Here is a 113,084-nt window from a genome sequence, read left to right as displayed (position 1 = left end):
AGAAGCCACAGCAATGAGAAGCCGCGCACCGAAACAAAGAGTAGCCCTCGCTCGCCGCAACTAGAGAAAGCCCGTGTACAGCAACGAAGACCCAATGCAGCCAAAAATAAATATTTATTAATTAATTAATTTCAAAAAGAGAAAGACCCATAGATAACAATTACTCACACTCTTCTCCCTCATTTTACAAAGGAAATGCACCAGAGGGGCAGAGTGGTGTGATTTAGTCAAGGTCACACATTGAGTTTGTGGCAAAGCCGTGCCAAGGGCCTGGGAGCTTTGTAAATACAGCCTTGCATTGGTTTTATAAGTTCTTGAGGCAGATGCCAGAGCTGACAGCAGTGTCCAAATGACTGGCCAGGCACATCTCCTGGGTACAAATTAAAACCACCACATCATGACAGTGGTCAAGCATGACTATGAACTGTCCCACAGAGTTGTTTCAGGACTCTCAGCCTGACCCAGCAGCAGAGCTAGCCTGGGACAGGAATGGAGCCTGATTTTGGCACGTGCTCATCGTGCCTCTCCCTTTTCACTGGAGTATTTTGGCATCCAGTAAACACTGCTCTGGAGAGAGATTGTGCAGCCAGGGGAAGAAGATAGCCAGAGGAGACATCTTGTTCTTCTAGGTGCCTTGCGCTTGGCAGGCACTCAACAAACATTTGCTGAGCTGAATTTCATATAGCTCTGAGGGCAAATATTCATTGCAGTGTGGATGAGGATGTATGCTGACTGGGCATTGAAAACACCCTTGATAGCACATTCAAAACGGGGAGGTGAATGAAACGTCAGCCAGATGTTGAGGAAAAACGTGTTCATGCCTAGAATCCCGGGGAGATGGGGTGAGCACAGTTGATCCTTATGGCAAGATTCCTCTGCAATATTGCCAAGGCCAATGAAACCTTAGGTTACCTGAAATGTACACACTAATCACTTTCATGGGGTTCCTTGGGCTTTGGTTTTGTTTTGATAGGTTTCGTTTAAGCAGTTTTTTTTTTTCCAGTAACCTCATCATCAGAGAAAACAGTCCTCCACCCACCCACATTTATCCCATCCCTAGGGTTTCTTAGTTTTAGCAAAGGAGCATTTAGAAAACATAAAAGCAATGGCTAAATATTAATATAGTATACCAACTCTTTAGAGCAATTTGACAGTGAAAATCCAGTTACCCTTCAGTGTGTATACATATTTATGGGCTTCGTATGTGACGTGAATACAGACGTCTATCTGGTCTTTTTTTTTTGGCTGCCCTGGGTCTTAGTTGCAGCTCACCAGATCTTCATTGTGGCACGTGGGATCTTAGTTCCCTGACAAGGGATCGAACCAGGGTCCCCTGCATTGGGGGCATGGAGTCTTAACCACTGGACCACCAGGGTTAAGATCATTTCTTTGAAATAACAGCTTGATTGAGAAATAATTCACCTCTCATAATGTTCATTCCTTTAAAGTATATAATTCAGTGGTTTTTAGTATATTCAGGGCTGTTCATCACCACTATCTAATTCCGGAACATTTCATCACTCTAAAAGGAAATCCTGTACCCATGGGCAGTCACTCTCTATTCCCTCCTCCCCCAGCCCCTGGCAACCACTAATCTACTTTCCGTCTCGTTGGATTTGCCTATTCTGGACCTTTCATACAAATGGAATCAGACAATATGTGCCTTTTCTGGTCTCATGTCACGTCCCTGTAATGTGCCTCTGAGCACTTTTATCCACATCATCCTCTATGCAACAAGCCCAAGAGAAGATGCCACTCAGGCCATCACGACAGGGGAGTTAGGAATGTACCTAGAGTAATGAGGACTTGAAAAGTTGGTACCATGAAGAGCATCACTCTCTTTCCCAATCCAGAGAGACCAGGGATGGTGGAACCATGGGGCTTTCCCCAGGCCAGTGCTCACCGGGCAGTGTGGTGTAGCTGAGCCCTTCCAAATCCTTCTCCACAAACTGTCAGGATGCAGCCCCAGGTCTATCCCTCACCTAGTTCAGACTATGAGGCAAACAGAGCTGCTCAGAACCTTTGTTACCAGGCAGCACAAAGGAACACAAACCTAAAATATGATTGATGGCAAAAGCATCATGTTCCTCATCTTCGTCACCATGGCAATCCAGACAGCCCCTAATATGAAAGCACCATTTAATGACACATGTTCTGCTTCTCCCTCTCTCCTTTTAGGCAGATTTCTTCTGCTGAATACATTGGAGGATCAGAAAACTGCGGAACTGGCCCAGTGTGATCTGCCCTATCTCAGCATCCCCTAAGGCTCAGCAACCTTTCCAGTTGTATTCCTTTCATTTACAGGAATCAGTCTCAAGCTACCTACTTCAGTAGAAGGTTTTGCTTCAGTTTGGTGTCTTGCTGTCCCAAGGACACAGCTGGCACGTACCACCCTATTTTTTCCCTCCAGACTGGGTCCCCTTCCTTCTTCTCTTAAAGGCAGTATCACAGGTCCCCTGGCTGGAAGCCCTTTGGTCACCCTTAACTCATCCCTTTCCTCTATACCCACCAAGGCACCAGGCCTCAGAATCTGTCACCTTGATGACAGTCTTTACTGGACTCTCTGCCTCTAGTCCTGCCTCTTTCCACACCAGCCTCCACGCTGTTTTTAAATGACCCCCGTTGAACACTAATTTTACCATGTCATGATTATGCTCCTAATCTGTTAAAGATCTTCCACCCCCTTTCCTGCCCTAGTGGTCAACTGGAAAGCTCAACCCCGTGGATTCAGCATCTGCTTCCACTCGGAGGCAAGGCACCCATCTGGTCTCTCCTGCGGCCCTGTCCCTGCTCACACCCCTTAGAGCTCATGAACTTAACTGTCAGTACTTCTTACACACACACACACACACACACTCATACATATACACACAGTCCTTGTGGGCCCAAGTTTCAGGTAGATACTCCTACAAATAAGTACAATCAATGCACTTTTTGAGTATCCATTGCATGCCAAGTGCTGCATCTTTACCGTCTCATCTAATCCTCTAAACAAGCCCATGGTAGCAAATGATTATCCTTATGTTGCAGAGAAAGAAACTGGGCCTCTGAGAGGTTAAGAGAATTGATCAAGAACCAAACCTGGCATTCGAGTCTAGATCTTTTCTGACTCCAAAGACATTTAATCACCAAGTTACTGAAGACCAACAATACTGCGGTCAAACTTCTCTTCCTAGTATTTGAGGCTTTCCAGATACCAGTCCCACGAATCCCCAGTGCACCCCATCTGCTCTAGCCATTTACTTTGGATGGGTAGTCTTGTGTCCCCAACTGACAAAGAAGTTCCCTCGGGTCAGGACCAAGGCTTTAGTCACCTTGGGGTCCTTCCCAGGGCCTAGAGCAGGGTACAAAGCGTTAGTTCTTGCGGAAGAGAATCGAAGTGCTTAAAATGCAGTCCAAGCAATAGCAAGCCATGCAGAGCGGTGCTTTGCAAAGGAAAGACTTGTTTTGTGACCTCTGATTATGAGTGAAGAGCAAGCCCTCCCGTGTTTGCAGGAACAAACTAGAAATGCTGAAAAAAAATCCCAATCTGAACTTGGAGAGGAGGTAATAAAGAACGAAGCAAAGTGTCAATGGAAGGACGTCGAAGAAACTGGTCCTAGTGCTTGCCTCAGGTGAGGGACCCTGAGTGGGACAGACGTGGGAGAGAGGCTTCTCCCTGCATGCTCTTTTGTACCTTTTGAGTTTTCAACCATAGAAATACCTTCACAATTTCAAAAGCAAATGAAAATGTAAATTTTTAAAAAAGAAAAACTGCATCACTGAGTGAGATACAGGGTGGTATTTCAGATCTTGTCCTGAAATGGTTTCATTTACTGCACTCTGTGAAACGGAGCCCTTATCTGGCTCCAGGGTCTGAGGCCAGTATCCTAAGGTGCAAGGTATATGTCCCAAACATTCCAGGGCATCACAGTATCCAACTGCTTCCCCCAACTTGATGACAGTCTTTGTTTATCCTTCAGGGCCACTAGAGCACAGAAGTCAGCATGTGGTGGAAATATACATACACAGACAGGAATCTGATGAGATACCCAATGAATCTTCAGGGAGATGGATTCTTTCGTCGCGTTCAGCGGTACCTCCAAGCCCCAGGAGATAGAGCTCCTTGGCTTCAACTACTTGTATTTGTCTGGGTCTGAGCAGGAGCTTCAGTAACTAGGATAATAGTTACTGAATGACCTGCACATGGCAAAGGGAAGAGAGAGATGCAGATCAGGTCTTTGTTCTCACTTAGCCACAATCCTTGGAATGTTCCCGGAGAAAATGCTCACTGGGCTGAGAGGTGAGGTGGAGTAGGAGAGCCACGTCAATTCTTTTGTTCCTCTTGCCTGGTAAAACAAAGGATGTTCTTGGTTTGAGAAAGCCTGAGATGCATCCGTTAAAGAGATAAAGTAAGTGACATCATAAAATGATGCAAGATGCATTTTGATCTTGGGGTTATTACATTGCCCCTGCGGGATAAATAGAAGTTACGTTAACAGGGATTCAGAGGCCCCACCAAACCCTTTTTATTCCTCCCCTCACCCCTCAAGCCCTATATAGTACGTTTTCTAAGTTCCTTTGGTACTGCGACCAACTTCAAGTGTGTAGCAACCTTTCACCCTTGTAACTCACTCCTTATATCTTACTTTGCACAAATCTGAAGTCATGGAAGATATCCTAGGCATCATCATCTGTCTCCAGACATAGTGATACCTAGAAAATCAATGGATTTTGCATCCTGGAAACAACTCAAATGGCTAAAACCCAAATGGCTGAGGACTGGAAGTACAAATCAATGAGATCAAAAGTGGGCTGGAGGACATGAAACTAAGAGAGAGAGAATCGTTCTTTCATGATCAAATGCTAGGTGAATAGCTAGCTATGGCCTTCCTGTCTGCCTACTGTCTTTAAAAAAAATTGTGGTAAAATGCACAACATAAAACTTACCATCTTGACCATTTTTAAGTGTATAGTTCAGTGGTATTAAATACATTCACACAGTTGTGCAACCATGACCACCATTTACCCCCAGAGCTCCTTTCATCTTGTAAAACTGAAACTCTATATCCATTAAGCAATAACTCCCAATTCTCCCCTTCCCCAAGTCCCTGACAACCACCATTCTATTTTCTTTCTTTATGAATTTGACTACTCTAAGTACCTCATATAAGTGGAATCATACAGTATTTATCTTTTTATGATTGGCTTATTTCACTTGGTATAATGTTCTCAAGGTTTATCCATGTTGTAGCACCTTGCAGAATTTCCTTTTTTAAAAAAAAGTTTGAAAGATATTCCATTGTATGTATATGCCACAATTTTCTTATCCCTTCATCCATCAATGGACATATGGGTTGTTTCCACGTTTTAGCTAGTGAATAATGCTGCTATGAACATGGGTATACAAGTATCTCTTCAAGATCCTGCTTTCAATTATTTTGGGTATATACCAAAAGTAGAATTGCTGGATCATATGGTAGTTCTTATTTTTAATTTTTTGAGGAAATATCATACTGTTTTCCACAGTGGCTGTACCATTTTACATTCCCACCAACAGTGCACAAGGGATCCAATTTCTCCACATCCTCACCAAAACTGCTTTCTGTGTTTTGTTTTGTTTTTGACAATAGCCATTCTGACAGGTGTGAGGTGCTATCTCATTGTGGTTCTGATTTGCGTTTCCCTGATGATTAGTGGTGTTGAGCATCTTTTCATGTGCCTGTTGGCCACCTGTATGTCTTCTTTGGAAAAATGTCTAGATCTGCTGCCCATTTTTGCACTGGGTTTCTTTTCGTTGAGTTTTAGGAGTTCTCTATATATTCTGGATATTAACCCCTTATCAGATATATGATTTGCAAATATTTTCTCCCATTCTGTGGGTTTCCTTTTTACTCTATTGATAGTGTCTCTTGATGCACAAACTTTTTAAAATTTCATGAAACTCAGTTTGTCTTTTTATTTTCTTTTATTATCTGTGCCTTTGGTGTCATATCCAAGAAATCATTGCCAAATCCAATGTGATGAAACTTGTCTTATGTTTTCTTCTAAGAGTCTTATTGTTTTAGATCTTACATTTAGGTCCTTGATCTGTTTTGAGTTAATTTTTGTATATGGTGCTAGGTAAGGGTCCAACTTCATTCTTTTGCAGGTGGCTACCCAGTTTCCCAGCACTATTCAGCACTATTAGTTGAAAAGATTGTCCTTTGTCAAAAAACCTATATGCAAGGGTTTATTTCAAAAAAACCTATATGCAAGGGTCAAAAAACCTATATGCAAAAAACCTATATGCAAGGGTTTATTTTGGAACTTTCTATTTTATTCCATTAGTGTTTATGCCAATACCACATTGTTTTAATTACTGTAACTTTTTAATATGTTTTGAAATCAGGAAATATGTCTTCAGTTTTGTTTTTCTTTTTCAAGACTGTTTTAGCTATTTGGAGTCCCTTAAGACTCTGCCTATTGTCTTTTGTCATTGGATATAACATCTTGGCTACTCAAGAAGATGGAGAGGAGAACGCTTTGGGGGGGGGGGTCAGAGAGAAAAGAAGCTTTCTGTCCCCTTAAGGGGAAGAACATACAGGTTGCCACTTCCTCTAATCCAGAAGATCTTAGAGTGGGGCCCAAGGATTACTCCTTAGGTAGTTGCAAACACCCCAAAACTGAAGGTATAACTGTGGGTCCATCCCAGGGGCATTTTTTTTTCTGGGAAGAAAGTCCAAAACTATTTTATCAAATTTTCAAAAGCCTCTGGGACCCATTGATGGTTAAGAACCACTACCTTTGATTGCTTTCTCTTCTGGTTTCCACCTCCCCTTCCTGTACCTGGTTCCTTGGGAGCCCATATCTTTGTTCCAGCCATACTTTGGGAGGAGGAAGGGAGAAGAGGAGTGGAGAGATCTGGCTAAAAGTTGGGGTTCTCCATGCACAATTTCTCCCTCACAATTTCTCACACTGTTGCCCCCACCTTGCTGCTCCCAGGGAAAACTGCATTTGGGGGTGTGGGGCTGGGGGCTTGTGGGGCCCATGCTCAGAGAGGAGTAGAAGGCAGTGTGCTCCTTGGGGCTGGAACAAGCAAACAGTACATGCTAGGAGGAAATCGTGGCCCTTACTTGTGCTGCCCCAGGGAAGAAAGGAAGGAAGGTGCTATCTTTGATCCTTTGGCTTTGACTTTCCAGGCTACCTGCACCCCAGAGAACTGTGCTCAGATGAGCATGGGCATCGGGCTGGGCAGGACCATCCTGGTGTGGAGGCCCAGGCCAGGCCAGTTGAGGAAAATCTAGGTTTCCTTCATTCCCACCTGCACTATGGGAGCTGCCAGCATTCTGAGGGCCTTCCCACCAGGCTCCTCCAGGTCCACAGAGCCAGGGGTCAGGCCTTAGGCAAAGCTGTAATAGAAACAATTATAATAGAAACTCCAGTGTAATGCTTCCCCTGCTTGTGGTCCCTTCCCCCAATCAATACTCTCTTAGGGGCCAACCAATCTCTACATCCTGCTCTGTGGGTGGAAAAGACTTAATCAGCTAAATGTATCTAATCCCAAGTGCTTCCTCCCAGGGAACATGGAGCTTTAGGTCAGTGAAACCATTACATTCTGTACTTGTGTGGGAGAGACTTGGGGTCAGGGAGTTCTTTTTCCTGGTGCCCTTAAATCAGATTTTCAACATCCTCTACTCAGTCCCCAGAGCAGTGGGTCTTAAGTGAGGGCTGCATTTCATTTCCCCAAATCTGGTTTAAAATGTTGATGCCTGAGACAAAATCAGCAAGGGTATAGAAAATTCAACATCATCAACCAACTTGATCTAGTTGACATATATAGAACATTCCACCCACTCCCACAAAATACACATTTTTTTCTAGTGTATATAGAACATGCATCACGATGGGTTGTATCTTGTGTTATAAATAAACCTCAGTAAATTTAAAAGAATTTAAATCATACAGAGTAAGTTCCCTGATGATAATGGAATCAAACTAGAAATCAATAACAGAAAGAGGAAAATTTCTAAATACTTGGAAACTAAACAACAGATTTCTGAGTAATCCAGGGGTCAGAGAATAAGATTCAAGGAAAATTAGAAAATATTTTGAACTGAATGAAAATGAAAGTACAACATATCAAAAATTGTGGGATGCAGCTAAAGCAGTGCTGAGAGGGAAACTTACATCACATTCTTATATAAGAAAAGAAGAAAGGTCTCAAATCAATGATCTAATCTTCTTCCTCAAGAAACTACAAAAAGAGCAAAATAATCCAAAACAAGCGAAATAAGGAAATAAAAAATGAAATTGAAAACAAAAAAACAACAGAGAAAAAGCAATGACAACAAAAGCAGATTCTTTGAAAAGATCAATGAAAATGACAGACTGGATCCAGTAAGACTGACAAAGATAAAGAAGACAAATTACTAATATCAGGAATGAAACGGGATACCAATACAGATACTGCAGACATCATAGGAATAATAAGGGAATACCTCCAACAATTCTATATCATAAATTTGACAATTCAGATGAAATGTTCCAGTTCCTTGAAAATCACAAACCACTCAAACTCACCCAAGAAGAATTAAATAGCCTGAATAGTTCTATAATTATTAAAGAAATTAAATTACTAATTTAAAACATTCCACCAAGAATAGCCCAGTCCCAGATGGCTTCCTTGGTGAATTCTACCAAACATTTAAAGGAGAAATAACACCAGTTCTACCTAATTTCTTTCAGAAAACAGAAGAGAAAGGAACACTTCTCAACTCATTTTATAAGGCCAGCATCGGCCTGATAACAAAACCAGATAAAGATGGTCCAAAAATCAATCAATCAATCAAACTACAGACCAGTATTCCTCATGAATACAGATGCAACAATTTTCAGCAACATATTAGTAAATAGCATTCAGCAACGTAGAAAAAGAATATGCCACAACCAAGTGGAGTTATCTGATAATGTAAGGCAGATTCTAATTTGAAAAGCAACCAATGTAATCCACCATACTAACAGTCTAAAGAAGAAAATATAGATGCCTGGGCCTCAAGTTCAGACCAAGTGAATCAGCACCTGTGGGAGCAGGGACAGGCAATCTGCATTTTAACAAGTCCCCCAGGTGTTTCTTGGGGTGTTTCAAGACCTGCAACCCTTCAGGATAAAGAATGCCCTTCCTAGCTTGGCACACAAGGCTCTTTGTGAGCAGGCTCCTGCCTACCACTCTGCCCTCATCTTTTATTTCTTCCCTCCTGAAGCTGGGGAGATATTCAACAACCTGGGGTAACTACTACCCTCCACACACACACCATGCTATCTCAACCATCTGCTCTAGACCCCTCTCTGGCCTTAGCTTAGCCCAGCCCGGCCTAGCCTAGCCTTTGTCTTGCTAATTCCTGTAAGGAACGGCACCAAAAACGGAGGAGAGCTTAAACAAGCTTTATTTGGGTACGCTCCCGGGCAAGGTTCACTGGTCCGAGAGAAAGGGGCCAGAGAAGTCGCGCCCGGGCAAGGGTTTGGGCAGAATTTACAGGGGGAGAAGGCAAAGGGGTGTGGTGAATCCGGGAGGGTGCAGGTTATTCCTTATTTGGTGGTCTTTTCCGGTATCGTGGGGGACCGTTAGTCCCGTCCCTCGAAAGACGGGAAGGCTGGGCCGGGTGGAAAGTCCCCAGGTCAGTTTCTGGAACTGGGTGGTCCGGAAAGTCTCCAGGTCAGTTTCAACCTGTGAGTCTGATTGCTTTCCCCTGCCTCGGGCCAGTTGGCCTTACAATTCCCATTCTTTTTTCATAACAGCAATAAATGTCACCTTCTCTGGGGCCCCTTCCCTGAACCAGGCACCCTTCTTGGGGATCCCACAGTCTCTTTGAGTTTTCCTCTCTCAGACCCCTGGTCAGACTATTGGGATTGTCTGTTCGTTGTCACCTTAGCCTTCTCTTTAACCCAGGGCCAACACATGGTAGGTGTCCAGTACTTAGCACTTAGCTGGGAGGCAAGGGCTCCCTCCTACAATTGTAGGGTAAAGGGAGTTAAGCAATGGTCACCTCTGAAAATCCCCAAAGGCCAAGGGGCCAGTGACAGAGAGATGCCTGGGAACCCTCCTCCATTGCAGGAAGCCAGGGTTTGCTCCAGATTGGGTGCTATTAGGAAGCAGGGCCACTTCTGTGACTGAATATTTCAATAAATTTTATCTAGAAGGAGGGCAGACTAGAGAGATGCTAAAGCTATAATTGGTGAACAAGCAGCAGCCACTCATATTAGCCAGGAGAGGGAGATGTTTGGTCATTTGGGTGGTTTGGACAACGGTCATGCTTTGCCTGGGTTCAGACCCGATTAAGGAGTGCTTACATTTCTGCCTTGGTCCATCACTGTCACAGAGCGGCCTTGTCTGACGTTACTGAGTCCAAGCTCACTCTGCTCGCCGCAAGACAGGCCAATAAATCAGAGACGAGGTGTTGAGGCAGGGAATAGGACTTTATTTGGAAAGCCGGGTATCCAAGAAAATGGCACACGACAGTCTCAAAATAACTATCTTGTCGGGGTTTGGATGCCAGTTTCTTTTTCTTTTTTTTTTTTTTTTTGCCAGTTTCTTTTATAGCACAGAGAAGGGAAGGAGATGAGGAAAGTAAAATAAAAAGCCCATAGATTTGCAAATGTCCCCTGGAATGGCCAGCCTCGGGGAGGGGATGTGTTAATTTCTTCTTTCTTGCGGCCATCCACAGGGGGTCAGGGTCCAGGTGTTTCCCTGAACAAAGGCACTTTGGTTTAACATTCAGGCAGAGGGGCAGGGTCTCCCGAGGCAGGCCATTATGTATAGACAGTAACCTTTTAGTGAACAAAAACAATGGGAAGCAAAGGTTAAAGTAGAAACTGATCCAACATGCAGCCAGATTTGGCTCCTGCCTGTTACAGTATTACTGTTCATGAAATTGTTTATATTCAACAGGAGAAGAGCAAAGCCTAGCTGTGAGTGCAAGGCCAGCTCCTGGATGGTGGGGAATGCTTCTCCCTTTCTCCGTATATCATATCATTATATCATATCATATTGTAATCCTATATTTTTTTATATATATACATACGTGTGTGTGTGTGTGTGTGTGTGTATAGAGCCCGCCATATCCATAGGTTCTCCATCCACAGATTCAACCAACTGTGGATGGAAAATATTCAGGAAAAATAATTCCAAAAAGTTCCAAAAAGAAAAACTTGAATTTGCCAGGCTCCAGGCAACTATTTACATAGTATTTACATTGTAGTAGGTATTATCGGCAATCTAGAGATGATTTAAAGTATACAGGAGGATGTGCATAGGTTATATGCAAATATTATGACATCATATAAGGGACTTAAACATCCTTGGATTTTGGCATCCACAGCAGGTCCTGGAACCAATCCCCCGCAGGTACCAAGGGGCGACTGTATGTTATATATATCATATTCCCATAACCTAGCGTCAACTAGTATTAACTTAGTGTTCTTCCTTCTGGTCATTTCTTCAGTGCCCATGTTTTCATTTGCACAAAGACTTTATTTTCATAAAAGAAAACCAATTTTTATTGGTTTTCTTTGCATAAAGACTTTAAGCCTGCTCTTTGGTTACTTTAGGAGACACTGATATCTCCTCTGAGACATCCACAAAGTTAGGACACTCCACCACCATGATTCTTCAGGCCTGCCCTCATCCCAGTATGGTCCTTCTCCCTTCCAACCCGACCATCTCTCTTATCTCCACAACCACTGAAAGCGTGGTTTGAGCTTCACCGTGAGAACACTGTAGCACGTACCCTCTCCTGGCAGCGGCGGGGAGGTGCATTTTGGCAGCAGAGGGGACCTAGCTGGTCCCTACCCCACACGGGAGAAAACAGCCCTAAACTAAAGGAAGGATGGAAGTTCAGGTTTAGCAAATGGTGCGGGGAGGCACCCTGAAATTACACCACTCAGATTTTAGGCCACTTAGGTTTCTGGGGGAGGGTTGGGGGATGCCTGACTTGATGGAGTGGGAGGTTTGAAACCAAACATGTAACTGAATTGGGGTCCTGATCGTCCCCTGGCTCTTTATCTGATCTCCAGCTTACAGCCTGTCTCCAGGGAATTGGGAGCTTAACAGCTGTGGATGTACAAGTGCTGGCTGAGTCCTGAGGATGGAGGGGGATCTGGAGAAGACTCCTTTGGACTCTTTCTCTGGAATGCCTTCCCTGACCCCTCCTATTATAGTCTCTTTCAAAGAAGTTCTTTGGGACCAGACTAGACCTGGGATCTTAACTGGGTATATCAAGCTTCTTGGCCTCTCTGAAGCTGTTTCTACATCTTTATTTATTTATTTAGTTTCTACATCTTTAAAGAGATGCTAAAAATAGTATCCCCTTTGTAAGATTTGTTGTGAAAATGAGAGAAAATGTCTGCATCGTTCCTGGCACATAGTAGACACTTAAAGCATGGCAGCTCAGGCTGCTCGCTCTGCCTCGCTGCACTGAGCTCTCAGCAGCGGGTAAGAAGGATGAGGAATGCGCCCTGACCAGCTGAGATATCCACAAAGGCTGAGAAGGGAAGACTTCTCCCCCTTCTTACCTGTATCCTGCGTTCCCTTCTTCCCTCAACTGAGAGCTGGCAGAGTCTCCTCTGGTCAAAATCTACTCTTAGGTAAGATTAGGGCTATAACAGGGAGTCTGGCCTTAAGCTGGAGGATGTAAACTCTGAGGGGAAAATACCAAGCATCAAGCAGTGGATGGGAGAGAACCGGATGGGGAGGATTTGCTTCAGTGCCCCAGAAAGCCCACTCCAGACGCAAGAAAAAAGGCTGTTTTCGTCAGGAGGTGTAATTAAATAAGTCACATGGCCCTAGTAAGATACGGTCATTTCCAGCGACATGCCACCAATGCTAAGATTGCCCTGACCGTCCGTTCTCAGACTTTTGGTTAGAGTTAATGATCTGTAAACAAAATCATAACTGCAGGCTGGTCTTTCAAGACCTTGAAGGATACTCCTTCTGTAATCCCAACTTCTAATTTGCCTAATTTGTACTTCTAATTTAAAAAAAGCTCTCATGGATTCCCTTCTCCTCTCTGCCCTCCTCCTGTCCCCTCTATTTAACACAGCTTAAGTCTCCCAGACTCAGAATGTCACCCTAGACACAGGCTCTTTTATTTCCCTGCAGCAGGGCTGAGCTAGAGGCTCCCTGAAAACAGGAGGCAACATCTGGTTTAAATAGTAGCTACATTTCAACAAATGCTTTTACATGCCAGGTACTGCGTTTTGTCTCTTTTTCTTTTTCAAACTGAAAAACAATTCACAGGAAGTTGTGAAGATTCTCCAGAGGGTCCTTGTGTCTTCTTCGCCCAGTTTGTCCCGATGCTTAAACCTTACATTCCTCTACTACAGTATCAAGACCGGGAAATCGACACCAGTACAATGTGTGTATGTAGTTCACTATCATTTCATGGCAGGTGTAACCACCACGTCAATCAAGATCCAGAACTGTTCCAGCACCACGAAAATCTCCCTCTAGCCATCCCTGTGTAGTCACATCCGTTCACTTCCCATCCCCCTGTCATCCCTAACCCCTGGAAACTACCCATCTGTTCTCCATCTCTATAATTTTGTCACTTCAAGAAAGTTATATACATGGAATCATACTGTATGTAGCCTCTAGAGGTTGGCTTTTTCTATTCAGCATAACGCCCTCGATACCCATCCAAGTCATTGCATTTGTTGATAGGTTGAATCTTCTTTTCATTGGTGGCTAGTGCTTTTGGTATTTTGTTTAAGAACTCTAACAAGCTCTTGGTTCTGAAGCTTTTCTCCTGTGTGTTCTCACCCATCACTCTAGAGAATGGGAACAAACCCTCCCTTCCCCGAAGCTCCACAGCCGATCCACCGCGATGGCCTGTTGATTCCGCCTCCTAACTGTGCCTGGAGCCTGCCCATCGCTTTCCATCTTCACCGCCCGCGCGACGTGAGGCTTCTGTCATCACCTCCCACCTGAATGCCTAGAGTGGCTTTCTAACTGTCTCCCCGTTTCCACTCTCGGCCACCCCCAAAGTCAAGGCAAACCTGATTCTGTCTCCCACGAGAAGTCCTTCGGTGGCTCCCCAAAGTTCTTAGGCTGCAACCCAAATCCTTCTCATGGCCTGTGAGGCCCCGGCTCTCTGGTCCCTCCTTGTCTATCCCCCAGAACTCATTTGAGCCCCTCTTCCTACTTCCCTCAGCCCCAACGCCTGGCTGGCTTTCTTCCATGTGCTACGTCCCTTCCTGCCTCTCCACCTAGCCAAATCCTGCTCATCTTTCAGCTTTAAATGTCACCTCCTCTGGAAAGCCTTCCCAGACCCCTCCACAGAATGAGGGCCTCTCTAGCAAAGCATTTAGCACAGTTGTAATTAATTAGTTATTCATGAAAGGAATTAATCTCTGTCGCTTCCATTGATTAGACTCTGAGCTCCCAAGGAGGCCGTGGCTATCCAGTTCCCCCTTGCATCTCCAGTTCCCAGAGAAGTGTCAGTGCTTTGTGGCTGTTCAGCAGATTCTTCTTGAGTACACGGATGAAAAAAAGTCGAACCAACTGGTCCTGAGTTACTGTGACTTTAAAAGACAGGGAGGTTGGGCTTCCCTGGTGGCGCAGTGGTTGAGAGTCCGCCTGCCGATGCAGGGGACACGGGTTCGTGCCCCGGTCCGGGAAGATCCCACATGCCGCGGAGCGGCTGGGTCATGGCCGCTGAGCCTGCACGTCCGGAGCCTGTGCTCCACAACAGGAGGGGCCACAGCAGTGAGAGGCCCACGTAATGCAAAAAATTAAAAAATAAAAAGACAGGGAGGGACTTTCTGGAGCTACTGGGAGGCAGGGATTACTGAATGACACACTGGCTGAACAGCTGGTTGTTCAAAAGGCCTCCTCGCTGTAACCTCATCCTCCTCTTTCCTCCCTCTTCCAACCTTCCTTTACGGGTGAGAGGCCCTGAGAAGGGAGAAGGTTTTTATGAGGTGCTAGGGACCCATGTCTGCAAAATGTTGGCAGTTTCTTCAGGACACTTAGATTTCAGGTTTGGCAGCACTAACTGGAAAGCATCCTAGGATCTTTAGGAGGTGGGGTGTGGCCTCGTGGTAAGAGAGGCCTCTTTTAAGTACCCTATCCAAACAAGCCCCCCTGCCCCTCTCTCCTCCACTAGGCTGTAAGCTCCAGAAGGGCAGAGAGCCTGCCCTGTTCACCACCGTGCTGCCAGGGCCCAGCATGTAATAGGCGCAGCATAAATATTTATTAAGTGAAGGAATGGGTAAAGAGTGAATGAATAAAGGAACGAATGAATGGTCAGGTGAATTTCTGAAGGTCCAACGAGTTGCCTGGAAGCCAAAACTGACTGGCCTGATTATATGCTCTTGTCCGCGTGTCTTCCCTGGGAGCTCTGCCCTGTCCCCTCATCCCAGACTGAGAGCAACCAGAGGGCCGGAGCAGTGGCCTCCGGGCACAGCCTGGGGCCAGACCCAAGGCCGGCCCAGTGGCTTGCTGACAGTTCAAGAGTCCTTGCTGCAGCTCCCCTGACCCGAATCCCCCATCCAAACCTCCCTGGCCTCAGAGCTGCTCGGCTTTCCAAGTTGGCAATCTGCAAATGGATGAACTAATCCCAGAACACAGCTTCCGGTTCTCCGCCTCCCAAGCAGCACGTGCACTTTCATATTTCAGTTTCATCATCAGAGACCTGGTGGGGCACTGTGGAGAGATGGGGCCCTTGGGGAGAGCATCCAGACCAGCCCCCAGCCCCCAGCCCGGTGGGGGAGGGGCACTGCTACCTCCCCCCAGGGACACTGGGCCTGCGGGGACAGATAAGAAGAAAACACCCTCCCCACCTCACCGCAGCTGTCGCCCCCGGAAGAGGCGCCTGGGAAGGGCCTGGAGAGCCACCTGTGGGAGACACCCTCTTGGGAGAGACCCAAACCTCAGACTGGTTTCTCTGCCTTTAAATAGGTCTCCGAGAGCTCCGAGCTGGGAGAAAGGGAAGCCAACCTCCCTGGGCAGCACCCCGCAGAGACCGCCAGGCCCACTGTGACAGCACCTCCTGCAGATCGGAAGTTGTGGGGAAAGGCCTGGGGAGGCCGGCCACAATTCCCTCAGGAGAGGCTCCAGGTCGGGCTGGGGCAGGGCTGCGTTGCCCTTGTCTTAGCTTTTCCATTTGGATGCCATCCATGCTGTGGGAAACGCTTGGCCCAGGGGTTCTGGCCCCAGCTGTGCCACTGACTCATTCGCTCTGTGAACCTTGGGCAGGTCTCAGCCCTGACTCGCTTTAGCGTTTGTAAATGTAGAGTGAGCATGCTCCCTGCCAGGCCTGCTTCAGGATGGTGATGGGGAGCAGAGGTGATACCGGAGAGGAAAGTTCTTAGTCAAAGTGAGAAGCTTTTCTTCTCTCCCATCACCTCTGGTTCCCCAAACTGGCAGCTGGCCTGTTCCATGGGCCCGGGCTCTCCATCCCATGGCATCTCAGAGTGGAGTTTTGCCCAGGGCAGGGAGCTCTCTACGTGGGATGCTACGAAGGGCCCTTCAAAGTCTCACCACTGTCTTGCTGGGCTCTGAACCTTCCTTCTCCCCGACTGGCGCTAACCCCTGGCTTTACACCTTCTGCCATTATCAGCATTAATAAGCACTGAGTAAACACCTCCTGGGGCAGTGACTCAGGCTACCATGGTGATACGAGAAGACCTAGGACACAGTCCCCTCCTCCAATCAGTAGCAATGAGGACTGGAAAGGAGGGAGAGAGGGAGAGGGAGGAAGACCTTCCGTTTTGTGTACTGCTTTACAACTTACCCAGTGTTTTCATTTAATCTTCAAAAGTTATCTACAAGGATGAAATGGAATCTCAGAGAGGCTAAGCAATTTGTCCAAGGTCACAAAGCATATTAAGACCAGGCCTCAAGGTGTCCTGATTTTAAATTCAAGGCAGTTCTATAAAAAGTTGCCCTTCTATGATCTCCAGAAGCCCTTGTTGAGATGTAATGGGAGATGGGAATAATTTCAGTGCCCTGACTACCCACTAACACCTCAGCGTGGATTACTGTAGCAGGGTCCAAGGGAAGGGGACAAACAGAGGAACAGAAGGGTCTTTTCTTTTTAAATTAAATGTTTTATTTTGAGCTAGGTTGACATGCACTTGTAGGAAATAATACAGAGGGATCCCATGTACCCTTTAGCCCGTTTCTCCCAATGGGAACATCCTGAAAAACGATAGTATAATGTCACAACCAGGGTATTAACATTAATACAGTCAAGATACAGACTATTGGGCTTCCCTGGTGGCGCAGTGGTTGAGAGTCCGCCTGCCGATGCAGGGGACACGGGTTCATGTCCCGGTCCGGGAGGATTCCACATGCTGCGGAGCGGCTGGGCCCGTGAGCCATGGCCGCTGAGCGTGCGCATCCGGAGCCTGTGCTCTGCAACGGGAGAGGCCACAACAGTGAGAGGCCCGCGTACCGCAAAAAAAAAAAAAAAAAAAAAAGATACAGACTATTTCCATCACCACAAGGATCCCTCATGTTGCCCTTTTACAGCCACACCAACTTCCGTCCCCCCTACCCCCGCCAACCCTCTCCTCAATCCCTGGCAACCACTTATCTGTTCTCCCTTTCTATAATTCTGTCTTTTCAAGAATGCTATCTGAATAAAATTATACAGGTGTGCAGCCTTTAGGGATTGACTTTTTCCACTCAGTGTGATTCTCTGGAGGTTCATCCAAGTTGTTGGCATGTATCAAGACCTGCTTCTTTTTGTGGCTGGGTAGTAGTCGATGGTATGAATTGTCAGTTTGCTTAACCATTCACCTGCTGGAGGACATCTGGGCTGATTCCAGTTTTTGGCTATTATGAACAAAGCTACTATCAACATTCATATACAAGTGTTTGTGTGACCATGTTTTCATCTTTCCAGGATAGATGGCACAAGAGTGTAATCTCTGGATCATACAGTAGTTGCAAGTTTATATTTTTAAGAGCCTGCCAAACTGCTTCCCAGAGTAGCCAAACCAATTTACAGCCTTACCAGCAACATATGAATGACTCAGTTTCTCTAGATCCTCACCAACTCTTGGCGTTGCCACTATTTTCTTTCATTTTAACCTTTCTGTTAGGTATGTCATTGTGATTTTAGTTTTCATTTCCCTAATGGCTAGTGATATTGAGCATGTTTTCATGTACTTATTGGCCATCTGTATATCCTTTCTGGTGAAATAACTGTTCATGTCATTTTGGCATTTTCTAATTGGATTGTTTGTTTTAATGAGGTTGAGTTTGAGAGTTCTTTATATATTCTAGATACTAGTCCTTTGTTGGACATGTGCTTTACAAATATTTTCTCCAATTGTTTTTTCATCCTTTTAAAGGTCTTTCACAGAGTAAAAGTTTTTACTTTGATGAAGTCCATCTTATCCATTTTTGTTAATGGATCATGCTTTTGGTATCAAGTCTAAGAACTTTTGCCTTGCCCTAGATCCTAAAGATTTTCTTCTACATTTTTTGCCTAAAAGTTTTTTAATTTTACATTTTATTCTTAAATCCATCATCCATTTTGAGTTAATTTTTTTGGTCTATGATGCCTACTTGCTCCAGCATCATTTGCACCTTTATCAACAATCAGTTGGGTGTGTTTGTGTACCTAGTTCTGGGTTCTCTGTTTTGTTCATTAATCTATGTGTCTGTCACTCTGATTCCACTCATCTGTTATTTTTCAACATTGTTTTATCTATTCTAGTTTCTCTGCCTTTCCATATGCAGTTTTGAGTAAGCTTGCTGGGTTTTGCATTAAACATATACATAACTTGGAGGAGAAATGACATTTTTACTATGTTGAATCTTTTTATAATTTTTTTTTTTTTTTTTGCGGTACACGGGCCTCTCACTGTTGTGGCCTCTCCCATTGCGGAGCACAGGCTCCGGATGCGCAGGCTCAGCGGCCATGGCTCACGGGCCCAGCCGCTCCGCGGCATGTGGGATCTTCCCAGACCAGGGCACAAACCCGTGTCCCCTGCATCAGCAGGTGGACTCTCAACCACTACGCCACCAGGGAAGCCCTGAATCTTTTAATTCATGAACATCCCTATGTCTCTCCATTTATTTAGATCTTCGATTTCTTTCATCAGTGTTTTGAAATTTTCAGCAAACAGGTGTTGTATATATGTTGTTAGATTTATACTTAAATATTTAAAATTTTTGAGGGATTGTAAATGGTATTGTATTTTTAAAATTTTGTGCCCATGTATTCATTGCTAACATATAGGAATATAATCGATTTTTCTATGTTGTATCTTGTGACCTTGTTAACTCACTTATTAGTTCTAGATTTTTTGTAGCTTGCTTGGGATTTTCTATTTATACAACCATGTAATCTGCAAATAGGGACAATTTTATTTTTTCCTTTTATATCTGTGTGCCTTCCCACGTGGTGGCGCCTCATTACTGTTGGGCAGCAGTGAAATTCCTCATTTTCCACTAGGCCTCCTCTGAGGCCATCCTGGTGGGAGGGTGGAAGTGTGGGATCCCCACTAGGCCTTTGCTGCCTTTAATGGGGATGGGGCCACAGTTTTTCTGTGGTGTCTGTCTGGAGTAGAGAATTTATTTAAAATTTATTTTCTATCTTATGGCCTCTCCTTTTCCTGGTTCTTTGGCTAGGGAGAGCAGGCTTTTCCTGGGGCTTTTTTTGGACTGCATCTCTTGTCCTTTCTCGGTTGTTGGCTTCTCCAGCCCAAGTCTGAGATATGTGAGGCAAAAAGGAAGCCCAGGGAACTCCCCACCATTGTTGTTCTTCATGTCCTAAGGCTTCTAGTCTGTCTTTTTTTTTTTTTTTCCGGTACCCGGGCCTCTCACTGCTGTGGCCTCTCCCGTTGCGGAGCACAGGCTCCGGACGCGCAGGCTCAGCGGCCATGGCTCACGGATCCAGCCGCTCGGGGCATGTGGGATTCTCCCGGGCCAGGGCACGAACCCGCGTCCCCTGCATCGGCAGGCGGACTCTCAACCACTGCGTCACCAGGGAAGCCCTAGTCTGTCTTCTTCTATCCACCTTTCAGTCCTTCTTCTTCTCCTCCTTCACCCCTCCCCATTCTTCTCTTCCTCTTCCTCCTCCTTCTTCTTCATAATGTCCAGTGTTCTTATTTGTATTTAGCGGGAGGAATGGGGAAAAGTACATCCACTCCATCTTCCTGGAAGCAGAAGTCTCCACAGGAAGGTTTTGTTTGGTAAGGGAAGCTGGAGGGAGAGAGAGATATCTGGAATTCAGATTTTATAGCCCCACCTAGATATTGTGGGCCTGCCTCTAGGCCAGGTACCATCATGGGTCCAGGTTAAAGTCATCCCAATGGTCCTGGTTGCCTGAGGTAAGAGGTATTGAGAAGGATGCATAAAAGGGCAGGTGCGAGGCCCCCAAACATGGCCCAGACCCAAGTTATCCAAATGGATCGTGCCAAGGCTTCAGAAGGCCTGGGCAGGCCCCACAGCAGCCCTGACCAGGATGCCTGAGTAACTCGGCCAGACTCCCAGCAGCCTGTAGGTGGCACCTGGCATCAAGGACTTCAGATGTGGGCCTTCCAGGGAGTCAGTGACTGTGGCCATGACTGGTTGGTCCCAAGTGTGAGCTCAGCTGATTCAACCAGTTCTCCTTCCTGTAAGCCCACAGGGCCCTGCAGTGAGACTGAGCTCCTACCTCAAAATGTAGAGACTACCCTGGACATGGCTGCTCAGAAAGTGGGAGCTTCTCATGAAGCATTCTTGGGTAACGAGTGGGCAGGAAGCAAGAGCTTTTTATTTAGGTTTCTATGAAGGTTTGTTTAAGAAAAACTCTGGTTCATTGAAAATTAACTCATCAAGCACCAGGAGCTTTTTGGTGTGGCCGCCCTTCATTCATTCGTCAGCTATCATTGTGTACCAGGCACAATTCTAGGCACCATGGACAGAAAACAGACAAAATCACTTCTCCCAAGGAACTTTCCAGTGGAATTATTGTTTGAAATCTTTCCCTTCTCAGTGAATAACACTTAGCACATGTCTGCTGAGTGGGGTGATGCTGCAGGCCTTGAGGCCAGGGTTCTGAATGACAGTGGAGTCTGGGGGTTCTCAGCTGGGCCTGCACCTCTGAACCACCTGGCAGGGGACTCTTGTTAAAAATGCAGCTTCCTGGCCCTTTTCTAAGATCTACTGAAAATGACTCTCTGGGCCTTCCGTCTGTCTGTCCTTCTACCCTGGAGTGAATCAAGCACTTTCCTATCTCAGCATGGTCTCTGTATGTGCTCTTCCTTCTGACATAACACCCTCCCCATGGCCGACTCCTTCTGTTCACTCAGGCCTCAGTCAAAGGTCACCCTCTCAGAGAGGCCTGCCCCGATCATCATCTCTAAAATCACACCCCCAAGCTAGTCTCTCCATATCACAACCATATTGTGTCTACCTTATAGCACTCATGGATTTTTGCAATTACCTTTTTTCTTTCTTGCCTATCTCATCCACTAAATTGTAATTTCTTTGTGAACAGGGATTCTGTGTTGTTCACTATTGGATCCCTAGTGCCTATAACACTGCCTGGCATGTAGTAGTATTCCGTGAATATTAGCTGACTATCCAACTGAGTGACTGGGGGGAAGCTTGGGACGTTGCCTGTTAAACAAGTGTCTCAGGTGATTTCGGTGCCACTAAAATTTGACAACCAATGGCCAAGAACAGAGAGAGAGAGAGAGAGAGACATGGGAGACTGGGCTGCCTGTGGATGTGCTCAAAATGTTCCCCACTTGAAAAATTTCCCCACTGTCTTGTGATTTGGCCCATTTCCCTTTAAGGGGCTAGGGCAAGCCAGGACAAAATTGCTGATTATTTGAAGTCGCTGGTCAAGACAGTTTTAATTCATTGAGGCTCAGGTCTAGCTCCAATGAAATTGAAATATTTTTATATTTCAGTCTGAGAGTTTGTTATAGCACATCTATGCCTTTCCAGTCCATTCCTGACTTACACTCATAACAAAACCAGTGTGATCTCCTTGTGTGCACTACAGTCAGCAGTAGAGATTTGGGCATCAGAGAGAAGCTAATCTAGAATTGTTTTTTTTTAACGAAATTGCTTTATTTTTATTCCCCCCCCGCAGTTTTATTGAGATATAGTTGATATACAGCACTGTGTAAGCTTAAGGTGCCCAGCACATAAAGATCTGACTTGCATACATCATGAAATGATTATCACAGTAAGTTTAGTGAACATCCATCATCTTATACAGATACAAAATTACAGAAATAGAAGAAAAATGTTTTCCTTGTAATGAGAACTCAGGATTGACTCTCTTAACTTTCATATGTAACATACAGCAGTGTTAGTTATATTTATTATGCAGTACATTACATCCCTAGTAAGTATTTATCTTATAACTGGAAGTTTGGACCTTTTGACCACCTTCATTCAGTTCTCCTCCCCCACCCCCACCCCTGCCTCTGGTAGCCACAAATCTGATCTCTTTTTCTATGAGTTTACTTGTTTGTTTTCAAAGTATAATGGACCTACAGCATTATGTTAGTTCCTGGTACACGACATAGTGATTTGATATTTCTGTATATTTCAAAATGATCATCATGAGAAGTCTAGTTAACTTCTGTCACCCTACAAAGATATTACATAATTATTGACTAGATTCCCCACACTGTACATTTCATACCTGTGATAGAATTATTGTTTTGTGTTTTTTTTACAAATTCATCTTTTTAAAAAATAATTTGTTTTTGGCTGCGTTGGGTCTGCGTTGCTGCGCGCGGGCTTTCTCTAGTTGTGGAGAGCGGGGGTTACTCTTTGTTGCGGTGCACGGGCTTCTCTTTGCAGTGGCTTCTCTGTTGTGGAGCACGGGCTCTAGGCGCACAGGCTTCAGTAGTTGTGGCACGTGGGCTCAGTAGTTGTGGCTTGCGGGCTCTAGAGCGCAGGCTCAGTAGTTGTGGCGCACGGGCTTAGTTGCTCCGCGGCATGTGGGATCTTCCCGGACCAGGGTTCGAACCTGTGTCCCCTGCATTGGCAGGCGGATTCTTAACCACTGCGCCACGAGGGAAGCCCAGAATTATTGGTTTTAAATTTATCATAGTGATCTGCAAAGCAGACGAATCCCATCTGCCTAAGGAAAAATGGACTTGGCTGCATTTCTTGCCCAGCTGTGTGCCTTCCCTCATGCTCCCCACATTTATAGCTGGATCCAGATTGCCCAGAGGAATCTGCTGCTTCGCTAACATGTGGGTTTCTTGTTCCGCTCCACAGTGTGGCTACTGCTTTGGCATCTGGCATCAGGCTCAGGGTAGAGAGGCAGGGATATAAAGAGAGATCCAGAGACAACGGACTGTATGGCGGGCAGTAAGCTGGTGGCCGAGTGGCTCCTCAAAAGGTAGAGAGCCCTGCTCTGTTGCCACAGGGGTCAGATGGCTGGGGGGCTGAGCGCCCCTGCTGTAGCACCCTCTGTAAGTGCAGCCCAGAGTGCATATGCCACCATCTCCCATTTGTGGTTTCTCACAACCGAGCCTTTTCATCAAAGACGGCTAGAGCCTGCCCCTGAAACCCTGGGTCCTGGGCAGAACAATGGAACTGGGAGAACAACGGGGCCAGTGTCACCCAGAAGGGCTATTGTTGGAGAGATAGTAATAGGCTCTTTGGGCTCTGGGTCCCACACAGTTTGTCATCTGTTGACCCCTGCTCACCAGGCCCCCAAAGCCTGTGGCTCTTTGCAGATGTGGTCTCCCGGGTCCCAGAGGAACATGGCTGTGACTAATGGCAGTGACTGTGGCAGTGGGGTCTGTTTTGTTGTGTAGCTGGACCTGCCCTGAGCTTGCTAGTCAGTCTTTCCTTATGGTTTTTGCTACATTTCCTAAAGCAGGGTTTGTTTCTATTTTTAACAATTCATCCAAGAGACCCTCAAGATTCTATGTAGGGAAAATCAGATGCCCCATGTTGCTTATTTCCTAGGAGTTGCAGAGGTTTCTTTCAGTCTTGTTTGTTAAGCTGGCATTCTTATGAAGTACCACTCACAGGAAATCAAAATAAGTAGCAGGGTGTGTGTAAGAGCAGATTACAGGGCTCCGCTTACAGAACTGCAGACTGGTTGGACTTCAGAGGGCATCCTTAGAGGGTTGGACTGGTTTAAAATGCCTTAATACCATTCTGGATAGAAAAATTGTTTAAAGAAATAAAGTTATTAAAAACAAACTTAAAGCAAGAGAATAGTGAAGAAGTAGGTTACAGGATGAGGCCATCTCTTCTCCATTTGTAGCTAATGTACGACTTCCATTTGGAGAATTCGAGGAAGGAATTAATGGCATTTGACCACGAGGTGCTGAGTCACTGTAATCCATCACCGTTTGTCATTGCACTTGAAGTGTTGGCCACTGGATGGCCCACCCTGAGTGGAGACTGGAGTGTCACTCTCTGGTCACTTCCTCTCGGGCCTAGAGCGCATCCACATGAGCTCTGGGGGACTGGTTTGTAGTGTAGCCATCCAAAGAAAACAGCATGAATGAGAATAACATTTACTGAGTACTCCGTCTGTGCCCAGGCCCGGTTCCGAGGGCTTTACCTAGATACAGGCACGCCTCAGAGGTATCTCCACTGTGGTTCCAGACCACCACAATACAGTAAATATCTCAATAAAGCGACTCACACCAATGTTTTTGGTTCCCCAGTACATATAAAAGTTATGTTTATGCTATACTGTAGTCTATTAAGTGTGCAATAGCATTATGTCTAAAAAACAATGTAATACCTTAAGTAAAAAATACTTTATTGCTAAAAAGTGCTGAGCAAATGCTGTTGGAAAAGTGGCGCCCAGAGACTCGCTCGACGAAGGGTTGCCACAAATCTTCAATTTGTAAAAATCACGGTATCTGCAGAGTGCAATAAAGTGAGGCGCAATAAAATGAGATATGCCCGTAATCTCATGGAAACCTCACGTCAACCATTGTCATCCCCATTTTACAAAGAAATTACAGTGACAGAGGGGCCCGTGCTATAAAACATGAAGGTGTGGCTAGGCCAGCTCCGCAGATTGCTGTATGTTTAGTCACTTCCCCAAGCAAAGGCTGCAGTATTTGGGGGACCCACGGGAGAGGCCGCTTCAGGCTTCATAGGTACGAAGCGGGGTGAGCAGACTCTTTGCAGACGTTTGTATATAGGCAGTGGGGTCACTCCTCAGCCCCTCGCCCCACAGGCTTCTGTATAGAAAGCCTGTTGGTGATTACTCTGTGGTCTGTCTTGTTAACAAATCTCATGGCCAATTGTTAGCTTTAAGAACAATCTTCCTTTATAAAAAATCATTCAGGAAACCTCTTTCTTATTGTAAGCTTTAGACAGCAGGGAAGCAGGCCTGGTCAGGGGATGTCCGCTACATTTAAGTTTCTCTTTGTAAAGTGCTCTGAACATGGAATGTAAGTGATAATTATCATTATTGTGCTCATTATTAGCAGAGTAACGCCTATTACTAGAGGCAATTAGGCTTCCAGCTTGTGGCCCTTCATATACAGCAACTAGCGAGACACCCTCCCCACCTCACTGCGGCCTGCTGGGGGCCGTTCCTGCCATCTTAGCAAGACCAAGAGATCTTGACTAACTGTTCTGTTGCCTGAAGGAACAGCAGGCGGGAGAGTAAATGTTTCTCTCTTGGCCTTTAGTGTGTCCATTGGCGGATTTAGGCAGGTCTAGAGTAGCAGGTTAGTTTAAAACAAAAAAACCCCCAAAAAACAGCTTTATTGAGATATAATTTACATACCACGCAGTTCAACTTAACTTTTTATAGCTTTTTATTACGGCCATTTCTAAACTTCGACAAAAGTAGAGAGAAGAGTAGAATGAATTCCCATGTACCCATCTCCCAGCTTCAACAGTGGCCAATCTTGTGGCAACCATCCTGATACTCCCCCCCCCGCACCCTCACATACCTGGGAGTATTTTATTATTTTTTTTAACATTTTACACCATTTGCTTTATTTATTATTTGTGCTCACTCTCTATGTATTTATACTTTGTTTCCTATTTATTATATATAATATTTTTAATCATCTGAGGCTAAGTTACATACATCAAAGCTCTGTACTTTTGAATGCTTCATGTACATGTATGGGCTTCCTAAGAATTGAGCTTTTCTCTTTTCATAAGCATGTACACTTCAATTTTAGTAAGGTTAATATTGATACCGTACTTTCATCTACTCCACCATCCATGTTTCAGTGATGTCCTTTGTACCCTTTATCTCCTTCAGTACAGGATTCAGAGTCAGGAGTTGCATTCACTTGTTATGAACCGTAGGATTTTGAGGTTTGATTCTATGAAGGAATAGAGCACTTCCTTTATAGTTCATCTCCTGGGAGTATTTTAAAACAAATCCCAGAAAATACGGCATTTCACCTATAATACTCCATTGTGTATCTCTAACACAGAAAGGATGAAAATAAAATAAAACCACAGGAGCTAATCTGGGTTCAGATTTCTAGACTGGAAGCTCCTGTAATGTGGGGTCCGTGGGCTGGGCGGGTGGTCATGCAGGGGCTTCAGAGGATCTATATCCTCCCCGAAACTATGCCAAGGACTATGTGTGTATTGTGAGGGGGCCACCAAAGGAGTGCGGGACTCTGCGTGGACGTGTCTGGGGGGAGGAGGGGAAGACCCAGACCTTTCAACAAGCCTCAAAGACGTGTGTGACCCCGTAAAAGCTTGGAGTCCCTGGTCTAGAGGAAGGGGCTAAGCAGACCTGGCCTGGCTAAAAGACTCCTGGTTTCCAGTGGCCAGTACCGGGTGGCAGCTTTGCTGGGAGGATCGCCGAGCAACGTTGGGCCTGGCGTGGAGGCTTTAGCATTCCCGGCCTACACTGTATGCCACCTCAGGAGGTGGCAGAGTGTCGAGTGGGGCCCTAAGTCTTCCCGGTGCCTCAGAACCCCTTGGTGTGGCAATGAGCATGCAGATTCCCAGGCCCACGCTCCAGGATTCTGTCAGTAGATCTGAGATGGGGCCTGGGAATCTACTCGTGTTTACCAAGCTCTGGCTTTGAGAAGCACAGGTGCGGTGGCTAAGAGCATGGGCTTTGGAGTCCCACAGCCCTGGGCCTGAACCTGGGCTCTGCCTCACATCAGCTGTGTGGTCCCGGGCAAGTCATGAAACCTCTCTGAAGTGGGCCTACTTATAGCACCTCTGCCCTACGGTTGTAAGAGTTAGGTTAGATAATACACGTAAAGTATGCGAGTGGTGCCTTGCATGAAGGATGGCGCTCAACTGGATGGTAGATCTTTTCCTTCTTTTTCTCGTTAAAATGTCCCAGAGTGACAGACCTTGGAAGGGCTCCCCTTACTCCCCCCAGGATTATAAGGGTTTACTGTCCTTCTCATAGAATTGTCTAGATCTAAGATGTATCTGAAAGTTTATATGATCCATGGGTCCTCTGGGCTCTACTGACTTCAGCTGACAAGAATGGAGCTCAGTAAACTGACGGGCTGAGGTATTGTCAAGCTGCATGGGCCTGGGTGGAACGGGACTGTTTCCTTCCCTAGGCGCCTTCCTGGCGTTGGTGGTCTTGTTATCTCAGTCGTTTGGTAAGTGGTACATCAGTTGGGAAACCCTCCATAGCAAAGCCAGCCCGATTTGGTGCATTGGTTTCCTTGGCCACACAGGAGACTCCAGGAGAGAATGCGGATGACTCAGGGAAAAGAATTCAAAGCTCCCATCCAGCTGATGGGGGACTGGGGATGAGTGCTTGACATCCTCTCGCATGCACGAGGCCTCACTGTGATGCCAATGGCCTTTTCTAGCTTCCAAACCGTGGTGGTCTCTGGGGACACAGGGCTGGGAGGCACCAGTGCTGGGTCTGGATTTCTTTATGTGAGGGAAAGGCCCTGCTAGGCTAAACTCTATGAGGACATGGCCCTGTCTAGGCCTCACCAGAAAACTGTAGCATCTGCCCAGCTTCCCTGGGCTTTAAAGCAGGATGAACTGCCCATGAACCCTGAGGCCTCAACTCACCCAGCCCCAACCCTTTTCTTTCTTTTTTTTTTTTTTTGGCGGTACGCGGGCCTCTCACTGCTGTGGTCTGTCCCGTTGCAGAGCACAGGCTCCGGACGCGCAGGCTCAGCGGCCATGGCTCACGGGCCCAGCCGCTCCGCGGCACGTGGGATCCTCCCGGACCGGGGCACGAACCCGTGTCCCCTGTATCAGCAGGCGGACTCTCAACCACTGTGCCACCAGGGAAGCCCGCCCCAACCCTTTTCAAGGTAATTGGACTTTCTCACTTGCTGCCACCCTTGTTTTCCAAGCCTACCTCCATTCTAGTGTCTACCTGGTATCTGACTTTTCAGGTCACATCTTTTGTTGCTGGCTCTGCGTGAGCCCTTGGAAATTATCAACCAAACATGGCCTTTCTCCCGCCGCTCCCCCACACCCACCCCACCCCCGCAGACCCTCTGCTCTCCCAGGACACAGCTCATACTTTTTCGGGGACTTCAGGTAATTGTCCTGCCTCTGGGCCTCCTGCTCAGGGGAGCTTGCCTGGTCACCTCCAGCCCCAGGGGAGTGGCCAGATTAGCTGTGGATGTAAATGAGTAGTAACGGGCTCCAGAGAGCACTTGCTGTCCAAGTTGCCGTAAGTGGATGGCTAGTGAGGGAAGGAGTAACCCTTCCTTCCTCTAGCCGCTGCTCCTGCCTGTGCAACTATGCTCACAGATCCAGGGACAGGCCAGTGGCCTTTTGTTAATGGAAAGAACTTTGGGGCCAGGTTGGGGCTGATTCCATGGCTGTTCTCTGATGGCTGACAAGCAGGTAGGCCACTTTTCTTCCCAGGGTCAGTGGAGCCAGTGGGGAGAGAGCCTGAGCTATCTCTGGCCTTCTCGGCCTAGGGAAACCTTGACTGGTCAGAATCTTGGGGAAGGGGCTTTGTGGGAATTTCTGGGAAACTGAGGCTCAAGCAGAAAGCCTATTTTGTCATCCTCCCTGTTGAAAGAGTTACCAAAGTGTCTGAGGCCTTCTTCCTGCCTTCCTGAGCTCAGCCTTGTGACTGTAATGAGCCTTTGTGATTAAGCTTCCCGGCTCTCTGGGATCGTGGCCTGGGCTGAGGATAGACACCAATAGAGTGTAATATTGTGACCCTAGTAGATGCCCAGGTAATCATACATTTGTGTGTGTGTGTGTGTGTGTGTATGTGTGTGTGTGTGTTGGAATGTTGATTTTTTCCCTAAAGGAGAGTTAAGGAAAATGTTTCAGGGGGTCCAAGTAATTGACCCTTTGTCCTCCTAGGAAATAGAATCTTCTAACCTGAAATCATTTTGGTCAGGGATAACTTGGAAAATCAGACAGAAAGCAGCATTTGGGGAGGGCTGCGGAAGCCACCTCTTCCTTGGTACCCTCGGCTAGACTAACTTCAAGCTGGGTTTCTATGTTTATTCGAGTTTTCTCATGGAGAATAGCCCAGGGGCTTATCACTGAAGAAAACTTCATAGGGCACTACTGTGCTGAGTGCTGTGGGAGACACAGAGAGCTAGGAAGAAAGAGCCTCTACCATCAAACAGCCTCTCGAGGAAACGCAACAAGCATGTAGCACAGGGCAGTTTGGGGCTTATTCAGAGCCTTATTCTGATTTCATGGGTCTAGGGTGGAGTCTAGGAACCTATTTGATCACACTTTCCAGGAGACTTGGAATCTCTGGCAAGCTACTGCTCTCGCCAAGCCTGAGGGCCCTGGGCACAATGAGACAGTCAGACCAGATGATCTCCTGGGGTTTCTCCTGCTCTGACATTCCGAGATTCCCTGGAAAGCCAATTAACTGACCCAACAAGGTGGTCTACAATGGGTGCCAGACTTACCCAGGGAAATAGCCTTTCTAGGAGTTCAGAGGAGGGGGAATTCCTTGTCGAATTGGGGTGAGAATGACCTGTCTTCACGGAGAAAGAAGCTCCAGACTAGGCCTCAAAGGATGGAAGGGAGATTTGGAGAGTGTGGAGAAACTATGTGACCAAAGGCTCAAGGCTATGCAGTACTGCTTCTGTTTTTCTTTGTGCCTCTTAGCTGGGACTGGAGATGGAGGAGCTGAGTTGGGGATAAGAAGTCACACTGAGCACCAGTCAAAGCCAGACTTCAAGTCCCTTGAAATTTTTCAGATTCTGTTCCTGCCCAAAGTCAGGGAACCCTCATTAGGTACTGATCTGTTGTTATTGCGAATAGAGATTTAGTGAGGCCATTAATTCATTCCATAAACCTTTGCTGAATGCTTACTTTGGGCTAGGCCTTTTTTTGAGGTATAATTGACATATAACATGATATTAATTTCAGGTGTACAACATACTGATTCACAATATTTGTATATATTGCTAAATGGTCACCATAATGTCTAGTTAACATCTGTCACCACACATAGTTACAAAATTTTTTTCTTGTGATGAGAACTTTTAAGATCTAATCTCTTAGCAACTTTCAAATATGCAGTACAGTATCATTAACTATAGCTACCGTGCTATACATTACATCCCCAGGACTTATTTATTTTATAACTGGAAGTCTGTACTTTTTGATCTCCCTGACTAGGTCCTGTGTTGAGTGCTAAAGATACATAGATGAATAAAATATTATCTCTGTCCTGGAGAGGCCTTAGTTTGAGCAATTACAATGATGGGTGTGTCCAAGACCTTATATGGACATTAGTGATCAGAGAGGCTATAGCTGGGGAGAGGGGACAGGGAAGACCTCACAAAGGAGGTAGGTAAGATTCACCATGTTGGGGGAGGAAGGGGGGCACACTTTTGGGTAGAGGTGGTAGAGAAGTGAAAAATAGTGTGGCACACCAGTGATGAATTAGCACAGCTAGGCAGCTTGTAGGTCTATAGTCTGTCCCTCCTCTAGTTGATGTAAATGGTCTGAGGTCCCCAGGGGAAGGGGGAGTGTTGAGCACAATGTACCTGGGGCCATTGCTTTTGTCTCACCAGGTTTTTCCACTTCACCTGAAGGCCCTAGGGAGACAGGGAGGTGATTTGAAAACAAGAATTGACTTGGACAAATTTGAGTTTTAGAATGTTCCCTCTGGTGGTTTTGTAGATGGTGGGGATGGAATGAGTTGAGTAATAGCCAAAGAGCTATCAAGAAGAAACTTCTCTGGTCCACTGAGAGTTGATGAATTGGGGCAGTACAGTGGACAGCGTGAGCCACAGGTGGATTGGAGAGCTATCTGGGAGTTCAAATCTGTACAGTTTATTGATTAGTTGACGGTGGGTGTTGAGGGAGAAGGTAGAGCTGAGGAGGACTTCCCAGTTTGTGACCTGGCTTATTGGGTGGGAGGGGAAGGTTTAGGGGATTGTGGATTAAGGAGAGAAAACAAGTTCAGTTTTGGACCAGCTGAGTTTGGAGTGTCTATGGGACATCCCAGGTGGAGATGCCCAGTAGGCAGCTAGATAATGAGAGAGGCTCAGCTGAGAAGTGTTTCTTAGGAGGGATTTCTGGATCCTGTGTGAATTTCCTCCTTATATATTAAAGAGGAATCTTTTTACTCTTAATGTAGTTCTAAGAACAGATTTTGGTGATATCTAAGGTTCTATACTTTCTCCTTCCCAATATCCCCATATCCACCATTCATAACACATCACATATCCACCCTTGAATTCCCATTATTTACATAAACATTCCCCTATATCATGAGGGCAATTAAAAGAAGATCTCAGATCATCAATTCTTGACTCCTTGCAGTCAAGTGTGGATATTCCAGAAGGCAATCAGACATTTGTTCAAGATTCTAGAAGTCACTTGTACTTTTTAAGGAACGGGAAGGAAGTAACAGTGGGTCAAATGTCCATAGACATTCTGCCTTGAGGCCAAGCCTCCTGGGATTGGTTGACATCTCATCACCATCATCATCACTACCATTATCATTGAAGAGCCAACAGCTTGGAACATTTCCTATATGCTAGACAGTGTGCTGAAGACTTTTCATGCATGATCTCAATGAAACTTGGTAACAGTCCCAAGGTAATACTAATACTATGCCCATTTTAATAGATGAAAAAGGCACAGTGAATATGAATCACTTCTCACAATCCCACAGTTAGTACTCAATAGAGCTGCATTTCAAACCCGCATCTACCTGCATCTGAGTCCAGAATCCTTATTCTTAACCATACTTGGCCTGCTTAGGAAGGCTGTTTAACTGTAATTGCTGTTGCTTTTCTTTCAGAAAGTCTTCTGGTTCTCTTTCATCTTCAGTATGTAACTGCCTGATTAGTTAGGCAGTCAATCTGGATTGCATACTAGTTTTAAAAGGAGAGCTATACTACATGTTGAGGGTGGGGTGTGAGACAAAAGAACCAGAAAGCACAGTTCCTGTACTCAAGGACCTACCTAGCAAAAGACACCCATGAGATGACTCGAATGAGATGATGCAGTCTGAAGCTAGGATCTGGTGGAATTCAGAATAAGGCAAGGCTTTCTGGAAGAGATGAGTGCCAGCTATTTCTCCACCTAGAAGGAAGAGACAGACAGATGGAGCAAGGCATTCTACGTTCCAATTAGGAGAATTCAGAATCTCCCCATTTCTCCTACTTCCCAGCCCCTGGCAACCAGCATCTCACTATTTCTATGAGTTCAACATTTTTAGATTCCATATGTAAGTGGGATCATACAGTATTTGTCTTTCTCTGTCTGACTTATTTCACTTAGCATAATGCCCTCAAGGTCCACCCATGTTGTCGCAAATGGCAGGATTTCCTTCTTTTTTCATGGCTGAATAATATTCCTGTGTGTGTGTGTGAGAGAGAGAGAGAGAGAGAGAGAGAGAGAGAGAGAGAGAGAGAGAGAGAGATTTTCTTTATTCATCTGTTGGTGGACACTTAGGTTGTTCCATGTCTTGGCTATTGTGAATAATGTGCATGAGGGTGCAGATATTTCTTTGAGGTAGTGATTTCATTTCCTTTGGATATATACTCAGTGGGATTGCTGGATGATATGGCAGTTCTATTTTAACTTTTTGAGGAACCTCCATACTGTTTTCCATAGTGGCTGATTTTATTTATAACATAATTCTGTATGATTTTATTTATATAACATTATTGTAATGACAAAATATAGAAATGGAGAACAGATTAGTAGTTGCCAGGGATTGAGGTGAGGGTTGGGGTGGGAGGGAAGTAGATGTAACTGTAAAAGGGCAACAGGAGGGATCCTTGTAGTGATGAAAATGTTCTATATCTTGATTGTATTAATGTTATTTCCCTGGTTGTGACATTACACTATAGCTCTGCAAGATGTTACCGTTGGGAGAAACTAGGCAAATGGTACATGGGATCTCTCTGTATTACTTCTTACAACTGCGTGTAAACCTAGTTTAAAATAAAAAGTTTTTTTTAAAAAAATTATTTTATTTTATTTATTTTTGGCTGCGTTGGGTCTTTGTTGCTGTGCGCGGGCTTTCTCCAGGATGGGGCTCTCTTAGGAGCCCCTTCTCCAGGATGTTAAGTAATGAAGGAAATAAAATGACAGCAGGAGGCTGTTGAGGTCGGCCAGTGTGAATCACTGACTCCAGACCTGGGGGTCGCTTCCTTCTCAGCTGCACCGGCAAGGAAGCCTTCATTCTTAGCTCTGGGCTAAGTAAACTGTGAGTGTTAAACGTGTGTGCTTTCTCTTTCCTGGTGATTTTCAGGTTGGAGATCATTATTTTGGCCACGAGGGAAGCAAAGAAAAAGAAAACTGGATTCTGTAAGGCCAACTAGCCCGAGGCAGGGGAACGCAATCAGACTCACAGGTTGAAACTGACCTGGAGACTTTCCGGACCACCCAGTTCCAGAAACTGACCTGGGGACTTTCCACCCGGCCCAGCCTTCCCGTCTTTCGAGGGACGGGACTAACGGTCCCCCACGATACCGGAAAAGACCACCAAATAAGGAATAACCTGCACCCTCCCGGATTCACCACACCCCTTTGCCTTCTCCCCCTGTAAATTCTGCCCAAACCCTTGCCCGGGCGCGACTTCTCTGGCCCCTTTCTCTCGGACCAGTGAACCTCCCCCCGGGGGGGGGGGAACCCAAATAAAGCTTGTTTAAGCTCTCCTCCGTTTTTGGTGCCGTTCCTTACAGATTCCTCCTCCTTCCTAAGCACTGTTCCATCCTCAGGCTCTTGAGGGCCGGGGAGCTGGGGCAGCAGTGGGGGGAATCATTCTAGAGTTTTCACACAGCCAGGAGAAAGGAAATGAAGGCATCCAGCAAGAAACTGGCAAGGATCTCCCACTTCCTTGCACCTTCACTCCCAACATCATTGGCCCCATCTGAGCTCCAGTTTCCACTCAGGAAAGGGAAAATCTGAAACACAGGCTAACCAAGCAGGCAGGCAGATGGACAGGTGAGCATTTAGGGACATTTCACAATGTCTGTTTACAGACTCTTCTCATCTCTGCTCAGTCAGGAGGGTCCCCTAGGACCACACCTGGAGCCAAGTTTGTGTTATTGGATACAGAGCCTGAAAGTAATAAAACTACATCCTAAACACTCTATAGAATACAGACTTCCTCCACATCTGGCTGCTCTCCTCCACCACAAGAACAAGCCTGGAGTGTGGCAAGTGATGGTGACTTTCCTGGTTGTCCCCTCCCCAATCCAAGGTGTCGAGGCAGAAGGAGATGATCAATGACCTGAAGACTGCCTGATAGAGGAGGAGAAGGGAAAGGGGGAGGAGGGTTTGAAGGAAGAAGTAGTCAGGACTGCAGTCTACCATTAGCCGATGGCTTTATAAGCCTTATTATGTAGGCATTCTTCCCTTTCAGCACTCCAATCCCAAGGAGGCATCTTTTCCTCGCCACTCTCCCATCACAGTATCTTACTGGCTTTCCCCTCCCCATTCCTACCTCCTCTGCCCTGAATGTGAATTTGCATCAGACTTGAGCTGTTTAAAAATGTTGGGGACTGGGGGAGGTCCTTGCCCCACCAAGCGCAGTTTCCCCCAGTCCAGCTCCCTTAGAGATCGCTCTGGCTCTGCTGGGTTTTAATTCCTGAATATCACTTGCCCCCAGACTCCCTAGGGTGTTGTGAGGGCAGAGTTTCTGAAGGCAATCTGAAATGTCTGGATCAATGGCTGCATAGAAGCTGTAAGTCAGCTCTCTAGCTTATCCTCCCAGGCTTTCTGAGATGTCACTCCATCTAGGATGCTGTGATCAGCAGGGTCACATGCATTCAGACACTAAACTGCTTTGTGTTTCTCATTCCTAACCCCTAAACCCACCATTTCTTTGCCAGCCTTTAGTGGGAACTCATACGGTGAGCCTCAGGAGGTAAGCTGAGGGGAGAGGGAAAGGGGAAGGAGGGAGACAGAAGCCACAAGCCACGGGACTGAGAGGAACCTTCTGGAATGGTTTGCATCTGTTTAGAAGTGAGTCTCACCATTCTCTATTTCAGGCTCTAGTGATTACAGATTTTTTTTCAAGAGCCAGATGTTTAAAAGTCTTGGCATGGTTTTAAAGTCAGTCCTGAAGGTTTCAGCTGAATTTACCCTGCATGTTTTAGACTCACTGGAATGACTGATTAGAGCCAGGAAGCTCAGACTCCCTCCAAAAGCAATGGAGGCATTTATCCAAGAACGGGGGCAGTCACTTGCAGTGTTTGCATGCCCCCTTTTGTTGGGAGGGAGCAGCTGTACCCTGCTACCTCTGGAAATCTGCCTTATTGGCCTGGCATCCTAAGGATGTGCCCACCTTGCTTAGTAGAGGCCATCTCCATCCTGAAAGCCAAGTCATGGAATGTATGCCTTTCTGGCATTTACAAAAGGCAACGCTTTCCCCAAAAGTCTGGATGTGCATGAAGGTATCTACCTTCAACTTTAAGAATTAAAAAAAAATCTATTCCCCCAAATAGTTGTTTTTGTAGTCCTATCTTCTTACCCAGCTCCCACCATGCAATGCTAACATTCTCTTCTACTGGTCTGTCATGAACAACATGCCTTTGGGCATGTGATCATTTTCAAGTCATGTTATGACCGACCTCAGATCCCACAGAACAGTAACCTCAAAGTCAACTCAGCAAGGCATTCTGTTCACTATCTATGATTCACGAAGTGCTGTGCCAGACACTGTGGTAGATACAAGAAAAAAAATGTAAGAAATGCGTTTTAGCCTCTGAAGACTTAAAACCAAAGTTAAGGAGATAGGATATATGCATTTGAAACACCTTAAGAGCAATAAAAAACAGCGTATAACCGAATGGTAAATGACAAGAGCATGATAATAGCAATTCCGCTCAGTTATTGAGACCTTCCTAAGAAACAGGCACCATGCTTAGGGCATTACATTTGTTATCTCATTTTAATCCTCCTAACAACCCTATGGGGTAGGTTCTATTAATATCTCCATTTTAGAGCTGAGGGAACTCAGATTTGCAAAGAGTAAATAATTTGCTGCTATGTATTTGATAAAGGCAGGCAGGCAGAGCTAAGATTTTGTTCCCAACTTTTAATTTTAAAGACACTTCAAAGCTACAGGAAAGTTGAAAGAATAGTATAATATTCGTATGCTTCACCTAGATTCACCAACTGTTAACGTTTTACCACATTCTGCTTTATCATTCCCTGTGTCTGTCTCTACACACACACACACACACACACACACACCCCTACATATTTTTTTCTGAACTATTGGAGCATAAATTGCAGACATCATTCCACTTCACCTCTAAATACTTCAATGTGTATCTCCTAAGAACAAAGACATTTTCCCACAAAATGCCAATGCAGTTATCACATCTCACAAACTTAGCCAGAGGCAGCATTTGAACCCAGCTCTCACTCCAGAGTACAAATGGCAAGTTCTGTGAGAGTTCAGCAGGAGGAGCCATCGGTGCAGTCTGGGAATTACAGGATGGATTTTTTGTGGACCCTTACTCCTAATTATTCATAGCAATGGAAGAAAGGAGTTGGCCAAATAATCACAAAGCATGCATAATCAAAAAACCAAATTCCATGCTTTTCGGATTGTGTTCTATTTGGGTGGGAGGGGAATGACACAGATTTGCTTTCCTAATTAGTTTCTTCTCTGGCCAATATTAAAATTGGTTTTTCCCAACCACCCACTGACATTACAACTAGGGTAGCTACCCCAGAAGTTCTTTGATTAAAACACAATAGCAGAAGTGGGAAGCAGCCGCACAGCACAGGGAGATCAGCTCGGTGCTTTGTGTCCACCTAGAGGGGTGGGATAGGGAGGGTGGGAGGGAGACGCAAGAGGGAGGGGATATGGGGATATATGCCTATGTATAACTGATTCACTTTGTTATACAGCAGGAACTAACACACCATTGTAAAGCAATTATACTCCAATAAAGATGTGAAAAAAAAAGCGCACAATAGCAGAAATTCACTAAGTAGGTAAGCCATATACGAATAATAGAGAACTGACCACAAATTCCAGCTAAAAAGGAATTCTAGCTAGAAATTTTAGCCACAGGTCAGGGTTCAGTATCCACAATATAAATCTAGTCCTTGGTCAGTTATGTTAAGAGAGAGTTCCATGCACTCCCCTGCTCCAGAGGCCCAAGTCTACTCACCCAATGAAATTCCAGAAGCAGGGTGTTGTCCACTGCAGCCTGAAGGAGAAAGCAGGCCCTGTGCTGCAGATCAGCCCAAACCCCCCGAGGGGCTCTGACCTGGCTTTCTTCTTTCTTTTTATTCAGGGAAGCCGGATTTAGAAAGGCTGTCAGATTAGCCCAGTCCTGCGGTGCTTAATGACCTCCCTGAATGCGGTCACAGGAGAAATCTTGACCTTTTAAAATCCTTGGTTTCGCTCAGTAATTTTAAGAAGCTAAAGCCCGCATCTGCATTTGCTTTGCTTTTCATGCTTTCACCAGACACTTCAAAAGTGAAAATCTTGCAAATCTCTGCGTCTCAGATGCCAAGGCAGGGACACCCCTTCATCGAACTGGGACTGGGAGAGATGCCCTACTGGACCTTCTGAGTAGCCAGCGTTAGGTCACACTTTTGCGCTCTCTCCAGACCTTTTGGTTTGGGGCAGACACAATCTGATCAGCAGTATCTCTGAATCCATGTAAGGTGAGCCATGTTATAACTGGGATCCGCTGTGTATACGCAACCTTTGGTGGGGACTTTTATCTCATGGGCATCCCTTGAGATCGCACAACTTTAAAGACATTCTTGCTCTTTCTGTTTGTGACCCCGGGCTTGCTTAGGGAGTAAATCGTTTCCCTTGAGATTTAACAGGAACAAACGGGTCAAAAAATAGTGTTCAGGTTGAGGTGGGAATACTTGCAGCCTTGCTATTTAAATTCCCTTTGAGGTTTCACCTCTCTCTCCCTCCCTCTGTTCCTCCCTGTCCTCAGCCTGCAGATCTAAAATGCCAGAAAGCGACTCCTTTACATCTCCTTCCCAGAGCTGTTGAGTGGCCTTCCCCGCCTGGATCAAAGTCTCTAACTCCTCAGGGCTTCCCCTCCAAGTTACCCCTCACACTCGTCAGCCCTGCAGGGACACAGGGAGGCTAAGAAAGAGCATCTGGTATTTTGCACTAAGCATGCTGTGGTGGCGGGAAGTTGGAGGCAGAGGAAAAAGGGAGAGTTAGTTCCTAACCATGTAAGGAACAAGCTCAGCCCTTTCTGGAACTAGTACATAAGACAGTGAGAGGCCTCCGAGAAGAAACTTTATCTGGCTGGTGATTGCACTGGCCGGTGGCTTTGGGGCTGCGTGCGTGTGGGCGCTGGGCATACAGAGCTGCCCGCACGTGGCAGCCCCCCAGGGCAGGCCCACAGCGCGGGCTCCTAGGCACCCCAGCGGACAGGGCGCGTAACTGGCCTCCGGCTCCCTGGCAGGCACCATGGCTGGGTTTTATGGTTGCCTGAAGACTCCAGAGTGGTGGACGCAGAAAGCACTGCAACTGGACTGCACGGAGTGCAGAGTGGCAGAACGCCGGCCGCCGGTGCGGGCACCGCTTCCCACCCCATCGGGGCGCCCGCCGAGAAGAGGAGCGACTGTGAGCCAGCCAAGGGCGCGCGGCGGGGAACTCGCCGTCTCCGGTGCTCGAACTCGAGGCGACGCGCTTGCCGCGTGCGGGCGGCCCGCTCCTACGAGGGCTCGCGCAGGTGTGCGTGCGTGTGCGCGTGCGTGGGAAAGCGGCGGCGGGGGCGCGGGAGCGGGGCGCGCGCTTCCAGGACTCGGCCAGCCCGGAGGGGGCGGGGCGGGGCGGGGCGGGGTGGCTGGACCCAGAGGCTCCCGACTTGCAGGCTTTCTGCTTTCCGCCGCCGTCTCCACCTGGCTCACCTGAGTCCCCGGGAGCGTGGGCAAGAAATGGGAGAAAGAGGAGGGAAAGGAGGAGAGAGGGATGGAAAGAGAGGGAAATTCGGGGGAGTGGAGAAAATGACCTCAAATTTTCTGTGTTGTCTTAATTTTCTAAATCTGTTCCAAGCTGTACAATACGCAGTCTCCCGCTTATCTGATGTGGCGTTAGCTCCAGTTTATGCTCACTACGTGTCCATGGAGGTGTTTTTGCATGTCGTGTGTACGGATTTCAAGCAGTGACAACAGGAAGAAGCACAATAGATCTAGTCATATGGTTGATTAGTGGGTGTGCAATTATTTTCAATTTTCGTTCACGAAGCTGACACTCTTCTCCCTCAGCTATCACAATCTGGAATCATGCCAGAAACTCACCTCACTCATTGCAGGTCTCCAACAGTCGAGAGTTGCACGGGTTCCTCTGGTCCCTGCAGTCCTCTGCCTTCATGGAAAGGCACCACCGTGGTATTCCATGTGATTTGTCGTGGCACCCCATTTGAGGAGCCAGAGACGGGAGGTTGATGCATGGAGGTGTGAGTAGGGCTGGCTACCCCTCCGCTGCGTCCTCACGATCGGTGCCAGAGCGCGCTCCCGCTCTTCCGGTGGGGAATGGGCCTGGACTCTTGAAGCTTGAAAAGCGGCCTTGCAACTATTTTATCCCCCCAGCTCCTGGGCTCACTGTTGTGCCCTCAACCTATGGCCTCGGATGGATGCTGTGGAAATTATAGGCTTTCTCTGCGGAACTCACCATGGCACCAGATGACAGAGAGGTAGATGGTGAAGCCTTTGGGAGGAGGAGGGAGGTGACAGTCATTACGGTGGGAGATGCTAAGGGCATTGTTGCTGCTCCCAGGTGGTGTGCGAGCCCTTCCTCCCTGGGGTTCAGTGCTGGCTTCTGTTAGATCCTCCTGCTTGCAAATGCAGCAGGGGCCCTTCGTCCTAATGTCCACTTTCCATGCAGGGGATCTGGGGAAGCCTGAGGTCTTTGGGGGTGGAAAAAGGGGACTCAGTGGACCAAAGGCCACTTCCTGTGGCCACCGTTATAGGCCCGAGCTCATCTGATGATTTATGTAATCTGGGCTGAAGGAATAAGAGAAATGATAAGAGAGCATTTGAGGAGATTATTATAGAGTCAAGGCTTCTATAAATAAGAGGCTTGGAGTCCCTCGCAGGACCTAGACGGTATGGAGACGCAGTGAGCGTTCAGGAATATTGTGCACCTGCTCTGTAGCAAGCTTTGTGCTGAGCAGCGTGGAAGAAACTTATGCTTTCTTCTCCCGGAACCAAGCAAGCACAGTGCCTGGCACCAATATTTGTTGAAGGAATGTTGTTGACTGAACCAACATGCCCTTGAGGAGCTTGCCTTTTTAGGGAGTGGTCAGCCCAGTCAGCAGCAGTTTGCAGGAGGTGGGGTGGGAGGTGTAGGCTCAGTAGGACAGAATGTAAAGGAGGACAGGAGATGGACGAGCCTGGGGCGAGAAGTGGGAGAGAGACCAGAAGAAGGGGGCGACAGGAATGGAAACATAAAGCAGAATTTGGGTTAGTGGAGAAAATCACCTTACGTTTTCTGAGTTGTCTTCATTTTCGAAATCTGTTCCAACCTGGACAATATGCAGTCTTCAGTTATCTGATGTGGCGTCAGGGTCCCTTCTCTGAGCTTTTTTGAGGGCGTAGTGGGAGAGGAAGACCAGGAGAGAAATTGGGCTGCTGGAACATTCACTGCTCCCCCTGTGAGCCTTGGGTTTCCTGCCACCCTCCATCCCCTCAACACCCCCCCAGAGGGGGGCTTTCCTAGAATCACAGCTTGGCCACCTCAGGAGAGTTGGACCCTTTCAAGGAAGCCCAGTAGGCTTTGAAAGTTGAATTTGGGTGGAAACACAGTATCGGTTCCCAGTTTCCTCTGCACATCACAGTTGCGTTCTAGATTTTATATCCAGGTAGATACATTTATGATATGAGTTGGAGCTGTTTGGCCAGTGGCGGAAATATTTTCAGAGGCATCCATACCCTTGTAGGCTTGACTCCATGCCACTAGCCCCACTGGCCCCTCACTGGAACCAAGTGAGTTGCTAGGGTACCGGTTTTGGTGTTTAAATTCGGAACTAGCTCTTGTTAGATATAGCTCTTGCTTAAGTTAACTAGCTGTTAAGTTCTGTTCTTTTCATAGACATAGAGTGACAGCAGGTGACAAGCAAATTATCAAGGGATCAATTAATATGTGTATTGGTAGAAGGGAGAAAATAGTAGGCTTCTTGAGTTATGCGAGACCGTTTTGTACAAGTACGTGAGAAGATGGAGGCAAAGCCCAAGAACTGTCTCAACCAGACGAGATCTTGCAATGGTGAGATGGGTGAAAATGGGTTCATTTTAAGGGTGAGGAAACCAGACCCCAAAGATGGTAAGTGATTCTCCTTGGGTCACACAATCAATGACAAATGTAAGATTAGAGTCCTGGGTACCCCGTCTTCCGGTGTAGAGCTGTACAGCCTGGGAAAGAGGAAAGATCATCCTCTGAGCAAAGGACGAAAAGCATGCATCATGGGATACAGTGGCCCCTCACTGGGCTGTTGCAGATGTCGATTCAACCCAAGGCAAAATAGTGAGCTAGGACAGCTTTGGTTTCGGCAACCTCAGTCCCTCCTGTCACAACCCTTTCCCATTTCAGCCCCTTCCCTCTCCGGGTGCCCTGGGCCTGCATCTTGCCCTCCTCTCCCAGCCTCTGGTGTCCCAGGTTGTGGACTCCCCTTGGCTAACACATTGCCATCCTGTGGCCCAGGGGCTGGCTCTTGGCCAGACTGGCCGATGGGTGCTAGGTTAGTGGGCCTGGACGGATTACTCCAGACGATGTGCATTTCGATATGACCTGGATGCACTTGTGTCACTCTGATGCTTGGGGGTCATCTGGGGGAGTTTGCAGGTTGGTGGGTCCCTCACATCATGCCGGTCAGCTTCTTCTGCTCTAAGAACAGGATGCAGGAAGCTGAGGCTGAGCGCTTCTGCCACAAACCCCTGGCCCCCAACCAGGGAAGAACTATTGTAATTGGTGTGCCAGTCTTCTCCCCTTGGCTGCAGAACTTCCCTGATGCCCCGCAGAGCAGTGCAGACTGCTATTTGAGATCAGAGGACACACATATTGACTTCTTCTGAATTCCAGTTGTTGGTAGTCAGGGGGCCCATGCATCCTTTCTTGGCCCTGGGTAGCCCCCTGGCACCCAGTTGCTGGAGGAGACACACCCCCAGGTCCTTCCAGTGGCTGACGGTTTCAGGGCTATCTCCCCTCCCACCTGCAATCTGTTCTCCTGAACCCGAGGCCGACCTGCATCCGGGGAGCTATGATGAACCTGAAGCCTGGCTCCATTTGACCTTCCAGCTGGGGAAGGCAAATACGGACTAGCAGAAAGCACCAGAAATGTGCACGTAGCTGCATGCACTCAGCCTGCCAGCTCAGACCCAACCTCCACTCCTTACTGTTACTAAGAGTATTTAATGTGGTCACTAGAGACCCCTGTGGCACTTTGCATCCTTCTCGCCTTCCCTTCTTCCATTTTTTGGCTTCTTCTAGTTTTAGAAGAAAAGCTATTAACTCCAGTTCCCCTGGCAAGGGGCCCAGACTGGCTACTGCATTTTGCTAACCTGCATTCACCCTGTGGCATCTGTCTGAGGCACTGTCCATTCACGAGCGTGATAAGGGAGCCATGGGGTGGCAGGTGCGTACCCAGGAGGTGCCACCCTGGGCCCCCAGTCTCACCCTCTGCTGGGGAGGTGGGGAGAAAGCCGGCTCTCTGGAAAGTTCTTGAATAAACTACTTGCCATATTTACCGGTTTACCGGAACTTTGTCTCCTTTGACTATAACGTCATTAAAATATTGAACTCTTTGTGAAAATTCATTTAGGAGGGAATGGTTATAAAAGCTGTCAGAGATTTCTCTGAAGATGCAGTTGACAAATTCCATTTGGTCTTTAGCAGCTTTCTAAGGAGTGTTCCATTTGTTGTATGAAAAATGCGGAAAAGTGTATTATTTCATCCGTAACCAAAATTTCAGCACTTTGTATGGGAATGTTTACACTAGTTTCTTTTGAATCCCTTGAAAGCCCATATTCTGTTGGGCCACCTTTAGCATTTTGGGGATTCTTTCACCAGTTTCTCAAGTGGCACAATATTTTGTTATTTCTGGAAATTAGTAGCCAAAATGCGGTATGTGATGTGATTGCTCCTGTGGTTTCCTCATTGATTTTCTATGCTGACATTCCTTTAACTTTTTAAACCAATTCATTTCTTATCCTTCCTTGGCAATTTCATGGTTATGGTTAATGGAGAGCACATTGGAGGAACTAATCGTACAGTACATTGTAGTGAGCCCTCCTTGGCATCTTCACACTCAACCTGCTTCATTAAATGGCCTTGCTCTTTCATGAAATCTTCAATAGCTTTTAAACCCACTCATTCGCTGCAAATTACCGTATAGACTGTGATTCACTAGAAAAAAATGAGTGTCAGTGAAATGGCTTGTTTTCAGGAGGCTAAGGTAAGGTAATGATTAAGATTTGCCATTTGATTCTTCAAATACATACGCTAACCTTAACCCAGAGGTTCTTAGCAGAGGTGTGGGGAGCAATTTGGCTCCCCCAGGGGATGGTTGGCAATATCTGAAGACTTGTCCAGTCATCAAAACTAGGGGGAAGGTGTGCTACTGGCATCTAGCCCCAAATGTCAATAGTGTCAGGATTGAGAAACCCTGCCTTCAATGAATAGCATTTTACCAAAGTAGAAGTCTGAGGAGGACCACCCTTAAGTGTTTAGAGCAGTTTCTGTGGTGATGGAAATGTCCTCTATCTGTGCTGTCCAGTGCCATAGCCACTAGCCACGTGTGGCTGTTGAGCAAATGTGGTGCACCCAATGTGACCGAGGAACTGAGATTTTAATTTCATTTCACTTTAATGATTTTAAAGTTAAATAACCCCATGTGGCTAGTGGCTTCCATATTGGACTCAACTTGAGAGGCGCTATAGTCTAGTGGAGCGTGGTTCTGGGATCAGACAGTCCTGGGCTTGGGTCCCCTGTCTACCACTTCCTAGCTTCCTTGTGTATGTTCCTCTAAGCCTTCTGAGTCCCAGTTTCCTCAGCTGTAAAATGGGGGTAATAATGGGACCTAGTCCTCGAAGGATTATGGTATCCACTGAGAAATAATGCATGAGAAATGAAGCATGTAGTGCAGTGCCCCGCACAGTAAGCGTTTGAGAGATGTTAGTAACTATTGCCAGAGATTTATGATTAATATAGTAATTGTCATCCCGTAAATAGGGCTTCCGCAGGGCTTACAAATGTGTCCTCCCCTGGGGTATTATTTAAAGGTCACTTCAGAAGCAGAGCCCTAACACTCAGCTCTCACAGCATTACCATAGACGTGTCCCCATGCCTTTTTGGGGCCTTGGTTTTCTTATCTGTAAAATGGGAATAATAAAAATAATAATGTCGCTTCCCTGTTTATGTCAGAATTGTCTGCACGGTCAAATGGATGTGGAAGTTCTTTGAAGAGCACAAGGCCGTCTATAAGTATAAGGTTTATGTTATAAGTTTGCACACAAGTGTGCTTTTGTTTAGATATGGTGCAAAAGTTCTGCCTCGGTAGAACCATCTTAAGTTCGGAATGGGAGCGCCTGAATCGGGGAGGTTGTATTGGAGAGCAGCAGAAGTTAGGAGCTCTTCACAATGTCAGGCCCTCCTCTGTCTGACACCCAGCCAGTAATGTGGCGGGAGATCCCAGGTACCACTTTAAGGATACGTGGAAGTTTGGCGTTTGGGGTTGGGAAACCAGAGCAGCGTATGGACCAGCCTGGCCCCCAGGCTGCTAATGAAGGAGCAAGGCATCTGGCCCAAAAGGAGAGAAGAGGGCACCTCACAGCAGCTTACGGTGTGCTATCGAAGGCCACGCTGCCCCAGGGCTCAGCCACCCGGCATAGTGTCTGGCCTGAGAGATACACACGTACAATTGCTGAACGTATTTGGCACCATATAGAGAAATGAGCGTGGGGCTTTGGAGTCAGACATGGGCTTGAATCCTCACAATGCTGCTTACTAGCTGTGTGGCCATGGGTGACTGCCAGAGCCTTCCTGGGCCTCAGTTGTCTCATCTGTAAAATGGAGAGAATGACTCCTACCTCACAGGGTTGTCACAAGGATTCAATCAGGTAACTGACAGGCACATAGGTTGCCCTTAGTCAATGTGAGTTCCCTTGCCGCCTAATGTTGATAAAAAAAGAACAGCTTGGAACCAACTAATGACTCATAATCCCGTCTTTGTTCTTCTGAGAGGGAAAAGGAAAATGAGAGTTTTCTGCTGGTGGCCTGGAAGAACAGTTTAGATCTTTCTTGAGAAGAGGAAAGGGGGAAAGGATTCTCCTTGCTGTGCTACTAAGAGCAGTCTGAACTGTTTAGGGATGGACTAGGATGAAGGATAAAGCACAGTGCTCTGAGTTAGTCACGATACAGTGTAGATGAGGAGCCTGAACAGCCTCGCCTGGGCTCAGGAGTGCCCCTGAGAGAAGTCACCAGGCATACTCTGTGTGCCCAGAGAGAGGCTTTCTGGGGACAGTGGGTTTTCCAGGAACTTGGAATTTAAACTCAAGCCATATCTGTGGCCGCTTGACCCAGTGACAGCTAACGAGCAAAGGACACAAGCTGGATGCAGTTGGCTTTGTCTTCACACAGCCCCAGGCCCCAGGCCCCAGTGCACAGAGCCATTTGACAACACTGCTGGTCTCCAGAGGGCTGGCTGCTGGAGAGAGTGTGGATAACACAGGGAGTCTCATCCCCTGCTTTTGGGAAACCAGTGAAGACACAGGGGGACATAGGTCATTAACACCAGGGGACGGACAGCCTTCCATGGAGAAGGGAGGGTAACAATGATAGTAGCTACCATGTATTGAGAGCTTACTACGTGCTGCGCCTCATGCCAAGAGCTTTATGTGAATTAGTTCACCAAACTGTCTGTGAGAGCAGGCCCTTCTCTTTTTTGAGCACTATTCTGATTTCTTCTCAGCACATAGTAGGTGCTCAACAAACAGTTATTAAGTGAATGAGTCCTCACAGTTAGCCTATGCTGAAGGTACTCTTAGCCCCACTAGACAGATGAGGAAATTTCATTTCTGAACAGTTTAGTGACTTGCCCAAGATCACAGGCTAGTCATTGACAAGAGCCAGGATTCACACCTAGATTTGCCCCACTCCGTAGCCTAATCCTTTTGCAACTACATCATGCTTCCTCCTCAGAAGGTCAAGATGCCATATTTCTCTTTCTGTGACAAAGGAACTACTGGATCAGAGACTCAAGAACACTGCACAAAGACATGATACTGTGACATCAATAACTCCTTCATCCCACCTACTCCCTCCATCCCCCCAGTTCTGTCCCCAGACAGGTTCATTTTGTGGTTAAAGAAACTGAGGTATGAAAAAATTATATGACTTTTCCAAGGTCACACAGCTTGTTGGGATCTTTATTAGTTTGATGTTCTAGCCCTCAAAGAACTCAGAGCCTGATAGGGAGGGGAAGGGTGTCATCTATTGGGGCCAAGGCTAAATGGGAAAAAATAAACAAAGGGCCCCATATTGTTAAAGCAACTTGCTCGAATTTTTTAAAAAGTTGAAACATAAAACAGTGTACACATCTTATTTGAACATTTGGAACTCTACTCCTTGTTACGAACACAACACATTATAACAATACAATTCAGTATCTACTACAGCATATACCGTAGATGTTCAAAACGAGGAATGGAAAGAAGAAAAAAGAAAAAGAAGAGATACAGACGTGGGAAAGTCTAGATATGGATAGGAAAAAAGCAACAAATGGTAGGCACTGTATTTCAGAAAAGATTCTACTAAAGATTGATAAAGTCATGTTACATTTTCACATTGACAAGGTCATTATGCCTATCCCGGGGGCCTCATGGCCCAGGGACCAGCTCATCCTGTAAGCTGTGGGTCATGGTTACTTCCCCTTCCTTATTGCATCCAAATCTCCCCTTCCCATAAGCCCAACTGTTCTGGAAGAATGGAGACGAAAGTAAGTCAGAGGGAGACTCTTCTGAGCCCCATGGAGGTTAGGGAACAGAAAGGGTCCTGGGAACACAGGCATATCTGCCTGTTCACATTTTGAGCAGAGCCCAGTAGGTAAGGCAGGAAAAGTCTACTCTCCTGGGTTTGCATAAAACATATTCACAGAGGTTTCCGGATTAGTTCACTATTCATTTGTGATACTTGGAGGGGGTCTTTAGGAGCCCTTTAAGGGAATGAGATGGAAAAAAATCCCCACTAAACCTTCATCTTCAGTTTTTGAAGGACATAATTTTACTTTTACTTGTGAAGAGTGTTTGTTCCTTCTGTGCCTGTGGTTTCCGAAGCCAAATGTCAATGATCTGAAGACCTTATTTCATGTAGAAATGGCCTACGTTTGCTTATTCAGAATTGAAGGAAACTCTGAGATATTAATTCTCTGATAGGGTTGAACTCCTGATCTGAAAAAAAATTTTTTTTAATTTCTTTCAAAGGTGAAGAAAAAATGAATGGTGAATTTTAAATCAAATCTCCTGTGACCCTGTGCATTTTTTTTAAATGGGAAAAAGAGCTTAGGTTTCTAAACAAGCTAAAAGTAGGAGCATTTTCTGAAAATATCAACAGGCCGGTCCCCTGATGGCCAACTCAAGCAAGGCTTATAGGGGGTCTCTTCAAAATCTGGCTTCTCTAGGGATGAACTGGGAACTTTGATTGTCTCGATGAATCATAGGACCCTGGAATGCCTGGGCTAGCAGGACCCCTAGATCCAAGTCCAGCCCAATCCCTTACTTCTTAGGTGAGGAAACTGCAGCTCAGAGAGAGAGGACTCAGTGTGCCCGAGGCCTCACAGCTAATTCATAGCAGGGCGGGGGTGTCAACTCTCCATCAGCTGCTCTAGGACTCATTGGAGGGTCAAGTCTTAGAGACGTTCATTAGAAAAACAAAATGCCTTCCTTTGCGGCCACACTTCTCTCTAGATGTCATCCGAGTTGCTTTTTCTTCACCACCACATCCATTTCTTACGGATCCCATTTCAGCTTTTCTGTTCCAGCCAGGCCCAGTAGCCAACATGATTTATAGCAGGGTCTCCTTAAAGCGGGGTGTTTGGACTGTGTACCTCAGCATCACCCCGGGAACTTACGGAACGTACAGATCTCTGGGCCCCGCCCCTATGGAAGAATCAGAATCCCTGGGGGTGAGGTCCCCGGAATCAGTGGTTGTCATGCAGGCTGGTGACTTACAGCCTTCCTCCTCGAACCCATTTTTCGCACCATTGTCCATATCTGTACTAGTAGTTTTAGAAACCCTGCTATTTCTTTTCTTTTTTTAAATTGAAATATAGTTGATTTTACAAAGCTGTGTTAGTTTCAGGTGTACAGCAGAGTGATTCAGAGATATATATATATATATATATATATATATATTCTTTTTCAGATTCTTTTTTTTTCTTTTTTTTTCAGATTCTTTTTTAAAAAATTTATTTATTTATTTTTGGCCATGCCGTGCAGCTTGTGGGATCTTAGCTCCCTGACCAGGGATTGGACCCGTGCCCCCTGCATTGGAAGCACGGAGTCTTAACCACTGGACTGCCAGGGAGGCCCCTCAGATTCTTTTCGATTGTAGGTTTTTACAAGATATTGAATATAGTTCCCTGTGCTATACAACAGGTCCTTGTTGTTTACCTATTTTATACATAGTAGTGTGTTTCTGCTAATCCCTATCTCCTAATTTATCCCTCCTCCCCCACCCCCACTATTTCTTGAGCACTTACTTTGTACCAGGTGCTGTGCTATTTTTCATGCATTATCTCATGCATTCCTCAGATGCTGGCTGCGTGCTTCCCTCTCACTCTCAAGTGGACCACAGAGCAGTGTCCAGCCTGGGGAGGGGCCGGCCACCTCGCACCGCCATGTAAGCAACCCTCCCGGGCACTGCTCCCAGGGTGGCTTTTTTTGTCCCCAGGCCATTCTGACTAGGGATTCTCACACTTTAAAGTTGAAGGAAGCCTGGTAGCTTTCTTCCTTCCTGGGTCTTACTGCCACTTTTCCTATGAGGTTGTTACCCGGGTGGGAAGGGCCTGGCACACATCACTGACTTCTTCAAAGTGGAGATCCTTTGCCCTTCCCTGCCGGGAGTGATGGCAGCCGAATGAGGGAATGAGTGTGAGGGTGCCCTGAGTGCTGTGCATGGGGATCCCCTCTGCTTCTGTGGCCTGCAGTGAGCACAGGAGGGAACCAGGAATCTCCTTTCTGCCCTTGGCAGTCTGGGCCTTTCTCTCCTCCCCTACCAGCTGCCATCTAGCCTGGCCCAGCTGTGGGCCCTCTTTTAGGGGGTCCCTCTTTCTTCACCCTCTTGGTGTCCTGTCTAGCCCCAGGCCCTGGGACACTCCATTTTCCAGTCCGCTGCTATCTGGTGTCCCTTGTCCTGGAATCTCCTTCCTGTGGCTTGTCAGTATTTCTCCAGAAGCTTCTGGCTTCTTTTGCAGGCACTGGACCAAAGAGATATGAGAGTCAGGTGTGAGAGCAGACTTGACCTTGGGCAGAAGGGATGTAGGTGAGCCAGGTATCACCCAAGCCTCAGTGCCCCAAGCACATCGTTCCGGGCCAGAGTCCTCAGGCTCTTCCTGGTCACTCAGGGTTTGTGGCTGTCACCTGCCCTTTCTGCCCTCATCCCCAGCTCACCTATGCTGACACTCAGTGCTTCAGGCCGCAAGCTGTCAAACTTTTCTGCCCAGCAAATGGCCCTTCTGAAGGCGGGCTTCTCCTCCCAGGCCTTTCACTGTGACTCCAGCCTACACGGAGTGGCCTCTTCCAGTCCCTTTCGCTTTTTTTTTTTTGTGATACACGGGGCCTCTCACTGTTGTGGCCTCTCCCGTTGCAGAGCACAGGCTCCGGACGCGCAGGCTCAGCAGCCATGGCTCACGGGCCCAGCCGCTCCGCGGCATGTGGGATCCTCCCGGACTGGGGCACGAACCCGTGTCCCCTGCATCGGCAGGCGGACTCTCAACCACTGCGCCACCAGGGAAGCCCCCCTTTCGCTTTAAATGGAGCCGCCAACACAAGCGCCCTCCAGAACCTCCTGTGGCTGTGCTGCCTCCCATCCCCCAATCCTCCCATCTGAGGCTCCCCTTCACTCTCACCTTCCCTCTTCCTTGACCTCATTTACAGCTAGATCTCAGTGTTCTAGCCCTGCTTTGCTACACCCTGCCCAGCTCAGCTTGGTGATATGCTTTGGACACACTTCTCCGGCTTAACCTTGGCGCTCTGCCTCATTTCTGCCTCCCGGTCCCCTGTACCACACGCATGCGTACAACACACACTCTGGCTTCCTGTGCCACGACTCTTGGGCCCTGCAGACCCCTCCTATATGGAGTCAGTACCCAAGAGTTTAGCCTTTGAGTCCTCATCTTAAAATGAATACTTGTCCTAAAATATCATAAGAGAGCACACGACAAGTTTCTCTCACCTCCTCATTTTACAAATGCAGGAACTGGACTTCCCCAGTGGTCCAGTGGTTAAGACTTCGTGCTTCCACTGCAGGGGGTGTGGGTTCGATCCCTGGTCGGGGAACTAAGATTCCACAAGCCACACAGTGTGGCCAAAAAACAACAGCAACAACAACAACAACAGAAGAACACAAATACAGGAACTGAGGCCCAGCGAGGAGCTATGTCTGGGGCAAGGCCACAAGGATAATCTGTAGGAAGGGCACAATCAGGACCCAGGCCTTCTGATTCCCAGTCAAGCACTGCTCTCAATTTTTCATGTGTATCTTTTTCCTCGTCATCAGGTTTAGCATAGCACTTAATGGGCTCTGGAGTCAGACTACCTCAGTTTAAATCCCACCCTCACCATGTACTTGCGTGTGACCCCGGGCAGTTACTTAGCCTTTCGGTTTCCTCATCTACCAAGTGGGGGAGGAGTGAAAATAAATAGTACCTACTGCACAGGATTGTTCTGAGAATTAAATGAGACGGTGTATGCAAAACACTTCAGTATCTGCACATATTAAATGCCCAGTAAATGTTAACTGTTTTATTTTGTCATTGTCTCCATGGCCCCTAAAACAGGACTCAGTATATAGTAGGTCTGCATGAAGATTTTGGGGTGCAAAGAGAGAGGCCCTGGGAAATAATATTCTGACTTTGCTGTCTGGTTCTAATGGTGGGTTCTAACTCTAATGATCCTAATTCTAATGGTGGGTATTTTAGGCCATGGAGAAAGGGGGAGATCTGGGGACCAGAGAACCTTTGGAAAACTCTTCCTGTAGCTCCAGATAAACAGCTGCTTCTTTGCCCTGTGGCAGGGCTGTCTGTGGGGTTAAGGGCTAAGGAAATCTGAGGATTTAAAGACCCCTAAACATGACCTTGACTGAGTTTGGCCAGGGCTCTCAGATTCTTGGAGGCACGTTTATTTCCGTGGGCCTGGGCCCCTTGGCGACAGCGGCACACCCTTTCTTCTGCCTGTCCCCTCCCTGGGGTGACGCAGTTCACTCTGAGACCTCTCTCTATTTTAGCCTGGAACTGGGAGACCAAAGGCTATTCATCATAACCATGAGGTGACTGCCTCTCCAGCCCCCTCCCTCCCTGTGGGCTAAAGGACCTTAGATAAGACCCCAAAATTACAAGCTGGCTTCACGAAAGTCACAGATCGTTCAGCTTGGGCTGGGGTCACATTCTTTTTTTTTTTTTTTTTTGCATCATAAGGAATTGTTATTTTTTTATTTATTTATTTTTTACACAGACACTGTACTTTATTTTTACAAGAGATAGACTGACACCAAGCATTGTAAATGTATGACCACAACAAAAGCAACAATGATTGCAATTACCAAACATGAAACACACTCACACTATGTCATATTGACATTCAGTCCAGGAATCCTCCACTGTAACAGCTCCTTTACTTTGCAGTGAAAATTGATGTGTATATTTTTTGCCTCTGAGTCCTTGTGGGATTTTTTTTTAATCCAAACAGAAAGGGGGACACATTCTTGTGGCTGAGTTCTCTTCCTCCTTTATCTCCCCTGCGTCTCCCGCCACGTAGAAGTCACAGCCTGCCTCAGCACCACCAACCTCTTTTCTTCTTCTTTTGCCTTTTTTCCCTCCTTGGAGATTTTTCCCCCACCCCCAACTGATGGCTTGTTGCCTGCTGGGAGCAGTGATAACAGCAACCACAACAAATACAGGATAAAACAAAAAACCTCAGACATACTCTGCTTGGGATGGACTTGAGAGCTGGTGGAGAGTTTGGGTCTAGAGCTCTTGGCATCCAACATGCACTTAAAGCTGTGACATCTATCCTCAGGGCCCCTCACCTCAATTCTGGCTCTTCCTTGAGTCTCTCAGGGTCCCCATGCTTCTCGCGCCCCTTGCTGGTACCCCACTTCAGCCTGGCCACCCAAGGGGCCCATGCTATAGACCTATCCCCTCTTAATATTTTGTGATCTCTCATCACAATATATGTGTCCAGTGAGCCATTTCTAGCAGGACTCTCTATTGTTAAAATGACCAACAAATCTTTGGCAAAGATATTAGGGGCTGATAATGACCTGGCGAGTTATCCTGCTTTCAAATCCTGTAATGGGCTAATGCATGAGATTCTTTGGGGTAGGAGTGAGTGATCATTTAATACTTACCAGATTTTGCCAGGTAAGGAGGGAGCAGAGTGTAGTGGTCAAATCACGGGCTCTGAAATCCTCCAGAACTGGATTTGAGTCCTAACTCGATTACTTGTATGGCCTTGTCCAGATGACCTAATTTCAGTGAGACTCGGTTTCCTCATCTGGGAAATGGGGCTGAAAATAATAAAAATGAAATAACAAAGCCTACCTCATAGGGCTCTTGCGAGATTCAATGAGATAATGCATGGAAAACCATTTTCACAGTGCCAGGCTGGCACAGAGTTAGGACTCAGCAATTTCATTCATTGTATTAATTGTGTAATATGAATTGCCCTTGACTGTGAAAGAGCAGAGCTTTTAATTAGAGGCTATGTGGATTGACAAGACAGAATAGGACTCCCCATCAACAAGGCTCTGAGGCCACTAAGGAGACGGAAGAAGGAACCTTTGAGGACAAGTTCTCTGCATTACTAACCCCTGCCCCCAGCAGAAGATCTAAGGGGTTAGGGGTGGCATGAGTTGGGCCTTTCTGTGCTTCTCCTGGTTTACTCTAGGGGTGAGGTACAGTGAGGAGGAAGGGAAGGCAGAACTGGAGGCAAAACCAGAGCCCTTTTATTTTTATTTTTTTAACATCTTTATTGGAGTATAATTGCTTTACAATGGTGTGTTAGTTTCTGCTTTATAACAAGGTGAATCAGCTATACATATACATATATCCCCATATCTCCTCCCTCTTGTGTCTCCCTCCCCCCCGCCCTCCCTATCGCACCCCTCTAGGTGGTCACAAAGCACCTAGCTGATCTCCCTGTGTTATGCGGCTGCTTCCCACTAGCTATCTATTTTACATTTGGTAGTGTATATATGTCCATGCCACTCTCTCACTTCATCCCAGCTTACCATTCCCCCTCCCCGTGTCCTCAAGTCCATTCTCTACATCTGTGTCTTTATTCCTGTCCTGCCCCAAGGTTCTTCAGAACCATTTCTTTTTTTTTTTTTTTTTTTACATTCCATATATATATGTTAGCATACGGTATTTTTCTCTTTCTGACTTACTTCACTCTGTATGACAGACTTTAGGTCCATCCGCCTTACTACCAATAACTCAATTTTGTTTCTTTTTATGGCTGAGTAATATTCCATTGTATATATGTGCCACATCTTCTTATCCATTCATCTGTCGATGGACACTTAGGTTGCTTCCATGTCCTGGCTATTGTGAATAGAGCTGCAATGAACATTGTGGTACATGACTCTTTTTGAATTATGGTTTTCTCTGGGTATATGCCCAGTAGTGGGATTGCTGGGTCATATGGTAGTTCTATTTTTAGTTTTTTAAGGAACCTCCATACTGTTCTCCGTAGTGGCTGTATCAATTTACATTCCCACCAACAGTGCAAGAGGGTTCCCTTTTCTCCACACCCTCTCCAGCATTTATTGTTTGTAGACTTTTTGATGATGGCCATTCTGACTGGTGTGAGGTGATACCTCATTGTGGTTTTGATTTGCATTTCTCTAATGATTAGTGATGTTGAGCATCCTTTCACGTGTTTGTTGGCCATCTGTATATCTTCTTTGGAGAAATGTCGATTTAGGTCTTCTGCCCATTTTTGGATTGGGTTGTTTGTTTTTTGATAGTGAGCTGCATGAGCTGCTTGTAATTTTGGAGATTAATCCTTTGTCAGTTGTTTCATTTGCAAATATTTTCTCCCATTCTGAGGCCAAAATATAGCAGAGGGAGGAACACTTCCAAACTCATTCTATGAGGCCACCATCACCCTGATACCAAAACCAGACAAAGATGTCACAAAGAAGGAAAACTACAGGCCAATATCACTGATGAACACGGATGTAAAAATCATCAACAAAATACTAGCAAACAGAATCCAACAGCACATTAAAAGGATCATACACCATGATCAAGTGGGGTTTATCCCAGGAATGCAAGGATTCTTCAATATACGCAAATCTATCAACGTGATACACCATATTAACAAATTGAAGGAGAAAAACCATATGATCATCTCAATAGATGCAGAGAAAGCTTTTGACAAAATTCAGCACCCATTTATGATAAAAACTCTTCAGAAAGGGGGCATAGAGGGAACTTACCTCAACATAATAAAGGCCATATATGACAAACCCACAGCCAACATTGTTCTCAATGGTGAAATACTGAAACCACTTTCTCTAAGATCAGGAACAAGACAAGGTTGCCCACTCTCACCACTCTTATTCAACATAGTTTTGGAAGTTTTAGCCACAGCAATCAGAGAAGAAAAAGAAATAAAAGGAATCCAAATTGGAAGAGAAGAAGTAAAGCTGTCGCTGTTTGCAGATGACATGATAGTATACATAGAGAGACCTAAAGATGCTACCAGAAAACTACTAGAGCTAATCAATAAATTTGGTAAAGTAACAGGATTCAAAATTAATGCACAGAAATCTCTTGCATTCCTATACACTAATGATGAAAAATCTGAAAGAGAAATTAAGGAAACACTCCCATTTACCACTGCAACAAAAAGAATAAAATATCTAGGAATAAACCTACTTAGGGAGACAAAAGACCTGTATGCAGAAAACTATAAGACACTGATGAAAGAAATTAAAGATGATACCAACAGATGGAGAGATATACCATGTTCTTGGATTGGAAGAATCAACATTGTGAAAATGACTACACTACCCAGATCCCTTTTAAATGGAAGCGCTGGAAGAGAAAAAGACACAGAGATAGATGACCATGAAGATTGTTCTCCTAAGTCCAGTATCCCATGAGGGCACTCACCTCTGCACCCAGGGGCATGAGCAAACAGACATCCCGGAGCTAACTAGTTGGCCTCGAGCCTGCTGAGAGCTGCTGCCGCTCCTGGCCCCTGCTGTGGAAATGCCAATCATGCCAATGACCTCGGAAAGCCCTGATTTGTACATGGACGTAGTCAAAGCCTGGGTGGAAGTCGGCATCACAGCCCTACCACCCCGAGTGAATGCTGCCAGTCAGTGGGGTGACTGTCCACGTCAGAGCCATTCTGATTACTGGTGGCTTGAGGGGTGGGAGTTCTGGAGCTCATTGTGTGATCTGAGGGGCAGCCGTCTCCATCGTGGAGTCCGAGGACTGCATTTCAAGAACTGGGTGAATCTCTGGTGTCCTCCCGCCAACCCCACACAAGGAAAAGAAGAAGGGGGAGTGATCACGCTCTGCTAGAGGTTAGCTTATTTTACAACTAGTAAGGGGAAAGGGGGCCCTTTCTCATACTTTCATTTCAGGTGGAGCCCAGGTTCCTCAATGAGTTGGCATCCCCGCAAAAGACACTTCCTCTAGAAGTAGCTGGGTTCTTCCCCTCCCCCTCCCTGGGTCATGCCTCGGAATGATCAGCTCCAAGGTTCTTCATCCACTGATTGGTGGATACACAACACACACACCTGGTTGGGGGAACAGAGTATAGCCGTATTTGAAAGGAGTTGGAGACATTCTCTTGAAGGTCGGGAAAGCCATGTCACACAAGGTGAGCCTTCAGGGGGTTAGTTTGTTCTAACATTTTGGCAAGGTCTATCCAACCTGCTCAGCCGATAACCCACTTGAGAGAGTGGCAACTTATGTTCTTCATAAAGAAGTGTTTGTGGCGGGATGGGTTGGGGAAGGGTTGCAAACAGTCCCCTCATGGGCCTCTTACCAAGTTCTGCGTTGCAGCTTACATAGCTCCAAACCTGCCCCACTTTTTGCTTCATTCTCAATTAGAGCTGGGGCCCATAGGGCTTGCATTCATATTCTATTCCTATTCATTGCTGTGTAACAGATGACAAAAATTTGAGTGTCTTACCGCACAAATTCACTATCTCTCAGTTTCCATGAGTCAAGGGACTAGGCATGGTTTAGCGGGTCCTCTGCACAGGACCTCACAAGGCTGCAATCAGTGGATGAGCCAGGGCTGAGGGCTCATCTGAGGTTCAGGGTTATCTTCGAAACTGACTGGTTATTGGCAGAATACAGTTTCTTTGAGGCCCCTACTTTCTTTCTTTAAATTTATTTAGTTTACTTTTGGCTGCGTTGGGTCTTTGTTGCTGCACGCGGACTTTCTCTAGTTGTGGCGAGTGGGGGCTACTCTTCGTTGCGGTGCGCGGGCTTCTCATTGCAGTGGCTTCTCTTGTTGTGGAGCACGGGCTCTAGGCGCACAGGCTTCAGTAGTTGTGGCATGCGAGGTCAGTAGTTGTGGCTCGCGGGCTCTAGAGCATAGGCTCAGTAGCTGTGGCGCACGGGCTTAGTTGCTCCGCGGCATGTGGGATCTTCCCGGACCAGGGCTCGAACCCGTGTCCCCCGCATTGGCAGGCGGATTCTTAACCACTGCGCCACCAGGGAAGCCCGAGGTCCCTACTTTCTTGATAGCTGTCAACCAAGGGTTGCTGTCAGCCACTGCCATTCTCTGCCACTTGGTCCTCTCCACAGCACGGTACTTCGTTCCTTCAAGGCCTACAGGAGCGTGTCTGCTGCAGCTCTCAATCTCTCTGACTTCTGTATCTGACCTCTACACCCTCTTTTCAAAGAGCTCACCTGTTTAGGCCAGGCCCGCCCACACTCAAGGGGAGGGGATGTACAGGGCATACAGACCAGGGAGGCAACAACCTTGGGGGCCATCTGCCTACCACAGACTCTATGAAAAACATTTCATCCTATCAGATTGTTTTTTTAAAAAATGAGGCCAGCTGCTTCTCATTAGCATTCCCCACTCTGGGAAGGCAGAAAATCTGTCAAGCAAAGTCTTCTGAATCCTTGAATCTGAACCAGGCTGTGGTTAAAACATTTCAATAACCTTGGAAGACAGGCCTTTTTCCTTGTTTTTCTCGCTTTTTTTCCCCCCCTAGAGCCCTTGTTCAGTCCTTCAGTCAGTTTGAGAAGGAAAAGGCAGTTCTGGGGCTTAAGCCCCTGAGGTTGGCCTAGAGAGAGCAGGCAAGCATTTACATAGTGACTGATAATGCAGCTTTATATCTCGGCTGGGCCAGACTCCCTGATGACCATTAGTACAGGACTTTATCCTCTTTGGAAGTGGTTCTGGAGGCCCCTCATCCTTCACTGGATAAAAACGTACATTATTTCCTCTTTCCTTACACAGCTTGCCAGCTTTTTCATGCGACTTCATGCAGAGGGGTCTTTTGCTGCAAATGTGTCTTAGGTTGTCCCTGTATGTTTAAAAAAGGGGGTCATTTCCCCACTGATGCCTATTTGTCACTGCATGCCTCCCCCAACTCCTGCATTCATCCATCCATAAAAATGCACAGTGAGCACCTTCCACATGCCTGGTGTCGTGCTAGGTGCTGGGGGTCTCCAGATACGTGAAATGGGGTACTTGTCTTCGAGGGGATATCAGCTATGACAGGGGCACGTACAAGGGGCGAGAGCGTGAGGCAAGGGTGGTAACCTTTGAGCTGGATTTTGAAGAATGTGTAGGATTTCAAGGTTGTAGAGCTGAGGGAGGCGAGGTTCCGGGCTAAGTGAACAGCCTGTGCAGAGCACAGAGAATGCAAAAGAACGTGGTGTATTTAGGGAATGACTGGTGATTCTGGGAGACCAAACCATGAGGGTGGGAATGGGGTTGGACTGCTGGAGAAGGGAGGGGGGCAGGGAGCACCCGATCACTGAGAACTTTGTGAAGAACTTGGCTTTTGTCCTGCAGGCAGCAGGATGTCGGTGAACTAGTCTAAGCTCATGGTCAGATTGGTATTTTAGAGAGAGCGTTGTGACTTTTTTTTTGAGATACCACTGAGGTGACATTTTGCTAAATATCATAAATAAAAATAGAGACCAGCCTGGAGGCAGTGCCGAGGCCGCTATTAAAGAGCCCTGGTATAATTAAGGAACCAATTCACTTTAAACTTATATTAGCCATGAGACACATGAAAGAAATACAGTCTTTTGTCCTCTGTGAGGAGATACTGGGGAAGCAGAGCTCTGGTTAATAAGTCAGCCTGGGGTAAATGGAAAGAAGTTTTGCCAGTGGTGGTATCTCTTCCTGAAACCTCCTCTAGGAGGATCTGGGCCTCGCCCAGCTGAGTGGGGCTCCACACACAGGAGTCCCGTGTCCGGGACACCCGGGAGTATGCTCTCTGTGACAAGGACAAGAGGCGCCCACCTTGCTGGGAGGGAAGGCAGGGCCTGCTAAGCTGGCAAGGAAGGAGCTTCCCGCCCCCCCACGACAAGTCTTCCTTTGCGTCCTTTCCTTGCCTCGACTTCTCAAAAATTTCTGACCACAAAGATGGTTCTTACGTTACTTCTCCTTCTTTCGCTGAATGTATGCATTCATTGAACAAACATTTAGCAGGTGCCTGACAGATGTACCAGGTACCATTCCAGGTGCTGGGGGATCCAGTGATGAACAAAATGGACAAGGCCCCTGCCCTAATGGAATTTACATTCTAGTAGAGGAGACAGATAAGAGACTGTAACTAAATTAATATAGAATATAATTTCAGACATTGATGAGTGCTACGAAGATGTTAGTAAAGGATAATGTGATGGAGAGAGACTAGATGCTTTAACTAGGATGATCATGGAGGTCCTCTCTGGGAGGGACCCTTTGAGCTGACTTGAATGCTATAAAAGAGGCAGCCATGCAGCTAGCTGGGGAAAGAGCCCTCTGGGCAGGGGGAGCAGCAAATGCAAAGACCCTGAGATTGAAAGGGGCTGGCTGTGTTGGGGATTAGCAAGAAGGCCAGTGAGGCTGGAGCACAGGGAGAAAGTGGGAGGGTAGCAGGATGGGTGGTCAGTCGGGGGGACGTGGGCATGGGGCCAGAGCACATAAAACCCAGGAGGAGTGAGTGTGAGGGGACCCAATCGGCCGATATGCACTGTTAGGTGGAGATGTTGGATAGACAGTTGGCTATAGGAATATGGAGTTCAGGGATGAGATCCAGTCTAGACATAGAAATTTTGGAGTTCAGTGTCTAGATAGTATTCATAAGGTGTGAATGAGATCATCTAGAATATGGTAGTCCCTAGACCCATGTGACTACCGAGCAGTTGAAACGTGGCTAAGTCCGAATAGAAATGTGCTGTACGTGAAAAATACAAACCAGATTTCAAAGGCTTAGTATGATAAAAAGAACATAGAATATCTCATTGATATTATTTTTTATAATGATTACATGTTGAAATGATAATATTTTGGTTCTACTGACCTAAGTAAAATATATTATTAAAAGTAACTTCACCTGTTTCTTTTTGCTCTTTTGAACGTGGCTACTAGAAAATTTAAAATTACCTATGTGGCTTGCAATTGTGGTTCACGTTAACATTTCTATTTAATGGCGCTGGTCTAGGAAATGACTGTAGATAAAGAAAAGGGCCAAGGGTAGAGCCCTCGGGTGCTACAACATTTCAGAAACAGGGAAAGAAGAAAGATACAGAAAGGGAGGTTGAGAAGAAACAGCCAGTGAGGTAGGAGGAAAATGAAGGGAGTGTGATGTTCAGAAAGGCAAGTGATAACATTATTCAAAAAAGAGGGAGTGTCACATGCTGCTGGGAGGTCAAATAACAGATGGGTGGATTGAACGAGAGCAGTTTTAGTGGAGCGGTTTGGAAGCAGTTGGATTTGGAAGGCCTGTTGGAGAGAGTGCAAAAGAATAAGAAGTGAAGACATAAAGGTAGTAAGTATAGATAACCTTTCAGAGTTTGGCTTTAAAGGGAGGCAGAGAAATGGGTGGTAACAGGAAGAGGATTTCGAATCAAGGGGAGGTTTATATGTTTTGTTGTGGTTGTTGGTTTGTTTGGAAGAGGAGGTAGCTCGCTGATGGTTCTACTGTCCTCAGGGCCTGCAGTCGGGGATACAAGGTAAGTATGCCAGAAAGAATTTGAGACAGTTTAAACTCAAAAGTTAGTTAGATCCAGTGATTCTATTAGTGCTCCAGGGACGCAGATGCCGCCATGATGCCCTCTTTCTTTGTTCTCCCTTTGTCTTTCATATTTTTCTCTTTGGTTATCATTCCCCTTTCTTCTTCTGCCCCTGACAGTGGTGGGTCAGGGGCAACGTTAGCCTGCTGTGGCCTGGCATTTTGGAAAATGGGCTTCTTTTCCATGGGCTTCTCTAAAGCTCAGAGGTAGTTTATTTCCCCAGTGTCTAAGAAGCGTTTCTTAGTGGCAGGGGCTGGGGTGCTGCCATGTTTATTAAGATGGCCCAGGGACTCGCCAGTGATGTGAATTGCTCCTGGCCCAAGGAATTCTCCTGTTCTCCCGCTGAATTTCTGAGGGCCTTCTGAATTTCCCTACCCCTCTGCTCTGTCCAGATCTCCAGATGGAACTTGTGTATGTGTGTGTGTATGTGTGTGTGGTAATTAGTGAGCATTGTGTGGGCCTGGGGTTGTCATCTTCAGGTAGAATTATGATATTGGCTCATAGAGTTTGAGTGACTTGAATAAAGTGTCGATACCTTTCAGCCAAAGCCCAGCTGCAACACACCTGGTGTTGAACAAGCTAGGTTTATTCCTCATTGCAGCGAGAATGAACGTACACTGTGGGGAACCACAGGACTTCTCAGTGAGAGGGTCTCAAGCCATCTTGACACCAGGACCCTGTCAGCTCTCCCTGTGGTTTGGAAGCTTTTGCTTTCCAAAGGCCTCAGTCACTCTCAGTGGGTGACCTCTCAAATCCACCTTAACCTCAGAGCCTGTGGTCACCCCTCTCTAGCTCCAGAGAAGTATCAGGGGCTTAACGGCTAGAGGGCAGCACACGATGGGCCTGGAGCCCATCCATGAAACAGCAATGGCAGCTTGACTGTTTCTGGGAGCAGGACAGATCCAGTGTAGGGAGGGGGCTCCAGAATCTACTTAATCCAACCTGATGGTACTTGAGTCAGACACATCGAGACCCCAAGGCGAGCTGTGAGGAGGGCAGTCTCTGCTTGCCTCTCCGCGGCATTCTTGCTCTTTTCTCTGGGTCTGCTGATCAGGTCCCCCCTCCCCTCCACCCACAAACTCCCATCAAAAATGTCAGCATTGATTTATAAAGGTTTGATTATCAACTGACATGCTTCCCTGGCTAGAAGGCTAGACTGAAAATGTACAGTAGGCTCTCAATTGATTATCTGCACTAGTGGAAAGGAGCCCAGGGACAGATAATTCTCCCGTGATATAGAATCAGAGTCATGGGAGGATTACCCTTTCGATGGTCACTTTGGTTGTTTCCCACTTTGGACTGCTTAAAACAATGCTGTGATAAACATTCTTGCATATACATTTTTGTGTACAAGTGTGAGTATAGCTACAGGGTGAGGTTCTAGTGGTGATGCTACTGGATCAAAAGGTATGTGTATTTTTAACTTTTGATACTGTGAAATTGTTCTTCAGAGAGCAATTTACACTTCATAATGTATGAGCGTGTCCACTTTTCTCATCCTTGTCAGCATGGAATATCATCAGAATTAAAACTTTTGGACAATCTGATAGGTAAAAATGTTAACTTGATACTTTGATTTACATTTCTTTAATTATGAGTAGGACTGAACTTTTCTTTATGTATTTCTTTTTCTATAAACTTCCTGTTGTATCCTTTGCCCCATTTTATATCCAGTTGTTTGTCATTTATTGGTTTATATGCACTCTTGACAAATTTAGAAAATTGGCACCTTTATCTATATTTGTTGTAAGTATTGCTTCCTAGTTTGTTATTCTTTTGTAAACTCTTTACTCTTTTTGGCCAAAAGTTAAAAGTTTTTATGTAGTCAACTATCTCAGTTTTTTTCTTTATGGCTTATCTATACAATTTTGTCTGCCTGGGCACACCCATGAATAGTAACAGACCTCCAAATGTAATGGGCCCCAACACAAAGCAATAGATCAGGTTTTGTACATTTGCCTTTTATATTTTGGTAACAGCTTTATTGAGCTATAATTCACATATTATACAATTCACCCATTTAAAGTGTACAAGTCAATGCTTTTTAATATATTCAAAGATTTGTGCAACCATTACCACAATTAATTTTAGAACATTGTCATCACCTCAAAAAGAAACCCTGTACTCTATCACTCAAAAAAAACACCCTCGTCCCTCTAGCACACAAGACACTTTCTGTGTCTATGTGTCTGCCTATCCTGGACATTTCATATATGCGGAATCATTGTCTTTTTTTTTTTTTTTTTGGCGGTACGTGGGCCTCTCACTGTTGTGGCCTCTCCCGTTGCGGAGCACAGGCTCCGGACGCGCAGGCTCAGCGGCAATGGCTTACGGGCCCAGCCGCTCTGCGGCATGTGGGATCTTCCTGGACCGGGGCACGAACCTGCGTCCCCTGCATCGGCAGGCGGACTCCCAACCACTGCGTCACCAGGGAAGCCCCATTATCTTTTTTAAGGAAGAATAATTCTCTCTAATGGCAATTTCCTTTGTATATCTTTTCTTGCATAGTGTAAGAATCTAACTGGAGGATAAGGAGTAGGGTAAAATGATTGTATTATATCCTAGATAGTAAATGATTTTTTGTTTTTTCCTCTATATTTTATTTTAGTGATTGAACTATAGCTGAATCACTAAGTGAAATTTCTGGCAGTATGGAAGTTCTGGAGTCCAGTGATGAGGGTAAGTAACCCAATAAAATCTTGGTAACTAGAACTAGATTTGTTTAATGTGTTTAACCCCTAGAAAAAGAATCAAGTCACAGAAAACAAGTTCATATCAAATTTCTAATGACACTAGACTCAGTCCATATTTAGTTTTCCATCTTCTAATCTGTTCTCTTTCATCTCAAACTCTGATAGTCAAAAGAGTTTTGTCTAGGCCCTGCAATCTTCTTTGGGGATGGTTAGCAGGTTCCATTTACTAAGGCATGAGAAGAATTTCTGCTTAATCAGAAAAAAAAAAATCAGAGCAGGCCAGGATCTGAGAGATTCAACTGAGGTTTTGCTGTAGATAGGAATCCAGACTTAACCAACAGATAAATTTGTAATTTGAGGAGTCAAGGGGGGATAGTAACAAAGAAGCCACCATAGGCTTCTGCTAAATGGGAATCAATTTACAAAACTTTCTTTTGCAAAACCTATCCATTGCATAAATTATGGTGCCACCTGTGAATGATAGGAGACCATGGGTGGGGTAATAGAGAGGCAAAGGTCACTAAACAATGATACGCTTTATTGACACTGGAAAAAGGTGGGGGGAAGGGGAGGAACCATAAGGCATAAGATGAGCCATTGCATTTAAAGGCAGAACTGAATTTAACAGTTCACTGGGTTTTTCTTCAATGTTTGCTGAGTTTTCTTAGTGTGGTGCAGAAGACTTGGTCTGGAAGGACAGAGAGAGGGGAACCTTCTTGTGGCTTCCTGGAGGCTCTTCATCTGTGTCACCATTGTTCAGTATTGGGTCTCAGAGAGACTGATTAGACACTCAAAAGTTTGTAGTGAATGAATGAATAAATGAATGAATGATAGGCCTCCTCACCAAGGCAACCCCAACTGCCAAATGAACTGATCTATCTTTCTGGATATGAGCTAGACAGGTGCCTAGAGAAAAAGGTGTCATTGCGCTGCATCCTGATAAAGGGTGGAGGTAAGGAAATGCCCTTTCTCTGTTCCCAAGATGTTTTTCTCACAGAGATCCAGCATTTGGGTACATGTTTAGTATTAGTCATTGCCAGCCAGAGAATAAGGTGCTGTTGGAGGTTGAAGGGAAGAAAGGCCGGTTAGAAGCGTCTTCTTTCCAAGCAGCAACACAAGAGAACACGGTCACCGTTATGCGCGATGCATTTTGAAAGCTCAAGTGCAACCCAGAAGGGCTGCCTGTGTGCGTGGTAAATAAGCAAATACACAACCCAAAGCAATGATCTCTTCATTGGATTTAAGTGTGTTCTTGTCTGGGGGAACGGGAGAGGACTGCTTCCATGGGCTGTTTTCTGGCATGTGATGGATGCACTGCAGGCCCTCGGTGGATGAGGGTGTTGAAAGCTACTGCCTGTTTGGGGATATGTAGTCCTTGGGCTTGGACAGAGAAGTCAATGGCTTCGTTACAGAAGTCCAAACAGCAGTCAGCTCACTGACCACCACTGCTGTGCCTTGTGGTGGCATAAGTTACCCAGTGTATAGGTGATCTCCATAGACATTGCTGGATACAAATGTGGGTTTTGACCCAAACCTGCTGTCTAGGTCTATCTACCCTTTACACTTTCAGCAACTTTGGAAACCAGCCCACACAGGGCTCAGCTGCTGGCAATATATTTTTAAAAATAAATTTATTTATTTATTTATCTATCTATTTTTGGCTGTGTTAGGTCTTCGTTGCTGCACGCGGTCTTTCTCTAGTTGCGGCGAGCGGGGGCTACTCTTCGTTGTAGTGCGCAGGCTTCTCATGGCGGTGGCTTCTCTTGTTGCGGAGCACGGGCTCTAGGCACACGGGCTTCAGTAGTTGTGGCTCGTGGGCTCTAAAGCGCAGGCTCAGTAGTTGTGGCGCACGGGCTTAGTTGCACGTGGGATCTTCCCGGACCAGGGATTGAACCCGTGTCCCCTGCATTGGCAGGCGGACTCTCAACCACTGCGCCACCAGGGAAGCCCCAGCTGCTGGCAATTTAAAGGCACCCCTTTGCAAAAGAAAGTTTGAAAGGCCAATTTACACCAGTGAATATATGGCAAGTGTCTCGGATTCCATTCGGGTTTCGAAAGTAACATAGCACGTGGACAGTTCCCAGCTTTGTATCTCACTCCCAGGGTCTCCATACACGGGGTCTGATGCTGTCGGGGATGGAGAGCTCTCCTAAGCCAGAGCAGGCTGAAGACTTGGACTCTTGCAGCTGAGCTGGATGTCTGGCAATGGGTTGCTTAGTCAGGCTATGTCCAATTTTCAAGTCACTGCCCCAGATCAATGGGCAGCCCACCCCACCTCTTGGTGTCTCCCCAACTCCCTACCAACGAAGCTATACCACCACTATAGCCAGAGCTACCCCCGAGGGAGGAAAGGAAACATTCTTTGCCTCCTAGTGGCCAAGGTTGAAAGAAACATGCATTGCTTAAGGTATTTTAAATCCTCGTGGGAAAATAAGTTGTTTCTGCCGAGCAAAAAACGGAAGACTGGGGAAACATTGGAATATACGCATACTTAATTTTTAACACCTTTTACAGTTCTATAGTCACTAGTCATTTGGTTAATTTAGGAACATAAAAATGTGTTAATGCATAATTTGGTTTGCTCATACAATGACTATGTTTGGTACATTCAGTTTTACAACCTGAAAAGTTTATTAGAAGTGTTTTTATTCAGTTCTTAAGTGTTTGTAGATTGTGTCACCTACTGATTCTGTCCCTCTGTCTTTGCTGGTTTGTGAAAAGCAGGTTTGCAACTCCAAATCGTCTAGCTTTGCCCTCCTCCCTTCCATTCTGGGATTTCAAAGCAAGGAGGGCAATAATCATTATGTTTCCAAACACTCTGAGCAGAAAGTTGTTCTCGTTTCAGAAGGAGATCCATCTGTCAAGAATCGATAAATGTCATTCCTTCTGTTTGAAAAATGGCAGTGCCTGCAAAGGCTCCTTCCCGCTTGTGAGGGGACGCTGCCCAGTTCATCCTCACTGGGCAGGAGTTATTTAGTGGTGTGTTGGAGCTACCTTACGCTGGCTTGGGAGGCTGTGCACATCTCTCCCTAAATGTCATGTTAGTAGCTTGAAATTGACCATGATGGGAGGATTTACACCACAAGAGTAGGCAGACATTACAAATAAGGGCATTTTCCCCAGAGATCCAGTTGGTAAATACATCTCAGCAAAAAACTGATTCTAGTGATTAGTATAGTAATCAGGATTTTACATAAAAATCGCACTATTTCATGGATTGTAGAAATCCTTTGGGGGTGGGAAGATTAAGAAAGAAGGCCGGAGAGCAAAATATAGATTACTTTAGAGCCAAGCCTACTCCATCCTGTATACTTCTCAGCACTTTCACGTTGAATCCTCACAGTGGTTCTATGAGGTCAAATAGCATTTTAAATAATTTATTATCATAGAAATTACTTTAATTTTGTCCTTAAAAAATTGAAGAAGGAAGCTTGGGAAAACATGTTTCCTATTGTACCTCTGCTCTTTATTCTGTCTATCTCAAGGTAGAATTGCCAAGTTTATCCTAACCATGACCCTATCTGTATAGGTACATCCTAGTAGATGAGAAATTCCTCAAATCATTCAAAACTGAAGTTACTTAAGCAACGATTACCAAGCACACAGGCCTACCACCTTCTTGTATTGCCCCAAGCCGTGCTGGCTTCTGCTTCTAATCATGTATATTTTAGAATTCACTATTGAGTTATAGATATGGGGTTCTTCCCCTTATCGCTAGATAGATAGAGTAGATGGATAGAATTGATAGATCAATTCTACAGATAGAATTGAATCTGGTCTTAATAGACAATTATTGATTCCCTAATTTTATCTCACATTTATTAGCATTTACTACATGCCAGATCTTATGCCAAGATCTTTACCACATTATTTATCATTTATATCAACCCCAATAAGGGCCAGTGTATAAATTATAGGATGCTTAAGGATGGCGCTGCCCAGTGTTCTCAATTTAAGGGAAGTGACAAGCTGTGTTCGTACTCTGCACCCCTCAATGGACTCAGTTGTCTCTCGAGTGTCACAGCGTACTTTGCACTGTGCTAGTTGCTAAAGAGGATGCTAAAGAGGCCCCGCCTACAGCCTAGATGTGGGAGACAGTAGCTAAGACGTAGAACCGTATCTTATTTCTCTCTCACTGATACCCAAAACATAGTAAGTGCTTGACCTTAATAAACGTTCATTGAATAGGTGAATGAATGAATGAATGCGCAGACTAGAGAACATTCAGATGCAAAACTTGTGGTGCCGACAGTCAAGTTTTAGGTGTACAGAGAGGAGCATGAATTGTAATGATGGTGGGAAACTGGACTTAAGTCAGGCCTTGAAGTTTAGAAACCTTTCGAATAGGCAGGCCTAGGATTAATCAGTACACAAGCTGGCCATAGCGTTCAGCGCTAGAAGGAGCGCTACTTCAGCATTTCCCAAAGTGTGTTTTGCCAGACATTCTGCATACACGCGTTGGAGAGACAACACCGTTACCCCGTTTCTCGGCGCTACACCATACACATAGGCATGCTGAAGTTTCAGAAGAGTCTTGTTGCAAATCACACCCTTAAACTCTGTTTAATCAGCATTTCCCAGATTGACGAGACTGCAAACCCCCTTTTCATGCAACAGACCTATGAGTATCCTTCTGAACGTACTCTGGGAGATGCTGATTAGCGTGATACCCTCATTTTCCAGCTGAGCCCCAGAGAGGTTGAGTGACTTACCTGAGGTCACAGAGCTAATCGATAGCAGAGCCAAGCCCGGGATTCCAGAGTTTTCTGACTCTTCGGTGGTGCGTTCCGTCACACCACTCAGTCTTTCTAATGGCAGCCTTGTCGGCAATTCCCTTGGCTGGACCCTTCACTGCTGCTGCAGCATTGCTGTGCTGACAAGAGCCCTTCCAGAGGCCAGGCTGTTGGAAATTGGAATGAGACACCTGAGTTGGTAAATTATTGCATGCGAAGCAGTAAGAGTTGGTTCCTTGCCTCTGAAGAATGCAGTGCAAACTCCCCTGCCTTTTCCCCTCTTCTACTGAGCCCTGATAAAGATATATGTGTTTACTAGGAAGCTCAAGAAAGCCCAAACAAAGCCTGAGGAGCATTTAAAGCTCACATTCCTTACTGCTGCAGAGGGCATCAGCACTGTAGATAATCTGAACCAATCAGTAATAATTGAAGAACATACACAGTGCACATAACACACACACACACACACACACACACACACACACACATACACTCACACACATCCTCCCTTGCAAAACTCTTTCGTAGGTGATTTTGTCATGTCCTTTGCACAGGGAGCTTCTTTGCCCAGCAGCCCTTTCTTCCCCGTTCCCAGCCCTCTCCCTTGCTCATAAATCCCTTCCTTGAGGACGTCTTCCCTGACTGCACCAACCCCACTGCACTCACTCCTTGGGTCTGCATCCTTTCAGCACACAGGTTGGGCAGTACCAACTCCCACAGGGATTTCCAAGGGTCCTGAAGAGTTTGTCACATGTGGAAGCTTTGCTCCCCAACTGGATCACCATGACTCCAGCGACCGGGGTACCAAGTGCTTATGTTGGCTCAAGAATTGCTGCCTATGAATGAACTTCTTAGGGCCAGGAAAGAGGTGTGTGTTCATAGTTGAAATTGAGTGGCAAGTGAACGCATGGTGAGTTGAGCCAGAATAGAGGCTGCCCAGAGGCCACAAGCTGGGATCTGAGCTTCTGCTTTCACCAGAAACTCAGCTACTTTGTTAGTGAGTTACTAAGAAGAGAACAAACCGGATGAATGGTGCTGTGGGCACTGGGGATGAGGGCCGAGACCTGGAGGGCCTCTGGGATCATACTCCTCATTCCTGCAACGAAGGCCGTTTCCTCTCCTGTCTTCCCTTCCACCATCACACTCTGCCTCACTTTCAATTCTAACTTCCAGGAAAGGAGAAATCCAAATTTAAAGGCTTCAAGAGATTTTTTGGGAAGAAGAAGAAAAAAGAGCCTGAAGATGCCCAGGGAAAGAGGAACCTCAAACCAAACTTGTCCAGTGATAGTACTAACATCTCTTCCGTGAAGCCAGTTTGCGAAGGTCGACAAATCAAGCCTAGGTAAGCTCAGGTGGGGTGGGGAGTGGGGGCGGGGCAAGGGGCAGGTAGCTAGATCCAGGTCCCCCTTTGGCAGCCAAGTCTCCAATGGGCCTTTGGTCCCAGGGACTCTTGGCCTCCCTGCCTGTGGGAGCTGGGCCTGGAGGTCTTTCCCTGTATGCGTGTGTGTGTGTGTGTATATATATATATATATATATACACATATATACATGTTTGCCGTCTGGGCTGCACAGCTCAGTGGGTTGCACGGAGTATGACAAATGCATACCCCCTCCCCCAAGAGTGCTGTGTGAGAGGGTGCGGGTAGATCAGGGCAACCTGCGCAGTCACAGCTACAATGAGATGTAGGGGCCTACCATTAGTTAGGAGCCAGAGGACTCTGTTTCATAAGGTAAGGATGGCCTCCGTCGTTTAGGAAGCTTGAGCTGGTTTGCTTGCCCAGTCCTCAGACTCCAGATCTCCTAATGTGTGATTAAAGTCTTAGATAGTGAAGCCATCTAGTTGGGTTGGGGCATAAGGATGAAATCACTGTGTTAATGTAAAAACAAAAAAGCAAGCAAGCAAAGAACCCAAATTCATTTCTCCCTCCATCCCAGGAGACTGGGGTAAATGCTGTAACTGGTCACAGAAGGTATGGGGAAGACTGTTTCTCAGCCAACATTGCCACTCCTATTCAAATTTTCATCTTTGAAGCCTCAACTTCCACATCTTATTGTGGAAAATCTGGACACCCAGTACCTGCAGCTCTTCCTGGATCAATTGGATTCCTGTCTGTGGAGTTCCACTTGGGTCTGTTCCCCTGGCCTTAAATTCCAGGCTTATCTGGACTCCCTACAGAGCTCACGTGTACTGCTACCCATTCCCTCAAGGCTTTACTTGGAGGTAATGGGATAGTTAGCAAACATGTTATACTGCCCACTCACAGCACGTAGGTCTCCTTAAAAAGGACCTTAATGAGTGCATTGAATGTGAGGTATTTCAGATAGCTTTACTAGGAAGGGAGATGGTTTTGCAAAGGGACTTGCCTCATACCTCACAAATCATACCATTATAGACCATTGCATTAGAGGTCTAAGGAAAACTGAGACTAGCCCTAAGAAAAGCCCAGAGGGTGAGGTGGGAGAGGGAAGTTTGGGTTTATTCTGATTTGTCTCTACAAATTGGCAAGGGCTGTCTCTACTGAAGTTCTACCTTGCCCCTTTTTACTTGTGCCTCTCCCTCCAAAATGGTCCACTTAGTCTGATATATTCTCCAGACTAAGAAGGTGTGTGCATGTGCACCTCTGGGGCGGGGAAGGGAGGAAAGGAGAGCGAGAGGGAGTGGGTATAAGTGCATGAACTAGTGCATACATGAGGAAGGGTGTTTTTCTAAGGACCTGAGATTGGTCTTTTTTTTTTTTTTTTTTTTTGCAAGGAGCGTAAATTAATTAAGAATATACCTTAGGAGGCCTGAAGTTCACCCCTGACCCGAACCTCTTGCTTAATTGCTAGGGGAGAAACCCTGGAGAATATCACTCGGGAGTTAGGGAGATCAGCTTGAAGCGATCCATTGAAGCAATCCATTGAAGTGATCAATCATAACAAAACTTATGGCCAGCCCTCTCCTGTGCTGTACAATAGGTCCAGTATCTATTTCCAAGAGTGTTTTAAGCTGTATCTGATAGAACGGACAAATCCCATTCCTCTGTTTGATTCTTTCGTGGGTGCTGGTGTACTACACTTTATTGCCTTTAATTAAGGCCAAGATTTTATTTAGATTTGGGATGTGTTTTCTTTGCCTCCAGGGAGTGGACAGGAGGTTTGGTTTCCGAGAGACCTGACCACAGCTGGTGCTAATGTAATCCTTTGATCAGGGAGGGCTTGACACTAGAGAGCCAGTGCAACGGTTATACTCTGGCTGACGCACGGCATGGAAATGACAGAGTTTCTAAGCCCACTTGTGGCCTAAGATTTCCTTGCAGTTTTTCTGCACAAAGCAGGGGAGGTGGAGTAGTCACAGATCCTACACTGGTCTCAAGCCTGATTTGAGCCAGCAGGTCATAGAGAAGCAGTGAATGGAAGTGTGTATGTGTGCGTAATGAGCGAACGTGTAGAGATGCTCCCCCAGTGCTGCATCAGAAACAACTCCATTGTGTTCCTCTGGAGTCACGTTAATTTTCTGCTATTTTCATAAAGCAGAGAACCTTGCCTTCACCACCAGGGCCACCTGGGTAGGAGAGTTTTAGGGAAAATGTGGGTAGGACTTTACTACAAAGTGGCAGACATCTGCCTCCTCTCCTCCCTGCTGGCCCACAAGCCACCTTAGCGTGGGTGCCATTTTAATCCCCAGAACACCACATTGTCCTCGGAGTGTGTCACAATCAAATAGCCCATGTGCTCATCCCTCAGCCAGGCAGGCTAACAACGACAAGGTGGGTGCTAGCCCTACACTGCCTGAGCTGCCACTCTAGTTACCATTTACAGATTCTTTTTAAAAATGCCAACCTACATGTATAATTTGGTAAGAAAGGTAATAAATGGAAAAAAAGTATTTGAAGTATTAAAAATTACTTTAACAACATTTTCATCCCTCCCTAAAAGAACCCCTGTACCCATTAGCAGTCAACCCCAGTCCAGTCATAGGTGGCCACTTACCTACTTTCTGCCTCTGTAAATTTGCTTATTCTGGATATTTCATATATATGGAATCATACAATATATGGTCTTTTGTGACTGGCTTGATTCCCTTAGCGTGTCTTCAAGAGTCATCCATGTTGTAACATGTATCAGTACTTTATTCCTTTAAAAATTGAATTGTATTCCACTGCCTGGATATATTACACTTTATGCACTCATCAATTGACATATATTGGGTTATTTCCACCTTTGGGCTATTATGAAGCATGCTGAGTTAGATATGTGTCTAAGTTTTTGGATAGATATATTTTTATTTCTCTTGGGTCTATACCTAGGAGTGAGGTTGCTGGGTCACATGGTAAGTTAATGTTTAATTTTTCAAGGAACCACCAGACTGTTTTCCAAAGTGTCTGAATTCTTTTACATTCCCACCAGCAGTGTATGGGGTTTCCAATTTCTCTACAACCTTGCCAATACTTGTTATCTTAGTTTTGTTTCTAGCCATTCTAGTGGGTATGACGTGGCATTTCATTATAGTTTGAATTTGTATTTCCCTGCTGACTAATGATGTTGAGCATCTTTTCATGGGTTTGTTAGCTATTTGTATGCCTTCTTCGGAGGAATGTTTATTGAGATCTTTTGTCCATTTTTAATTAGGTTATCTGTATTTTTATTTTTTTATTTTTTGAATGAAAGATTCTTTAAATTCTATTGTGCTTTACAATTTTCAAAAGTTTCACACACATGATTTCATATAATCCCATAGTAATCCTTTTCCCCCCTTACCTCTATATTGCCCTTCCACCTTCCCTCTTCCCACTGGTAACCACTAGCTTGTTCTCTATATCTGTGAGTCTCCTTCTTTTTTTGTTTTATTCACTAGTTTGTTGTAGTTTCTAGATTCCACATATAAGTGCTATCATACAGTACTTGTCTTTCTCTGTCTGACTTGTTTCACTTAGCATAATGTCCTCCAAGTCCATTCATGTTGCTGCAAATGGCAAAATTTCATTCTTTTTTATTTTTATTATTGAATTGTAAGAGTTTCTTGTATATTCTAGATACAAGTCCCTTATCAGGTATACAGTTTTTCTCCCATTATGTGGGTTGTCTTTTGAAGTACAAAAGGTTGTAATTTTGATGAAATCTATTTATCTGGTTTTTTTCCTTTTGCTGCTTAAGTTTTTGGTGTCATGTCTAAGACTCCATTGCCAAATCCAGGTTATGAAGATACACCCCTATGATTTCTTCTAAGAGTTCTGGCTCTTATATTTCGGTCTTTGACCCATTTGGAGTTAATTTTTATATATGGTATGAAATAAGGGTCTAACTTCATTCTCTTGCATGCGGCTATCCAGTTGTCCCAGCACTATTTATTAAAAAAAACATTCTTTCCCAATTGAATGGTCTTGGCACCCTTCTTGCAAATCAGTTAACCATAGATTAATGGGTTCATTTATGGAATCTCCCTTCTATTTCATTGATCTGTATGTCTATCATGCCGTACTACCCTGTCTTGATTACTGTAGCTTTGTAGTAAGTTTAAAATTGGCAAGTGTGAGTCCTCCAACTTTATGCATCGTTTTCAAGATTGTTTTGGCTATTTGTGGTCCCTAGCACTTCGCTTTGAATTTTAAGATCAGCTTGTCCATTACTGCAAAAAAAAACTTAAGGCAGCTGAGATTTCTAAAGAGATTGCATTAAACCTGTAGATCAATTGGTGGAGTATTGCCCTCTTGACAAGATTGTCTTCCAATTTGTGAACGTAGGCTGTCTTTCCATTTATTTAGATCTTCTTTAATTTCTTTCATCAGTGTTTTATAGTTTTCAGAGTATAAGTTTTACACAGCTTTCATTAAATTTATTCCTATTTTATTCTTTTTTATAAAAAATTTTAAATTGAAGTAGAGTTGACACACAATATTGTTAGTTTCAGCTGTGCAACATACTGAGTCGATCAAATACATTATGAAAGGATCACCATGAGAAGTTTAGTAGCCATCTGTCACCGCACAAAATTATTACAGTATTATTGACTATAGTCCTTATGTTGTATAGTACATCCCCGTGACATTTATTTTATACCTGGGAGTTTGTATCTCTTAATCCCCTTCACCTATTGAGCCCAGCCCCCCACCTCCCCTCCTCTCTGGCAACCACTAGTTTGCTCTCTGTTTCTATAAGTCTGTTTCTGTTTTGTCTTGATTTTTGTTTTGTTTTTTAGATTCCACATATAAGTGAGATCATACGGTATTTGTCTTTCTCTGTCTGATTTATTTCACTTAGCATAATAATCTCTAGGTCCATCCATATTTTATTCTTTTTGGTGGTATTGTAAGTGGAAGTGTTTTCTAAATTTCACTTTTGGATTGTTCATTGCAAGTATATAGAAATACAATCAATTTTTATATATTGGTCTTGTATCCTGCAACCTTGCTGAACTCATTGATTAGCTCTAGTAGTTTTTAATGGGTTCCTTAGGAGTTTTATACACAAGATTATGTCATCTGTGATTAGAGATAATTTCACTTCTCCCTGTCCAGTATGGATGCCCTTTATTTCATTTTCTTACCTGATTTCCCTGGCTAGAACCCAGTACAATGCAGAGTAGAAGTGGTGAGAGCAGACATCCTTGTCTTGTTCTTGATCCGAGGGAGAAAGCATCCAGTCTTTCATCATTATGATATTAGCTGTGTGTTTCTCACAGATGTTCTCCGTCAAGGTTGAGTGTATTTTTCATGAAAAAATGTTGGATTCTACAAATGCTTTTTCTGCATCTATTGAAGTGACCATGTATGTGGTTTCTTCTTTTTATTCTATTGATATTGTATATTACATTAATTGGTTTTCATATATTAAAGTAACCTTGCATTCCTTGCAAGTCCTACTTGGTCATCGTGTATAATTCTTTTTATATGCTGCTGGATTCAGATGGCTAGTATTTTATTGAAGAATTTTGCATCTATATTCATAAGATATATTGATTTGTAGTTTTCTTTTCTTGTGATGTCTTTGGTTGAAAATTTTAAAAGGTGAAATATATTTCCACATCCCCAAAGGAGTGTCTTGTGCCTTTAGCCTTTCATTTGCTTCTAACTTTCCCCTGATTTGTCCTAACGTAATTCTTATCAACCTGGTTCCATTCCCAATCAGAAGGTGTTTCCATCTGGGTTTAGCAAGCTGGAGGTGGGTAGGGTGGGTGCATAAGATGAATTTGAAAATAGGACAAATATATTGCAGAACCCTTGTGTGAAAGAGGAAAAGACCTGGTGAATGAAAGTATCCAGCATGTGGGCACATATGTGATATATATATATATTTTTTTTTTTGCGGTACACGGGCCTCACACTGTTGAGGCCTCTCCCGTTGTGGAGCACAGGCTCTAGACGCGCAGGCTCAGCGGCCATGGCTCACGGGCCCAGCCACTCCACGGCGTGTGGGATCTTCCCGGACCGGGGCACGAACCCGTGTCCCCTGCATCGGCAGGCAGACTCTCAACCACTGCGCCACCAGGGAAGCCCACATATGTGATATTTTTCATCAAAACAAAAACACTAGAGACAAATTGTGTGTGAAAGATCTTTTATAACTCTCATCTTAATAATAGCAAGATTCAGGGTCTTCCCTCCCCTTCCTCAGTGTTGCCACTACTGAACTATATACTTTCAATGGTGAATTGTATGGTAGGTAAACTATATCTCAGTAAAAGTAAAGCTATTATATAAAAAAGATACATGTTGATCATTTTAAAAAATCAAAATTATGCAGAAGTACATAGAGTATAAAATGAAAATATCCCTCCTGTTCCTAGTGCCATTCCTCAGAGTTCCTAGTGCCATTCCACCACTAACAATATGGTGGATATCCTTCCAGACTTTTCTCTATGAACACAAACTACATATGTGTGTAATATATGTATATGTATTAAATGGGACCATACTGTTCTTTATTTTGTTCACTCTATATCTCATGGACAACTTTCTGTGTCAGCACATATGCTTCTGAGGTGTCTATGGTAGGCCATATTATAGACATATTGATACATGTGTCTTTGGTTCATTTGGTTCCCTTGGCTGCTTTCAAGACTTTTTCCTTCCTGTCCAGGGCCAAGAGCAGCATGGGGAACAAAGTCCTGTCCCACGACAGCATCTTCATGTTGAAGTCTGAGTCTGAAAGATCAGGAAGCAGAATATGCCCCTCTCCAGAGGTCCAGAGAGGCAGACAGCTTCAGGTAACAGTGAACTCGAGCATCAGTGCCTAATTGGACTATTCATCTTCCATTCCCGACTCCTCTCCTGTCAAAAAACAAGGAGGGAGGAATTTGGACCTGCTTCTCAGCTGATTCTACCCCACTGTTGTAAACATTGATGAGAGAACAAATAAATACATGATGTGCTTACCTAGTACCCGGCACACAGTGTTGGCTGGTATCACCATATTCACTTCTCTTTACACACCCCAAGAATGCTTTAAGTATTATGACAGTGACATTCCACTGTTAATGTGCAGACATTCCAACCCCCATGTTTTTTCTTTCTTCCACAGAGATCTTATATTTTTAGAACTCTGCCTAGAGCTTTGAATGGTAGTGTGCATAGAGCTGCGTTTGGAGCTAGGCCGCAATCTGTGCCCAGAAGTGGAGTCGGGGTTGCAGGCACCAAGATCACTGAGGTAATAGAAGAGAATTGTTCAAAGTCGGACAGATAGACCTACACTTGAATCCTTGCTCTGCTACTTATTGGCTCTGAGACTTTGGGCTGATTGCTTAACCTCGCTAAGCCTTCCTTTCCTCATCTACATTGGGTATAATATTAATATCTACCTCAAAGGGTTGCTCGTGAGGATTGAATACAGATTCAGAGAGATTAAAGAAATTGCTCAAGCTGACCCGTATAGTTAGTGGTAGACCTGGAACTCTGACCCAGATGTGTTGACCTCCAAACCCATAGTCTTTCCCTTACACCAGTCTCTAAGATGTTGAGCTTCTCTGGCCCTGCCTCCACAGGAAGGAGGGTACATCTTTAGTCTATGTAAAATGCAACACCTACGTAGAACAGTCTCTTACCTTCAGTTACCCCTACCCATTGCTCAGTCAGACTCTTCTCCACTAGAGAGCTGATTATTTTGCATTTGGCAAGAGGTAACTGGGGCTTATTTCTGACATGTCTGCTTAAGACCCCCTATCTCTCGCTCTGGTTTTCATACTGTGTGTGGAAGTTCTGCTGGGTACATTAGCCATGAAGGGTGGAGAAGCAAACACTGAGATGGTCACCAGTAGTGCTGATCTTATGGTTGTAAAGCAGCCCCTAGGTCAGCAGACTGTTGGCCTCTCGCACTACAGCAGGAAAAGTCACTTCCATGAACTTTCCAGTCTTCAGTTTTAAACATCAACACCAGCTTTCACTTGTCTCCACAGCTATACTCCCTTGGCATCCAGTGGCAAAAATCGGCAAAAATCCAGGTACACACGAGCAAATGCCACGGGGTTATTTCTTACATTCAGAAAGGGGAACATTGTTTCCTGGACTCCTCCCTCTCTCCCTCCTCTCAGTCCCAGAAACAAAGAGACTCTTATAGAAGAGATAGTCCATTAAAATAAAAAAAGATAAGAAAAAGATTCTAGGGGTGTTTCTTCCCACAATGAAGGGGGCAGGGAAAACCACAGTAGCCCAAAAACAAGTTTTCTTCAATGTCTGGTTTGGGCCCACACCTCATACTTTTGGTTTGCTCCCTTAGTCCCTCCCTTGGGAAACAGGGCTGAAGGTGGAGTAGGGTGTTAACAGAAGCTGAGTCATCAACAACCAGATTGATGCTTGCGTGGGAAACTTCCCTTAAGTGCCAAGGTGACATTCCTAAATGACAGGGTGGTTGATAGCATTAAGTCAAGGGTCCTGACATGCAGTGTTGCATAGAAGCTGGGGTAAATACGGACTTGGCCAATGGTTGGGTCCCTTGAAGGAGCAGGATTCTTAATGGATTAAGTGACATTCAGAGCAAGTGGGAGATTGTGGGAGAGGAAATCCAGGCATACAGTTTTGTTAGAAATACCAAGACCGAGCCAATTTTTTGTTTTGATCTGATAAATGCACGCATCCCCCACGCCCCGAGAGGGGGTGTCAGCGCCCATCGACATGTATTAGCTCTAGAATTACCACAGTTATCTAAACAGGAGAGGAGTGAACGGCTAAAGGAACCATAAGTGATTTCATGAGCCATTCGGAGTTTCACCGCCCCAGCTGTGCGTACTTAGACATACATGGATTCATCTCTGACAAGCATATGCTACTGGCAGATTTTCACCTGATGTCCTATCTGAAGTGTTAGGAATGTGGGTGCCTAGATTACTCTTCGAGATGTTTCATGTTCTTTTTATTTGAGGACAAATTGACAAGAAGAGGTAATAGCAGATTATTAGCATCTTCTTATTGTTGAATCAAACTGAATTCAGTCATTTAAGAAACTGAGAGCACAAAGCAGCTTTTCTTATTGCTCACAGACCCGACTCTCCCTCTGCAGCCCTTCTAAAGGAAGCAGGCACACCGCCTCTTCTGGCTGTTGCCTTTAAACTTCCTGAACTTGAGTATGGGACATCCCCTTCCCGGCCCTCGTAGTTAGGAGACAGGAGTGTGGATTGGTTAAGAACGTAGGCTTAAAGACAAGCAAGACCTTTTCAGATGCTTGCTCTGCCACTGTGAGAGTTAGGGCCAGTCATGTAACTTCTCAGACCTGGTTTCCCCCATCGGTAATATGGAGACCACAAGAGCAAACGCTTTCAAAGAATTGTAAGGTTTGAATGAAATACATCTATGGAGAGCACTCCCTGCCTAGCAGGGAGAAAAATCTCAAATCAATAACGTAACTCTCCAGATTAAGGAACTAGAAAGAGTAAAGCAAGCTAAACCCAAAGCTAGTGAGGGGAAGGAAATAATAAAGATTAAAGCAGAGCAATGCCTTCAGTAAAAGTTAGCTGCCATTAGTATAGTGATTATTATCGCAGTTGGGCTTGGGGATGGTTAATCCCCAAGGTCTCTCCTCAAGAGCCCCCAGTGGGACCTGGTAGTAATAAGAGGGCACCTTAGACATTGGCTGGGAGTACCCCACAGGCAGAAACTCATTGTGGCCCCTTTTCTTTGGCTTTGAGAGTTTGACTGCCGTCTGTCCTGAACAGGAGCAGAGCCTATGACAGAAGCAAGCATGTCAGCTCCATGACAACAAGGATTTTGTTTTGTTTATTGCTGTGGACTCACTGCCTAGAATGGGTATGGTACACTGCACATGCTTAGCCAGTACTTGTTAAAGATAAAATCAGGTGTTCTGATCCACATCAAGGGGACCGTGGCAGGGACCGGTGCCTCAAATTCAAGTGTACCATGAACTTCAAACTGGAATCAACTAAATCAGTCTGCTGAAGCTCAAGGTAAACCCAAACGATCAACTTTATCCACTTCAGAAAACTAGTAAAAACCAGTTCTAACCAGGACTAGTTCTGTAGGTTTTCTAAAAATCCCAGAAAATCAATCTTGACAGGCTTAAGACAAGCAACCAACACGGTCAAGATTTGATCCAGACAATTCCTGGACTGATAGAATGATAGAAAGCCCAGATCGTAACTCAAAGACTCACCTTCACAAGATCTGGACTTCCAAAGACAGGGCCAAGGTCGAAACAAAGATCAGACTCAAACAAGATTTATAGTTGGCATCAGTAGGAGGTAACACCAGGATTCTGGTTTGGATCAAACAAGCGATTTGAAGTTTCTGTCTTTGGGGATTGGCAAATGGGTGCAGCCAATCCCCAGAGAGTGAACCAAGGCTATTCGTTTTTGGTTTGAGTACGTACTGGAAGGGAAGACAAGGAGGTAGGAGATCCTTTCCGTGGCTCATTGTTTTCACTTTGGGTTCTTAGCCCTTCAATCATTAAGCAACAAGTAATTTGGAGGAAGGCACACAAGTTTTAACTTTTTCCTTCTATCCTCCTCCTTGACAGATCCCACCACGGCACCCACGCCAACCCAGCATCAGCTCACCTCTTATTCAATCTGACACAGTCTCTAAGGAGTTTGAAGAAATCTCTGTTGCTGATGAGTCACTGAAGAGCCCACGGAAGAAGGGTTTATCACACACGATCTTGACATTGAAGAAGGCAAGTGTTAGCTCCATCCTAAGTCGCAGGTTGTGGGGGACGCTTTTATTCCTGCTGTAGCTCAATGCTAGGGGGATGTCTGGGGAAGGAGCTGCCATTCTTGCTTTTGGTTTGCCTGGTGGTTTACATTTTCTGTCCAATTCTACAAACCAAATAATCAGCACTGTAATTTATAAGAAATGGAAGACAGTATTTCTGAAAAAAGTTTGCAGATGTTTTCAGTTATTTCACGAAGAAAACAATAGAGATTTTTATGGAAGTAAAGCCTCTATAGATTCCAATGCCCAAATCTCAAAGGTTAGGGCACGTAGTATTGTTTGATAGACACATATTCGTATGAAAAGTCATTTGACACGAGAGGGCAGGTATGTGTATTTCATATGTCTAGCTTTGCCAACCAAAAAATACCCATCAACAATTGGAAAATCAGCAGATTTTGCTCACATCAACACTTCCATTCTCATACTATTGTGTGGTTAATTTGATTGGTTGTTTTTGAGCTTGAGAGGGCTTTTAGAGTGAAGTAGAGTTTAGAACAATTAACCTTGGGGACTAAAAAGTATACAGAAAGGTAATTTATGATGAAGATAATTGTCCAGTCAGGGCAAAACTCCTCTGTTTTGATGTTAAAAGATTCTATGGAGAGAAGCAGCCTTCAGTTAGATATGGCAACAAAAAAACAATTTGGTTAGGACCAAAGTTAAAGCACAGGCTTTAACATTCCTTGTTGTCATGGAGCTGACACGCTTGCTTCTGTCATAGGCTCTGCTCAGGACAGATGGCCGTCAAACTCTCAAAGCCAAATTAGGATGCTCACTGATTTATGAATTTAGGCTACGACAATAGCACTAAGTCAGACAAATTGGAACAGTCTGAACTGGTGGAAGGATTGAATTAGATAACATTTTTTATCATGGTAAAATACACATAACATAAAATTCATCATGTTGAAGTGTACAACTCAGTGGCATTAAGTATAATCACAATGTTGTGCAACCATCACCGCTGTCCAGTTCCAGAATAGCTTTGGTTCCTGCATAAGGAAGCCCCAGGCCCACTAATCACTCATCACTCCTCCTCCCTCTCAGCCCCTGGTAACTACTAATCTGCTTTCTGTCTCTGGATTTGCCCACTCTGGATACTTCATGTAAATGTAATCACACAATATATGGCCTTCTGTGTCTGGCTTCTTTCACTTAGCATAATGTTTTTGAGGTCCACAGCACAGATCAGTACTTCAGTCATTTTTATGGCTGAATAATACTCCATTGTATGGATGTCCCATGTTTAGTTTAGCTGTTCATCCATTGATGAACATTTGGGTCCTATCCACCATTGGCTATTGCTGCTGTGAACATTCATACACAAGTCTTTGTTTGAACACCTGTTTTTAATTCATTTAGGTATATACCTAGAAGTGGAACTGCTGGGTCATATGGTAATTCTATACTTAACTTTTTGAGGACCCACCAAATTGTTTTCCCCAGCAGCTACACCACTTTACATTCCCACCAACCATATATGAGGGTTCCAATATCTCTACATCCTGGCTAACACTTGTTATTTTCCTTTTTTTATATACAGTGTTTCTAGTGGGTGTGAAGTATCTCACTGCGGTTTTGATTTGCATTTCCCTAGTGACTAATGACGTGAAGCATCATTTCATATGCTTATTGGCCATTTGTATTATCTTCTTAGGAGAAATGTCTATTCAAGTTCTTTGCCCATTTTTAAATTGGGTTGTTTGTTTTTTTGTTGTTGAGTTGTAAAAGGTTTTTTATATATTCTGGATACTACACCTTTATCAGATACACGATTTGCAAAAAAATTCTCCCATTCTGTGAGTTGTTTTTTAACTTTATCAAGAGAACAAAATTGGATAAAATTTTTAAATTTTTGTTGAAGTCCAATTTATTGATTTTTTTCTTTTGGTACTTGTGCTTTTGGTGTCATATTTAAGAAACCATTGCCAAATCTAAGATCATGAAGATTTACCCCTATGTTTTCTTCTAAGAGTTTTAGCTCTTATATTTAGACCTTTGATCCAGTTTGAGTTTATTTTTACATATTGTGTGAGATAAGGGTCTAACTTCATTCTTTTGCATGTGGCTATCCAGTTGTCGCAGCACCATTTGTTGAAAAGACTATTCTTTTCTCCATTGAATGGTCTTGTCACCCTTCTGCAAATCACTTAACCGTAGATGAATGGGCTTATTTCTGGACTCTCAATTCTATTCCATTGATCTATATGTCTATGCTTATGCCAGTACTACACTGTCCTGATTACTGTAGCTTTGTAGTAAGGTTTGAAATCAAGAAGTGTGAGTCCTCCAATTCCATTCTTCCTTTTCAAGATCGTTTAGGCTGTTCAAGATCCCTTGAAATTCTGTATGAATTTTACAATCAGTTTTTCCATATCTTCAAAAAGACACATTGGCATTTTGATAAGGATGGCACTGAATTTGTAGATCACTTTCGGGAGTATCACCATCTTAACATTAGGTTTTCCAATCCATGAACATGAGATGTCTTTTCATTTTTTTAGTTCTTTAATTTCTTTCAGCAATATTTTGTAGTTTACAGTGTGCAAGTCTTGAACCCCTTGGTTAAATTTATTTCCAATTAGTTCATTCTTTTTGATGCTATTGTAAATGGAAGTGTTTTCTTAATTACCTTTTTTGGGTTGTTCATTCTGAGTGTATAGAGATACAACTAGATTTTGTGTGTTGATTTTGTATCTTTCAACTATGATTGATTCATTTATTAGCTCTAACAGATTTATGGGGATTTTTCAGAATTTTCTTTTTTTAAATTTGTTAATCTTTTAATTTCTTTTCTTTATAGTATGTCATTTATATTGACTTCTCTATACAAATTTATTTGGTATTTTCTTCTGCTTTCATGAGTATGCAAAATCTATCTGGGAATTTTTTCCCCAGACATTGTAATTTTCATATGTTCTGGGAATTTCTATTTGGCTCCTTTTAAAAATAGTTTCCATTTCTCTTTGAAATTCCACATCTGATCATTCATTATAAGTATAATGACTATATCTATATACAGAATTTTCTGTACATAAGATTATGTCATTTGTAAAGAGGGATAGTTTTACTTCCTTTCCAATTTGTAGGCATTTTCTTTCTTTTCCTTGCCTAATTGCTCTGGTTAGAACTTCCAGTAGACTGCTGAATAAAAGTGGCAAAAGCAGACATCTTTGTCTTGTTCCTCATCTTAGGGGAAAAGCTTTCACCGTTAAGCCTTTCACCATTAAGTATGATGTTAGCTATGGGTTTTTCATATATGCTTTTTATCCCTAGTTTGTTAGGTGCTTTTAGCATAAAGGGTATTGGATTTTGTAAAATGCTTTTTTTACATCAATTGTGATGATATTATTTTTTCTTTCTTTCTATTAATATGGTATATTACATTTGATTTTCATAATATATTACATAATTATTTTCATATGTTGAACCTCCTTGCAATTCTGGGATAAATCCCAGTTGCTTATAAAGTATAATTGCCCTTAATATGCTGTTGGATTTGGTTTGCTAGTATTTTGCACATGTATTCATGAGGGATGTAGGTCTATAGCATTCTTTTCTTGTGATGCTTTTATCTGGCTTTGGAATCATGGTAATGTTTGCCTCATAGAATCAGGAAGTGTTCCCTCATATTTTTTTTTGAAATATTTGTGAAGGATTGGCATTATCCTTTAAAAGTTTGGTAGAATTCACCAGTAAAGCCATCTGGTCCTGGGTTTCTCTTTGTTGGGAGGTTTTGATTACTGATTCAATCTCTTTACTTGTTATAGGCATATTCAGATTTTCCATTTCTTTTTGATTCAATTCTGGTAGTTTGGATGTGTCTAGGAATTTATCCATTTCATCTAGGCTATCTATACAGTTATTCATAGTACTGTCTTATAATCCTTTTTATTTCTATAAGGTCAGTAGTAATTGTTCCCTTTCATTCTTATTTTAGTAATTTGTATCTTGTCTCTCTTTTTCTTAATCAGTCTAGCTAAAGATTTGTCAGTTTTGTTTTACTTTTCAAGGAACCAACTTTTGGTTTCATTGATTTTCCGTACTGTTTTTCTGTTCCCTATTTCATTACCTCTGCTTTAATCTTTGTTATTTCCTTCCTTTTGCTAGCTTTGGGTTTAGTTTTATCTTTCTAGTTTCTTAAGGTGGAGAGTTAGGTTATTGATTTGAGACCTTTCTTCTTTTTTAACAAGCATATACAACTATAAATTTCTAAGGACTGCTTTTGCTGTATCACGTAAGTTTTGTTATGTTGTGTTTTAGTATTAATTCATGTCAAAGTATTTTCTAACTTTCCTTTTGATTTCTTCTTTGACCCATTTGTTGCTTAAGGGAGTGTTGTTTAATTTCCACCTATTTGTGAATTTTCCAGTCTTCCTTCTGTTATTGATTTCTAGTTTTGTTCTGTTGTGGTCAGAGAAGAGACTTTGCATGATTTCAGTCTTTTAACATTTATTAAGATTTATTTTGTGGCCTAGCATATGGTCTATACAGGAGAATGTTCCATGTGTATTTCAGAAGAATATGTATTATGCTCTCGTTGAATGGAATGTTCTGTATATGTCTGTTAGGCTTACTTGGTTTATAGTATTGTTTCAAGTCCTCTATTTCCTTATTGCTCTTCTGTCTAACTATTTATTCATTATTGAAAGTGGGATACTGAAGTCTCTATTATTGTATAACTGTCCATTTCTCCCTTCAATTCTGTCAATTTCTGCTTCATGTATTTAGGAGTGGGTCAGTTGTTTGGTGTGTATACATTTATGATTGTTCTACCTTCCTGATGGATTGACCCTTTTATCAACGTATAATGTCCATCTTTGTATCCTATAACAATTTTGACCTGACGTCTGTTTTGTTTGATGTTAGTATAGCCACCTGACCTCTCTCTTGGCTACCATTTGCTTGGAAGCCCTTTAATCATCCTTTCACTTTCAACTTATTTGTGTCTTTGGATCTAAAGCGAGTCTCTTGTAGATAGCATATAAATGGATCATGTTTTTAAAATTCATCTCGCCAATTTCTGCCTTTTAATTGGAGAGTTTAATTCATTTACATTCATAGCAATTACTGATAAGGAAGGACTTCTTCTGTTTTGCTCTTTTTTCCCTATATATCTTACATCTTTTTTGTACCTCAGTTCTTCCATTACTACCTTATTTTGGATTTAATTAATTTTTTTCAGTGTACTGTTTTCATTCCCTTCTCTCTCTATTTTTTTTTTTTTTTTTTTTTTTGCGGTGCGCGGGCCTCTCACTGTTGTGGCCTCTCCCGTTGCGGAGCACAGGCTCCGGACGCGCAGGCTCAGCGGCCATGGCTCACGGGCCTAGCCGCTCCACGGCATGTGGGATCTTCCCGGACTGGGGCATGAACCCGTGTCCCCTGCATCGGCAGGCGGACTCTCAACCACTGCGCCACCAGGGAAGCCCTCTCTATATATTTTAAAATTACTTTCTTAGTGGTTACCTTGGGGATTACAATTAAGAAAATTAACATTTTAAGACATGTAGTTTTCTCTTTCTATTAACTTGAGTAAGCTAACTATGTATTTTATAGGTTAATGAATAGAGTTAAATTATTTATAGTCAATATTTCCTAACATCAATCTAAACATTTGTCCTGCTTTAATGTCATAAACTCTCTATTAGTAAATTGAAGAATTGAGTCAGGTTGTTATAGGTTAAATCTTGGGCTTGCAGGCAGAAAGTCTAATCTTTGGTGGTGCAGTTAAACCCTTACCATCCCTAGGCATGAGAGTTTCTCAGCTATTTCTGCCATCCTCCCTCGTTTATGAATTCACTAGGGTGACTACAAGGGGGGCAGATGGCAGCAACAGTAGCAGGGCCACACTGTATCCAGTGTAATAGGTCATGTTCATTATTCATCCAAATCATCAAGAAAAGTTGGACTATATTCCCTGATCCCTATTTAGGAAGATAGGGAAGTAATGCCTTTGGAAAAGATGTTTACTAAAGGCTAAGAATGAAAAGATGTTGGTATTTTAAAGGCTGTGTCAGTTAGCTGGAAAATTCACTTTGGTGACTCTTTAGTCTCAGTAACTCTGGACTATAAGTAAAGGGCTGTAAATCAGAGCTGGAAAAGATGAAAAGATTTCATAGTTAAAAGCATTTTACAGGGAAGGACAGTAAAGCACAAATAGATGCCCAGGGTCAAACACTCTGGTAGTGGCAGAGCTAAGACCAGAACCCAGTCTTTTGACTTCCGTCCCAGTACCCTTTTCACCCCATCATGTTGCCCCTAGCTTAAACATTACAGTTTAGCTTTAAAAGGAAAACAAAGTATAAGTTGAAAGAACAGTTGGTAGGGTGGCCAGCCTAGGAGGGCGTTCTGGTGGCCCTGAGAGAATCTCCTTGGTTTGGTGTCAAGCAGAGGCTGATCAATTGCTATGCACTAAATCCTGTATGTGCATGATCGCCTGGAAACCTCACCACAAACCTGGAAGACAGGGAATGTTGGCTAAGGGAAACTTAGCGTGACTCTTCTTTCTGACTTTCTTCCTTCTGTCTAATTGAGGAAAGGCCTGGGTAGCGCTCTCTAACAAGGCCAGGACATCTACTTCTTCCTTGTGACTCTCTCCCTGACACATGGATGAATACAAAAGAGTCCAGGAACATTTATGACACAGAGGCTGCTGCCACTGGCTCCCTGCTTTGGAATCTCTTAGGTCTGCAAGTCCCACAGGAGGTTTGCCCTTATCCTTAATTTATAGATGCGGACAGAGATTTAGAAAATAATTTGCCCAAGATCACACAGAGAGTAAATGATGGAGCAAAGGTCTGAATCCAGGTCTATCTGACCTCATTCACTCAAAAGTAAATAATTTTGAGCTGTGTCTGTTTACATAGGCACTTCGAGTAGGAGCATAAAGAGTTGTATGTTTGCCTTTAGATGTATATCACAAAGGCTTACGCAAAGCTAATTACAGACACTGTTCAGTGCAGTGCAACTCTGACATTTCCAAAGCTGCACTGTCATTACCTGAAAACCTTGATTATACTAAACCAATTTCACCCCCTTCAGTGTGAGGGCTGAGCCCTTCATCTTTTTCTCTCTTCCTTCCTAACCAAACCCCAATCCTTTTTCTTCTTTTGAGCTAGAAAGATATAATTCGTGCTTTCATTAAATCCCCTGAAAAGAAGCCAAACAGGACTTGAATGTGGCTCCCAGGTCTGGTGAAGCAAATTTAAGAATTCCAGTGTTGCCAAGAGTATGATTGTTGTCAGGCCCAGCAACCCCATTTTCAGATTTATGGCCTTGCAGTGTGGGTCAGTGGTTTCTGGGGTGTTTTCTAGAGTTCCCTGCAGCATATCACTCAGAGATCAGAAACCTCAAATCTAGGTGAACCACTTCTAATAGGTAAAATGATCACCAGGTTATGGACGCCATTGGAAATAATTTCCATTGTGAATTGTATTATTATGCTTCCAACAGAGCCATTTGGATAGTAAGGACTTTTTTCCTGATGCTTTTTTCTTCAGCAACCATTCAGGGGTGGGTTCAGAGCACTTAAGTTTGATTCAAGCTCTTTCTTTCCCTCTTTTAGGCAAAACCAAAGCAGGCGAAGCCACGCCTTCCACTGGCTTCTGAAGAAGAGAAAAGCACAACCGAAGGGAAAGAAGCTGACCAAAAGAGGCTGAAAAAAGACAGTATAGGTTGGCATATCTTCACCCTCACCCAGAAACATGTCCTCAAGCTTACCGGCATGATGCTATGTGACAGGAACCCAGGCCTGCTGTTGTGGTCCTCAGAGAGCTTTCAGTTTAAGATGCATACTAATGTGGTCCAAGTTTATCCATCTAAACTGCCCAATTAATACAGTTGCCACTTGTGTGAGATTTAGGTAAAGGGCCATACCTGGATTCCTATTGTACCTAAATGAATTTCCAACCAGAGAGGTGTTTTATGTTTGTTTGTGTGTTTAATTCTATGTCTAATGTACATGCCGAGTTCCTCCGTGAGCCCAGATATCTGAGGGCAGCCAGTGATTTCCCCTTCAGCATTCCCCCTCAGCAACAGAACCAGACAATAATAACAGAACTGGTGAAAAAGACCCTGGTTTTTTAAAGTTGCTTTTCTCTTCCAGTAGAGAGAAAAGGTCTTGTGTTAACAGTGAGACCAGTTCCCATATCCATGGGCAAAGAGGGCTTGGGAAGCTGCAGACAGATGTCCTTGGCGGCCAACACCCATCAAATCCCCAAACAACAAATACCACTGGAGTGAAAACCTGTGTGTGTGTGTGTGTGTGTGTGTGTGTGTGTGTGTTAGCTCCAGCTGATGGCAATCTAATTTCAGGCAATACTTGATAAACCAAAATTCCTGTTCCACAAATTAAGTCAAACAGCTCTTTCATATTTTTTCCACAAAGGATTTCACATGTGGGTTCAAAGGCAGGATATCCCTAAATACGTTTTCCCATGAAAAGAAACAAAACCACAAAACTCTTCTGCATAACAACAACAAAACAAGAAATTAAATGAGTAATTTCTTTTGCTTTCTTTTTATCCTCTTTTCATATTTAATTAATTAATTAATTAATTAATTAATTAATTTTTGCAGTACGCGGGCCTCTCACTGTTGTGGCCTCTCCCGTTGCGGAGCCCAGGCTTCCGACGTCCAGGTTCAGCGGCCATGGCTCACGGGCCCAGCAGCTCCGCAGCATGTGGGATCTTCCCGGACCGGGGCACGAACCCGCGTCCCCTGCATCGGCAGGCGGACTCTCAACAACTGCGCCACCAGGGAAGCCCTCATATTTATTTTTAATAGCTGTCACTTTTACACACAGAGGATAATACTTATTCAGTGTCCATGAGGGCAGATACCTTGGTTTTCCATGTCATGGGAGTGGTTTGGAGTACAGCACCCCATGCTCAACACTGTATGCTGGATGTGAAACCACTAGATGGAGCTAGGGACCAGTGGATGATGAGGGAGGGGAGGCCCCCGAGGGCCCTCCCACCTGGGGATTAAAATAAGTTCCTTAGTAAAAGTACTAGAGAGGAGAGGAGCAGTCTGTGGAACTGCTGCCTTGTGCTCGACCTGAAGCCTGTGGACAGATGCAGTTGTTAAGGCTTTCCAAGAATGGCTTTGCATGTATATTACATCAGATTATTTTAATAAAGAGAGTTGAAAGCAGAAGAAATGGGGGGCCATAATCCTACCTTCCAGATAACCCCTGTTGACACCTTTCTAAAAAATAAAGCAATACCTGCACATTATATAAAAATTAAGTAGAATTAAGTAGAAAATAGAAATACTAAGTAGGAAGTAGAATTTCCCTTCACCCTGCCCCAGTCAGTTTCCTAAAAGGTAATCGTTGTTACAAGTTCAAAAATTGCCTTTTGCTGTGTCTCACATCTAATGGTGGAACAGAGTATTGATATAATGGTGATGTGCCGACCTTGGAATCAGTTCATAAAACCGGATTTCACTTTGATTTAAAAATTTCCCACCACAGAAGGCTAATAGTGACCAAGTTGTTCCCTGTGTTCTGAATAGCTACTTCTCCATGCTAGGGAATTCAATAGCAAATAGGTACCCATTGGGCCAGGGAGGAGTATTCTTATCTTACAGAATCAAAAGTACACATCTTTCCTTTTCCTTACTTCTATTTGGTACAGGTGCCTCAGGCTGGGAACAGAGAAACAAAACTGGGATTTATGAACAGAAGACAAGAGATCCGGCTGCAAACAGAGATGCCGCTGAGAGCCAGGGCTACCCATTTCTAGCGGCATACAGAAGACAATGTGGAAGGAGAGGCTCAAGTACTTTGGAAAGAAGTGAGCATGAATCCAAAGGAAGAAGCTTTAAAGCATCCAGTCTAGCACTTGACCTAGGTAATGGAGCTTGGTTCCCACCTGCCGGTAAGACTGCCAGGGACTTCCGTTCCTGGAACCTGCCCTTGGTGAAGCAAGTCATGGAGCAGCCCCCGACGGCACGAACAGAAAGCGCTACTCCTCAGGAGCTGCTTTCAGATAAAGATGACATGAGAAGGAGCAATGCCGGTATAGATTTTGAATGCAGAAAAGCACCAGCATCACAGCCCATACCTGGAGACATGGAAGAGTCCACGGTTAGTGGTCTGTCACCATCCCGTGAGGATGGGGCTTCTGGAGCCGAGAAGACAGAAGCCAGAGCCGCTCTTTTACCCGTGGTGGGAAGCCCTTCTACAACCCGAGATATTTTCTCAGCGTTTACGGATCCTTCTGATAGCCAGTCAGAAGAGGAAGAAGCGTCCATCTTTGATTTGAAAAGTGTCCAATTTAAAATGAAGTCAGCTCAAGATACCTACAAAGAAAAGTCTCCTGGAAACGTTCTCCAGGCCTTTACCGCAAGCACTTCAGATAGCTTGCTGAGAGCTTCGGTAGAGGGAGGTATTTCTGCAGAGAGGCTGCCTCCCAGAAGCCTTTCCCTGTCCTCGGGGGAGCTGAAAGCTGAAGCCATTGCCTCAGAGGGTACTTTAGAGGCTGACAGTGGTTCTGAGCAGCAGCTGGCTCTTGGATATCTTTTCCAGCCCTCCAAGAAGCACAGAAATGAACAAGAAGACTTCCCAGAATCAGAAAGTTCAGCTGCGGGAGTGAGCGGTCCTGAGCAGCAGCAGGTTCCTAGGCGGTGGGCTCCTAGATATTCTTCCCGTGCCTCGGGGAAGCCAGAAGTGGAAGCCGTCTTTTCGTGTTACGAGAGTGCTTCCAAAGAGGGGAGTGGCTTTGGGCAGCAGCGGGCTCCCAGGCACTCTCTCCAGCCTTTGAGGAAGTCCAAAGATGGCCAAGAAGTCTTTGCAGAATCCGGTTTTGCTGTGCAAATGACCGGTTCTGATGAGCAGCTGGCTCCCAGATGCGCTTCCCAGACTTTGGGGAGGCCCAAAGACCAAAAAGAAGTCTCCTGGGCTTCAAAGAACGTACCTGGAGTGTGGGGTGCTTCTGTGGAGCAGATGCCTCCCAGGCGCCCTTTCCAGTCCTGGGTGGGCCCTACATCCGAGCAACAAGCCTCTGCAGGTCCAGAGAGCGCTGCTGTGGAGTGGGGCTTTTCCACGGAGGCGCGGCCTCCCAGAGTGACTTCTCAGGCCCAGAGGAGACCAGTAGTGAAACAACCAATCTCTGCAGGTCCAGAGAGTGTCGACACTGAAGGGGATGCTTCTACCAAGCTGCTGCCTTCCAAACATTCCCAGGCCACTGTGAGACCTAAACTCCAGCAAATGTCAAGTTATGAGGGTGCTGCTGTTGAGGTGGGCATTTCTGGGGGGTCACTGCCTCCCAAATATCCTGCCCAGAGGGTTAACAAGTTTAAAGTTGAGGAAATGTCCTCACGTCTAGAGAGCATGGCAGTTGAAGAAGGCATATCTAAGGAATCGGTGCTTCCCAATCATCTTTTCCAGTTGTTCATGAAGTTTATGGTACAGCATATCTTTTCAGAGATCCCTTCTACTGAGGAGGGAATCCATGTGGATCCTCTGTTTTCAAATCAACCTTCCAAACCCTTGTCGAGGCCTGAAGTCGAGCACCAAGTTTTCTCAGGCTACGAGGGGACCGATGTTGAGGGAGGCATTTTTTTGAAGCAGCTGCCTGCGAAAAGCCCTTTACCGTGCTTGGGGAGGCCCGTAGGCCTGCAGGAAGTCTTCTCACGTTCAGAGAGCACTCCTGTAAAGTGCAGTAGTTCTAAAGAGCAGCCGCCTTGCAGACACCCTGGCCAAGCCGAAGATGAGGCTGAATTTCAGCCACAGACTTTCGCAACAGGCCCAGTGAGTGCAACTGTGGAGTGGAGAGGCTCGGAGGAGCGCCTGCCTCCCAGACACCCTTTTCAGGCTCCTGCAGCCCCTGAACACCAGCAACAGGTTTATTCAAGTCCCATGAGAGCTGCTGCTGAGGGAAGCATGTTGGAGAGCGATCCTAGCTGCTGGTCCCTACCGAGAGACCCAGCTTCTGCAAACAAAACCAAGAAACACAGCCAAGACTCTGAAGACCTCACTAAGAACGTCCCGATTCCTGCTACCAAAACTGTGACGTTCACCGATGCTCCTGTCTGGCAAACATCCACTTCTTGGGGCACCTACTCTAAGGAGGAAGTTCTTGAGAGTGGTGATCAAGGTAACAGACATTCAAATTTATCCACCAATCGGGCTGTTGTTGAAAACATTTTTGGAGTCCAACTGAGAAAAACCTCTTCCTCATAGAAGTATAAGGGTGAGAAAAGAGATTTTACCAAGCTTCCTTCTGTTTCCCAAAGGGGTCCCCTCTGGACATTTGTCCACATTCTGTAATGGACACATAACCGTCTCCCCAGCCCCCTTTCCCCGTGCACCTTACATGTAGATGGAGTTTATGCTTTTCTCAAAATACCGTTACGTGGATGCTCTCCTCGGCACCATGTAGATTTTAAAAGCCGGCTCATTAATAGAGCACTATGTTCAGACCCTCAGCTTGAAATCTTAATCTATTGTAAATGTTTGTGCTTACACAGCTTCTTAACTCACCTGAAATGTCCAAGAATCCAGAGCTAGGTGATTTCTTGAGCATTTATGGCTCTCAAAGCCTTTGTACCTTCAGACTCATCATCACACAGTCTTGTACGTGCCTATAACCGTATCCATTTAACCACACACTTGCATTAGAGACCACGAAGTAACAAATGCAATAAGATTTTCCTTGGAGTTAGAGAAATGACATCAGTGACCTAAGCGTCTGGCCTCCTAGGAATTTTCCCAGCCCACCTGGCAACCATTGTCCTACCCTGAAATGGGGATAGGAAGAGGGATGGACAAGGGAGGCAAAGGGACCAGTAAGAGGATGGTTTGCAAACTTTGAAGTACAGCTTCTTATCTACTCAAGGAACTCCTGCCTTGCCAAGTTGTGGGGAGGGCACAAAAGAAGGGGGCCCTTCTCTATATGTTATCTTTTTATTTTCATTTGGCAGTTAACAAGGATCCCCATTTGGGACATTATTGTGGGTAGGTCCCAGCCAGTCTCAAGACCCTGCCTGCCTCACTTTATTTATTTATTTTTAAAATAAATTTATTTATTTAATTTATTTATTTTTGGCTGCGTTGGGGGGTCCTCGTTGCGGTGCGCGGGCTTATCACTGTGGTGGCTTCTCGTTGCGGAGCACGGGCTCTAGGCGCGTGGGCTTCAGTAGTTGTGGTTCGCGGGCTCTAGAGCACAGGCTTCAGTAGTTGTGGCACGTGGGCTTCAGTAGTTGTGGCTCGCGAGTTCCGGAGCACAGGCTCAGTAGTTGTGGTGCATGGGCTTAGTTGCTCCGCGGCATGTGGGATCTTCCCAGACCAGGGCTCAAACCCGTGTCCCCTGCATCGGAAGGGGAACTCTCAACCACTGCGCCACCAGGGAAGCCCCTGCCTCACTTTAGTTCTAACTTCTTTCATTCCTTTCTCAGGTAAAGCTCCTGGTCGACAGTCAGATCATGCCACCTCAGAGCCAGCTTGGATAACCATGATAAACCAGAGGCAGGAGAGTCTCCAGGCCAACATTCCTGTGAAAGAGCCAGAAACCAAGAATAGAGCTGGAGCCGAGGCTGAGACTAAGGAACCTAGATATGGGGTAGGACCTGGAACAGCCCACAAAACACTCCAAAAGGGTGCTGGAGCCAACTGGTTAAGCTTACAATGGGAACTTTCCCAGACATGCAGCTCCCCAGCTCTTTGGATGTGTTAGGCAAGGGAAGGGAACTCTTTGGGGGAAAAGACTTGCTTTGTACTCATAGAAATGTGCTCCACTTTATGTTCTTAAAGCATTTGTGAAAAGTAATGAATACGAGAAGATTCTGTAAATCAAATCCTGCCCTAAATATTCTAGAGCAGGATTCCATGAAATTGGTTGAGAAATAAGTAGTTATTAAAAATCCCCAAAGGTCACCACTGGGGTGAGAGTTGAGGAACTATTCTTACAGACATTTTAGGCCTATAAATATGTATATGTATTTAAGAAAATATAAATGGAATTAAACTATACATATTATTTTTCACTTATTTTATTTCTGGGCACCTTTCCATATCAGTACATAATGATTTAACTTCACGTAAATAAAGGTAGTGTTTGGTGTTTGGGTTTCCATATATTGATTTGGTTTGGTCTGGCATCTCCCTATAGGTTAAAAGAGGAGTTATGTGATGGACTAGGCTAATGGTACCACATGTGGATCAGGCATGCTGGGATGATGTCTTGCTTCCAATGTCCCATTTTCAATGTCTTTGGAAGTTTTAGAATGAGAACCCCTCTTGTCAAAACTACATAAAACTGACTCAAGAAAACTCAATGAAATTTACATATCGAGATGTCTAAGTTCCTATACTTTTTCAGGTGCTTACTGAATTTGTTGTGGGATCATGTGAAAATCTGTTTAACTCTTTGCTTTAAAGATCTTTTCATTTCATTATTAGTATTTTTAAGGGAGCAGGGTCATACAGGGGGCAAAGTCCACCTTGGTTAAAGCTTTGTCAGAGGGAAATACACTAGGGTATATGAACTAATTAATTTAGACCAGTTGTGGAGAGGTTAATTTGAAAAGCTTAAACTGTACAATTTTGAAAAGACCTATTGTTATATCACTTTGTAATGCAAGGAGCGCACATCAGATGTAAATAGGTTTTGTTCCATAGAAATCTATGGAACTCAAGTCAGTTAACTGATAAGGTTTGTTTGTGACCACCGCATTTCTGTTAGCTTTCTGTTAAGTGCTGGTAAAGTCCTAGAGAAGACGTTGTTGTCAAGTTACATAATTCTCTTGTTAACCTGTTTACATTGTTTGTATGATTAGACAGCCTTTTCTCCCAGCTCAGAAAGGTGATAAAGTTGAGCCAGCTTAGATTTTGTGAACCTAAATTCTGAACCAAGGTGCTTTCTGTGCTATTTCTTTCCTTATCTCTCTCTTTCCTTTTGATTAATGTTGAACTTATAATACCCAGGACAGGACTTGCACCTTGTGATCTGAATAAGTAATTTGCTGTTTTCATGTCAGGACTTACAAGCTTTCTGTTTTCGTTTTTGTATTAAAGAGAACTGGCCTTGCAGATGAAAACCAACCGAGGAGTGTTTTCACTTCTGATGTTAACAGACAGGAGAAGATGGCACTGAAGCCACCAAAGTCTACCAGAGCAGGTAAAAAACACACCCCCAACCCCCCACTCCCAAAATAGCCCTGGCAGAAGTTGTGAAACTTTTGCAATTTCAGACAATACATGTCTCTTCCCCCAAATCAGCTTATGATTCTCTCATGGTTCTTCCATTAGATACAGATATTAGCTTGTTTTAGGAAAATCCAATTATTATGACTAAGTCAGTCCAATGTATAATTTTCAGAGGGTCTTACAGTCTTTTACCCCATCGAGGAAGCTGTATCGGAACAAAATTGTGATCACTCACTGGAACTTTCCTGTGGCTGGTATTCAAGAGGAAAGAACCAAGCCACTTTCTAGTCCATAGCAAAATGGTATTTTCTCACCTTCTACATTCCCAGGGAAACTGTGGAAAGTAATCCACTATAAATGCCCAATGGTATTGAATTGTTTTTTAACTATTTAGAAGGCTTGTTTCAGCCCCTCTGTATTCTGAGCAGAGGTATGAGAGGTGGGGAAATGTTGAAAGCTGAAACAAACACTGTGCTGTGATAGAATAGAATGGGGTCTCGTCAGTAGAGTCATGTGCCAGAGGGATTTTTTTTTCAGAAGGAGCAGGGGGAGGGGAGGATAGATTTATACTGAGTCATCTTTGTTCTCTGCCTCAGTCCGCCTCATGAAGAAATTAAACTAGGAATTAGGAACCCACCATCTGGCCATGATACAGCAGCACTTGACCTGCTTATAGCTGTGAATATTCTCATGGGCACAGTAATCCAACTCTCACTGTGCATTAGGATCACCTGATGTACTTTTTAAAAATTACAGATGGCCCTGGATCCATTGCTAGAGATTCTAATTCAATTAGTTCAGGAAATAGCATGTGCATTTGTATTTTTAAAAAGAGCCCTAGGGGGTTCTAATGTGTGGCCAGGGTTGAGAACCACTGGTTGAGTCTAAGCCACTAAGTCAATCAACCGTAAAGCAGGATGAGGGAAGGAGTAGAACTGGGGAATAGTGAAGTAGGCTGCTAGGTAGGAGTAGTTGATATAATGTTATTTAGCATATAGACTTTTACAGGGTGTATCTATTGAGTCATCAACAATCATTTCATACAGCATAATGGATTGGCAAAACGAAAACAATATTACCTAATATGAAATTTTAAAAACTGGACAGATACCATACAACATGTTTCCTCTCTGATCTCAATTCAAAAGGGTAAGACAATCCAATAATAACCACCCAAAGATTGGCATTTATAGCTGTAGGTATCTTCTCTCAGGCCTTCCCATGTCAGGCCCCTGTGGCTCTAGCCATATTGATGTTACCCTTTTCACATACCACCCTATGGCATTGCCCATGCACTGACTTTTAGAAGCCAGAGGAAACCTGAAAGGAGGAAAATTTTTACTGCATCCCATAAACATACTTCAGTATCTCTGGGGCTTCTTAACTGCTTGTGTGTTATTTGCTATGGTTCCAGTAGGATTCGAAGATGAGAAGATATTTCAAGTACCTTCTACGGAAGAAGAAACCAGAAGGTTTTCAACTCTCCCAGCCGTGCTACAACAGCCGGCTGAGCCGGCTGAGCCGGATGAGCCAGTCTGGTTCTCCCTGGCCAAGAAGAAAGCCAAAGCATGGAGCCGGGTAGAAGAAGCCACGCAATAAATAGCTCCTGGGTGGAGTATCAGCATTTTAAATGATAATTGCCAGTAGCTGTATTAATGTCACGTAGTGAATTATTTACCGTAATCATTTTTATTACGCATAAGAGCCTTAAAAGGGGAATTAAAGCTAATAATTATTTGAATGAAACAGATGCCATGAATGCCTAACCTTCAGTACAGTCACTGCCAGCATCCGAAAACCCAGCTTTTCCTCTATAAAAACTATGTAAAATGTAAAACAGAAAGCTAGATCAATGGAACAGGATAGAAAGCCTAGAGATAAACCCACGCTCATATGGTCACCTTATCTTTGATAAAGGAGCCAAGAATGTACAGTGGAGAAAGGACAGCCTCTTCAATAAGTGGTGCTGGGAAAACTGGACAGGTCCATGTAAAAGTATGAGATTAGATCACTCCCTAACACCATACACAAAAATAAGCTCAAAATGGATTAAAGACCTAAATGTAAGGCCAGACACTATCAAACTCTTAGAGGAAAACACAGGCAGAACACTCCATGACATAAATCACAGCAAGATCCTTTTCGACCCACCTCCTAGAGAAATGGAAATAAAAACAAAAATAAACAAATGGGACCTAATGAAACTTCAAAGCTTTTGCACAGCGAAGGAAACCATAAACAAGACCAAAAGGCAACCCTCAGAATGGGAGAAAATATTTGCAAATGAAGCAACTGACAAAGGATTAATCTCCAAAATTTATAAGCAGCTCATGCAGCTCAATAACAAAAAAACAAACAACCCAATCCAAAACTGGGCAGAAGACCTAAATAGACATTTCTCCAAAGAAGACATACAGATTGCCAACAAACACGTGAAAGGATGCTCAACATCATTAATCATTAGAGAAATGCAAATCAAAACTACAATGAGATATCATCTCACACCAGTCAGAATGGCCATCATCAAAAAATCTAGAAACAATAAATGCTGGAGAGGGTGTGGAGAAAAGGGAACACTCTTGCACTGCTGGTGGGAATGTGAATTGGTACAGCCACTATGGAGAACAGTATGGGGGTTCCTTAAAAAACTACAAATAGAACTACCATATTACCCAGCAATCCCACTCCTGGGCATATACCCTGAGAAAACCAAAATTCAAAAAGAGTAATGTACCAAAATGTTCATTGCAGCTGTATTTACAATAGCCCGGAGATGGAAACAACCTAAGTGTCCATCATCGGATGAATGGATAAAGAAGATGTGGCACATATATACAATGGAATATTACTCAGCCATAAAAAGAAACGAAATTGAGCTATTTGTAATGAGGTGGATAGACCTAGAGTCTGTCATACAGAGTGAAGTAAGTCAGAAAGAGAAAGACAAATACCGTATGCTAACACATATATATGGAATATAAAAAAAAAAAGGTTCTGAAGAACTTAGGGGCAGGGCAGGAATAAAGACGCAGACGTAGAGAATGGACTTGAGGACACGGGGTGGGGGAAGGGTAAGTTGGGACAAAGTGAGAGAGTGGCATGGACATATATACACTAACAAACGTAAAATAGATAGCTAGTGGAAAGCAGCCGCATAGCACAGGGAGATCAGCTCGGTGCTTTGTAACCGCCAGGAGGGGTGGGATAGGAGGGAGGGCGGGAGGGAGGGAGACGCAAGAGGGAAGAGATATGGGAACATATGTATATGTATAACTGATTCACTTTGCTATAAAGCAGAAACTAACACACCATTGTAAAGCAATTATACTCCAATAAAGATATAAAAAAAACCTATGTAACATGTTTGCACTGCTGTCAAACTGAGAAAACTTTAACTTTGAACAATGCGCTTTAGAAGGGAGAAAGCTAAAACATTTTGTTGGAGCAACTAAGAGGTGGTCATTTCCTTTGATCAAATAAATTCATTCTAATGGAAACATCCAGATGATTTGGTGCAACGATTGGCTCCTAGGCTTTATGAGCCTAGTTAAATGCTTCAGTTCTTTGGTTACTGCTCCAAACTTTGCAAAGCCCCCTAAGAAGAGGTGGTAGAAGTGAAAATTCTGGGTCTCCAAGAAAAATGTTGCACAGCCAGTCCCCCAATCAGCCCACTGCCCTTTGAAACACCTTCTTTGTATCCCTGAGGGCTCCCAACACCTGCAACTTACACAGAGCTCTCTTTCCACGTGCCCCATGTCAACGTGTCACAAGTCTGGCAGCAGTGAGCACCTTCCTATGGGGCATAACATTCCTTGGGGATTATCATACTTCTCTGCATCGTTAGCCCATCAGTGTTTGACCTTTTGCCCCAGTGCCACTGTGACCCTCCCTAGTTGCTCAGAAGTGTACTGCACTTCATACATATCCTATTTTTAAAGCACTTAAGATCCTGTTGAAATTCAAAATTCTGCAGATTCCAAAAGCTGTGCTTTCAATGGGGCAGATGGGAAGCCTTCCACAAGGAAGTCTGGGGCCACTAGAGAGCTGTCTTATGCCCTGGCTCCAGCCTTAAAGTGGAAATCTCTGAGTAGCCCAGTTTCTTGTCCGTTTCCCTCAGCAGTCTCTGTTTTAGAAGATTTTAACCTAAGACAAGACTGCACCCTCAAAGCCACAGAACAACTGACTTTCTGCTAACGGGAAGCCTGAAGTGATTGAAGCAGCCTTTCCCTGCCCTCATTCCTAGAGGCACACACACCTCAACAGTCACTAGGCTGGACAGCCCCCACCTCCCCAGTGAACCACTCCCCCCCAAGTCCTTCCCCTCTATTCCAACCCCAAGCACATTAAACACTAATGGAGAGCTCCCTTTGGATGCCTGGACAGTACCTAGCTCATTTTCTCAGGAAACCCAGAAGTGTCTTAATATACCTTTCACTGTGTCTGCCTCTGTCACCTTGGGGCTACTTTGCTTAAACAGAAATGCAGACCTAGACATAACTGTGCCTTTAAATCCCAAGTAGGGTGCTGCCTCATGCAAAAAACAAATTCAGAGAGGCTGTGAGGTGCCAGAGCTAATTTAAACCCTTGGTGCTTGGTTTTCCTGATGATGGTATAATGTGATATTGTACAATCATATGCCAGTTTTGTGTTTTCTCTGTAAAACATCTATTTTTCCTCATGCTATATCTTTGCCTTTTTGATAATGCTAGGTTTTTTGGTGTTTTTTTTTGCGGTACGCGGGCCTCTCACTGTTGTGGCCTCTCCCATTGTGGAGCACAGGCTCTGGATGCGCAGGCTCAGCGGCCATGGCTCACGGGCCCAGCCGCTCCGCGGCATGTGGGATCCTCCCAGACCGGGGCACGAACCCGTGTCCTCTGCATCGGCAGGCGGACTGTCAACCACTGCACCACCAGGGAAGCCCCACACGTATTTTTTAACACCGTCGGTTGTAACACATCTTAGCAGATTCCACTTCAGGTTATACTAAGTGTTTTTTCAACTTCTTCAAAAATATTTGACCCAGAGTAGTTCCATGCGGACTGTTCATAGCTACTAATCCGTCAGTCATTTTAAACTCAGCAGTCACCCACCTCAGTCCTAGTCTGCTCAATACTGTTACTGCCAAATTCCTAGGATGACAAGTATGAAAATTTTGACATGTTTTGTTAGACAGTGCAAGTACTACCAGGAAAATCTCAGGCAGGTCTTGGAACTCAAATCTCTCCCAAAGTAAATAAAAATGCTAATTGACTATCTGACTATACCTCTCATATCTGTTCAAGAAGTCCCATAGCTCTGCCACTTGGCACCCCAAAGTCGAGCTCATTAGGAAGCTGCCAATGAAAAACAGCTATGAAATGACCAAGATTACTGTGACTAATCATTTCAGAGCTGAGTCCTAATTCACACATAAAGAACAGTAGTACCGGTATAGGATATGATGCTAAAACAGTGCTTCTGTCCATACAATGAAAGGTGATCTTTCATTTGGAGTTCAAGCTACCTTCAAGCCCCTTATTGCTCACCCCAATTTAACAGAAAGTTGCTACATAGCTTAACACCATCAGAGTCAAGTCTCTGTGACACTCAATATGAAGTAGACACAGCAGCTAAATCAAAAACATTCAAGGAATTCAGACAAACCATTGTCAGAATACTTGGTAATAACTGTCCACTGGTAGAAGAGCATGAGGGGTATGTGGGCCTTTGTATAGTGGTTTCTGCAATTTCTCTTTGTGATATTTGACTATCGATAAGTCTAGCTGGCAAAGATAAATATTTCATTCATGAATGAGCACACTGCTTCACCACTTCCAGTTCATCAGAAAGTTTCTCTACCTCTTATGATCAGAGACAAGAAGGCCGGTAATAGTTCTATGGACTTGTTAGGAAAAATCCAGTCCAATGCGGTCTGCCCTTCATAAAACTCATATATGAAGAGAGTCCCAGAAAAACAATGTAAAAACAACAATTCAGCCTTGACTCCTTAAATAAACAGCAACAGCCTAGCAATATTAATACCATCTGTTGACCCATGAAGTTATAGGACATACACTACAGATCCTAGCCATTCAATCATTCACCAGGCAAGTACTGAGTACGCACTTATATACCCAGGGTTGTGTTAGAGAGGCCTCACTCACAGATGTCTGAGTCTCATGACTTGCTCTAGTTCATGGTCTAGAGGCAGACAGTTGGACAATGATGACACAGGTGTCAAGTGCTAAAACAGGGATGAACACAAAGTGCTATGGGAGTATGGGAGAGAGAATGATTAACTGGGACAGGGGAAGGAAGGAAGTGGGTTGGTGCCTGGGAAGGTACTCAAGGGGAGGCATTTCACCTGGACCTTGAAGGATCACTGGGAGTTTATCTAGCAATGAAGGATGGCAGGGAAAGGGTAAGGAGGTCTCTGCATGGAGAGAAAACAGCCTGCATAGTAGAAGAGATGTGTGTGCATGTGTCCCTGTCCAGGGAATGAAATGGCTCCAGCATGGGCAGCGTGGCAGATGGGCCTGGAAAGCAGATTGAGGCCATAATTATTACTACTAATAATTATTACTACTAAAATTATTACTAAGAAAGTCTTCTACCTCCTATATAAGCACATATTCCTGTTTGTGCCACCAATCTCTTCCTCTCTTGCCTAGCTCAGTGCCCTCCCATCCTTTTCACCTCCTACCCAAACCTATCAGTTTTATTCATTAAATCATGCATTTACACATCTACCAAATTTATTGGGTAACTTTCAATGTACCAATGCCACTCGCCATTGGAACTATCATTTGTATCTGTTCTTGTTTGACACATGAAACTCAAAGATGGCAGAACTGTCCACAGTCCCCATCTTACTGTCTCCCCCACCATCATTCCTGGGCCCTTCTTGGAGGGGTTGGCTGAGACCTCTGGAAGCTGGGCCCTCCCAGCTGCACACAGTGTTGGTGTTTCGATATATTTGCCAAGATTCTATTCATATTTATACTCAATCATATCCTCTCCAGTTGTCTCCTCTACTTCTCAGCAGGGCCGAAACACAGCATGATGACTGCTGTCAATCATGAAGTCTCTGGTAACAAGGTGTGCACCTAGAGCCTCTTCTTTGTGAAGGGAGGTGGGACTGGGCACTGGGCTTGCCATGGAGAAAGCTATTGTCATGGAGCAAGGTGTTGCCAATGAAAAACTATAGCTATGAAATGACAGGAGTGAAGAGGACCCTGGAGGAGATGGTGCGTTTGCAGCGGCAGCAAGCTATCTCCCTAGGAGGTTGGAGCTGGGTCCAAGTCCCTGGGAGTGAGAACTAATTGGCACCAGCAAACAAAGAAGACAAGAAAATGCTGAGCGAGTGTGCCTCCGGGAAATACCTAAAGCAAAATGGAGGGAGAGTCTCCTCCCAGCTCTCATATTGGGACTCTCTTCATGGCAAGTACGTGGCCCAGAAGTCCATGGGTCAGTCTCCAGGGCCTCAGTCATCTGCCTGAGCTCGCCCAGGGGTGCAAACCCACCCAGGACGTCCCACTCCCTGTCACTGGTGTTCAGTTGCTGCCTGCCGTCCGTCTCCAGCCATCCACCCATAACTTCTGATCTTCTCCAAGTCAGGAAGTTGGCACAATCCAGGATTTCAGATTTCCTTAAGTAAAGGTGCTCTTTCCCCACCCTACCCCTTGTTAGTCAACAGAAGTGACCACGTCTTTTCCCTTTGCAGATCCGTCATCAGGGTCAGGGGGGAATGGGGGAGGGACCCAAGGCCACAACAGCTGGAAGAGGTTTTCACTTCCTGCCGGGCATGGCAGGGCACACTCCCTGAAGACCAGTCCAGAGCTCTCCTTTACAGCCCGGCCCCCAGCTCACCGCCTCCGGGAAGCCTTCTCTTCTGCATCTGCTGCCCCTGCTCCCCCACAGGCTCTCCTGGTTGCACTGAGATGTGTGGACATTGTTTGGCTCCCCTAGAAAAGCACAGGCCCTTCAGGGGGACGGTCCAGATCTTCTTCAAGTTTGTGACCCCCATGGTGTCTGCACAGGTAGCTGTTTGTTGACTGAATCACGAGGCCTTTGGAATCCCTCTTCTCACCATCAGTGGCGCTTCTCTTCTACCTGCCCAGGGCCTGTCTACAGAGGGCCTTCCCATCTTCTTCCTGTCTCTTTGGCTCCTCTGCAGGGCCTCCCGGGAGGTTTCCGCTCCCACGGCCGCCTGTGATGCTTGTGGTGCTGTGATGGCGGATACAAGGAGGGACTGCGCACCCCCCCGCCCCGTGAGGCCTCGCCCCCCCCCCACACAGGGAGTGACTCGTCCTGTCCCTGGCCTCCTAGACCGCCGTGTCACAGCCAGACCGGGCTGTGGGTGCTCACCGAAGAGAAGCACCCACACAGGGGTGTCATCTGCCTACAGGAGCCAAAAGCCCTGGGGTGAAGAGCACAGGGTCCTCAGGCCCAGCACCTCCTGCTGTTCGTGGAAGCCACGGGAGGGGCAGGGGACCGGCAGGAGTGCCGGGGTCTCAGGACTTGACCTTGCTTGCACATCCCAAGGGGGTCACTGCACAGGCCTGTGACCCGGAGCCCCTGGGAGTGGCGTGGAGTATCAGGGCTCCATCCCTCCTGCTGAGCAGGAGCTGCAGCCCTGCCGGACCCTGGTCCCGGCTGAGCTGGCACCGACAAAGGCCCCTTTTCACTCACAGGCTCCCCTAGCTTGTGGGGTTTACATTTTTTCCTCAAGGCTCAGCTGTCCTCCCCAATCTGAAGCTCATTCATCATTCTTGGTGACTTTAACATCCACTTGGATCACCCATCCCACACCCTAGACTTTCACTTCCATTACTTCTTTTTTATGAGTGTGTGGTGAAGGCAAGTACAGCATTTATTGCCAGGTACCAAGAAGAGTAAGGGTTGGCTAATGCTCAAAAGACCTGAACTCCCTGATGGCTTTCAGGGAAGGGGTTTTAAATGCAAGGTGAGGGAGAGGGTCACTGGGAATGTGATCAGCTCCTGCACAGTTCTCTGATTGGTGGGTGGTGAGGTAACAAGGTGAGGCTACAGGGGTTAACATACCCATCTTCAGGCCCCAGCCCGTCTGGGGACTGTGTGCTCACTGCTCAGCACCCTCCGTCTGGGTGGGGTCTGGTTTCTGCAAAACAACTCCGAAATGCATCAGCTGCTTCTTGGTCTATGAGGTGCGTTCTTTAATTTGTAATTCTACAACTCTGCTGATCTTTGAGAGTGTCCTGGAGAGGCAAGAAACAACTGCAGTTCACCCTGGGAACACAGACACTGGTGACAGCCATTCCCGGGAGCTCCCTCCACTGTGTGGACACCAGTGCCAGCAAAGCACCATCGTGGAATCCGCCCTCTAGCTCATCAGCACCAAGATCCCATGACTGCTTTTTGTTTTTATTATTGGAGTATAGTTACTTTACAATGTTGTGTTAGTTTCTACTGAATGGCGAAGTGAATCAGCTCTACGTATACATATATCCCCTCTTTATTGGATTTCCTTCCCGTTTAGGTCACCACAGAGCACTGAGTAGAGTTCCCTGTGCTACACAGTAGGTTCTCATTAGTTACCATTTTATACATAATAGTGTATGTATCTCAATCCCAATCTCCCAGTTCATCCCACCCCCGTATGGTGTCCATACGTTTGTTCTCTGCATATGTGTCTCTATTTCTGCTTTGCAAATAAGATCATCTGTACCATTTTTCTAGATTCCACACATATGCATTAATATATGACACTTGCTTTTCTCTTTCTGACTTACTTTACTCTGTATGACAGTCTCTAGGTCCATCCAAGTCTCTGCAAAGGACACAGTTTCATTCCTTTTTATGGCTGAGTAATATTCCACTGTATCTATGTGCCACATCTTCTTTATCCATTCCTCTGTTGATGGACACTTAGGTTGCTTCCATGTCCTAGCTATTGTAAACAGTGCTGTAATGAATATTACATGAATATTACATTGGGATACATGTGTCTTTTTGAATTATGGTTTTCTCTGGGTATATGCCCAGTAGTGGGATTGCTGGGTCATATGGTAGCCATGACTGCTTTAGCTGGTCTTTTCTACAACTTTACATCAGATACTCACCTCTGTGATATGATCCTACACGAGCCTTTTTCATCACCAGAAACTGCTCCATTTTGAAAATTTCTACTCTAGTGCTACAGTTCTTCAATCCCTTCAGATTACTTCTCCAATTCATTGATTCCACCACTTTTTTACTCTTCATCTGCCCATCGTTTTCTCCATTTGCCTCCTTACCTGGTGTAGAGTCCGTCCATTAACATTGTTATAGTCACTCTGTGGTAGGGAGAATGATGATCCACCCCTCCGCCAAGGATGTCCACAACCTAATCCCTGAAATCCTGTGAATACTTTAGGTTATATGGCAAAGGGAAAATAAGGTTAAAATGGAATTAGCGTTGCTAATCAGCTGACCTTAGGATAAGGAGATTATCCTGGTTTATGCCGACAAGCTCGGAGCAATCACAAGGTTCCCTAAAAGTGGAAGAGGGCATTAGAAGAGAACACTGGAGAGATGGCAGCATGAGAAAGACTCAGCCCAACGTTGCTTGCTTTTAAGATGGAGGAGGGGGCTATAAGCAAATGAATGCAGGGAGCCTCTAGAAGCTAGAAAAGGTTCTCCCCCAGAGTCTCCTGAAGGAATGCAGATCTGCTGACACCTTGATTTTAGCCCTGTAAAACACATTTTGGACTTCTGACCTTCAAAAGTGTAGGATAATAAACCTGTATTGTTTTAAGCCACTAAGTTTGTGATAATTTGTTACAGCAGCAATAGGAAACCAATACACACTCCCTTGTTAAAGTCAGTCCACTTCCTTTCTCCTCTTAGCTGCCTATCATATCCACTAGGCAAAACCCCAAGCCTACTTGAACCACATGGTTCTTTGTCTATATTGAAGCAGCTGAAAATATTAAAAATTGCCTGACTGGTTTGGCCACAAATTTGTGATCACAAGCACACTCAAGACTGCCTGGCAACCTCACTACGCTTCCTCTCCATCTCAAATCCTTGACAACTTCACCATTCAACACCCAAGCCTCTCTGTTCTTAGCTTCCTCATTTCCAATGATTTGTCATCTACTCACAGTGCCACGCCCAGGGTCCCAGACCTTTCTTAATGAAAATCGACATTACTTCCAAAAATCTCAACTTCAAGCATCCCACACTATTATATTTCCAGTCTGGTCCTCTTGTTCTTATTATGATCCTCAATGACCACCATATGGTCAAAGTCATGGATCACTTTTCTAATTCTTATCTTTCTTGATCCGTCAGCCACAGCTGTCCACACAATTCTTGAAATAGTCGCCTTTTGGCACTTCTGTGGCACAAGTCTCCTGGGGTTTTTTTTTTCCTGCTTTGGTCACTGTCTACCTGATTCCCTCAAACTGGAGTTTCTCTGGGTTCTGTTCTGAGACTTACCTCTCTGCATTTTCTTTCCCTAAGTGCTTTGATCCTTTTTCATGGCCTGAAAAATAGCCCAAATGATGATAATTTCCAAATTGATATATCTAACCCAAATTTCTCCTCTGAGCTACAGTGTCATAACAAACTCTACTTGACATCTCCACTTGACTATCTCACACATATATCTTTAACCTGAAATGGCTAAAATGGAATTCTTTTTTAAAAATTGAGGTATAATTGACACATAACATTATATTAGTTTCAGGTGTACAACATAATGATTTGTATATATTGTGAAATGATCACCACAATAAGTCTAGTTAACATTAATCACCATACATAGCTACAGATTCTTTTTCTTGTGATGAGAACTTTTAAGATTACCTCTTAGCAACTGTCACATATGCAATACAGTATTATTAACTATAGTCGCCGTACTGTACATTACATGCCCGTGACTTATTTATTTTATAACTGGAAGTTTGCACCTTTTAACCTGTTTCACTCATTTCATCCACCTACCATTCCCCTGCCTCTGGCAACCACCAATCTCTTCTCTGTATCTATGAGCTTGTTTTATTTTAAATTTGGATTCCACATATCAGTGAGATCGTATGGTATTTGTCTTTCTCAGTCTTACTTATTTCACTTAGCATAGTGCCCTCAGGGTTCATTAATGTTGTTGCAAATGGCAATATTTCATTTTTTATGGTTGAGTAATATTCCATTACATGTATATACCACTCTTCTTTTTTTTTTTTTTTTAATTTGGCTGCATCAGGTCTTAGTTGCGGCAGGCAGGCTCCTTAGTTGTGGCATGAGAACTCTTAGTTGTAGCATGCATGTGGGATCTAGTTCTCTGACCAGAGATTGAACCCAGGCCCTCTGCATTGGGAGCACGGAGTCTTATCCACTGCTCCACCAGGGAAGTCCCAATACCACATCTTCTTTATCCGTTCATCCATCAACGGACATTTAGGTTGTTTCCGTATCTTGGCTATTGTAACAAAATGGAATTCTTGGTTTGCTCCTTCTCCCAATTTGTTCTTCCTCCTGTCTTCCCCATCCTAGGAAACAGCACTTCTTCCCACCCAGTGGCTCTAGTCAAAATCCTGCTATCCTTCATTAATTCCTTTACACAACTTACATCCAAAATATCTCTTAAATCTGTCCATTTCTCACCTCTTCAACTGCTACTGTCCTAATCCAAACCATCGCCATCTCTGATCTGACTACTCAATAACCTCCTAATCCCTGGAATTCTATGAATATGTTAGGTTGCATGGCAAAGGGGAATTAAGGTGGCAGGTGGAATTTGGGGTGCTAATACTGGAGGGGTCTTGCCCCTCCATTAGATCCTCTGCACAGCAACCAGATCGATTTTCTTAAAATATAACTCAGATTCTTTCACTCCTTCTACTTAAAAACCTTCACTACTCATGGATTAAATAACATACAAACTCCTTATTCTACCTTATAAGAACCTGTGTGATCTGGCCTCTGCCTGCCACTGGTCTCATAGTTTCTAGAACACGTGAAGTTCTTTCCTGCACATGCAGTTCCGTCTGCTTGAAGTTAGCCATGGGAAGAGTTGAAGCTGGGTCCTTACTCCCCACTCCCATCTAAGTGTTGTTTTCTACACAAGGGTACCCAGTTGAGGTGTAGAGTGAGCTGAAATCTAGCCCACAATCTACTGTCCAAGCTGTACGCCATGGTGTGGGACTGTAACTCCCTAGAGAAAGTGCTTTATCTCTTGACCTCAAAGTGACAGTGAGCACTTAGCACAAGTCAGCAGGGCTATGTGTGTTCAGAGAAGAGTTAATTTTTCTTTTGGAACAAAGGCACTCTATGGGCTGGCAGAAGCCCTGCTTCAACTCTTCCTATAGTTGACTTCTTTTTTGTTAACTAAAATTTAGTTGATTTACAATATTATATTATTTCAGGTGCACAACAAAGTGATTCAATATTTTTATAGATTATACTCCATTTAAATTTATTACACAATAATGGCTATATTTTCTTGTGCTGTACAATATATCCTTGTCTCTTATTTATTTTATACATAGTATTTTGTATCTCTTAATCTCCTACCCCTATCTTGCCCGTCCCCACTTCCCTCACTATTTTGTTTTCTATATCTGAGTCTGTTTTTGTTTTGTTATATACATTTGTTTATTTTCAGATTCTACATATAAGCAATAACAGAGTATTTATCTTTCTCTGTCTGATTTATTTCATTAAGCATAATACTCTCTAGGTCCACCTATGTTGTTGCAAATGGCAGAATTTCATTCCTTTTCATGGCTGAGTAATTTTCCATTGTATACATATACCACATCTTCTTTATCCTTTCATCTGTTATTGGGTACTTAGGTTGCTTCCATATCTTGGCTATTGTAAATAAGGCTGCTATGAACATTGGGGTGTATGTATCTTTTCAAATTAGAGTTTTCCTCTTTTCTGGGTACACACCCAGGAGTGGGATTACTGGATCATATAGTAGCTCTATTTTCAGATTTTGAGAAACCCCATACTGTTTTCCACAGTGGCTGCACCAATTTACATTCCCACCAACAGTGTATGAGGGTTCCCTTTTCTCCACATGCTTGACAACATTTGTTATTTGTGTTCTTTTGGTGATGGCCATTCTGACAGGTGTGAGGTAATATCACATTGTGGTTTTGATTGTCATTTCTCTAATAATTAGTGACGTTGAGCATCTTTTCATGTGCCTGCTAGCCATCTGTATGTCTTCTTTGGAAAAATGTCCATTCAGGTCTTCTGCCTATTTTTTTTTGTTTTTTTAATTGAAATATAGTTGATTTACAATATTTTGTTAGTTTCAGGTGTACAGCAAGGTGAATAATTTATATATATGTATTTTTCCATTATGGGTTATTACAAGGTATTGAATATAGTTCCCTGTGCTATACATTAAATCCTTGTTCCCTATGTATTTTATGTATAGTAGTTTGTATTTATTATTCCCATATTCCTAATTTATCCCTCCCCTCCTTTCCCGTTTGGTAACTGTAAGTTTGTTTTCTATGTCTGTGAGTCTGTTTCTGTTTTGTATACAGATTCATTTGTATTATGTTTTATATTCCACATGTAAGCGATATAATATTTGCCTATGACTTACTTCACTTGGTATGATATTATCTAGGTCCATCCATGTCGCTGCAAAAGTTCTGCCCATTTTTTAAATCAGTTGTTTGCTTTTTTGATAATAAGTTGTATGAACTGTTTATATATTTTGGATGTTAACCCCTTATCAGTCATATCATTTGCAAATATTTTCTCCTATGCAGTAAGTTGTCTCTTCATTTTGTTGATGGTTTCCTTTGCTTTGCAAAAGCTTTTAAGTTTAATTAGGTCCCATTTGTTTATTTTTGCTTTTGTTTCCTTTGCCTTATGAGACAGATTCAAAAGAATATTGTTATGATTTATGTCAAAGAGAGTTCTGCCTATGTTATCTTTTGGGAGTTTTATGGTTTCAGGTCTTGCATTTAAATCTTTAAGCCATTTTGAGTTTATTTCTGTATGTGGTGTGAAGAAGTGTTCTAATTTCATTTTTTTACATGTAGCTGTCCAGTTTTCCCAGAATCACTTGTTGAAGAGACTGTTTTTTCTCCACTGTGTATTCTTGTCTCCTTTGTTGTAGATTATTGACCATAAGTGTGTGGGTTTATTTCTGGGCTCTCTATCCTGTTCCATTGATCTATGTGTCTGTTTTTGTGCCAGTACCATGCTGTTTTGATTACTGTAACTTTGTAGTATAGTCTGAAGTCAGGGAGCATGATACCTCTAGCTTTGTTTTTTTCTCAAGATTGCTTTGGCTATTCAGGGTATAACTGACTTCTTATTCTCCAAGTCTCAGTTCAATGTCACCTCCTTGAAGAAGTCTTCTCTCACCTCAGTCATTTTCCATCTCAACACCATGTCCATTTCCTTCATAGAACTTATCACCATCTGTAAGTACAGATTTGCTTGTCTTCCTCACTGTAAGCTCCATGAGACAGAGTCCTTGTTTGTCTTGTGCAGTGCCGTATTCCCAGCACCTAATACGCAATCCCTTTCTGAGAAATGGCAATTGATGAGAAAGAGTGAAACTCCTGGGGAGAGAATGTAAAAAACAAAGCGACGACCTAGGTTAGCACCTTGCCCAGGTTAGCACCTTGCTCAGGTGCTGCCTGCCATCCTGATTGGCACTAGAAAAAGTCTCTGCGTCAGGGGAAAATGCACATTTGGCCAGCCATTCTCAAATACAGCAGCACGTTAGAATCCCCTGAGGGTTAAAAGATAATAACATGGCCACTCCTCCCTGCCACGTCGAGGTACTGATGCAGTCTGGGTGGCTCTGGCAGACATTCTCAGTGCACTACCTCAAGACTGCCACCGGGTGGAGCGGTGGGACTGTGTTTTGGAGTAGAGGTTGGGCTTTGCTATAGGTAGAGAGAAGACAAATTAAAAGTTTTTGTGGGTTTTTGTTTCGGGTGTTTGTTTGTTTGTTGGCAACTCTTACCTCAGACCTTATTCCAGGAGGCTTGGCTAGGGAGTGCCTCCAGGAAAGTTCTAGTCCTGGATTCTTTTCCTTGTCCTTCCAGGTTCACAATAATAATAAAAAAAACTACCTAAACCTTCCCTCACCTCTCCTAACCCACCTCCACAAAGCTCCACCACTATTCTCTCACTATGGCCCTCCACTTTCCTTTTTTTCCCCCAGCTTTATTGAGATACAATTGACACATAACACTGCATAAATTTAAGGTGTTCAACATGATGATTTGACACATGTATATGCTGTGAAGTGATTACTACAATAAAGTTAGTTGACACCTTCATCACATCACGTAACTACCACTTTCTCTCAGAACATTTAAGATCTATTCTCTTAGCAACCTTCAAGTATATAATACAATATTGTTAACAATAGTCACCATGGCTTATCTTAGATAGCCAGAATTTACTCGTCTTATAATGGAAAGTTTGTAGGCTTTGACTAACATCTCCCCATTTCCCCCAGTCCCCAGTCCCTGGCAACCACCATTCTACTCTCTGTTTCTATGAGTTTGGCTTTTTTAGATTCTACATATAAGTGAGATCATACAGTATTTGTCTTTCACTATCTGACTTATTTCACTTAGCATAATGCCCTAAGGTCCATTCATATTGTCATAAATGGAAGGATTTCCTTCTTTTTATGGCTAAATAATATTCGTGTGTGCATGTGTGTGTGTATCACATTTTCTTTGTCCATTCATCTGTCAATGGACACTTAGGTGGTTTTCATGTCTTGGTTATTTTGAATAATGCTGCAATGAACATGAGGGTGCAGAAATCTCTTCCAGATAGTGATTTCACTTTCTTCAAATATATATCCAGAGGTAGGATTGCTGAATCATATAGCAGTTCTATTTTTAATTTTTTGAGGAATCTCCATACTGTCTTCCATAGTAGCTGTATCAATTTACAACCCCACCAACAGTGCAAGAGGTTTCCTTACTCCACATCCTCAAATAACACTTGTTATTTGTTGTCTTTTTGGTGATCCCATTCTAACATGTGTGAGGTGATATCTCATTGTGTTTTTGACTTGCATTTCCCTGATTATGAGTGATGTTGAGCATCTTTTCATGTACCTGTTAGCAATTTGGATGAGTTCCCTAGAAAAAAATGTCTACTCAGGTCCATTGCCCATTTTTTAATTGGATTATTTGTGTTTTTGCTATTGAGTTGTATGAGTTCCTTATATATTTTGGATATTAGCTCCTTATCAGATATATGGTTTTCAAATATTTTCTCCCATTATGTAGTCTGAAATGCCTTTTCATTTATTGTTTCTTTTGCTGCTCAGAAGCACTAAAAAGTTTGACATCGTCCTACTTGTTGATTTTGGCTTTTGTTGCTTGTGCTTTTGGTGTTTTATCCAAAAAATCATTGCGAAGACCAATGTGAAGGAGATTTTGCCTTATGTTTTCTTCTTGGAGTTTTACAGTTTCAGGTCTTACATTTAAGCCTTTAATCCATTTTGAGTTAATTTTTGTGAGTTGTGTAAGATAGGGGTCTACTTTTATTCTTTTGCATGTGGATATCCAGTTTTCCCAACACCTTTTATTGAAGAAACCATCCTTTCCCCATTGAGTATTGTTGGCTCCCTTGTCAAATATTAGTTGACTGTATATGG

At 44.5% G+C, this 113,084-nt stretch overlaps 1 protein-coding gene across 1 annotated transcript; it reads left to right on the top strand.

The window, feature by feature from the left end:
• Positions 1-23,283: 23,283 nt before the first annotated feature.
• KIAA1210 lies at positions 23,284-97,072 on the top strand (the record flags this gene model as incomplete). Its single annotated transcript, XM_082646887.1, is given in 15 exon segments — positions 23,284-23,324; positions 38,737-39,006; positions 42,117-42,159; positions 42,163-42,179; positions 63,368-63,371; positions 63,375-63,438; positions 69,359-69,527; positions 76,244-76,370; positions 80,126-80,281; positions 87,887-88,055; positions 89,961-91,175; positions 91,854-92,423; positions 93,724-93,887; positions 95,342-95,444; positions 96,891-97,072. Coding segments are annotated over 15 exon segments (3,294 nt in total).
• Positions 97,073-113,084: the final 16,012 nt, after the last annotated feature.

The sequence above is a fragment of the Grampus griseus genome (genome assembly GCF_964374135.1).
Source record: "Grampus griseus genome assembly, chromosome: X".
Lineage (NCBI taxonomy): Eukaryota > Metazoa > Chordata > Mammalia > Artiodactyla > Delphinidae > Grampus > Grampus griseus.
This window is presented reverse-complemented; position numbering and strand designations above follow the sequence as displayed.